This window comes from Lygodium microphyllum, chromosome 4 (assembly GCF_053477565.2).
Source record: "Lygodium microphyllum isolate KBCC chromosome 4, Lygodium_microphyllum_v1.1.10, whole genome shotgun sequence".
Taxonomy (NCBI): Eukaryota; Viridiplantae; Streptophyta; class Polypodiopsida; order Schizaeales; family Lygodiaceae; genus Lygodium; species Lygodium microphyllum.
In genome coordinates, this window is record NC_141138.1 from 29,572,383 (window position 1) to 29,716,561 (window position 144,179).

The following is a 144,179-nucleotide window of genomic DNA, read 5'->3' on the forward strand; positions in this document are numbered from 1 at the left end:
CAATCCTAGAATCAAGTCAAGGATCTATTCTAAAGTTAACTATAACAAAGATCTAGCTAATGCAGCAAATAACTCATGGGAACCTTGAGATTATTTATAAAGATCTGGACTTTGTTGCTAGCCACTAAATTGTACCCCTATAAGTGGCAACTTGTGTTGTTTTTCTACATGTTGCCATTGACTCCCCTCCATTTCATACAACAAATCTATGGTATTGAGTTGTTTTGACTCCTTTTTCTAGTGCAACTTCTGAATTTCCTCAGAGGCTACTTTCCTTGGCTTCTCCAAATCATCCCAAATTATCTTATGCTTGGCTTTAGCCCTAGTGATGGCTAAAACAACTATCTCTTCTGAACAATCTTTCACCATTATATAGTTTAAATAATCTATACTATTTATGCCATCTCAAGTGCAATTTGGCTTACCATTGCCATTGGTGATGTTGGTTGCTATATTGCATTTAGCACCATTGAATTATACCAGCATTCCCTAGCCTCATGGCCCACCTTCTAACATATGCCACATAACTTCACATTCTTAGGAGTATTGATAACTCCGATATCCAACAATTGTTTCTTTATTTTCTTCTCTAAACTTTTTTCCAAAGCTGTCTTATCCTCTTGTTCTTTTTTCTTTTCTTTAGAAGAACCCTTATCCTTCCTATATTTATTTTTATACCTCTATCTACTCCTATCACCATCCGAGTTGCTTGATGTGGTATCCAACTCCAAACTTGACAAGGAATCCTCTTCATCATTGATGTCCCCTAAATCAGAATCATTAGAATTAGAGTCTAAGAAATCCTTACTATTCTTCTTGGACCTACTTTTTCCAAGTCTTTTCTCCACTCATTGTGCTACTTTAGCCAGCACATCTATGGTGTTATTATTTTTTACTTCCACATTAGAAATTGCTCCTTTCTACATCCACTTAGGAAAGCAATTTTAATGCCGTCATATGTGGTAACGTGTCCAACATCATAAGTGTTGTACCAATCCATGGCCTTACCTTTGAAGGTTACCGCAAAATATTGTAGCTTAATCTGGTCCTTGAACATGTTGTTAAAAGTGCTAGCCACCCACCTTGTCTGGAATTGTGCGATATGGCAATTTGGGTCTTCTTTCTTCTTGCCAAAGAACTTAGAAGCTCTGATCTTAGGATTGACTAGTGGTTTGGGATTCATGGCTTTTAACTTCTTCTTCTTCTTCAATGGAGGTAGAGGGTCAAAATTAAGAGACTTCTTTGTAGTAACTACTCTACTTCTTAACAAAACTATGCTTTTCCTAGCACCAGATGCTATAATCTTTTCTCCACACAAGTGGGAGGAGGTGAGTGATCTTCCAAGTTAGGCAAGTCATTCTCTATTTCAGAAGGACTTGGAGAAAATTCTATAGATGTAGCAAGGGAATGACACACAATAGTAGTACCAGTAGAGGTACTTACATCTTGGAAGTCCTCTCGAAATACTGTAGATTCCTCTTCATCTAGGGTGCCAATTCTTTCATCATTCTGCAATAACCCTTGTTGTTGTCTTGCCAATAACTCTCTTAACTCTTTGGACCTACTTTGGGTTAGGATGGCATTTGATGAATGCAAATAATTTTCTAGCATATATGCAAAAATGCAAATTTAGACCTTTAGACTACATCATGCTACTTTGGGCAGTATGCCACTGCTTCAGGTTTTAACAAAAAATTTAGAATTTTGGCATCAAATAGAGGTATTTTTTATTAGGCTGTAAAATCAAAGATACAAGAGGATAACAATGATAAAATTGCATTATCATGTTGTATGAAATGTGTCACTACTTCATACAGGAAATTCGAATTTCTACCATCAAACAAGGTCATTTTTGTTGGTGTTTAAAATCAAAGATACAAAGAAGCAATGATAGGGTATACACATAGAAACCCTTCGAACTACATACAACAAATTTATTTTTTGTCCATAAAACAAAGTTGTTTTTCACAAAGATTCACACTAGAGGTTCATGATGACAATGGCAAGGTCACCAAAGTGTTTCAGCCCTAAATCTATGCTGAGTACATAATAGTACTAAACTACCTCTTACAAGAATAGACTATACTACTTCAGGTAGTGTAGAAAATACATAATGCTATATCAGGCAATCAATAAGAAACTAAGATACAATGACATATAGACATAGAACCACACTCTACAATACTAATAATGACAAATCAAATATAGAAATCAGAGTGTATGCTGAAAGTAGATAAAAAATATAGAGAAAGCCATAGTGTCGATTGTCAGATCTCATATAATATCAACAAGAAAATACATCATACATCATGTCGTAATCATTAGCAATGAGTAAAAAAAGGTGAGACACCCATAATACTTCAAGTCATGCCTAAAAGCTACCTACATAGCTACACTCCATGAGGCATTTTAAGTCTACTTTATATAGGAAATAGTAAAGACTAAGGTTCTAACCATGCTAAGGGCAAACATAGTGCATCAAGCCATGGCTAACAAACCCTAAATAGAGTAGGTGAAAGTAGATACCTTTGCTTCCTTTTGATGACAGTATCAATCATATGGGGAAACCCCTCTTGCAAGATGCTTCCTCCCTTTGTTAGAAAATATGGATCAAAGGCAAGAGACAAATAGGGCTATGGAGGATAACAGAAGGCGAGATGCTCAAACATGATAGGCTCACTTGATTTCTTGCTTGAACTGTAAGCCAAGTACATAAATTTATAACTTTTTTGCTGGTTTCCTCAACCTTTACTTTGGTTATGAGATTCAATCTTTGTGCTTATAAAACTTCTCACTTTTGAAGCCTGCATTGTTTGTGCCTCTAACACCACCCTAGCATCCTTTTCAATCACTCATACAAGGCATAAATCCCCCCTATAGATCTTCAAGAGTGCCAATATCCTATACTCATCCTATAGTTCTCCAGTACCACATGATCCCCACTATTAAAGAGCACTACAATGGTGTGCTCTGATCAACTAGTTGGAAAGCCCTCACACATGGCTCTATAAAAAATGTGCATCAAGAAAGGATCAAGAATCTCAAGTGCATATATAAAATGTTCCTTGACTTGGCCATCACAATCTTATGCCCTCCTATGCTATGATCTATGAATTGCCTCCAGCACCATCCCTATAGTAGTGTATGAAAATTGCAAGATGGTTGGGGCCCTTTGCAAGGGAGACATAGGGGGCTAGCCTTGTACTCATATAGATTTTTTCCATAGCTATACCATCCCTCTAGTAGTGTGATCAAGGTATTTTATTGTATCTCTTGAAACATTTTTCATCCCCTCTTACTATCTTATCCCAAATAGGGTAAAGTCAATGGTATTTATTTCCATAAAACATATTAAACTCCATGGCCATTCTCTTCCTATCTAATGTTGGGGGTTAAAGGCTGCATATGCCTAGCCACCTGCATTTACTTATACTTACTTCCCGCATACTTGTACACTATAGATAGTAGCTACCCGTCACTATCACTTTATTCTTTATTCCTTCTATGACAGTAGAATAAGGGAAGGCAACTCACACATTGTGTCTATTGGAGTTTCCACATACCATCTTACTCTCTCTTGCTTTAACCTCCATACCTCTTGCATATGATTGCTTCTATTTGTGCTCCCACCCTTTGCTTCACCTTTCAACTAGTATCAAAGTGGGTATTTGAGAAGCTTCATTGACATTCACTTTAGCCCAGGAAGAGAGATTCATTCATAACTTCCAAAGCAACCACTCATTGAGGTATGCATTAGTCTTGTTGCCTCTCCAATCAACTCCACCCCTTTCGGCATCGATCGAGGCCTTCCCCTAGACCTTTTGAGCTCCAATAAGTGAGCTTTAACCTCAATAGTAGCCAACAAGACCCTAGGAGAAGCTAGCATCATTTGTGCCAGTTTGGGCTACTCCTAGTTCAAACATACTACATCTTTTCCAACTCTTATTAAGCTCCAACATCATTGCTCACTTACTTAGCATCCTTCTCAAAACTTGTGGGTTCAATCTCAAGCATTATTTGGAGTATTTGAGGTTAGCCACCATTGCTCTACAATTCAGGATAGGCTTACCGTTCACTATTTGGATAGCAAGTATTCAATTGTTTTATGCTCTATTGATGCTTAAAGGGAAAGTTTGCATTGCTTGAATAATGTATTGATGCTCAGGAAAGGCGTTTGGACTAAATAGATTTTGTTTAGCTAAATTCTTGAAGGGTTCTTTGCTATAATACCCCGTGGACAACAAGCATTCACTGTGAAGACTTGTATATTGAATGCCTATAAATGCTTTGGGGATGCTACATTGATGTATTGATACTTGGCATTGATTATCATGCTCGGATATGCTTATGTTGAGCTCCCAGCTTTGGTTCTCAGCTCCAATAATTTCATATTTGCAGTGGCTCTTTGCTTCAATGATTTTTCACTAACAAACTTAAAGGCTTATTGTGGGTACATGCTCCCGGATGTATTACTTTATCTCATTGGACACATGAATGCTATGAGGCATATGAATTAAGCTTTGCTTTGCTCTTAGACATTCTTGTTTGCTTGCATGTAAGTACTTTAACCTTTTCTTTGCAAAGATTAGACTCTTGAATTGGTGGGAGATCTCTTATGCACAATTAGCTTATGTACATGCTACTCCTTTGGTTGAGATTGCAACTATGGCTCTAACATCTTTGGATCTTTAACAATGTTTGGTACCTTGGTGGTTTATGCCTATCTTGCACTACTAGTTACATTACATATCCCAATTACTATAGTAGTGGAAGCTTTCTATTTTGGTTTTTTCCCATAGTTATACACTCATTTACTACAATTTTTTGTGACCAACCATGTTGGATTTTTAGTTTTGAGCAGTTCTTTGAGAGCATACATTTGTTGCAAGCATTGTACAACATTTGTTTTGTGGACAACTAAATCTTGCATTATACCCTGCCTTTTACAATTGGTTTTGGGGTAATTTTGGGACTATTTTATTGTTACTATAGTAGCCCATTTACTCTTTATGTTGCAATTATAATGGCCTCTGCTACTACTACTAGGGATAGTGCCATCTTTAACATAGACAAGTTACATGGCATCGACTTCAATTATTGGAAGACTCTGATTTGGTAGATATTGGTGCAGAAGAAGCAAATTCGGCTGCTAAAATGCAAAGGTATAAAGCTTGAGCAATTTGATACAAAGGCATGGGAAGATTTGGATGAGCTATGCAAGTCCATCATTATCTTGTTATTGTCAAAGTAGGTTCATTTTAATGTTATTGAGATAAAAGGTGGTGCACATGATTTATGGCAAAAGATCTTTAAATGAGTTCTACTCTATTATCAATCACCTTATCTCACAAGGAATTAAGTTTAAGGATAATGCAAAGTCTCTATTTTTGCTTATTAGGATGTAGAGGGAGCTTTGCTTTTACAAAAGAAGCGAATAGGAAGAACATATGATATGTACTTCTCATGTACTTGTAGTTAGAGGCAAACATGATGGCAAATGGTGTAATAATTGTGGTAGAGATTCACAACCCAATAGGGGCAAGTCTAAGTCTCGTGGAAAATCGTGTAGTAAGTCTCATGGTCATACATCCTCTCTTACTTAGCGTTTTTGTGGAAAGTAGGGCCAAATAGGGCCACAATGCCATAAGATGTGCAATGATAGGCATGAAAATACAAAGGGAAAGCGTAGAATAATGCTTAGTGTTCTGATAGTCTCACCATTGTTCCTAAGTCCAATGCTAAGATGGAAGAAATAAATGCATTGGAGTACAATTCAAATTATTACATACCTTGTTACATCTTCACTTGATGCTACTCAATGACTTGATGTTTAGTCTACTTACTCTCAATGTTAGCTTCTTGATTTTGGGGCTTTCTCCCATGTTACCTTGCATCATCATTGGTTTTATACCTATGATACTACTATAGGTTCTATTAGACTAGGTGATGATCATGTATGTGACGTCGTTGGCATAGGTGATGGAAGACTACATTTTGGTAGTAGTAGTGTTTCATTTGTGCTGCATGATATGTGATCTCGTCTCAACTTTGACTAAAAGCCTTATCTCAACTGGACAGCTAGATGATGACAAGTATCATGTATCTTTTGGTGATTTTTCATGGAAGATTACACATGGCAACCTCATCTTTGCTATAGGTACCAAGGTTGGTAGCTTGTATCCCTTGCTTGTATCTAGATCTATTGATCATGTTTTAGCTATGATCGATCTTCCACATGTATCTTTTTGGCATCATTGTATTGGGCATATATCTCTTAAAGGAATGAGAGTCCTTACTTGTTTGCAATCCTTATCGCCTCTTGACTACTCGTGTTTTAAATTAAGCAATCATTGTTTATAAGGTAGGCAGACTTGTAACTTGCATAAAAGGTCTGGTTGGTTCTACATGTATGGGTGAGCCGTTGGCTCTTTTGCATTCACATGTTTATGGTCCTATGCTGTATTAGTCATTATGTGGTAGTAAATATTTTGTGACATTTATTAATGATTAGTCATATAAGGTTTGGGACTTTTGGACTTCTCATGCGCAAGTTATGGTGAATCCTAACTCCAATCAATGTGAGAGGGGAGAGAGAGAGAGCATCGGGAGAAAAGAGAAAAGGATCCTGCACTCCACATGAACAAGATTGAGAAGTTAATAGAGTGTACCAAATACTCCAAAATTGGAAGTCTCGACAAGTAATTTGTTCGTCTAGATGCACCCGTGGAGTCTTGCCACGTGTTTGGTCACTACTTGCATTTGAAAGTAAAGGTGACTATAATTTTAGGGAGCAGGAATGGAAAGGGGCGCGCCACATGATGCAAACTTGGACCTATTCGACATTGGAAACGTCTGGCAGGTCAACGTGTGGCTGCGCTCTTCAGGGCATCCGTTTGACTTGATCAAATGACGGACTAGACCACATAGACGGGGGTAGCAGGCGGCAGGTCGAATTGACCTGCAGATGCCACCTATGGCCCTAGATTGTTTCACGTTAGGGCCGTAGGCGATGCCGACAAGATGAGAAACGCATAGAAAAGGATCGACGCTCTGCGCAGATGCGTTTCGAGGTTGCAGTCGACGCGATGAGCTCGCAGGTGTCAGTCGCCCTGTTGCTGTCCATGGTCGGAGGCTTAAGCACAGCCGTAGGTAAGGCCGACCTATGAAAGTCCCCGAGCAAAAGAATGATTAAATAAACAAGAAAAGCGGAGCACCATAACAGAGAACACAGAAGAGTGATGGTGTCTTTTCCCGTTTGATCTGTGTCTCCCCTCCCCTGCAATTACGCCATTGTACGTATGCCCTGACTCATCTCTTCAATGGCGAGAATTAAAGGACCTTTTAATCGCTCAATTCAGGTGCTCTTCTGGTCGTGCTCCGGCCCACTCCAAAGCTCAACAGACTCGGAGTCTTGCAGGTCATTGTCCGAACTCTGAAGCGCGGTTCATCTGTTTGCTTTTCATACAGTGCTCGCGTGTTTTTGGGCATCGCTGGTTTTTTGCTTGCCTTGTAAGTCGGCACCATATGCCTTCATATCATGAAGTTAGATCGCATGCCAGCACCCGTATGATAAAGAAGCCACTACGATGCCATTAAGTCAATTTAGTATGGTGTTTTTATAAATCTCTTTAAAGACTGGAATATTGTGAGTAAGCGTAGATTCTTTGTCAACATTATTGCAAATTCCCCTTGCAAAGCGCAGATTTGGGGAAGAGAAAGGGTATACGTGAAATTTTATGACATTGGGCCCTTCGTTTTGGTTCGTAAAGTAGGAACCCAGCCCAACAAAGTGTCTTCCCTTGTGCACTTTCTAAAACCATAAGTTTCTCGTGTATTGTCATAGATGTATTCTCTATGACAGTCTTACTTACCTTCTCCACATATCATGTATCAATGGCTCCTCCAATTTGTAACATTAATGACAAGCTTGACTATCTCACTTGGAGTGTGGTAATGAAAGCACAGGTTTGTGCAAAAGCATCTTTGGTACATTGCTTTAGGTTTTGCCTTGTGTCCTCGATGACCCTTTCCTCTTTCATTTGATTTGGACAAGCACAATTATGAGGAAGCAGTGATAGATTGGAACAATGACGATAGCAAAGCACATTTGATACTTCTATGATACATCTCAAAGGAAGACCTCCTAGTGGTCACCTCCTATAGGATATTGCCTGAGGTGTTGGTGAAGCTCTAGGTTATTTTCAAGGCTTTGTCGACGATGAGGATTGTAATAGCCAATTGCAAGGTGTTCAATTCAAGGTGATCGATATGATTGTCATTCATTCTCCATAGTGACTCAGATCTAGGATCAACTTTGCAACATAGAGTCTGCTCTACCAAAAGCTCATTTAGTAGGCGTTCTCTAGGGTTTGCATTGAGGACACATAGAGTGTATGACCACGACAGAAACACAAAGAGACAGATGTAGACACAGAGAGCAAAACTCAAACCTTAAACGCAAAACTCAAAACTCAAACCCTAAACGCAAAACTCAAAACTCAAAACTCAAACACAGAAACTCAAACACAAATAGAAGAAGGGAGAAAGAGAATACAACTTTGAAGTCAATGAATGCTGTAAATGAATGTAAGAGTGTACAGTGTGCTCAAGGGCAGAGCAATGTTGGAGTGTGACGTCCATCGGAGATGGTTCCCAAGTCTGTGACCACCAGTCGGAGTGTAGAGTACTGAATAGTGAATGGCAGTAGGCTGGTCATCAAAACGCAGCAATCTGGAGATTGGAAACTGGTAGACGCAGTAGTGTACCACCGATCGGAAGCTGCACAAGTGCTGTAAACAGTAGGGCGATAGTTGGAGAAGGTGTGTCGAAGAGTGTCAGGGCCTACAATGCTGAAAACGCAGGCTGGATGACCCTGGCGATGATGGGCGGCAGGCTGGAATAGTAGTCTGGGACAGTCTGGAGCAGTCGCCAGCAATTGGGAGCTATCGCCTACATCAATGGACAGGGTGAAGACAATGTGGTGTAGTCGATGATGGCTAAACAGCAGATGGAGGCGCTTTGCAGGTTGGAAACTAGGCGCCAAAAAGCAGATCTGAATGGTGGGCAGCCGGTCTATTTCTAGATGTGGATTGGAGCCTCCCAAATTAGGGTTTACATTGAACTCTCTCGAATTGCCTCCCGTTTTAGAGTTTTTACTCTAAAAGAGCAAATTTTAATGTGTTTTGGGGCTGTTGAAGAGGCTAATTAGCAAGTAATGCATGTTTTAGCTCAACACCCCCTCTTAGGCCCAAAACAGCACTGAAAGGAAGGCCAACCATTTGTATCCCAAGGCGTCCCACCCCAAAACAGCCAGGGCATTAGACAAAGGGTGCAGTGTGGCTGCCTAGTGGCCTACTAAGACTACAGAGACAATGGTTATCTTACCAAGGGAGTCCAAGTAGTCACCCTAAAGAGGCCAGGGCATCGGACAAAGGGTGCACATTGGCTGTCCAATGGCCTACCAAGTCCTGCAAAGGTGGATGAAACCACATTGAACTTTTTTTTTTTGGTGAGAAAGTGAATGATTGAGAGATGGTTTGCGGTTGATTAAGTAACAGTGCCAATATAGGAGAATGACAAGCGTACCCAACCGCTTGAGGGTGTCGATGACGAGAGAAAGGGTGACGAGGTATCCATGTGATGAAGGAGGATGGTGGTGTGATAACAATAACCGCTGGTGGAAACAGCTTAGGATCCACTCAAGTGGTGCTCTGCATTATGAGATGCAAAGTATGCTACATGCTGAAGAATGCTCATGCAGCAGGTGCCACTTGGACAGTGTCCCTCGTGGAAAAATTGTTCACTTGCCCAAGCATCCTAGTACAAAGATGGTGAAATCATGCAGTGCAAAGGGTAAGGTACAATAGGGAGAAGAAACCGATATCGAAGACAAAGTGCTGAAGCCTGTAGAATACCAAGAAGTGTAGGAACCCTCTCTCAACCTGGATGTAGATGCCGACGAAGGAAGAGGAGCCTGATGTTGATCTTCATATGGTGCAGAGAACCATAAGGAATGAAAGAAGATGAAGTGGATGAAGTACCGTGCTAGAAGAGTAAGGTAGAAGTCGCCGCCATGATAGCATCGAGAGAGATGTTGCATGATTTGCCTCGGGAGGAGAAACCGCCATGCTGAAAGAAGAGCAAGCACTTTGAGGACGATGAAACCATGAAAGGAAAGGTATGCATCCCCACGTCTCTAGCCCGGGTAGTAGGACCAAAGCTATCTGCAAGTTGGCCCTACAGGAAAGACAAAACCTTGCATAAAATAGAAGAAGGGTTCCTTCTCCGCTCCTAGCACCTTTTCCTTCTCCGTCCCATTCTCTATCTCTTTGCACCATGGTACTTCATTAGGGGGAATCCCACCCTTTAACACAGTGCCTCTCACCTTTCAGCAAATGGACACACCCATAACTCCTGGGTCAACTATGATGGGGATCCCCCTCACTATCCCCAACTTCACATCTCACATGACCACTCAAACATAGGGGTTTCCATCCTCAGCTTATGGCGCGTCTTCACACCCTCCTTGGGTTACACCTACATAAGGATTCCCATCTTCTCCTCCCCGTGTTCCCATCCCACCTCCTTGGGTTCCTCATGTGGCTACCATACCCATGCCTAGTCAACCTATCCTTACCTATGGATCCACCTTGCACACTATCCGCATGCCTTGTGGGCACTCTAGGGCCCATTCCCAAGTGTTCTCCACTCCCCCATCCTACCCACACTACACTTTTTCACACTATCCATCTCCGAGCGCTACCACTCCTATTGCAACGGTCAAGAATGCCTTCATGGATAAGACGCATTTTAACGGGTTAAATTTCACCACTTGGTCGAATTTTATGCAACAAGTGCTTGAGTCATTTGATCTACTTGACAAACTTTCGCCATTCCATGGAACCTTAGACCATAGGATTGAAATGTTGTCCATAGCTATCTTGTCTCTTGGCAACCTTACACATTTAGCCCAAAAGAGGACAAGATAGTTAGGCAACTTCAAGACTATTTATCAAAGGGTTTTATTGAACCGAGCAAATTTCCATGGGGCACCCTTGTCCTTCTCGCTAAAAAGAAGGATGACATGATGCGCTTTCGTGTCGATTACAAAGGTCTAAAAAGGGTGACCATCAAGAATAAATATCTATTACCTAGGATGGATGACCTTATAGATCGGTTTTGTGCGGTGCAATATTTCACCAAAATCGATATAAGGTCCAAGTACCATAAGATATGGAGAGTTTCGAAGGATGTCTCGAAAATTGCGTTTTGAACGTAGTATAGACATTATCAATTTTTAGACCTATCTTTTGGATTGACCAATGCTAATGCAACTTTCCAACAAATGATGAATTATTTATTTTGTCTGTATCTTGGAAAGTGGATAGTCGTTCTCTTTGACGATATTCTCGAAAAGGTAGGAGTAGTATTTTATTGGCGTATTCCGGGGACCATAAGGTAAGTAAAATATTTTTTAGGTTTTACTAAGTTTTTTCAAAAATTCGTAAAAAACTATGCTCATATTATTGAATCCTTGACATGTTTGCTTAAGGGTATCCGAAGCAAGAAAATGTGAGAGTGCACAATGGAAGGACACGAATATAGAGAGAGAAAGCAACAATAAGAAGGAGGAAATCTGCACTATTTGAATGAATGTTGAATGTAATGGTGTGGATTGATCAATCCTTGCATGCACCATGAGGTGTCAGTGAGGGCACCACATCAGGCTGAGAACGATGATGGCAGTAGTAGCACCGGAGACGGACGAGAATGCCAAAGTCGAGGGAGCAACTTGTAAAAGATAAATGCCAAAGTGAAGAGTGGTCAGCTGTAAATAGCTAAATGCTTGCAAATCTGACCGACTTACCAAAATGGCCTCTAAATTTGGTCGTCCTATTGAAAAATAACCAAGGACTATAATAAATATAGTTTGACTACACAGAAAAATCCAGAAAATAACGTGGCAACTCGGGCAGCCTAGAGATAGATAGACATTGACAACGAGTGAATACTGACTAAAAAGTGCCAGAAAAAGAATAAATGTATACTGAAATGCTAGAGCTCCCATGTCTTTGTCAGGCTCTAACAAGAGCTCACAACAAGGAGATGACAGATTGAGAACCCTAAAATAGGCAGACTAACACTCTCTCTTAGATATTGGGAGTGTCTAAAGACCCAACAATCTCACGTAATGAAGTATGGAAGACTCGGGCAGAGGATTCGTGAAGAGATCCATTGCATTGTCCTCTGTGAGACAGTAATGAACCTCAATGTGCTTCATATGAGCATGAAATACAGAGTTCTTAGCCAGAGCTAAGTCTCTCTGGTTGTCCACTTGTAGTTAAGTGGTTCCTATCAAGGGAAAATCAATCTCCGCCTACATCAAATGAAGCCACACTGCCTTCATAGCAGTCGAACAAAGAGCGTAGTACTCAGTCTTTTTAGAAGGAAGTGCCATAGTAGGCTGCTTCTTATTGTTCCACGAGATAGCTCTCGAACCAAGGGTGAAACATTGAAAGCAAAACCTATAGTGGATTGTCTCAAATCCACTTGCCCAATTAGAGTCACTCTAGCTAGAAAGAGTTGTTAGCAGATTAGTCAGCTCAGGTGTGAGTTTGTGCTGCAGAGGCTACATCATTTTATGTAGCATTTTTTCTGGCATTTTTAGGTGCCCTTTTTTTAGGGCTAGGGAGCATTTAATGCTGGCCGACTGCATTTATTGCTCCCTCCATTTTATGCCAATATATTGCTAGGGCTCCTCCTCCTCTTGTGTACTTCAGTCATCATTTGTGGATTCTTCTGAGGAGAGAGGAGCCGGTGCCAGGGTGCCCACACAACTAGTGACTCACTGTTGTATGCTGCTATCTCGTGTTCGATATGGATTCCGTTTCCTGGGCATACATTTGAGTTCTCATCTGTATTTGTGTTTATTCTTTCTCTTGTCTTGTGTTTCAGTGGTTTATTTCAGCATGTTGTTTATGCTTCCATTGCTGCACCACTTTTGACATGGTATCAGTTTTCAGGATTTGTGTTTCTGCTATGTTTTATTGCTGATTTTAGGACTGTTTTCCCTCTCGCTGATCAGGCAGCTGCGGCTCCAATCAAGCGACTAGTTTTGTCTGCGTTTTTTGCTGGCGTCAGCATCTGTACAGCCTGTGCATCCATTTCAGCCTGCGTTTTGGTGTTTTTTTGCATCTCCTCCTGGTGGGGCACTTACATCATCAGGCTGTTTTTGCTGTTTTTGACTGTTTTTGACTGATCTTTTGACTTTGTGCAGCAGATTTTGGCTTATTTTTATCAGCTTTTGGGTTATACTACATGTGAACTCTTGGTTTTTGCAGTTTGTGCTCTTGGTTTGGCTGTGTTCCCTCTCCCAATCCCTTCTTTTCTCTACTTCTTTTCTGAATCCTCTCCAAATGGCTCCTCCATGCACATCCACTGATGACAAGTTCCATGGACCTGATTATTACATGTGGAGTGTAGTGATGAAGGCTTGGTTTATTCAGAAGCAGTTATGGCTCGTGGTTGGTGGAGCTATGGCACGTCCTCGACAACCTTCTCTTGTTCCATTTGATTTTAATGAAGACAACCATGAGGAGGCTGTGCTTACATGGGATTCGGATGATGCCCGTGCTTATTCGGTGTTACTTCGGTGTATTTCCAAAGAAGTCCTACCGGGGGTCACCTCCTGTACGACAGCTTCAAATGTATGGTTGAAGTTACAGTTGATGTACGAGGCTTCTTCCACCATGGGGGCCGTTACTCTCTATTGCCTAGCTCCAATAAGTGAAGTTTGAATCCAAAGATACGATTCAATCCTTCCTCCTTCATGTTACCCAGTCTGCCCTATTAGAGGCACATCTTGTTGGTACAGTACTCTACAAGATTCCTCGGGAATTTGATGGAGTGGCGAATGCTTTACGGGCGCAGACATCTACGACTCCTGTCAGTTTTCTTCACATGTTCTCCATGCTACTTGAGCATGAGGCTACTTTGCGACTACAGGGGAGGCTTCCGTCACATTATGGAGGTTCAGGTGAGGCTCTTGCAACTTTAGAGAGGGGTTCAAAGATGAAGAGGTCGAAGGCCCAATGTTACCACTGTGGCAAGAAAGGTCATTTAAGGAAGGTCTGCAAAGAGTTAGTGGCTTCTCGAAATAAAAAGGAGCAGAAGACGAAGCGGGATGCGGACTCCTCCGACGAGTCATCTGTCTCAGATTCCGATTCCGATCCTCCAGCCAAGGTGAAGTCCAAGGCGCGGAAGGGATCCTCTTCTTCGGATCGTGGGAAGGGCTTAGTAGCCCCTTCCTTAGCTGCCTTCTAGTGGTGGTGATGAGGACATCCCTCACGACACTCTGGAGCCAGAGAGGGAGTGTGAGAGGGTGGTGAGATGGGGCAGCCGTGCCTCATCTATATGTCTATACAGATGCACAAGATCCAGAGAGAAACATCCCTGACACATCGACCGAAGTTTGGCAGGTACAAATCTTGGAGCTAGGATTGACATCCAGGTTCATGATGGGCTGGTTACTTGACAGAGAGCGGGAGGTTTTCGTCTGGAGCCCACATGAGGGGACACATGTTAGAGATCATTGCCAGGCAGGCAGGATCTGGGCTGCACAGTCGGACTGTGCAGTCGGACTGCCACGTGGCAGTCCGACTGCCTGCAGCCCAGTCGGCTGCATTTAATGCAGCCGACCTGTCCTATTTTTTTGGGCAGATGTCGGCTATTTATACCTGACGTCTCCAGCAGTCTCATACATCTCCCGACTCTTCTCTGTCGCAGATTACAGACCGGTGCCGTGCAGATTTTTGTCTCTGTTCACAGATTTCAGACAGAAGACAGTGCAGACTGCAGCAGACTTCGAGGTGGACAGCAGGTCGCATCGTCGAGGTGGAGACACGCAGTCCAGCACACTGCGCCCGTGTATATCTTTGTATTCAGCATTCTATATACAACAGATCTTCATCGTCCACTGTCTCTTTCTCTCCCTTCTCTCTCTGTGTTCTCTCTCTCTCAGTCCTACACTTCCGCACCGCTGCACTCTGACATGGAATCAGAGCAGTGTTTGAGGGCTGACTGTGCGTAGAATCAACCTGAAGGGGAGTTTCCATCGCGACACAAATTTGTGTTTTTTGCGTTTAAGGGCAGACAGGAGGGCTGCGCCTTGGAACAAGGCTGAAACGAGTGTGGGCGCACAGGAAAGGAGTACAGGTGGTGGATTTGCTGCTGTTTACTGCTGTTTGACGCGGAGGAAGTTTGAGTTTTCAACCTAAAAGTGCAGGTTTTGCTTTTTCATCGCCTCCGGCGGGTGAAGAAGCTTCGGGACGCGGAAGAGCCTTAGCAGGCTGAGTTTACCCAGTCAGAGGGGGCTGCTTTTGCGTTTGAGAAGGCATTGCAGGTGAAGATGTCTACAGAGATGGACTTGGAGTTCCAGGCGATTATGGACCGGAAGGTGCCTGTCTTACCGGCTCTTCCTACAGATCAGAAGCTTGAAGGTTGACAACTACCGCATTTGGCGCGTTATGATGTTGGCCATCCTTGAGTCCTATGATTTGGCGGAGTCGGTACAGGAGGATATTGACCGGCCTTCGGTAAGAGATGAGCTCAAACTCTCTTCCGATGCTCGTGCGGAGTTGGCCAGGGCCCAGTCTCATTGGGACAAACTGAATGCCAGGATTCGATCCTTTCTCTTTCTATCATGCACTATAGCCATGATCGCTCACATCGAGCACTTGACGGTGGCTTGTGAGATATGGCTGGAGCTTGATCAAATATACAATCAGATGACCTTGATGAAGAGGGTTTCTTTGGAGGTACAGATGCGGACCTTGTCCGTCAATAAGTCTTCTTCGCTAAGGGAACACATTAACAAGCTAAGGCAGCTACAGATGCAGGTTCAGAATGCGGGGAAGCCGATTTCCTCCGAAGACATGGCGATCACACTATTGTCCCAGTTGCCGCTACGATTCGGTACATTTTACTCTGCCCTTATTGCTTCGGGGCGAGAGTCTACTCTTCGCTGGGAAGAGTTGGTTTCTATGGTCTTGGACCAAGAGGAACAGTTACTATCTTCGGAGGGCGTCACGTAGACAGCTTGTTCGAGGGTTGCCGGATATAGTGGTGAGCCAGCAGCCATGTGTCTCCTGCATACGGGGGAAGCAGCATAGAGATGCCATTCCCCACACCGCTTCGCGGCGGTCTACTTCACCGATGGAGTTAGTCTCTACGGATCTATGTGGCCCTATGAGGAATGAGTCCCTGCGTGGGAGCTCGTACTTCATGCTGATCGTGGATGATTATAGCAGGATGACATGGGCCTATTTTTGGCACTAAAGTCAGAAGCTTTCTCGCACTTCAAGGATTGGCTTCTCTTTGAGGAGAACCGATCAGGCCGGAAGTTGAAGATCTTGCGATCCGACAAGGGAGGTGGATTTGTGTCTAATGAATTTGCTCGGTTTTGTACAGATAGAGGAATTCACCAGGAGTTTGCCAATACCAATACTCCTCAAGAAAATGGTATTCTAGAACGGAAGAACCGCAGTGTGATCGAGATGGCCGCAGTGTGATCGAGATGGCGCGCACCATGATGGAGCACCGACAGACCCCTCAGGTTTTGTGGGCCGAGGCTGTGGCTACTGCAGTCCACATTCTTAATCGATCCCCTACTTCGGCCGTGGAAGGAATGACTCCATTTGAGGCTTATTTTGGGACGAACCCAGATGTTTCTTACTTTTGAGTCTTTGGGTGTGATGCCTATGTTCACATTTCCAAGGCTCACCGTGATAAATTTGAAGCGGCTTCCCGAAAACAGGTATTTGTTGGCTACAGCTCCCAGTCCCAAGGCTACCGACTGTATGATCCCGTTAAGCGGGATGTGTACACTAGCCGTGATGTGCGGTTTGTGGAGGTTCCGGCTTCTTCAACGGGTGAGGAGCACCCCGTTCTTGGAGATCCAGGGGAGAGTTGGGCTCCTTCTACAGTTCCACTGGAGCCCGTGCCTTTTGATTATGATTCTGTTTCTGACACAGAGTCTACTGTTCCACCGGACACCTCTGCGGAGTTACCACCGGTGGATATTCCAGAGTCTTTTGCTGATGGAGAACGACGAGGGGAGGTTCGGCCTCCTCCTCGCTGGGCCCGTGACACACTCCGTGATTCAGGGATCGAGGGGGTTCCTGAGGAGTGGGGACCGCAGGATGGTCCGCGGTGGTCACGGAGGCACCAGGCGCATTCTTCGGAGCTTGTTTGCTCCAATTATTGTTTGATGTCCCGTGTTATGCAGGATCGAGAGCCCACCTCCGTAAAGGAGGCTTTACAGTCCGCCCCATGGAAGAAAGCTATGGAAGCTGAGTTGGAGGCTATTGAGAGGAATGGCACTTGGTCACTTGTGCCACGCCCCCCGAAGAAGAAGGTGATTGGAGTCAAGTGGGTCTTCAAGACCAAATATCTCAGCGATGGTACTTTGGATAAGCACAAGGCTCGCCTTGTTGCTAAGGGTTTTGCCCAGCGCCCAGGGATTGACTGTCATGACACCTTTGCCCCCACAGCTCGTATGGCAACCATTAGAGCTGTTCTTGCTTTGGCTAGCCATAGGAGATGGCCTGTTTATCAGTTGGATGTGAAGTCGGCCTTCTTGAATGGTGATTTGAAGGAGGAGATCTACGTTGAGCAGCCTCCTGGCTTTGGTTCTTCAGATGGGAAAGTCTACAGGTTGAAGAAGGCCCTGTATGGCCTCAAGCAGGCCCCGCGAGCTTGGAACGAGAAGATTGATTCGTTCCTCCAGTCTCAGTTGGGATATTGGCGGTCCAAGGCCGATCCGCAGCTGTATGTTCACACTTCCGAGAATGGTTGTGTGCTGTTTGTATTATATGTTGATGATTTGATTGTCACAGGTGATGATGCACAGCAGGTCCAGGAGACAAAGTCAGCTTTACATCGGACGTTCGAGATGACAGATTTGGGGCTACTCCATTTCTTTTTAGGCCATGAGATTTATCAGTCTCAGAGGGGAATCTTTCTCTCCCAACAGAGATATGTACAGGAGCTCTTGGTGTCTTTTGAGATGGAAGATTGTCGGGCCCTCTCTACTCCTATGGATCCGAACTGGAAGGCCACTTCCCATTCAGCTTCTCCTTTGGCGGATGCGTCCCGCTATCGACAGTTGATCGGGTCCTTGATTTGGCTTCTCAACACCAGGGTTGATCTATGTTTTGCTGTTGGGCTCTTGGCAGGGTTCATGAGCGAACCTAAGACGGTGCATTGGCAGGCTGCTCAGAGGATACTTAGGTATCTGAGGGGGACGTCTGATTTGGGGATTCATTACCCCGCAGGGACAGATGGGTCAGATCTTGTACTTGCAGGTTGGAGCGACTCGGATTGGGCCGGTGACGTGGACCACAGGCGGTCTACAACAGGTTACTGCTTTACTTTGGGTGCAGGTGTTATTTCATGGAGTAGCAAGAAGCAGCCCACGGTAGCCCTTTCGTCTACTGAGGCGGAGTATCGGGCCGCGTCTTCCACCACATGCGAGGTTGTGTGGCTTCGGAGATTGTTGGAGGAGCTTGGGTGTCCCCAGACTCATTCTACATTGCTGCGATGTGACAATGAAAGTTGCATTGCCTTGGCGAGGAATCCTGTTTTTCATGCCCGGACGAAGCACATTGAGATCCAGTACCACTTCATCCGAGAAAAGCTTTTGGATGAGACCATCACTGTGGAGTATTGCAAGACGGAGGATAATCTTGCGGATTTGTTTACGAAGGCGCTTCCTCAGGCTCTACTTCGGAGACATTCCAGATCCCTCAGGCTTCTGCCCTGCCCAGGCTCTGAGAGGGGGTGTTAGAGATCATTGCCAGGCAGGCAGGATCTGGGCTGCACAGTCGGACTGCCAAGTGGCAGTCCGACTGCCTGCAGCCCAGTCGGCTGCATTTAATGCAGCCGACCTGTCCTATTTTTTTGGGCAGATGTCGGCTATTTATACCTGACGTCTCCAGCAGTCTCATACATCTCCCGACTCTTCTCTGTCGCAGATTACAGACCGGTGCCGTGCAGATTTCTGTCTCTGTTCACAGATTTCAGACAGCAGACAGTGCAGACTGCAGCAGACTTCGAGGTGGACAGCAGGTCGCATCGTCGAGGTGGAGACACGCAGTCCAGCACACTGCGCCTGTGTATATCTTTGTATTCAGCATTCTATATACAGCAGATCTTCATCGTCCACTGTCTCTTTCTCTCCCTTCTCTCTCTGCGTTCTCTCTCTCTTAGTCCTACGCTTCCGCACCGCTGCACTCTGACACATGATGGGCTGGTTACTTGACAGAGAGCGGGAGGTTTTCGTCTGGAGCCCACATGAGGGGACACTTTGGCGGTTTTGGCCGAAGGCGGGGATTCCATGGTCACATGTTGAGAGACATGTCTGGCAGATTGGTCTTGTATGTCCTGAGTGACATAGGTGACATTATACAGAGAGTTGCTATGATTTTTCTCTATTTTCAGGTGGTGCTGTTATGATTGACATCGATGTTAGATACTCTCCAAGGCATCTTGGTGGTGGGCTGGCCACTCACTGCTTGGATATCCATGGTTTTTCTGGTGGTTCTATGTTGTAACGTTTATGATTTCCCATCATTGTACTATTGTATTGTATCAGATCACCCCTGATCTGAGAGAGGGTGCTAGCAGATTAGTCAGCTCAGGTGTGAGTTTGTGTTGCAGAGGCTACAACATTTTATGTAGTATTTTTTCTGGCATTTTTTGGTGCCCTTTTTAGGGCTAGGGAGCCTTTAATGCTGGCCGACCAGCATTAAATGCTGGCCGACTGCATTTATTGCTCCCTCCATTTTATGCCTATATATTGCTAGGGCTCCTCCTCCTCTTGTGTACTTCAGCCATCATTTGTGGATTCTTCTGAGGAGCAAGGTGCTAGGTTTCCCACACAGCTAGTGACTCACTGTTGTATGCTGCTGTCTCGTACTCGATATGGATTCCGTTTCCCGGGCATACATCTGAGTTCTCATTTGTATTTGTGTTTATTCTTTCTCTTGTCTTGTGTTTAGCAGCTTATTTCAGCATGTTGTTTATGCTTCCATTGCTGCACCACTTCTGACAAGAGTGCCCCCCTCTCCATACACGATCTCGTAGGATTGACTCCCTTGTAGATAGCGCAAAATACGCAAAGTGGCTCGCAAGTGAGTGTGAGTAGGAGTCTTCATAAAAGAAGATAACAAAGCCACCATAAAAGAAATGTCTGACTGAGTGTGGATTAGCCAGGTCAGAGAGCCAACGAGGTACATATAGCGGGTGGCATTTGGAAGGGGATCACTTGGTACTGAGAGCTTGGACTCATTGTCCATGGGGCAAGAAATAGGCCAATACTCAGCCATATCAAACTTCGAAAGTAACTTGGAGATATACATGTGCTAGGAAATAAAGATGCCAATGCCATGTGCCATCTAATAAATCTCCAAACCAAGGAAGAAGTGGAGGCTCCCAAGATTCGTCGTGCCGAACTCTTGTTGCAAACCTCCGGAGTTTGATCAACCTCCTGTGAGGCATTTCCTATGATAATGAGGTCATTAATATATAGAATGGCCAATGCATACTTATCACCTGCAACCTTGTAATAAAGGTTGGAGTCATGATTTGAATGATGAAAGCCACTATGTAAGAAGTATTAATTAATTCTTTGGTACCAAGCTTGAGGAGCTTGCTTTAGGTCATAGAGGGCCTTCCACAACTTGTAAACATGGTCCCGTGCTTGCACAAGAAACTAGGAGATTGTGAGACATAAATCTTCTCCTCTAAGATGCCATTCAAAAAGGCCAACTTCACGTTCATCTCATAAACCGGTCAATAGTGATGAGCAACTAAAGCCAAGATAGCTCAAATAGTGGACGTTTAAGGTGTCGGTATGAATGTCTCAAACTAATCCAAACCTGCCCGTTGAGAGAATCTCTTGGCAACAAGCTGTGCCTTATGCTTGTCCAAGGTCCCATTTGCAAGATACTTGGTTTTATAGACCCACTTCACACCAATCACTTTCCATATCTTTGGACGAGGAACCAACTCCCAAGTTTGGTTTTGCTTGATAGAATTGAGCTCAACTTGCATAGCAATGCGCCAAACATCCTGTGCAAGAGCCTCATCAATTGTTGTAGGCTCATGGTCCTCAAGAATCTATGACATAAGGGGATAGTTCACACGAACTATCCTGTTGGGCCTGAATCTAGGCTGATCTGTATAGACCAAGAGGCATCTCAAGGAATTGAGTAATCCCTAAATGTATAAGCCTCAATACCATTGAGGAATGGTGATAGGCTCAACTTGCTGTGAAGGAGACTGAGAGGCCTTTTGTACCTGCAAAGCATCTATTTGTGAAGGGGACTCTCCCTCACTAAGGGAAGGTAAATTCTCCTCATTCAATGAAGAAGGCTTCCCTCTAACGGCTCGATCCCCCTAGAGGAAACCTAAGGAGATGGGGAAGGGATGGAAACACTTGAGGACGGGGTAGTAGATGAAGGAGCCATCAAGGGTGGAAGGGGAGAAGTGTTAGCAGATTAGTCAATTCATGGTTGAGTCCGTGCATGTGGTACAGCAGGCTCGACAGAGAGATATTTTAGGCATTTTATTTGCTAGCATTTATTGTGTTTTGACATTATTTGCAGCCAGTCAGCCAGTATTTAATGCTGGCCGACCAATCATATTTTTGGCATTTATTTGGCCTATATATTCTCAGGCTCCCTCCTCCACATTCATTCATCACTTGACAGTTCTTGGAGAGAGGGAGCATGTGCCAATGCCTCCAGAGCCGGTGATTCACATTGCTTTTGTACTGTCTCATGTCTTGGTATATGGATTCCATTTCTCGAGCATACATCAGAGTTCTTATCTGTATTGTGTTTTTTCTTTCCCTTTCTCTTTTGTCTTGTGTTTTAGTAGTTTATTATAGCTTATGTTTATGCTTCCATTGCTGTTTTGCCTGCATTTTTTGCTGACGTCAGTATCTGTATAGCCTGTGTATCCGTTTCAGCCTGCGTTTTGGTGCCTCAGCATCTCCTCTTGATTGGACGCTTGCATTATGAGGCCGTTTTTGCTGTTTTTGGCAGTTTTTGATTGATTTCTCGACTTTTTACAGTAGCTTTTGTCTTATTTTGGTTAGATTTTGGGTTGTATTGTATGTGAACTCTTGGTTTTTGCAGTCTGTGCTCGTGTTTTGGCCGTGTTCCCTCTCCAAATCCCTTCTTTTCTCTACTTCTTTTCTCAATCCTCTACAGATGGCTTCTCCATGCACATCCACTGATGACAAGCTCCATGGACCTAATTATTACATGTGGAGTGCGGTGATGAAGGCCTAGTTTATCTAGAAGCGGTTCTGGTATGTGGTTGGTGGAGCCATGTCACGTCCTCAACAGCCTTTTCTTGTTCTCTGATTTTGATGAAGACAACCATGAGGAGGTAGTGCTTACATGGGATTCGGATGATGCTCATGCTTATTCGGCCGTACTTCGGTGTATTTCCAAAGAAGTCCTACCGGCGGTCACCTCTTGCAGGATAGCTTCAAACATATGGTCGAAGTTGCAGTTGATGTATGAGGCTCCTTTCACCATGAGGGCCGTTACTCTCTATGGCCAGCTCCAACAACTGAAGTTTGAACCCAAAGATACGATTTAATCATTCCTACTTTGAGTTACCCAACTCTAGGACCAGCTTCGCATTATGCAGTCTACCCTATCAAAGCCACATCTTGTTGGTACGGTACTCTAGAAGCTTCCTCGGGAGTTTGATGGAGTGGTGAATGCTTTAAGGGCGCAGACATCTATGACTCTACCAGTTTTCTTCATAAGGGCGCAGACATCTATGACTCTACCAGTTTTCTTCATATTTCCTCGATGCTACTTCAGCATGAGACGACTTTGCAACTACAAGGGAGGCTTCCATCATATTATGGAGGTTCAGGTGAGGCTCTGGGAGCTTCAGAGAGGGGTTCGAAGATGAAGAAGTCAAAGGCCGAGTGTTACCACTGTGGCAAGAAGGGTCATTTATGGAAGGATTGCAAAGAGTTAGCGGCTTCCAGGAAGAACAAGGAGTAGAAGATGAAGCGGGACGCGGACTCCTCCGACAAGTCATCATCTGCCTCAGATTCTGACTTAGCTCCTCCGGCCAAGGTGAAGTCCAAGGTGCGGAAGGGATCCTCTTCTTCGGATCATGGGAAGGGCTTGGTGGCCCCTTCCTCAGTTGTTTTCTAGTGGTGGTGATGAGGTCATCCCTCACAATACTCCAGTGCTAGAGAGGGAGTGTGAGAGGGTGGTGAGATGGGGCAGCTGTGCCTCATCTATATTTCTATACAGATGCATAGGATCCAGCAAGGGACATCCCTAATGCATCGACTGAAGTCTCTGGCAGGTTTAAATCGTGGAGCTGGGATTGACATCTAGGTTCATGATGGGCTGGTTACGTGATAGAGAGCGGGTGGCTTTCGTTTGGAGCTCACATGAGGGGACACTTTGGCAGTCTGGCCAAAGAAGGGGAATTCATGGTCATTTTTGTGCTGGAGCATTGGTGGCAAGATGGTCACGTATGTTGCATTAGAGGCATTGTTAACAGACATTGAGAGCTGCTATGATCTTCTCTATCTTCAGGAGCTAGTACAATCGACATCAACATCATGTTCTCTCCGAGGCACCTTGGTGGTGGCTTGCGCACCCACTACTTGGGTATCCATGGTTCTACTCTGATGGACATTGTTGTATGTACTATGATGCGACATTATTATTGTATATTGTATGAGATCACCCATGATTTGAGAGAGGGTGTTAGCAGATTAGTCAGTTCATGGTTGAGTCTGTACATGTGGTACAGCAGGCTGGGCACAGAGATATTTTAGGCATTTTATTTGCCAACATTTATTGTGTTTTGACATTATTTGTAGTCAGTCTGCCAGCATTTAATGTTGACCGACCAGTCATTTTTTGTATTTATTTGGCCTATATATTCTTAGGCTCCCTCCTCCACATTCATTCATTACCTGACAGTTCTTGGAGAGAGGGAGCATGTGCCAGTGCCTCCACAGCCGGTGACCCACATTCATTCATTACCTGACAGTTCTTGGAGAGAGGGAGCATGTGCCAGTGCCTCCACAGCCGGTGACTCACATTGCTTTTGTACTGTCTCATGTCTTGGTAATGGATTCCATTTCCTGAGCATACATCTAAGTTCTCATCTGTATTGTGTTCTTTCTTTCCCCTTCTCTTTTGTCATGTGTTTCAGCAGTTTATTATAGCTTATGTTTACGCTTCCATTGTTGTACCACTTTTGACAAGAAGGTGAGGGAGAAGAGGAAGGAGGCGGAGGAGTCATAGATGAAGAAGGGATGCCAAGGGGTAACTTGGAAGGAAGGAGAGGGATTGATGGTGGGGGAAGGGGGGTGAGTCAATGATGAAGAACCACCTGTATCAGAAGAACCATTAATCAGATCTTGGGAGGCCGCAGCCTCAGCGAAGATCACATCCATGCTCACCTTGATCTTTGGAGTCTTCGAGTTATAGAGCCGATAGCCCTTCGTAGGCATGTTGTAGCCCACAAAGATAAGCTTCTTTAATTTGGGGTTGAGTTTGATTCCTCTTTTCTTCTTGTCCACATGGACATATGCATCACATCCAAAGATGCGAAAGTGGAAGTGAGAGTCATATCTTGCAATGCGGAAGTAGGGAGTCATATCTTGCAATGCGGAAGAAGGCTTCTTTCCAAAGAAAGCTTGGTAGGGAGTCATATCTTGCAATGCGGAAGTAGGGGACTTGTTGCGGATAAGTACTGTGGTAGCAATGAATGCCTCACCGCATAAGGAATGGGGAAGACTCCTATGCTTCAACATCGATTGGGTCATTTCGAGCATGGTCCAATTGGCATGCTCCACCACACCGTTCTTGGATGGTGTGTTTAGATGGGAATACTCCACTTGCATACCGTGATCCTTGCAAAATTGAGAAAATAGGTTAGAACAAAACTCACATCGAACTCCACAAACTTAGAAAGATATTTGTGTCTTCACAAACACCTTTTACTCGTGGAAGTGAGAGTACACCTCGCTCTTGTATGCCAAGAAATAGGGCCCTACACAACGACTAAAGTTGTCAACAATTAGTGTGAGGTACTTGGCCTTCCCAAGGGAGGTTGTGTCCATAGAACTGTAAAGGTCGGTATGCACTAACTCAAGCGGTGTTGAGGCCCTCCGAGTAGCAACCTATGGATGAGGCTGCCTATGGTGCTTGTCTCTCGAGCAACTAGGGCAAAGAGAGTGAATGGGAGGAAAATTAGGAAGTCTCTCCACCATCTTCTTTGGAGAAGCTTGTTGAATAGCATCAGGATTGAAATGCCCATAACGAGCATGCCAAAGTAGTCCAAACTCGTGTGAAGTCTACGCAACAAGGGCTATGAGTGTGTAAAGTGACTCATGTGTATCTGTCCAAAGAGCAGTGCTTGTAGATGCATCCTCCACTATGACTGCATGCTTGGTGAAGATGACTCGAGTACCTAGTTGTGTAAGATTGTAATTTGGTACATAGAAAACTTTGGCCAAAGAAGTTTGCCGATCGGGTAAGGGAGGAATGGTCCCTACTCCTTGCACGGGGATGAAAGAATTGTCACCAATGATGACAGATCCCCCTTTGGATCTCATGTCTTGAAGCCAATCGTGGCTGTAAGTCATGTGGGAAGAGGCTCGATTATCCATCCTTCAATTTCTTGGCCTGGGGCTTCCTCTCCTTCCCTTCCCTCGAACCTGTGGTAAAAGCCTTCGTAGAGGCCGGATCCACTGGTACCTATATTTGTGAGTTGCTCATCATGCTCCAAGATTAGTGGGGCAAGGTTCTTCCAAAGAAGTGTGTCATGGGTTCTCGAAGTTAGAAGACTGGTGTAGAATACATCAAACTATGGAAAAAGTAGTTGTCAATAGAATCATGGTCATGTCCTCGGAAGATACAGTCTGTTTGAGAGATGCAAGCTTATCTCTCATGTCCTCCAGTAGAATCATGGCGACGCCCTTAGAAGATACAGACCATACAATCCCCCATAGCATACACGTTGGCCATATTTGTCCTTCAAGAAATACTTGCAAGAAACAAAAGACAATGCTGCCACTGGAATAAAGGTGACCAATAAGAGGTGTCCTCAGGACAATCGGGGTCCGTTGGGCCACAATACAAAAGAAGACTGATTGGGGCAAGGAAGACGGGGAGTATCCAATGCCAAAGGAAACACACACTGTCGAGTAGAGAAAAGAAGCAATAAATGCAAAGGAAAACAAGTCTTCAGTCTGTAATCGCAGGCAATCTAGGGGCTGGTAATATACCAAGAGTGCCTGGAAATGGTGTACCTGCAATAAATGCAAATCTACCCCTGGCCTAAAAAAGAGGCCGCCCAATATCGAAAAGAAGTCACCCTGGTTAAAAAAGACCAACTAGTTTAAAATGCAACAAAGAAAGAAATCTGTCCACCTATAAACAGGCCACCTAGCAGAGAACCCAACCTACAAATGTGCCGCCCACCAAGAGGACCAATGAGTTGCTTGTGGTTATCCCTAGCAAAATTGCAAAAATCTTTGAACAAGACCTCGCCCCATATGAGCTTGATGGTACAATCAATGATCTCAAAAAGGGTAAATTCCTAGGGCTGGATGGCCTCCCTAATGTGTTTTTCCGAGAATTTAAGGAATATGTAATACACTACTCCTTGCAGCGTGGCAAGCATTTGGAGCATTGCCTCATTGTCTTATTGTAGAAGTAATCAAACTCATACATAAAAGAGATGACAAATCTCAGCTGGCTAACTGAAGGCCTATTACTTATCTTACATCCGCATACAACATTTTTGTCAGTGCATTGGCAAGAAGAATTAGTGGCTACCTAGATAAGTGGATTATACAAGAACAAATATTAATGATTATATTAGTGAGAGCGTCAATATCATGAGTTGATCCACGTATGAATCAGTGAGAAAACCTAACCTAAAATATCAAGAATCTTGAAGCAAAAACATTGGCAACCCTAAAACTGTCATTATCAGGAAATTAAATAAATATCGAAAGTCTATAGGACTTGTTGGACATTGATAAGAATTTGTCGATAGAAATTCTAAAGTCTAAACAGACTTGAAAAAGCATTTGAAATCCTGCTAAGCATGGGTTAGGGTAGTGCAGCGCATGAATTGCCTGCATAGATATAAATGCCCATATTATCTTTTAGGGCGGAAATACCAAATTTTTCATAAGGATAAAATAGACTTCAGATTCGCAAAATAACTTGCGGATCCTGAAAAAGAGTTGCAAATAGGAAGTGAAACCCTAAGAATAAGGTGGGACTTTAAAAGAGACCCTAGAGGAGGGGGAATGTGAGAGATTTTGAGTTCATTCTAGATTAAGACCTCTAAATTCTCATTGTAGCAGATAATTGGATTAAAGTAGTTGCAAGCAGCACTTGAATATTTTTGCCTTCTTTTCCCTGCTCTTACCAGCATCAGCTGATCGTTGTCCTTGTGTTTTAGGGTTTTGCAGGTGGTCTCATGCTTTGTATCTCGTTTATGGACCTCGCTCACAATGCAATCAATGCAATTGGGTTTTCAAAAGCCAACATTTGGGTGAATTCACTTCCATTTTTGAACAAGAATATGCGTTTTTCCCTGAAAAAACATGGCTAATTATATCACTTAGAAGAGAATATGCACTTTTTAAACCAATGACATGGAATATTGTGCAGTTTTTCAGTGGGGTCATTCTGTTTGCTGTGATTGTTACGTTCATTCCTGAACCAAATCTTGGACCTTCTCCAACAGTAAAGAAAGCTCAGGTGACTTGTTTGTGCCTTGATGAGATGCTTTCCTAACAGATATGGCGACTTTATTTGCATCTTCTTTGCTGTAGGAGAAGAAGGATGATGACTATACATCATCCAAGGATTCGATGAAAAAGAAGCGGAAACAAGTCTTGTTTAGTGGCATCATCACTGCTGTTGGTATGCACATTCTCTCATCGTCAGGTTTTGTTTGATTCTGGACAAAGATTTAGAATTTAGAATTGTAAGAGAGAAAGTCCTTTTCAAAGCCTACCAATCTATGTATGAGGCTTCTTTGAAGTATACTCTCTATGTTTTGATTGAGTGAAGGTTAAGGTGCTTGAATTAATAGTTGTAGATGATTTTAGTAAAGCGTGGCCATGTAATCTTGTGTACAAGACTAACTAAATGCCTTTCTCTAGTTTTGATATTCTCCCTTTACACCACGCACTATTGGTGTTATGCCCTTTTCCAGACGGTGAGCTGTCTACATAGACTTGGAACGTCTAGAATAAACATACCTCAGTGGGCATCAGAATCCTCTTGATACTGAGTTAGAAGAGTAGCCAAATTGTTGTAGCTTGACTAGCCCAAGGATGTGATTGGATGACTAGACTAACTAGCCTAAGGACCCTAATGGACAACTAGCCTAAGGATAGAGCCACCACTGAACTTTGTTTCCTGGAGTGGTTCACTATGAGAGGAAGATATTGTGAGTGGGTGTGTCTTGAGGTACCAGGAGTTGGGGGTTTGTAACTAGTTCCCATGGCCTTTGAGTTGAGTTTGATAGCCGTGCTTGGATTTAGGGTCCCTGTTCATATGCACTATGCCTTTGAGCCATGCTAACCTTTATACAACCCTCTTAAGCCATGCACATGCACCTCTGAATCATGCACAACTTTGAGTCCTTGAGCTTGTTGGCAGAACATGGCATGTTCCAGCTCCAATCAGAAATATCCTTTTTGACTTTGTATATCCCTTTCAAGAATCTTTTGTATGGGACTAGAGATTGTCTCTTATGAGGTAAGACCTTCCTATTAATCTTTTGTATGGGACTAGAGATTGTCTCTTATGAGGTAAGACCTTCCTATTTTCTTCTATGTTTAATGTTATAGGTTCAATCATTGATGACCTGAAGGGAGGTCTGTTTGTTATGTATGTGTGTATATGTGTGAACATCTTCCACACCACCAAGCCTTTAATAAGGGCCAAAGGTTTAGGTGTGTACCCCGGCCTATATATCGAGACCCTTATCTTTTGTATTTTCATATCTCACATCATATATCACATCAATGAATTGTTTTAGTTTAGCCTTGTACTTGCAAGTTTCTCTCTTGGGCTCCCATACCAAAGAAATACTTACTAGAGAAGTTATCAACAAACAAGAAGAAATACAAAGATCCATGTAATGAGGGAGTCTGCATAGGCTTTTAGAATTGGTCAATTATGGGCAGTGCCCAATGTAATTTGTGTGGTGTGGACACTTATTAAAGTGCCAAACTATAGTGTGTCTAGGCCTTTAAAAGTAGTGACACCCGACTCTAGAGCTAAATTAACTCTAGTTGAGTTTTTTGCAAGTAAAACGTGGTTGATTATATTACTCAAAAAAACAAATTACACCGAAGTGCTCATGCTCAACAGACTAGCTGGAGCTGATGAAAGTCACAAATCCATTATGTATACAAGCCTCTCAAGGCGGTCTTGGGGGGATGGGGGCTAGAAGCCATGGAGGGGGGGTGTATCACCATCTGGGGTTGCCTACTTGCATCACGAAAAACAGGTCGTGGTCGCCCCAAGTGCGCATGAAATGACATTGGAGCTCTTGACAAGCCTTGTACTCGCCCTACACTTGATCCCATCGGCCACGGAGGGAGTGGATGATGGAGGTCCAAAGCTCTGCTAAGGTCGCCTGTATTGAAAGTCTCTCTTCGCCGAAAGCCTCCTGACACCGCGCCTTTCAGATATGCCAACCAGTAAGGCTCCCTATGATCTCCCATATCTCAGAGTGGTCTGCTGTGGGCTCCAGCACTTGGTAGATGGGTAGAGCCTCTAAACCGACCACTGCACACAACCTTGTCTCGATAATGAATATCGTGTCGTGCATTCCGGCCTCATACAGAAGGTGACGACCTTGGCTGACCGCTTGCAAGCAGAAAGCTCCCCATGAGATAGATCCAAGGCTGGGTGCTATATGGCGAAGGATACGGCATGCTCCTCTCCACACGAGCTGCGCCGCCTCACATGACCAGAGGCATTGGTTTGGGGTTTCTAGAGGCTGCTGTGTGCAACGCTTACAACCTCCCTCTTGCATTTGGGCAAGCCAGCTTCCCACTGCCAAGCCTCCATGTGCCACTAGCCATAGAAAATACGATATTCTCCTTGGCCTCTAGCTATCCCATGGGCGGTGCCAAAAGGTCCGTCGGAAAGGCTCCGTGATACTGTGCTCCGCCTAGTGCCTGCTACGTGACAACGCCCAATCCATATCCTCCTGCATTAGTACATGTTTGCCAATCCTAGTGGTGTACTCCAGGAACCTTGGTAGCTTCTTGGCGACCGCAGTGGCCGGCCATAGCCACTTTCCTGGATCCTATTCTAGCTCATCAAGTGGCTTGCCCTCCCAGATCGAGAGGCGCCACTCCCTAAGCTCTTGCCAAAAGACAAAAGGGTCCAGCCGCCATGTTTTCCCCTGAAGGCCAATCACTCGGATCCTCTTCCATGAAAGGACAGCTATCCCCTCATCCTGCTATTCTCTGTCAAGAGCCAGACGCTCCCCCTCCTGCACGGTGAAGAAGGTCCTAGGTGGAGCCTCGCCCACTCTACTTGCCACCTGTAGGGGGATGCCTGCTAGTGAAAACCTGGTGGCCCATACCTCCCCAGGCTCTATCAGCTCTCGTATCGGGGGAGCAAGCCACTCTTGAGGTATTGCTGCGTCTATCTCCTTCTTCTCAATTGCTGTACACCTCCCGCCATGTCCTGATGGTACGAGCTGGGCCAGCCTCCCAACCAGCCCACTGGATATGGAGGCTCGCCAATTTGTGCGCCTTTCTGATCCTTGACCTAGGGGTTCCAGATCACCGGTTGATGGTCTATCTCCTCTTGGTAGCGTGGGGGGCTCTGGATTGGGGCCTTACGGAGGCCTTGCCACATGCGGAGCAAGCTATGTAGGAAAGGTGATCAGGGGGGGGGGGGCGTGATTTGGGCTGACGTGAAGATCCATCTCAGAGATGGTCTCCACTCCCTGCCAAGCCTCGGTCTACAATCTTAAAGATCTTCGTGCAATAGGACCTTCCAGGGGTGCTCTCCTGGTATGAGGCCGCGGACAACTAGCTTGCCCAAGAGGGCCATAATCTAATACTCTGGGTCTATGATTCCAAGCCCTCCTCTGACCGATGTCGTATGATGGTCGCCCACGCCATCTTGGCCCTAGAATTCCTGGAGTTGTTTGATCTGGACCAAAGGAAGTTCTGCACTAGGCGGCAAAGCTGCACTATGCAGGATGAGGAGAAGCACCAATACAAGGCGATGTACCAGGCCGTCGCTAGGAGGACCTAGTTAACCACCAGGGCTTGGCCGGCTAGGGAGAGGCGAGCCGTGCTCCAGTAGGTCAGCTTTTGCCGAATAGAATCGAGGACTGGAAGAAATTGTTGGGCGGTAGTGATGTCGAGTCCCACCTGGAACCCTAGGTATTTGATGGTCTGTCCTCTGCTCACCCATCTAAATCCCTAGTGGACGCTCCACTCCGTCGTAGAGTCCGGGTTTGTGAGAAAACCAACCGACTTTCGCCAATTGATTTTTGCTTCCACTACAAAACAGAACACCTCAAGAGCCAGCCTCACTATCTCCAGCATCAGCTTATCGTCCTCTATGTAGAGTGCTATATCATCTGCATACTCTGAGTCTAACAACTTAGTCTCCTCTCTCACTGGAAGTCGGAGGCCGCGTAATCCGCTCACACGTGACTTGAGGAAGTGGGACATCACCTCTGCAAAGAGTAGGAACAGGTACGGGGCTAGGGGGCAGCCTTGCCGAACCAATCTCTCCAGCCGAAACTCCTCCCCATGCCTACCACCTATGAGAACCGTGTTGGTGGCCGATCTGTAAAGTGCGGAGACCCGGCGAATCCAAGCATGGGGAAAACCCAACCTCACCCTGGTGGCCTCTAGGAAATCCCAGTCCACCTTATCATAAGCTTTCTCAAAATCCAAGAATAGTACGGCCAGTCTCTACCCACTGTGCTGAGCCCACTCAGTCGCCTCAGAGAAGGCGAATACATTGTCCACGATGCTTCTATCCTAGACAAAGCCTATCTGTGTGCCATGGATGATGTCTGGAAGCACGGGACGTAGTCACCTACCAATCATCTTTGCCAGTGCCTTATAGGCCATTGACAATAAGGTGATCGGTCTCCACTGGGAAAGCTCCAACAGGTCTTCCCCTTTGGGGAGAAGACTGATAAGGCCTGCCGAAAGACTCCCTGGCATTTGTTCTGAAGTGAAGATCTCATGGAAGGCCATTAGTAGGGGGTCCTTCACCACTTCCCAGTAGGTAGTGAAGAAGGGCTTAGAGAGGCCATCCTCTCTCGGGAATTTGTGCACGTCCTGTGTATGGAAAGCCTCCTCTAGTTCCTTCTCTGTGAAGGGGGCTAGGAGGGAGTGTCCCATCTCCTCTGTGACGAGGGGTGGGATGTGATCCTAGACCTGCTGTCTACAACGTTGTCCTCTAGCTGAGGCTGTCTTCTGCTAGAAGAGGCGCTTGTAGTAGTCGGTGGCAATCTCCATCACCTCGTCTGGGCTAGAACGAGTTCCATACTGATCTCGAAGGCTGTGTATCTGCTCTCCTGCGGTGCAAGGCTGGTGCACCTGGAGGAACTCCTTGCACATCGTGTCCTCTTGCGCCCAGAAGGCTGTTGAGGTGCGGAAAGAGAACTTCGAGCCATAGTAGCAATGGAACGGGGACGGGAACGGGAACGCGGGGTCCTAAGGGAACGAGAACGAACCCCCAAGGGGAAGGTGAACGACTTGCACTATATATATGATTTATATATTTTAAACTATTCATTTATATATTTCATAAAAGCTCTTTGAAAAACACATGCACAATTTGCAAAACATGATAGTCTTTTTCATAGATGAAAGGATGTTACATTGAAATGGCACATAACTTATAAGATCCAAAATAGATGATAATCTAGGATTATACTACATAAAAGAGTCAAGAAGCATCAAGTAACAAGTATAGTTGACAAAATATGGCAACTTGGAATTTGAAAGTCTCTCAAAGTAACCATTGGATCATACATGGCTGCCACTAGCAGCAAGACTATCCAAAAGACTGTCATCCACATTGTCTAAGAAAGCCATATCATCATCAAAATCAGCATTTGCAAGTTCCAAAGCATCTTGATCATCGGCCATATGTGTAGGCATAGGTGTCTCCCCATCCTCATCATTAGAGGACTCTTCTTCATCAAGAGCTATAAACTTTTCTGCCTTGAGGGAAGCCACATCTGCAAGCAAGCGCAAGTGCAAGTTTGCACCAACAAATATCAAGTCATTCACTTGTTTTGTCCCAAACCTATTCCGCTTTTTAGATGCAACATGCCCAAATACACTCCATAGTTTCTCAATGGGAGAGGAGCTTGCACCTTGAGACAAAATCCGCACTACCAATGTTTGAAGCTCAGGTGTACGTGCCCCATAATCTTCCCACCACAAGGCAGCCCCAATCTTAAACCGATCTATTTGTGCATCAACTGATCCAAACTTTCCTAACTTGTTTCTATAAAAACCAAGCTGATCTTTCACCAATCTTCTCTTAGTATCAATGGGAACCAATTTAGAAAGCACTATGTCCTAACCTTGCATTACCTTTTCATCCTTCTCTTGACCACATCCTTGGAACTCTGGATCTAATACATATGCTGCTGCATGCATAGGTGAGTGATAAGCATTCCATCTTGCCTCACATAAATCTCGGACTTCTTGATACTTTGCATCATCCAAACCAAGCTGTCCTAGCTTCTCAATCATGCGATCTGTCCCCTCATAGACCTTTCCAATGCATGGCTCTCATCCATCTGCAATTCGCATCAAGCGCATGATTGGCTTCATGACAATATTGATGCTTTTTAATTCATTTCAAAATGCATGATCTTGTATGATGTTCTCCACTGCTATATCAACCCTTGATCTAGAAGTAGCCCATCCCATCCACTCATTACTTACCACCAATTGCTTCAGGGGTAAGCTTATCTTCTCAAGTCTCTTTGTCATAAGAAAGTTATAGCCAAAGCACGTCTCAGAGTACTTTAAGAGATTTGTTTTAGGTGATCTCCTGCGGAACTCACTAAGAACGAACTTATGGCTTTGGATGAAACTGATTATATCCTTGCCCTTTTAGATGAAGGGATCAATCCATGATAAGCTACCAATGTCTTTCAACAAATTGCTCAAACAATGAGCAAAGCATGGATGGACCGTTTTCGAGTATCACTCCATCCATCTGCTATCAAAGAGACACCATTCTTCACCCAACTTTCTTGCACAGTTGCCAAAGCACATTCAATTGCATCCTTTTCCTTTTGCAACAAAGTGGTATGCAGTGTCGCATATGATGGAGGCTTATAGGTTGGACCATACTTGGCAATCCTCAAGGAAGTAGGGAGATCTTATAACATTGAATGAAACATGATCATGGTAGAAAAACCTTGCCACAGCTGCATCCACCCTGTCCTTTTTACGAGGATCCCAAGCTGTTCCCAAGGTTTGTTGCTTGCTGCATTTTCCATGATGGGATTGTGAGGATGCAAAAGTTCCAAGTCCCCCATGCATGGCTCCATCACCCATGACTATATCATCAGCTTGTCCATGAAAAAAAGATGCATCAATTGCTTGCTTTTTCCTTGCACATGCTTTGTCTTCTTCACTTGGGTACTTTGCCAAGAGCTGCCTTCGCATTTCAGGTATGGTATTTGGGCAGAAATCTATTTGGGCTCCGATGTCAACATGACATAAGTGTTGCTTCACACGATTGGATCCTCATGTTTTCAATTGCTCACACCTTTTGCATTTCCATTTCTTTGCATCTCCCTTTGATGCATAACAGTCCACTTTCTCCATGTGTTCCCATCAACTAGGCTGAGATCGCTTATTGCCCGAACGCTTTGATCCCGAGGAAGCCATGACTTCTACAAATTCAGGAATCAAAAGCATTAGTTGACCGTCCATGAGACTCAGCTTGTTTTAAGAGAGAGAAAGAGACTACTATGAAAACAGAGTTGTTTGAGAGAGAGAGAGAGAGAGAGAGAGAGAGAGAGAGAGAGAGAGAGAGAGAGCTGTAATTAGTAAAAGAAAAGGCTGATAGCTGTAAATAGTAAAATTTGAAGCTCTAAGCTTGTTTAGAGAGAGAGAGAGAGAGAGAGAGAGAGAGAGAGAGAGAGAGAGAGAGCTGCAAAAACAAAGCTAAGATATGTTGGGTATTTGACTCACGCCTCACTTACGCCTACGCTCATATGGGAGTGTCGGTGATCAATAGGACACTGGGGCACTTTTTACTCTTGGTAGGAGAGGTTTTTTCCCCCAGACTTATAGTCTTATTTTCGTATGTGCTTATGTGCTTATGTTACACACTTACGGGCACTTACCGTGTTCGGGTGTGAACACCCCCTACAACCCTAAGGTTTAAGGGTTGTACTTTGTACTTTCATTCAACACTCTTTCAGTCTATTGGTATTGGGTGTCGAGCTTCACTCTGTCTCACTCTCTCTCACTGTTTACTGCACTCTCAGCTACACCTCGATCCTCTCACCTCACACATTTGGTATCAGAGCTCAGCTCCGAGCTCAGCCACCTGTCTACAATCTGCCGTCCCCAACAATACCTTCTGTCCCTCCCGCCGCCACCAGTCTGCAGGCGCCGCCAGCTCCAGCCGCCAGCTCTGCTCCAACCCTGCTGCCAGGTCTGCAGGCGCCGCCTCCTCTGCCTAGCCGCCACTTGTCTGCGTGCACGCCACGTGTCAGCGCGTGCCAGTCCTAACTGCGCGTGCCACCAACTTGCGCGCGCCACCTGTCCGCAGACGCCGCCTCCTGTACCTGTAGAAGCCCGCCACCAGTAGCGACTGCGCAGATCCGTCCCTGTTTCGGCAACCAGCTGACGCGTGGGCCTCTGTTCGCCAGCCTGTTCCTGTGCGCAGACATTGCCTTGGGATCTGTGCCCGTCGTCAGTCAGCTGCAATCATTCTGCAGAGGTAACATTTTGCATTTTTTATTTCAACACGAGTTCATACAGCAGCAGGATCAGTTTTCTGCATTGGGACACGTGCTTGTGTGTGTGACAGAGACACATTAAATGCACATTTTGGGGTATTTGTGATAGAAATTTTGGCAGAAATTTTGGGGATTTTGACATTACAGTGTTGCTGAGCATTGTTTGCACCTTGGGAAGCGTGCATTAAAGACAGTTCTTGACAGAGTACACCCTTGCACATTAATTGCAGAAGTTTGCTTGCTGCCATTTCTGGAAATTTGCAGATTTCCAGCCCTTACTGCTTTGACATTGCTCATTTGTCTTTGGAAATTTGTCATCATGGCAAATCAGGGAGGTGATGTATTTACCTATGTATCCAAGGAAGACGGATTGGATGGAAACAATTATTCGCTATGGTCATTCATGATGAAGAATGTATTAGTGGCTAAGAATTTATGGGATTATGTCAGTGGAAAGGAAATTAGACCGGGAGTTGTAGCTCCCGCTACTCCTCCTCAAGGGGGACGTGGACAACGGGGACCTCAGCCTGCTCCACCTCAGCCACCTCCTCCAAGAACTGCAGCTCAAAAAGCTTGGGATACACGAGATGCACAGGCTTTGTCGCTGATTGCTTTGGCAGTTCAGCGGTCCATCATCCCTCACATTCGTTCAACATCTTCTTCACGAGATGCATGGCTCACTTTGGAGCATATGTTTGCAGGAAAAAATGAGACTCGAATCTCTTTCTTGAAGAAAGAGTTAGAAACTTTGAAGATGAATGAGGGTGATTCTATGCAGGATCACTTGAATAAGATTTAGGACTTGCGGGAGCAGCTCATGAATGTAGATGAGTACTTTTCGGATGCACAGTTGATTTCCACCACCTTGAATTCCTTACCTCCTTCGTACTTGTCTTTTCATATTGCCTTGAACCTCACCATAAGGATTGCTGCGCAGCCACTCACTTTTATTCAGCTGGTTAGTTTGCTTCTAGAGGAGGAGCAAACAAGGAAAAATAGTGGTGTGGATGCTATAGTCTCTGAGCAGGCTTTTGTGGCAAGACAGAAAGGCAAAAACAGCAAGGTAAAAAATGCTCCACAGAGTTTTGGTACTTTTGGGACATCACAGAATCAGACACAAGGGGGCACACAAGCTAAAAAGGGAAAATGTCATTATTGTAAGACGCCAGGCCACTATATAACTGAGTGCAGGAAGCGCATCGCCAAAGAGAAGAAGAAGGAGTCAGGAATGTCTGTTTCTACTACTCCTTCCACTGCTAGTGAGTCCGCGTCCTTTGTTGTAGACAGGGACTATTGTTTTTACACTTGCAGTTATGACATCTCTTGGGCTGATAGAGCACTTAGCTCTACAGAAGATGCTGACACTTGGTTCTTTGATAGTGGTGCTTCTAGGCATATTACATCTCGCAGAGATTTGTTTGCTTCAGTTAGTACACCTCCCGTTGGGAAATTTGTACAGTGTGCCAATAATGTATCATACCCTGTTCATGGTATTGGGAAGATTCAGCTCACAGCCATTGATGGCTCTATTCTCCGCCTGCAGGATGCTTTGTTTGTGCCTGGGATCAAGAAGAATTTGCTATCTATTTCTTCTTTGGCACGTTGTGGTTTGCAGGTCACATTTGATGATGACCGTTGCATGGTTAGAGATAAAGAACGCATGACTTTGGTCTTGACAGGATCTTTGTGTCATGGTTTATATGAGTTGGATGCTCTTTCAGTAGATTAGTCGGCATACTTGACATCTACTCTTACTCCTGCTATGATACAGGCAGAGTTATGGCATGCTCGTTTGGGGCATGTAAACTTTGGCAGCTTGATGCTTTTGCAGCGTACTCAGATGCTGGATGGCTTACCTCTCCTCGAGAGACCTCCTGAGCACTTATGCGAGGGATGCATTTTGGGGAAAATGCATCGTTTCTCATTTCCCCGTGATGTTGCTTTCAGAGCAACAACCAGATTGCAGTGGGTGCATTCAGATGTTTGTGGGCCTATGCCAACAATGTCATTGGGCGGTTGTTACTATTTTGTGACATTCATTGATGACTTTACACGTTTTTGCTGGGTCTACTGTTTGAAAAAGAAGTCAGAAGTGTATGATTGATTTTTGGCTTTCAGTGCACTTGTTGAAAATCAATCTGGATGCAAAATTAAGACCATCCGTTCGGACCGAGGGGGGGAATATATGTCCTCTCTGCTGAATTCTTTTTTGAAGCAGAAAGGCATAGTCCATCGGTACACTACTGCCTATACTCCACAGCAGAATGGGGTAGCAGAGAGGAAGAATTGGTCACTCATGGAGATGGCCAGATGTATGCTGAAGGCAAAGAGCTTGCCTCATAGTTTTTGGATGGAAGCAGTCATGTGTGCTTGCCATATTTTGAATAGATGCCCTACCAAAGCCTTGAAGACCATCACACCTTTTGAGGTTTGGAACAGCCGTAAACCTTCTGTTGGTCACTTCCGTACCTTTGGGTGTCTTGCCTATGCCCATATTCCACAGGTACTTAGAAAAAAGTTGGACAACAAGGCTGTTAAGTGCATTTTTATGGGATATAGCAGTGAGAGCAAAGGCTATGGACTCTATGATTCCGTTACAAAGAAGGTTTTTGTCAGCAGGGATGTTGTTTTTGATGAAAAATCAGAATTATCCTTGGCTGGTTTGGACACATATCAGGCTGCCCGTGATGTTTTTGAAGGGCTGCTGCCCATTACTTTTGGTGATTCAGCTGGAGCTTTAGAAAATGAACCTAATGTTCAGCCAGCTGCTCCTATGGAAAGTGCAGAAATTCAGCCATTGGCTGATCAGAATATTCAGCATAATGCTGAAACTGAAATTCAGCAAGAGCTTGCACACAGTCAAGAAGCTAGATAGATACCTAGATGGTATTTGCAGACTATGCAAGATAGTCATTTGGATACACCCATGGCTGGTCGTATTAGAAGGCAAACTCGTTTGCATGATTCAGCACATACCATGGAGTTTGTTATGGCAGCAAGTACTTTTGATAATGAAGAGCCTGAATGTTTTGAGGATGCATAACACAGTGTGCATTGGATGGCAGCAATGCAAGCTGAATTAGATTCTATCACTAAGAATCAAGCTTGGGATTTGGTGTCTTTGCCATTTGGGAAGAAAGCCATTGGAACGAAATGGGTCTACAAATTGAAAAGGAAAGCAGATGGATCCATTGATAAATACAAGGCACGGCTTGTAGCTAAAGGCTACGCACAAAAAAAGGGCATTGACTATGAGGAGACATTTGCTTCTACTTCCCGTATGACGACCATCAGGTCTATGATTGCTTTGGCTGTACATTATGGTTGGATAGTGCATCAGCTGGATATCAAGACTGCATTTTTACATGGGGAACTTCAAGAGGAAGTTTATGTACAGCAGGCCATTGGTTTTGCAGTTGAAGGCTTAGAACATTTGGTATGCAAGCTCAAAAAGGTACTATATGGTTTGAAACAAGCTCCTAGAGCTTGGTATGCAAAAATAGATGCTTTCTTGCTTGGTCAGGGGTTTCTAAACAGCTCATCTGAGTCTACTCTTTACGTATGTAAAAAAGGGGGATCTATGCTGATTATATGTCTTTATGTTGATGACCTTTTGCTCACTGGAACACATGCTGATCAGATTTCAGCATTCAAACAAAATTTGCAGCAAACTTTTGACATGTCTAACTTGGGAATTTTGCATTACTACTTGGGCATCCAGTTCATACATGATGCTCGAGGTATTGGGCTATCACAGTCAAGGTATATTGGGCAGCTTCTTGAGAAGTTTGGCTTACAGGATTGCAAGCCAGTTTGTACCCCCATGGAACCTAGACTGAAACTGTCATTACATGATGACAGTGATTTGTTTGATATACATACATATGCTCCAGCAGTTGGATGTCTTATCTACCTATGCAACAGTAGGCCGGACATACAGTTTGCAGTTTCAGCCTTGAGCAGGTATATGCATCAGCCACGTATGTCACATTGGCAAGCTGTCAAGCGTGTTTTTTGTTATTTGCAGGGTACTAGATCTCTTGGGTTGCTTTATGCCAAGGGGGGACCACTGCAGTTACATGCTTACAATGATTCTGATTGGGCTGGTGATTATGATTCACGTCACTCCACTAGTGGCAATTGTTTCTTTCTTGGCTCTTCTTGCATTTCTAGGCTTAGCAAGAAACAATCCACTGTTGCCACATCGTCATGTGAAGCTGAATACAAGGCAGCTTTCACTACCACAGTTGAATGCGTATGGCTTAGACGCTTGCTAGCTGATTTGGATGTATCTGTTACGGAGTCTACTCCTTTGTTCACTGATAGTCAGAGTGCCATTGTAGTGGCACGGAACCTAGTGTTCATGCACGCACGCAACACATTGAGAACCATTATCACTTTGTTAGAGAGAGGCTACATGCAGGTGATATCAGCCTTGTCTATTGTCCTACCACCAGTAATATGGCAGACATCTTCACCAAAGCTCTTCCTTGTGACAAATTTGAAGCATTTCGCGATGCTTTAAATTTGATGTCCTTTGGTTGCGGATGATCCTTGTACTCTTAATCACTCTTCACTCCAGGGGGGTTTGTTGGGTATTTGACTCATGCCTCACTTACGCCTACGCTCATATGGGAGTGTCTGTGATCAGTAGGACACTGGGGCACTTTTTACTCTCGGTAGGAGAGGTTTTTTCCCCTAGACTTATAGTCTTATTTTCGTATGTGCTTATGTGCTTATGTTACACACTTACGGGCACTTACCGTCTTCGGGTGTGAACACCCCCTACAACCCTAAGGTTTAAGGGTTGTACTTTGTACTTTCATTCAACACTCTTTCAGTCTATTGGTATTGGGTGTCGAGCTTCACTCTGTCTCACTCTCTCTCACAGTCTACTGCACTCTCAGCTGCACCTCGATCCTCTCACCTCACACAAGATAGAGAGAGAGAGCTGTAATTATTCTGAAATGGGAGGGGGAGAGAGAGAGAGAGAGAGAGCTGTAATTATTCTGAAATGAGAGAGAGAGAGAGAGAGAGAGAGAGAGAGAGAGAGAGAGAGAGAGAGAGAGAGAGAGGAGAGTACAGTCTACCAACGGGCAGTTTTCTCTTACCTAGAGGTTGAAACAAATGCACGTAAGTCGCGGTAGCACATAGCGCCTTGCTCTCAACAGTCCAATAGTTTGCATGCCAATTGCCACAATCCGGACACCTCATGGTCACTTTCGGCAGTCGCAATAGTACCCGTCACTTTTTTAACGTTGCCCTTTGGGGAACAGCAGCATCCACGTTCCCTTTCACGTTTCCCTACGTTCCCCCTTCATAGGCGTTCCCGCCAACGTTCCCTACGTTTCCCTCCATGTTCCCTTGGCCGTTCCCCCTTTACAAGCATTCCCACACAACGTTCCCCTGTTCCTTTGGTATTTTTTTGGTGTGGAACGCGTTCCCATGTTTCCAAGGATGTGGAATGGCGTTCCCTTGCTACTATGCTTCGAGCGCTTGTCCTCAAGCCCAACAATGGCTGCTCGTGCTCGCACCTCTTGTGCGTGGAGGGTGGGATCTCTTGGTGCCTCCTGTAATAATCTCTACGTGGCTGCAAGGTCCCATTGGAGTGCTCTCTCCTCCTCCCAGCTTTGTTGCCTGGCCTATATGGCTGCCACTTGGCTGATTCTGCTCGACTCGGCTAGGACCTCTATAATCTCCTTTGCGATCTGGTCCCTCCTACCCCACTCCTTGGTCCAAATCTGCTCTATCTGTTTCGTCACCTCCTCCCTCCTATAGATCAAGTCAGGGATCCAGCAGGATCGTGTGTCTAGGGCAGATGCTGGGGAATCAAGGGTCAAGATAACCGGGTAATGATCTGACAACGTGGTGCCTGCTAACTGCTCAATCTGGCCTCCATGAGAGCCTCCCCACTCTCCCACATAAAACCTGTCCAACGGCTCTAGCAGGACTCGACCTAGCCGCCTGTATCCCCAAGAGAAGTCCAGCGGCCTTTCCCTCCTATGGAAGGCAGGGTCTCTTGGGGCATCGCGTGCTCCTACTGCTAGTAGAAAAACCTCCCATGCCTCTTGCTCCTCCCCAGCCATGCCTTGGTACTTTCTGCCTTTGCCCTGCTGGTCCTTCAAAGCCTCCAGGTTGTTGATGTCTCCTCCAATGATCTAGGAGTCCACCTCTGGGAGTCCATCCGCGATCTCCACCCAGAACTTGCTGCGTGCCATAACCTCCGTAGGGGCATAGACATTGAGGACTCCAAGGTACGAGTCCCCGATATCCAATCTTATCCATAGCACCCTTCCTGCCACTATCATCCCATGGTCTCGTACATAGGCGGTGAGACTCGGGCCAATAGAGGTGCATACGTCTCCACTCCTACTGTGGGCACCTATGACGTGCTCCGAGTAAGTGTGCAAGTTGCCCGGGAGTACCTTCCCTACCTGTTGGGCCTGCTGTTGGGAGTAGCTCGTGCTCCTATAGAAGTAAGATGTCGATCCATCTGGCAAGGGCAGGGCAGGGTTGCAGCTCTTGCCGAATAATCAACTCTTGGAACCACGTGCCCCACTGTAGTGGAGACCATTCACATTCCAGGATGCAAGGTGTAAGCTCATGGGGCTAATTACAAAACTAAGTGGATTGAAGACAAAGCATTGGGGGATAATAAGGCAACAACTGTAGCACAATTTCTCTATTCCAATATTATGACTCGATTTGGCTACTCTATAGAGTTGGAAAGTGACCGTGGTAAGCATTTTCTGAATGAATTGATTAACAAGATGGCTTCTAAACATATGATTTTGCATATGAAATCAATACCTTACCACCCTCAAGTAAATGGGTAGGCGGAGAGTTCTAACAAGATCTTATTACAGGTTCCTAGGAAGGTAGTCATTGATAATCAGGATTGGGACACTAGATTAGATTCAACACTATGGTCTTTTTGCATAGCATATAAGGTGTAAACATGTTTGACTCTGTTCAAGTTAGTTTATGGCCTTGAAGGAGTGGTCCCAATGGAATTTTTAGTTTCTAGCCTAAGAGTGGCAATAACTCAGTTCCATGTGGAGGCTGCTGATGAGGAGGAAAAACTATGGGGTACGCTTTGCCGCCGGTCTGGACGGCGAACTTCAGTCCCCCATGGTCGCCCTTGGCCGAACCATAGGGGTGATAGATGCTCCAGGTAGTGGTACTATCAATGCATCTATCAGCCATGCTGAGAGTTGTGACTCTGTACACTGGTAGAAACAGGTCGCCTGTGCCAGGGGCCACTTGATCACATCCCGCGGAGCTCTCCACTGTGGAGGGGCTCAAAAGATAATGCTAAAGTGTGGGACCTTGGCACCAAACAACCAATTAATGTCCATCATGCAACCACGCCACTGCTATGCAAACAATGCTAGTCCTTCTTCTCCCATCCACTGGGAGATGTGGTCCACCACTTGACTCTTCAGCTCCTCCTCTGTGTATTGTCGTCCAATCCTCTAACTAAGAGGATTGAAGAAAAAAAGCGTAGTTTGGTCCATCCGGTGGTGCTAGTAGATGGGCCTTGCCCCTTCTTGACTTACAAACCACAAAGATCCCCACCTCAAGAGGTAGTGGGAACTCTCCGTGCTCCGCAACTCTCAGGTAGGACCATGGGCCACTGTGGAAGAACGCCTGTGGCAACAACTGTGCCCGTCTTGGGAAAGTGTGACGAGCGACAGGGGTAGATGAGTTGGTGGTTGTGTGGAAGGGCGAGCACTGCTGGCGCGAGGAGGATGTAGGTGTGTGTGGCTCATTACCACCTGTGGGAGGAGAGGGGGTGGGTCTGGGGGGATCACTTGAACCGGGTGTGGATTAGGGGGGGTGTTTGGCAGGGGAGGTGGTGGGGGGGAAGAGGGGGGTTGGGGGATGGAGGGATGGTCAGAGGTATGTGGTGGGTGTTTGGGGGGGGGGGGGGGGGAGGGGAGGGGAGGGATGTGGGGGATGTGGGATCTTAGGTGAGGTAGTCTGTGGTGTAGGTTATGGATGTAGGAAACTGCGGTCCTGGCGGGTGGGGCGGGTAGGGGGGTGCTGTGGAGTGCTCTGTCTAGGGGGCGTCGCTTGTGGGTCAAGGTAAGTGGGGGGGCATGGGAAACGGGGAGGGGGGGGGGGGGAGGGGGAGGGGAGGGGAGGGATGTGGGGGATGTGGGATCTTAGGTGAGGTAGTCTGTGGTGCAGGTTATGGATGTAGGAAACTGCGGTCCTGGCGGGTGGGGCGGGTAGGGGGGTGCTGTGGAGTGCTCTGTCTAGGAGGCGTCGCTTGCCTCCCTGCTCCCTGCCGTCGAGGCTGGGTCTAAGGAGCTGGCTACCCCCCCCCCCCTCCCCCCTTACTGTCTCCCTCTCTGTCGTCTTTGGACCCATGTGAAGCCGTCAATGTCCACGTGTGGGCCTGCCAACGGAGCCACCTTGGCCCCGAAACGCATACAATTTGCTGCATGATGCCCAAAGTTGTGGCAGTGCAGGCACTCCCCTGGTTGCTCAGTCACAATGACTTGCTGCCTAAAGGAGTGACCTCCAGCCTCAATCTCTAGGAACTTTGGTATGCTTTTTGTGTCTTTCACGGCCACTCGTACCTTTGGGACTCCTGCAACAGCTGTCATTGCATTTGCGAAGGAAGTAGGAAGAACTGTGCCAAAGAGCCGTCCAAAGTCTTCCACTAACTGGCGGTACTCTACTGCCAGTCCGGAAAAAAGTAGGGTGACTGGATGTCTGAGAAAACTCTTGTGGAGTGCAAATGTCTCCACTGTGAAGCCGCTATACCAGGGAACCATGTAGATGACCCCTTCGTGGAGGCATAGGGTGAGCTCTCCACTAACTCACGCGCTGCGTCCACAGAGGTGAGTCAAACCATGAAGATCCCTCGGTCCATGAGGATTGCCTCCATGATCTGCGCTGTACCAATACACAGTATGGAGTGGAGCCAGTCCCATAGCTGGGCCCTCGATGGGGAGTCTCCACCGACGTGACCAAAGATCGTTGTTTCTTTTAGCTTCAACTCTATGGTCCAGACGACCAAGAGCTGTTCCTCAAAGAGGATGATGCACAAGGTGTTTGACTGGGGGGCACTCGTAGAATACACCGGCGTCTGACCAGAGGTTTCCATTGCGCGTCCCTGTTGATGAGGACCTACCACTCACGCTGCTGTGCTGTTGGAGGGGGGGGGGGGGATGTTGCTGCAGAGGAAGGGGGGCAACTAGAGGGGAGGAGAGCTGATGGCGAGGAGGAGGGGGGTGGGAATGCTTGTTTACACGGTGGGGGAGGTGTTGGACACTGCTGTAGTCCAGCTTGCAGCGAGGCGAATGAGTGTGTTAGGCCTATCGGATAGAGCCGCATGTCACAATACGGGAAAAGACAAGGGGGAAGATGTCGAGGCCGGGGGGCTAGGGCGGAGGGGCGGGGAACTAGATCCTCAGGCAGGAGGACACAATGCGGGTCCAGGTGGGGGCGAGGGGGTTTCTAGGTGGGGGCGATCGGTGGCGTGATTGAGGCTGGGGAGGCGAGGTGTGCAAGGGAGCAGAAGGTGTAGTGTCGAGTGGGAGTGGACGGAGGGGGGGGGGTCGTGCTGGGGGGAGGTGTCGTGCTGGGGAGAGACGGAGGGGGGAGGGTCACGCTGGGGGGAAGAACTCTAGTTGAGTTAGAAATAGATCCAACTTCTTAAGACCTATTGAACTTTCGTTATATCATTCAAGTACTTGCGTCTTTTGAGTGTGGGACTGTCGCCCACACTTGCTCACTATCTTGTGTTTACACACACACACACGCTCTCTCTCTCTCTCTCTATTTTCAACAATTGGTATCAGAGCTAGATATGTGGGTTGTGTCTTTCTAGTGCTCAGCTAGTGCCACCCACGTAAAGTTTACTAAGCCAAGTTGTTTTGAAAGAGTTGTTGGTTGGAGGAGGTATTGCTGTTTCAGGTTGCATGCAGCCCTGTATGTAGTCTTGCAGACAACCTTGCATACAGAGTCTCTCTCAGCCTTGCTCGTGATATTCTCATGCGTGTCCATCATTTTCTCACTCTTTTTTGCCATTTTTTGCATATCTGGAAAAAATGCAAAAACCTAAATCTTTTGAATTTGGATTGTTTTTTGGAAATTTGGCAATTTCTCATCCATCTTGCTCGTTTCATCCCCAATTTAAAGGAAAATTTCAATTTCTCACATTGCGTGTGAAGAAATTTCAGGGTTTTTAATTGATTTTTTCAACTAAAATTTATTGAAATTTACTCAAGAAAATTTGGAGCTTTTGCCCGATTCGAGCTCCCGTGTGAATCTCCACCACTGAAATTGCTAGTATTGCTCAATTTCTTTGATATTAGTGTAACAAATTTGGGGCTTTTCTGATTTTTGTGTCTGACACATATCTTGAGGTGACGTTCGATTGTTGCTGGGTCCGATTGTTGTTGGTTATAGTCTGACACATATCTTGAGGTGACATCTGATTGTTGCTGGTTATAGTCTATGTTAATCTTGAGGTGGCATTACAATGAATTCTAAGGTTGTAAGTGTCATGAGGACATGTATTTTTGAAACCTCACTTAATATGTGGATTGATTTTTTAATCACATGGTTAAGTAAATGTTGCACATTTGAGATGCAACTGGGGTTAGAGTAAATTTACGAGCCCGGGACTTGAGAAAATCATGGGATGTCAAATGCAAAAGTTGCTATAAGTTATGTTGCACAAGTACTTGATGATATCTGGTGTCAATGTTGGCCTAGGTCATTCATTTGGCCATAAGTGTCGGTTGGTGATACTAGAGAAGTGGTGTGTAATGGTATCTAACACCAATTTGATGGTCAAAGATGGCGCAGAGACACTCGGGAATGGAACTTGACTAGCCACTTTAATTATTGGCCAGTCAGATTATTTTTTGGGCATCGAAATAATTATTAGATTAATTTTTAGTAAATTAAAGGCTGAAAATTAGTATTTAATTATGGATAATATTGGAAAAACCATTTGGGAAAGTTGCCACTTGTCAAAAATACCCATACAAGACTGAAAAACGTCTTTAGAGTTTGGAGAGAGGTATTTTTTAAAGTGTATTCAGCTTGCAAGAGAGAGGGAGGAGATGCAAGAGAGAGGGAGGAGATGCTGCTGGTCTGATTTGCAGCCATTGGAGGACCTTTTGAGGCAGCCAGGGGTAGGAGAAGACCAATCAATAGAAGGTGACAGTATCTACATGTTGTTGAGACAGGGCAGGAGCAGTAAATGATTGATTTTCTTCAGTTTTTTGCATCTATGAGCTGTTGAGACAGGGCAGCAGCAGTAAATGACAGATTTTCTTCAGTTCTTCGCAAAGAAAGTTTGAATTTTCTCTCTCATCTCCTAGCTTTTCTACAGCCTTGCTCCAATGATTGCAGAATTGAGATCACCAGAGGTTAAGAAATTTCGAATTTCTCTATTGTAAACCCTAATTTGTAACAGAAAGTAGGGTTTAGTAGCAGCCTTGGGAAGTGTGCCAGAAATTGGAAGCTCCAAGACTTGGATTCAAGAGGGCTGAAGCTGTTTTTAGCCTATTCAAGTGGAGGGATCAGCAAATAATTGAATTTGGGGCATTTTTCCATCTCCATCAAGGAGGCTGAAGGCCAATTGATTGCCCGAATCAAGGGGCAAAATTAGATTAAAGGCTTGCTAGTCATTTTGAACAGCAAGGGATTGGGAGAATCCCATTGTACATCTTCTTCTTCTTCAATTAAGTTAAATGAATACTGAAAGGGCCGCTAGTTTTGGGGCCAACAAGGTGCCCAATGCCCAAGATTATATGGTAAAATGTACTTTTCAGTTTTGTGAATCTGTTAATTGCTGTAAATAGTGCTTAATCAAGTTATTTACCACCCTATCCGAGGAGGAAGGCTAGTTACAATAAGTATAAAGTCTGTTCTATTTCTCAGAATTTTGTCAAGTAAATTTGGGGATTTTGCTTGGGAGGTATCCCAAAATAGTGGACAAGTGTTCGAACAATATTATTTTGTTGTTTATGGGACATTGGATAGAGATTTCAGTAAATCTGAAAATTGCAGTGAAAAATTAGGGATTTTCAGCATTAAGTTGCTGCATTTAATGTTGGGTACGCATAGCAATGCATATGCAGTTGTACAACGTTGAATTGCTGTAAATTGCAGTTTGGGTGCAGTTTTGGGCACATTTTTCAAGAAGAGAGACTTTAGTATCCCGTGTTGGGATTTTGTTAGTTAGCCGACTACATTCCACACTTCAATTTTTTAAGTGTTAGTGTGTCCAAATATTGTAGCAATATCAAATCATGAAACCTCAGATTAGAGCAACATTTTGGGAGTCCTCACTTAGGAGAACAAGCTAGATGGCACCAACTATCCTATATGGAGTTTTATGGTGCGCTATCTTCTTGTTGCAAAGGATCTCTGGGATTATGTTACAGGCGATTTACTGAGATGGAGTGAGCTTGCTCCTCAGATACTTTAGCATGGTGCTAGAGGATAACTAGCTGCTCCTGCTGTTGCTCTAGTTGCTACCCTTGCTCCTATGGCAGATCAGAAAAGATGGGACTCAAAAGATGCACAAGCTTTGTCGTTGATTGCCTCTTTAGTTAAGAGAGCCATCATACCTTATATATGGTCATGCAAGACCTCTAAAGCAACATGTCATATTTTGGAGCGCATGTTTGTAGCTCGTAATGAAGTGAGAATCTCCTGCTTACGGAGACAACTAGTTAATGCACATATGGATGAGGGTGACAGCATGATTGATCACCTCACACACTTGTAGGATATTCATGAGCATGTGTCGATCATTGATGAGGTTGTTTTGGATGTAGAAATTGTGAATATCACTTTGAACTCCTTGAGTCTTATCTATGACAGTGCGCAACGAAAGAGAAACACGAACATAGAGAGAAGCAAAGAGAGAGAAGAAGCAAAATATGAAGGAATAATACTGCACTAATTGAAGAAGAATGTTGATACAATGATGATGGACTGATCAGTCCCTGTACATAGTCCAAAGCGTCAATGAGGGCACTAGATCACTTTTATGATGATGGTAGCACCAAGCACGGAGAGTTGAGTGTCGGAGTGTGCACATGTGAAGAGAAGACTGAAGACTATGTTGGGATAAAGGCGTGGGATAAAGACCCTTCTTCACCTTCGTGTATAGTACACATGCATTATTTAGTTGTACATGTGAATGCACCCTTACGTGCCCTAAGTATAAATACATTTTATTCTTTGTGTACCAACACATTGTTGGTACACCCAAATCTAATCGTACTTTCACTCTCTCACTCTCTGTCACTCTCACTCCTCAAACTGTTGCTCACTCTTTCCAGCTGAGCTCCAACAACTAATATCAAAGCCCAAGGTTTTGTATGCTTCTTGAGACCAAGGCGACAGCTGCAGGGAGTCGGACATTTAGCGGGTAGAGTCGGGGGCAGAGTTGGACGTTGAGCGGGCAGAGTCCGACGTTCAGGACGTTCAACAGAAGGCCTTGCGTATGGCGTGCAGGTGACTGGTTGTGTGGTGATGGGCAACAACAGGCGCAATGATAGGTGTGACGGACCTACAACCAGTGCGACCAGCGTGGGAGAGGCAACCGGTGCAACGGTGTCGCAACGTGTAGGGTTGAAGGTCACCACAGGGGTTTGGTAAGAAAACTGGACAAGATAGATAGAGATAGGTAGATTACAGTGAATGTTTTAAGGTTCAAGAAGTACTTCACGGTCAATCATAGGGGTTTGAGAGAGAAGAATGTATGGGGGTTCAAGAGCTTAGACTTTGAAGATGGTAGAGATAAGAGAAGAGTTGAAGGTTTCAAGCCAAGTTCTTGAAGATGTTGATAGAGCTTCCAATTGCATGTTCTTAGTAAAGATCACAAGAGTATTATCTCAAATCAAGCTTGTTTTCTTGATTGTAAGAGCAATCACAAATTATAAAATCAAGTACAGTATGTTGTCATGTATCATAAACAACTCTACATTTCATTATTTATACATGATGCCATAGCATGAATCAACTTTGCATGATTACATTCAATGTAGATTGTTAGGGACAAAAGCTTATGAGTCAATTACAAGGCTTGTAGGGCAAAGAGACTTGCTTCAAGAGAGCTTTAAATTGAGTTCCTGATAAGGATAAGTTACCACAGCCAAGAAATAAGAGAAAAAGCTCCTTTTAATTTAACTCAAAGCATCTAAACATTGCCTTGCCATAGGGGCACATAATACTTGCATATTTTGACAAGATGTCTTCTGTAGAGTAAGAAGTGAATTAAAAGAACAATGTTGTAGCTGATTCTCTGAATATGGCTGAAGATATCAGCCCCAAATCAGCCCAAATATCTTTCGAAATTCACCTCTAATGATAGCATAAACTTTTCCTAACGCGGTGTTGGTGCGTTTGGTGTCGAGAGTCCACCACGAGGGTAAGAGACAAGGGGGTAAAGGTAGATTCAGGGAGAGGAGTAGATAGAAGAGAAGGGGTTCGAAGAAATTGAAGACGTAGAAGAATACTCCCAAAAAGAATTAGTAAATGTAGAAGAATACTAACAGAGATGAAGCTTGTCAGTTTATTTCTGCATTATGAGAAGATAAAACTCTAATAGATAAAAACGTGTATAAAATAATACATTCCTCTATGCTACTCAGATCGCCAATCTGATGCTTCCATTGGCTCTGAAAGGCGGGGAAATTACAGCACGCCTGCCCAGAATTCTGCTTGATCACTCCTTCTTCATCTCCCCCTTCGAAGTGCTGTTCACTGCTTGAAAAGAGCGATCGTGCGTCGCGCGATTTCGTCAATTTCTCTTTTTACATAAAATCCTCTCAAATTGGCTGAAAGCTACATGCTTTCTTTTACATGTCATCCTAATCTAGAAGTTGTCTATAGTTTTATGGATTTTTACAAGAGATAATATCTAAAATATCAAAAATGGGCTAAAACTTGTCCAAAAATCTAAATTTTTTGAACCATGGACAACACTAATGTCTAAAATGGCATTGGCTCTCTAAATCAATAAGAAAGCCACACTCTAGAATTTTTTACACGGTGTGTGCGTAGCGGTACGACAACGGGCAGGGGCAACAGGCGTCGCGTGAGGTTGCAGCACGCGTGATGAGATGGGAATGGAGGAGACTGGGCCTAGCACGTGGCGAGGAGACGCAAGCTACATGGTCACGGCGTGCACAATGTGTCAATGGACCCTTCGTTCCCGTAAAAATTTTTTTAAAACAGAAATTTCCTAAATTTCTCTCATTCCCTTCTCTTGACGGGAGTTCGCACATTGGAAGCATAGTCGTTAATTCTGTGTAAATTTGAGCCCGAAAATTTGGGGCTTTTCCTAGACTTGATCTCGTCTATGCCTGGCAGTGACATTTAGGCTAGAAATTGAAGACATTGTGTGTGTTGACCTCAATTAAATTGGGGATTTTGCCATATTTGTTAGAATTTTGCTCTCTCGAGTAAAATTTCCTGACATTGGATCTCGAAAAATTGGGGCTTTTCATGCATTGTAAAATTTTGCTCAGCTGGGTTAGATTGGCTGACATTTATGCACTGTTGGACCTAGAATTTTGGGGCTTTGTGCAGAATTTGGTAAATTTCTGCAGTATTTGCCCATGTGATGGCTGGTTTATGTATAAACAGCAGAGATTTATTACTGTTTGGGGAAGAACATTAGTGTATTTGCTGGTTTAGCTTGTGCTTCTACAGTTCAATGCATTTACTCTTGTGTTGGTGATAAAAATGGTTGCAACTTCTTCTAGTTCAGACATCAAGAGTTTGATGGAAATCAAACGGTTTGATGGTCATGGCTTTGACCTTTGGAAAGACCGTATGTAGGACATATTATTCTTAAAGGATTGTGAGGATGCTTTGCAGGAAGATAAACCCGCACAAATGTCTGATGCAGATTTTGCCAGAATTAACAAAAAGGCTGTGGCTCACATAAAGATGGGTATCATTGATGACATTTTGACAGACATTAAAGGTTTAGATACAGGTTATGCAATATGGGAGAAGCCGAAAACTACCTATGAGATGACCACACCTATTAATCAAGTGTATTTAATGCGCAAGTTGGTGAACATGCAATTGGATGAGTCAAAGCTTGCAGCCGAGCACTTGAGTGCATTTATTGGCATTTTAAATCAGCTTAAGGATGCAAATTTAGATTTTGATGAGACAAGTTGAGGGTGATCTTTTTGATCATGACAATGCTCGATTCTTGGGAGACCTTGGCGGTTTCTCTCAGCAATAACCCCAATCTCTCATATGATGGTGTGAGGGGTTCAATCTTGAATGAAGAATTTAGACGTATGTCTAGTGGAGAAGGCAACAACTCAACTTATAATGTAAGAGGCAGGGTTGAAAAGAAAAATGCAAATGCTGGACAAAGAAACAAAAGCAAGAGCAAAGGAAAGGAAAAGAGTGACATCACTTGCTATCATTGTGGTTGGAAGGGCCACAAGAAGTCTGATTGCAAGTATTACAAGAAGGAACAAGAGAGAAAGAAGAATGCAAGAGACAAAAAGAAGAAAGAGGATAAGACAAATGGATCTGAGGCAGCCAAAGGCAAGGAGAAGGCCAATGTGGCCTCAAGTGCAGTCATAGAGGAGCTTTCGGATACAGAGGTTGATGTATTATGTGCAGGTAATTATGATTCCCTTGTATGTCACATGCAAAATATGCAGATTATCAAGGCTGATGTGATTGATGCACTTTTGTCAGTTGATGACGGTGTCACTCAGACTTGGATTGTAGACTCTCGTGCCTCTTTCCATGTAACTCCTTGCTTGGAGTGTTTTGCTATGTTTAATGCAGGCAGTTATGGAAAAGTGTACCTTGGAAATAACCATGCATACAGCATTGATGGGATTGGCATTGTACACTTGTCTTTAGATAATGGGAAAGAGCTTGTATTGAAAGATGTTAGATATGTACGTGGCATCAAAAAGAGTTTACTATCTGTTGGTCAGCTTGACTTACATGGTTACACTACATTGTTTGGTGGTGGTTTGTGAAAATTGAAAAAGGGTTCCATGCTGATCGCAAAAGGAACCAAGAAGAGCACTATGTATTGTTTGAATTGTAAAGCTTTGAATGGGAGATTTCTTGCAGCCGCTGAAATTGGTTGTCATTTGGAGTTATGGCATACGAGATTAGGCCATATGAGAGCCAGAAAGGACTTGATGTCCTTACCTCTTTGAAGAAGGTTAATGGAAAATGCTCTAAACTTGACTTTTGTAAAGACTGTTAGTTTGGAAAGCAAATGAAAAATTCCTTTTACTCAGGTGTCTCTCGTAAGTCCATTGTCTTGGACTTGGTGCATTTTGATGTATGTAGTATGCTCATGAAATTGTTGGGTGGTGGTGCATATTTTGTTTCTTTTATTGATGATTGTTCTAGGAAGATTTGGGTTTATCTGTTGAAAAAGAAAAGTGAAGTGTTTGCTATCTTTAAAACTTTTCATGTATTTGTGACCACTCAGACAGGTAGAAGGCTGAAATGCTTGAGAATTGATAATGGAGGTGAGTTCACATCTACTGAGTTCAAGTCTTTTTGTGACTTGCATGGTATTAAGAGAGAGCTTACAACCCCTTACAGCCTTCTTTAAATGGGGTGGCTAAAAGATGTATTTGTATTAGAATCTTCTGTGGATTTAGAGGAATCAACCTTCTTTTGTTTTCCTTTTAAATCTTTTGGAAAACAAGATCTGGGATAAGAACTGAAAGCTAAAGCCATAAACTTTTGCTTCTTATCTCCTGGAAAATAAGACTTATGAGCATTGACAGTATGGAAACTTGAAGAAACAATTGTGTCTTCTTCTGTAACTTCTGTTGCATTAGAAGCAGTGTATTCTGATGATTCTTCTGACTCCTCTGGAGTATGCCAAGAGTGGGAAGAACTTATTCAACTTCTGAATCAGTGGCTAACTCACTTTTTTCTGAATTACTGGATTCTTTTTCAGTTTCAATTATATCATTATATGAGTCATCATATGAGTAACCATCTGTAGAATAATTTGATGTAGAGTACTCTGCTGAATCATCTGATGAATTTGAATCATAGATGTGTATGTTGACTTTGTTAGAATTGTTCTGATGCTTTCCTTTTCTTGGACATTTGTTTGCCAAATGTGAAGGACTTCCACAGATTAAGCATTTTAGATCCTTCTTCTTTGAATCATTTGTGTATTTTTATTTTTGTATGATGATTTGCCTTTTGAATGTCTATACGACTTTCTTGAATGCTTAGAGTGTCTGTGGCCAGTGTAATCCTGTTTGTTGAAAAATGGTTTAGAATGAGAATAATTTTTGTGATACCTGGAGAAGTGGCGATGTCGATGATGCCGGTGGCTGTATTTGGAGAAATTGTCACAGTTGCATTTTTCACATCCAAGATCCATGTCAAACTTGTAAGCTTGCTTGTAGATTGACTGAGGAAACCTTTGATTTAATTGGGTCATCTTTTGATGGTGACAATAAATATTTCATTGTTTGTTCAATTGTCTGGATGATTTGTTCCACGCTGTCTGTGAAATCTCTATTTTCTGCTTTCATTTTTTGTTTACAGTAAAATGGAATAGGCTTTGGGAAAGAACACACTAAATGTCCTTTCATTGTATTGTCATATGCTCCCAAACCCTCATATAGTAAATCTCTCATGTAGATCAAATATTCTTTGTACATGCGGGGGTCACATAGCTTAGACTTGAAAAAAGCTTCTCGAGCTTCCAAAACATCATCAAGCTTATTTTCCACTAATTCACCCAATAATAATTCAAAGAATATTTGTACGGGATCAGGGTTTTGTGCAATGGCCAGTTTTACCTGTGGATGTATTGATGTCCACTAGTGCTTGATGCCGCCCACAAAGCCATGGGTAATTGCATTTAGGATGTCAATCTTGCTAGTTTGTGGCTTTACAACTATCTTTTGGCTTGTATATGCATACATCATGTAAATCAATAGTTGTATCTCTTCTGGTGTTTTTCCATCGATAGACCAGATAGGAAATGAGCCAACTTTCTGAGGGACTCCAATTTTCTCGTAGAAATCATTGTGAGAGGTTTTGGATGCTAGACTGGAAGTAGGAGCATTTAATGGAACAATTGGAGTAACTGAATGATGATGTTGATGAGCATTCATTTGGGCTCTAAGAATGCTTGTAGGAGATTTGGACCTGTGAGGATTGATGGGTGTGAATTCTTCTTCAATTACACTTTCACCATCGTCATTTGAAGATGTAATGACATGGGCCATTCTTTTCTCAAAATATGTTGATCCCTGTAGTACTATGCGGGTGTTTCGACAGGTGGTAGATTTGCTGGTGTTTGTTGTATACTTTTATCCAAATATCTAGAGTTGATCCTGTTATGTACATGTCTGGTAAAGTCTCCATTATCCTGTTCTTCTGGGTCAATATACAAGGACATTTGGTCAAGAATTTTGTTTTCTTCTTTCAATCTTTTGATTTTCTCTAGGTCAAGATCAATGTTATCAAAAGCCATTTTATAATCAGATTCTGACCAATCTGAAAACATAAATTCTAGATATTCTGATAAGTCAAGTGCTGTTGATCCTGTCTGGATCGGACTTTGGAACAATGGTGGTTCTTGTGTTTCTTGTGATGTGTGTAACCATGAACCTGTAGGTTGACAATAATTATCTTGATTCTGTTGCAAGATATCTTCTAGGTAATCTCTGTCCTGCAGATTTTCATAGCACAATAAATCATTTTCAAGAAGTATGGGTGTAGTAGCGCCTTCAGTAGACTTGGAGGTACCTTCTCCTGTGGGTATGATTTCTTTCTCTTTACCCTTGAGAGAAATATGCATGTTCAGTGTACTAGTTGATGGAGATGAAAAATGAGATGTCCAACCTTTATGTAGCCGTTTGTTTGAGAATGTGGACCAGTCTGGTGCATTGCTTGGTGTTGGCACTATTGTTGAAGAAACATTGGCTGTGGTTGGTTTTGCAATAGTATTTTTCTGTATTTGCTAGTGTAAGGATTCCATTTTCTCAATGAGTCCTGTTAGTGCCAAATGTGTCCAAATGACTACTTGTAGTTCTGCTGTCCAAGAATTATTATCCTGGGGTCGCAGATATGGCGCTGCCTTATAATGATTTTCTCCATACTCAAAAAGTTTGAAGAGCATTGATTACAGAAGATGTGGCTTTTTCAATGAGCTTCTTACAATGTTGGCAGACTCCATGAATAACTTGTTCATGTGAGCACTGTTGAGTGTGAAACTTCAAAGTGTTTGCTCTTTGAGAGGGAGAAATCCTCAGCTGTGGTTGTATCACTGCTTTTGAAGGGGAATTTGTAAGCATCTGTTTTTGTGGAAGCAATAACGTTTTTCCTTTTATATTCTGAACCTTTATAATCTTTGGAGGAAGTAGTTCTTTCTTTTTAATAAAGCTAATATCAAGTTGCCATTCAGTAGGTTGTTCTATTTCCGATCAATTTACACAATTGGGTAGAAATCTTTGTGTAACTTCATCGGACTTCATAATGATGGTTTGACCTTCGTCATTAGAAGAGTTAACCCCTTCGATCACTCTGGGGATAGACAAAGACACACAATAAAAAACCATTCTATAATGGATTGCAAGGTGTGCAAAGGATGCTTTCATTTGCAAGCGTATAGTCCTAATATGTAACATAAGTTCTGGAAGATAAGGATCATCAATTGCTATAACATAGTTTAGTCTTAGTTCAAAAAAGATGGGGCCATTTGACAATGGTGATACTGCAGCTTGAACCATCATATCATGCAAATTTAAATGGCGTGTATCTAAGACTGCTGCCATACAGGATGCATTTAAGCCTTTTCTAAACAGTGGAATAATACCTATAGCGATATATTCTTGGTGTATGTAAGGGTATTGCTTTCTACTTTGTTGCTTTTGTATCTTTGGATAAACTAAAGACAATAGATTAAGATGCTTATCTTTTGATAGAGAATGGTGATACTGCAGCTTGAACTATCATATCATGCAAATTTAAATGGCGTGTATCTAAGAGTGTTGCCATACAGGATTTTTAAGCCTTTTCTAAACAGTGGGATAATACCTATAGCGATATATCCTTGGTGTATGTAAGGGTACGCCTTTCTACTTTGTTGCTTTTGTATCTTTGGATAAACTAAAGACAATAGATTAAGATGCTTATCTTTTGACAGAGAATCTCTGACAGCTAAAATACCTTGATCTTCTATGAACATGGTAGAAGTCTTGAATTTGAATATTCCATTTTTTCCATAAATTTGAGATGCACCAATCTCTGGTAAGATCCATTTAGAACTTGATTGAGCTTCATCAACAATGATGGTAGAATTGCCTAGCGATTTGTATCTCTTTGATAGATGCTTGAATGCAAAGGAGAAAGCATTCCCAACTTGCTTGGAAGCCATGAGGGATTTATTGGACGGAAGAGGACGGAAGTGCTCGAAACGGCAACACGGCAACCCAAAGCCTCAATGCCTAAAGATGAGTTAAGTCTCGCAATGTCATTTACAACCTCACTTCACTCAAGTAGATGAATGAGAACTCTGCTCTGATACCAACTCACAGAGTACACAATGGAAGACGGACAAACATAGTTAAAGAGGGACAATAGACGATAGCACGGTGCAATGAGATATGGTGTTGATAGAATAACAAGTGTAGATATGGAGACAAAGAGTCATGGCGAATGAGAAGACTTCATTTTGAAAAGTGTCAAACTTGCTCTCTTGTTATTTTTTTTATGTTACAATGGTTTACAATGAAAGCCTTATATAGGCGAAAGAGGAGAGGCAAAAACTTTTCCTGCGAAGGATTGGAGCGGGGGGGAATTTGTTAAAGTGACAAAGCCTTTTGGAGGGAACAACAATTGGGTTTTGATAAAGGTGAGTGAGGAATATTGTACATCAAGTATAATTTGCTTTTCTTCAAGGTGGTTTTCGGAAAAGTAAATCAGCTATAGTGTTTTAGATTTCTGGCACATGCTCGAATGAGACATCCAGAGCCTCAAAGAACGGTGATCACTGAAGTAACCTTTTGTTCCCTATTTCATTGGGCGCCTTTTTTGTCAAGTAGCCTAGTACATGTTTCAAATCAGTTCTGATTGTGAAAGTTACAAATTCTATGAAAAAGCAAAAGGCTTTGATAGCCTTAATCATTGCAAGGATTTCCCTTTGGTAGGAGGGATAATTCTTCTAAGTGGTCTAGAAAATCCCAGATGTATATCTACAGGGGTACAGTGCTGTAGATTTTTTTTTTTCTTCACTTTTTGGTCAAATAAGTTTGGCATCACTTATCAGGCCAAGAAGGCAGAGCTACCTCTACTCTCAACATTTGTAGATCGGTTTACTCAATAACCGAAACTACTGGGTCTGACAAAACAACGACAAGGGAATATTGGATAAAGCAGGAAATGAAGAAATATGAGGATTAGATAAAAAGCATGGAAACAAGGCTAAGACAATTCATGCATGAAGAGCCTTTGGTCTATAAGGAGAAAAGAGAGAAGTTTGCTATCTCTTTACCAATCCATTCAAATGCTGTACCTACAAAGGTTGCCCATAAAGGAATGAAAGAAAAAGACTTAGTACTCTGTAAAGAGGAAATTAAGTCTCTTTTAGAAAAAGGATTGATTGAACCTACGAATTCCCTGTGGACTTACGAGACATTTTATGTCAATAAATACTCGGAGCAAAAGCGAGGAAAAAAGAGAATGTTGATAAATTACAAGCCCCTCAACTAATATCTAATAGGGCATGGACACCCTATCCGTTTAAAGGATTTGCTTTTGAAAAGAATAAAAAAAGCTAATATATTTAGTAAGTTTGATCTCAAATCTGGTTTTTGGCAACTACTTTTAAAAGAAGCAGACAGGTACAAGACCGCTTTCTGCGTTCCCCATAGCCACTATCAGTGGACAGTTCTTTCTTTTGGCATAAAGGTTGCTTTTGGATCTTTGGATAAACTAAAGACAATAGATTAATATGTTGATCTTCTGACAGAGAATCTCTGAGAGTTAAAATACCTTGATTTCATATGAACATGGTAGAAACCTTGAATTTGAATATTCCGTTTTCTCCATAAATCTGAGATGCATCAATCTCCCGTAAGATCCATTTAGGACTTAGTTGAGCTTCGTCAACGATGATGATAGAATTGCCTAGCGATTTGTATCTCCCTGAGAGATGCTTGAATGCAGAGAAGAAAGCATTCCCAACTTGCTTGGAAGTCATGAGGGATTTACTGGATGGAAGATGAAACCAGCCTTCCTTCTTGGAATGGGTGGTGATAACCTAATTTAAGAGTTAATTACAGCAATAAATAAATGCACATAAAACGAAATACACACTTTACCATAATATTCTTGGACAGGAGATACCCTGTTGGCCCCAAGATTGGTGCCCCTTGCAGTATTTCTTTAGCTTTCATTCAATTGGAAGGAGTACAACTGAGATTCTTTAATTTCTTCCTGCTAACCAATTGCTCTTGCTGTCATAAATGACCAGCAAGCCTTTTGGGTCATTGGCCCCTTGATTCACCCAGGACTTCTTCTCCAATTTGACCCTTGGCTGGCCAAATGCTGCCCCAAATCAATTCGGGATGGGCTGGCTCCTAAAATCCTTTGATAATCTTCAATTATCAATTGCTGATTTCAGTCCCTTGAGCCTTCAATCTTTGGCACGGATCCCAAGGTGGCTGCTAAACCCTAATTTCTGCTGTAAATTAGGGTTTACTGCAGAAATTACAGATCAGTCTACCAAAAATGGCTGAAATCTTCTCCAAATGGCTGAGAATTGCTGAGAATGGCTGAGCATAGGCTGAAGGAGATGAGAGAATGCTGTAAAGAGAGAAAATTTTGAGATTTGTCACGAAAAACTAATCAAAATCAACTGCTGCCTTGCTGTACCAACTCCAAACGGATGCAGCAACAACAATAGGAGCATCAAAGACTGCGATCTTCAAGAGAAAGTGCATCAGCAGTAATTGCCAGTTTCCGAAGGTCAAGAATATGCAATCTCCATCACCAAAATGGTCTCCAATGGTTGGGAATTGGCCCCAAAAGCTGGCAGCAACAGTCCAACACCTCTTTCCAACAGCTTCAAAATGAAAAAACGAGATTTCCCTCTCCCTTCAGCCCTATTTAGCCTTTCCCCCACTTGCATGGGAAAGTTTTGCCAAGTGGCAGCTTTCTTTGTCCATTTTCAGCAATTTCCAGCCATTTAATTAATTTTCAGAATTAATTAATTCTGAAAACTAATTCAGCCCTTAATCTATGCCCAAAAAATTAACCTTGCTCATCCAAAAATTAATTGGCTAGGCCATTTGCAACCCAAAGTGGTCCCATGCATTAATTGACCCTTGGAAAAGCATTAATCCATTAATTAATGCCTAGTCCCTAGTGTCACCATTGATACTTAATGGCCAATTAATGGCCCTAGGGGCCAACTGACACTAAAATTCACCTAGAATTTAACAAGTGTAACTTGTTACAACTTTTGCCTTTGACACCCATGTTTTTCACAGGGTCCTTCGGCCTTCAATTGTGAAAAAGTAGCTTGCACCTCACATGTGCAACACGTGCATCTTTTAATTGCACATTTGATTAATCCTTTAATCAAATGTCAATTAAACACAAGCAAAGCATCAAATTTTCACGTCCTCGTGAAGAGGACGGAAGTGCTTGAAACGGCAGCATGGCAAACCAAAGTCTCAATGCCTAAAGATAAGCTAAGTCTCGCAATGTCACTTACAATCTCACTTCACTCAAGTAGATGAATGAGAACTCTGCTCTGATACCAACTCATAGAGTACACAGCGGAAGACGGACAAACACAATTGAAGGCAGACAAGAGACGATAGCACGGTGCAACGAGATATGGTACTGATAGAATAACAAGTGCAGATATGGAGACAAAGAGTCAAGGCGAATGAGAAGACTTGGTATTGAAAACTGTCAAACTGGCTCTCTTGTTATTTGTTATGTTACAATGGTTTACAATGAGAGACTTATATAGGCGAAAGAGGAGATGCAAAAACATTTCCCACGAAGGATTGGAGCGGGGGGGAATTTGTTAAAGTGACAAAGCCTTTTGGAGGAAACAACAATTGGGTTTTGATAAAGGTGAGTGAGGAATATTGTACATCAAGCATAATTTGCTTTTCTTCAAGGTGGTTTTTGGAAAAGTAAATCAGCTATAGTGTTTTGGATTCCCGGCACATGCTCGAATGTGATATCCAGAGCATCAAAGAACAGTGACCACTGAAGTAATCTTTTGTTCTCTATTTCATTTGGCGCCTTTTTTGTCAAGTATCCTGGTACACATGTTTCAAATCAGTTCTGATTGTGAAAGGAACAAATTCTACGAAAAAGGGAAAGGCTTTTTGCTAATTTTTTCTGACTGTAGAGAATTCTTCTATATACCTTGCACAGTGAATGTACTTCTTATTGCGTTTGAGTAAATGCTTTTACCATTTCTTCACCAGTTTACTGTGTAGCAGCTGTTGTGGGTGTTAGAGATTTAAGTAGTTGTGATGCAGTTCTGGGTTGATACATGCTTTTCAACTTGTGTGGCACAAACATGTTAGCCTGGTTCTTAGTTTCTGGTCCCAATGTACTTGGTTTAGGCAAGTTATAAGGATTAACAAAAAATTCTTGCCTAAGCTTATCCTTATGTTTCTTATGCTTGGAGGAAGATGTATCTGTATCAGAATCTTCTGTGGATTCAGAGGAATCAACCTTCTTTTGTTTTCCTTTTAAAATTTTTGGAAAACAAGATTTGGGATAAGGACTGAAAGCTGAAGCCATAAACTTTTGCTTCTTGTCTCCTGGAAAATAAGACTTATGAGTATTGATAAGATGAAAACTTGAAGAAATAATTGTGTCTTTGTGTGTAACTTCTGTTGCATCAGAAGAAGTGTCTTTTGATGATTCTTCTGACTTTTCTATAATATGCCAAGAGTGGGAAGAACTTGATTCAGTTTCTGAATCAGTGGCTAACTCACTTTCTTCTGAATTATTAGATTCTTCTTGAGTTTTAGTCATATCATCATATGAGTAACCATCTGTAGAATAATCTGATGTAGAGTACTCTGCTGAATCATCTGATGAATTTGAATCATAGATGTGCATGTTGACTTTGGCAGAATTGTTCTGCTCCTTTCCTTTTCTTGGACGATATGATAGTTGGAGCTGCAGTATCACCATTGGCAAATGGCCCCATCTTTTTTGAACTAAGACCAAATTATATTATAGCAGTTGATGATTCTTATCTTCCGGAACTTCTTATGTTACATATTAGGACTATAGGCTTGCAAATGAAAGCATCCTCTGTACACCTTGCAATCCAATATAGAATGGTTTTCTGTTGTATGTCTTTGTCTATCCCCAGAGTGATAGAAGGGGTTAACTCTTCTAATGACAAAGGCCAAACCATCATTATGAAGTCCGATGAAGTTACACAAAGGTTTCTACTCGATTGTGTAAATTGGTCGGAAATAGATCGACCTACTGAATGGCAACTTGATATTATCTCTATTAGAAAGAAAGAACTACTTCCTCCAAAGATTATAAAGGTTCAGAATATAAAAGGAAAAACATTATTCCTTCCATAAAAACAGATGTTTACAAGTTCTCCTCCAGAACAATCATCTTTAAAAGCAGTGACACAACCACAACTGAGGGTTTCTCCCTCTCAAAGAGCAAACACTTTGAAGTTTCAGACTCAACAGTGCTTACATGACCGAGTTATTCATGGAGTATGCCAACATTGTAAGAAGCTCATTGAAAGAGCCACATCTTCTATAATCAATGCTCTTTAGACTTTTGAGTATGAAGAAAATCATTATAAGGCAATGCCATATCTGCGACCCTAGGATAATAATTCTTGGACAGCAGAACTACAAGCAGTCAATTGGACACATCTGGCACTAACAGGACTCATTGAGAAAATGGAATCCTTATAGCAGATCACATATCAATGACTTGTCCTTTGCCAGCAAATACAGAAAAATACTATTGCAAAACCAGCCACAGCCAATGTTTCTTCAACAATAGTGCCAACACCAAGCAATGCACCAGACTGGTCCACATTCTCAAACAAACGGCTATATAAAGGTTCGACATCTCATTTTTCATCTCCATCAATTGGTACACTGAACATGCATATTTCTCTCAAGGGTAAAGAGAAAGAAATCATACCCACAGGAGAAGGTACCTCCAAGTCTATTGAAGGCGCTACTATACCCATACTTCTTGAACATGATTTATTGTGCTATGTAAATCTGCAGGACACAAATTACCTAGAAGATATCTTGCGACAGAATCAAGATATTTATTGTCAATCTACAGGTTCATGGTTACACACATCACAAGAAACACAAAAACCACCACTGTTTCAAAGTCCGATCCAGGCAAGATCAACAGCACTTGACTTATCAGAATATCTAAAATTTATGTTTCCAGATTGGTTAGAATCTCATTATAAAATGGCTTTTGATGACATTGATCTTGACCTAAAGAAAATCAAAAGATTAAAAGAAGAAAACAAAGTTCTTGACCAAATGTCCTTGTGTATTGACCCAGAAGAACAGGATAATGGAGACTTTACCAGACATGTACATAACAGGATCAACTCTAGATATTTGGGTGAAAGTATACAATAAACTTCATCAAATCTACCACTGTCAAAACACCTGCATGGTACTACAAGGATCAAGCATATTTTGAGGAAAGAATGGCCCATGCCATTACATCTTCAGATGAAGATGGTGAAAATGTAATTGAAGAAGAATCCACACCCATCAATCCTCACAGGTCCAAATCTCCTACAAGCATTCTTAGAGCCTAAATGAATGCTCATCAACATCATCCTTCTATTATTCCAACTGTTTCATTTGAAAGGTGAGAAGAATCGAAGCTTGCATGTGAAAGCTATGGCGGGAGTTGAGAGCTAGAAAGAGAGAGACAAGAAATGGGAACTCCAACAACCACAATGTGTGACCGGGCGTTCCTTTATTCAAACTGTTACTAAAAGAATAAAGAATCAGTGACTGTGACGGGCGCCCGCCACCTGCAGTGTGTAGTGACGGGTACTGTCAGTGTAGTAATACATGGGCGGCTAGGCGGAGATGCCTTTATCCCCAACAAACTCCCACTTAAAGGTGAATCTACCCGAGTGAGAGAGAGAAAAACAACATGTACACATGTAGAGCAGGATGAGGAAAAAGACGTCATCTCATCCAATGCCCATCAATCTCCTAAGGAAGGCAAAGCACTCAGTAGTGAGGCTTGTCGTGAGCAAGTTTGCAGTATTCTGCTCAGTCGGAATCTTGACAAGGTCAACAGACCTGTCCTCAACGACCTCGCGAATGAAGTGATATCTCACCTCAATATGTTTCGTCTTTGCATGGAAGACCGGATTCTTAGCCAACTGAATGGCACTCATAGAATCCGAATGCAGTGTCTGGGTGTTTGTATGATGCATAGCATGAAGCTTTCAGTCGCATATGTCTAGAGGTCATGTTGAATTTTTTCTAGGCTATGGTTTGCTTGGGGTTAGTTGGTCGCGTCACGTTTTATTGTTTTGGTTGTTCTCTTATCCTTGGTTTTTTGTCTGTTGCTTTGCAGGCATTCTCCTTGATTGTCTGTGTTTGTGGTGTGTGTGTAACCATCTGAATGGCGCCTTCTCACGCTCCTCCCCCTATCCAGTACGTCCCATTAGTTAGTAGGGATTACTCTTCCCTACTCACTTTTGAGCCTCTCACGAAGGCGGGACTCGTTGCTTTTGTGGCTACTTCCTTTCCATTGCTTCCCGAAGATTCGTCGTTATGTGATGAGTTTCTGGCCTCCTACAGCAAGAAGATAGGACTAGTCTAGGGAATTTCTATGACTTTGACACCTCGAGGTTTAGGAAAGGCTCTGTCTCTTCCCTTCAAAGGTGAACCTTTTGTTACCACTCGTCAGCTTTTCTCTAATGAAGAGATTCTGAAGCTGTTGCAAAAGCAGACAAGGGAAATGCTGGATGTTAAGAAGGTGATCAACTCTTCAGGAGTTTCCTTTTCTATGATCACTGATCCCGTATGGAAGATGGTCTGTCAGTTTCTCCAGGACAGGTTTATGCCTGCTAAGTCATAGCATCTGTCATACCAAGGTCTGCAATCAAACGGCCTAACCAGATAGCCTCTTTGCAAGTCTTTGTGGCTGCAATATACTCGGTCTTTGTAGTAGAAAGGCCGGGCCGTACACTTCTGCGCCCTGGACATCCAAGAGATAGCCCCTCCAGCATAGGTGAACACATAGCCAGAAGTGGACTTCCTTCTATCTGCATGTCCTGCATAATCAGAGTCGGTGTACCCCACGACTTCTGTATCCTGGCTGCCATAACAAAGACACATATCTGTGGTGCCTTTCAGGTACCTCATGATACCCTTTACGGTATCCCAATGTTTCTTTCCAGGTGTAGCCATATAATGTGCCACAACCCCAACTGCAAAAGCAATATCTGGACGGGTGGCTATCATGGCATACATAAGACTGCCCATGGCTGATGCATAGGGAATCTTGGCCATCTCGGGCCTCTGCTCATCTGTTTGCGGACAATTGGCCTGTGAAATCTTCATATGAGAAGGGAATGGACAGCCAATAGGCTTAACATCCTGCATGCGGAAGCGCTCAAGGACTTTATGTATGTACTCTCTCTGTGATAGATAGAGAAGCCCTTGAGATCTATCGCGCGTGATGCGTATACCAAGTATATGAGAGGCCTGTCCCAGATTTTTTATCTCAAAGCTCTTCTTGAGCTAAGCCTTAAGAGCGTCGAGCTTCTCATGAGCTGTCCCTGCTAAAAGCATGTCATCCATATAGAGTACCAAAATTAGTAAAGAACCGTCATGGGCTTTCTTCTTGTACAAGCACGGATCCATAGCATTGCGGCTGTAGCCCTATGACTGCATGAATGCATCAAACTTATGGTACCATTCACTAGGTGCCTGCTTTAAGTCATATAGACTCTTCTTTAGCTTATATACTAGGTGTTCCCTACTAGGGTCTGCAAAGCCCTTAGGCTGCTCCATATAAATCTCATCATGCAAGTTCCCATGTAGAAAAGCTGTCTTGATATCCATATGGTACAAGTCCAGGTCAAGCTGTGCAACCAAGGCCAAGACTAAGCATAGGGTGGTCATCTTAACCACAGGAGAAAAGACTTCATCAAAGTCAACACCATGCTCCTGCTTAAAACCCTTAGCAATCAATCGAGCCTTGTATGTCGGCTTGGGGTGTCTAGGGGTACTTTTCAGCTTGTACATCCACTTGCATGGCAAAGCCTTCTTACGTTGAGGCAATGAAACCAAATCCTAAGTCTGATTCTTATGCAATGAGTCAAGCTCAGACTGTATAACCCTCTCCCAAGAGTGACAATCACCTCGGTGCATAGCCTTATCATAAGTAAGAGGCTCTCCTGCATCTGTAACTAGTACATAATCCATAGAGGACGCAAAACGGTCAGGAGGTCGTCTATCTCTAGTAGAACGCCTCAACCCAGGCTCTGTTGCTTGACTGACATCCTGTCTAACATCAGCATGTCTAACATCTGGGCCATGAGCATCAGGTGATGCTGCACGTTGTCTAGCTGGCCGTGGAGCGGGCTGAACGGGTGCAGGTGGCTCCTCCTGAAAGATAACTCTGCGTACCTCAACCATTTTCTTAGGCTGCATATGTATTTTGTCCTCATGAAAGATGATATCATGGCTGTTGATCACTTTTTGCGCCTGCGGATCCCATAGATAGTAACCCATCTCTTCTGCATCTCCATAGCCAATGAAAATGCATTTGACACTCTTAGGATCTAGCTTATTGCGTTTGTCCTTGGACACATGGCAGAATGCCTCACAGCTAAAGACACGCAAATGATCATAAGAGGGTGGTTTGCCTGCCTATACCTCCTCTGCAACCTGAAAGTCAATGCCACTGCTAGGTGACCTGTTAATGAGATGCACTGCAATAGTAACTGCCTCAGCCCAAAAGTGCTCCGGTAAGGCAGCTTGGCTAAGCATGCTATGGATCCTTTCCTGAATGGTCCTATTCATGTGTTCAGCCATACCATTCTGGGGTGGGGTGCAAGGGGCGGTTAACTGACGCTTAATACCGCGCTCATCACAAAACTGCTCAAAAGCACGTAATACATACTCACTCCCATTATGTGACCTTAGGCATTTGAGTATTTTCCCAGACTGGTTCTCTGCCAATGCAAGCCAACGCTGAAATGTGTCTAAGACCGGTTCTCTGTCAATGCAAGCCAACGCTGAAATGTGTCTAAGACATCAGATTTTCTCTTTATGGGATAAGCCCAAACCTTACGTGAGTAATCATCTATGAAGTAACAAAGTACTTTGCCCCACCAAGTGACTGACAGGGCATGGGTCCATATTCCTCTGAGTGCATAAGGGCCAAGGGCTCATCCATGCGTTTCTTACCAGACTTTTTATGCGTATTTCTAGTCTGCTTGCCATACAAACGATGATCACAAGAATCAAAATGCGAAGAGTCAAAAGGCGGAAGATATTGCAAAGCACGGAGCATTTTCATTCCTTTAAGAGACATATGCTCCAAACGAGCATGCCAAAGGGATACATGGGAAATAGAACCCACAGACAAAACATGATCCAATGTAGCTCCAGATACAAGTAAGGGATAGAGGCTGCCAGACTTGGCACCTCTTGCAAGTAGAAGCTTGCCACGAGTAATCTTCCATGCAGAGTCTCCAAAAGACACAAAATACCTTGTATCATCAAGTTGTCCAGCTGACATAAGGCTGCGAGTCAACGCAGGTACATGGTGCACATCATACAAAACAAAAGAACTGCCACAAGGAAACTGCAGCCGAACATCTCCAATGTCCACAATGTCAAGAGACCTATCATAACCAAGACGCACAGAACTAGACATGGTACGATAGGTATGAAACCAATCTTGACAGGGTGTCACATGAAAGGACGCACCTGAATCCAAAACCTAGCACTGCGCATACATAGAATGTATCTCAGAAGTTTGTAAGGCATTGCATGAAGAAGCTGCAAGTATGTAATCATCATCTGAATCAGTGGCCTGCATGACATTAACCTCTTCTATCTTCACACTGGACTTTGCAGGCACAATACTGCGCTCAGTAGACTTTTCCTACACTTTTTCTTTTCCCTTTTCCTTGTGCTTATCATAACGCATTTTATGGCACTGCGGCCTAATATGTCCTGCTTTCCCACAATAATGACATGTAAGATCAGACTTCCATCCATGGGACTTACTGCGACCATGTGACTTGGACTTGGACTTTTGAGAGTCCCTGCCCTTATGATCATTATCATGTAACGGTCAATGCATGTGAAGAGCGGGAAGTATCATTGTTTCTCCTATTGATTTCCTCAGTCAATAAGGTACTCTCAACATCTTTGATTTTCAGCCCATCAAGCTTGTTTGTGCATATGGCAGTACGGAAGACATCCCATGATTCAGATAAGGTGCCAAGCAAAAACAACGGGTGTAAGTTGTCTTTAAACTCAATACCCTGTGACAACAGACTCTTCATGATAGCATGAAACTGACTGAAATGAGATGAAAGGGAGGTTCCCTCCTGCATGCGAAGGTCCATTAACTGCTTCAGCTAATACATCTGTGACGCAGGACTCTGCTCCGCATAAAGCTCCCGAATCTTCTCCTATTAATTCCATGCACTCTGATTCTCATCTTCAACAACATTATGATGGACCTCTTCTGAGAGTGACAAAATAATGGTAGACGTACATAGCTCATCAACTTCTATCTAAACATCATCATCCATATCCTCAGGTTTGACACCTTTGAAACGCAAGGGTTTAATCTACAACTTTTGTACCAAAACCTGCCATATTTGGGACTTCCAATACCCATAGTTGGTACCATCCAACTTGGCAATGTTGAAGAGAGCTGTGTCTTTTAGATGACCAGCCATACTGTCCCAAATCAATACAAAAAGGAAAAATTGCAGGTTGCTGTAATTAGCAGAAAATGCACTAAAACCACTGCTAAAACTGGTTGAAAGAGTGGATTTTACCAAGAGAAGCACCTGTCCACCAAATATGACCAAGATAACATCAAATAGTAAGCAAACCCTTAGAGAAGTGCTCAAAATCTGCAGATTTCAGCTTGCTGTGATAAATGACAGATTTCGGTAAATGAGAGCTAACTGTTCTAGAAGCGGATCCCAAGTCAATCATATATTGCCAAGACCATAACCAGCATCATGCGGGCATAACATAGGCATATGATAGTCGATAAGCATGAATCCAACACCCAAACATGTCATGAAATATCTGTCAGTTTGTAGGCACACCCCCCAGTCAACGGAGCAAAATGTTACTCCCACTGCCAAGACTTGACACAAGTAGGTGCTAGCTCACGAAGAGAGGGACCCAAGTCAGAGAGTCAGTTCTTCATAAGCATCGAAAATGAACCAAGACATATGAACCATGCATCATCCCAAAGGTAAGAGATTCCAAATAGTCTCAAAAGCTCAAATAGTATAAGATCCGCCTGCTCAATGTCGATAAAGCATCCAAAGACGCTCCCACTGGCACAAAAGCCGTAAATATCAAGCAACAAAGCTCAAACAAAGCATGTACAAGCACCAGTGACAAGTGTCCAAGATCAAGCATCAATGAGACGTCCCGGACATGGAGGCGATGTGACATCCATATGTAGCATCCATAGACATCAAGTATATCCCAAAATAAACTCTGGCAAGCCAATAAATCTCCAAAATATGCTCCAGACAATTGAATGTCAAGCCCAAGTAAAGCTCCAATAGCATCCAAGCTCAAACAATGTAACTGACATAGGTAGGTGACATGAGCATAAGTGCATGTCCAAAGTGGTCAAGCATAGATTGATAAGTGCCAAGATACATCCAAGATAAATATCCAAATGCTATGGAAAGCGGAGCTCAAGCTCAACCAATGATTAAGAAGCAATATCGAACTCTTTTCCAATCCCCGATGGTCAATATATCAATGTTCATCTCCAAGACATGACCCGAATAGCATAGGCATAAGCATACATGAGTAGAATAGCTTCAGCCCAATTGTTTACAGCAGACATTCACTGCTCCAGACTGAGTATTTCAGGCCTCAAATCAGTACCAAAAATGATGGCAATCCATTAACACAGCATCTCCATACATGTAGACATCATCCGGGCATCAATATGCATCAAGTGATTAATCCCGGTAAGCATAGACTTCAAGAGATAAGTGCTGCCCTGTTTTGGCCTGTCTGTGGACTGATTATACAGTCCCAAATCTGAGGTAAATCAACTCAAGCTCAGCTCAAGCTAAATGCCAATGCCTGGCAGCTCAAACAATGGTCAAGACAAGTGAAAATGACTTGTGAAGCTGCCTTAGTGCCAGGGAGGAAGGGGGGGACTGCTGAAGAAGATCACGAACAGTTGGGGCAGATGGCGCAGCCTGCGTGAATGGGCTGGGGGGTCCTATTGATCACGTGGCACCAAATGGCTTATGGGGAGGGCCACAAAGGGGCCAAAGAAGCCAATGACAAGGCCTCAACAAAGCCTGATCAAGCCAAGTTGAAGGGGGAGCTTCAAACTCCAAATGGGAGCTCACTAATGGCTGCCCCTTTTCTGCATGACCTGTGACCAGCATAAACCCTGCAAAGAAAGAGTGTATACCTCTGTGTGAATGCCCTCAAGGTGCCTCAATAGGCCGGGAAGATGGATTTTCTCAAAATTTCCCGTGTTTGCTTGTCGACCAGATGCTTTTCGATCGTTTTGGGTACTCGAACAACTATATTTGGAGTTATGATCCAAACAAGTTGCATGGCAGAAAGAAACGAAAATAAAGCATAAGCTTTAAAGCTAAGCGCTAAAAGAAAGCGTTCCCTCTTTGTCATCGATGATGCTATCGAAAATTGCTAAAAAAGCAAGCTCCTCTTCTCTATCCCTCCCCTCCCCCTTTGCAAAACTATAAATTCAGGGCTTGGGGATATGACCAGAAGAGCGACAACGAGCAATCTTGACAAGGATGAGATGTTGATTGAGAAGGAGGAGACTCTATTCCACGAGATGAAGAGACATCATTCTGTTCAACCAAAGGAAGGGGATACACTGAAGAATTCTCATCCTCTTCTAACCTAATCCGAGAAGAGAAGACACTGAAAAACTCTATCCTATTCTATCATTCTCGTCTCTATTCCGTCATGGCCCCGAAGAAAAAAAATTCAGAAGCCAAAATCGCAAATGACCCTACTAACGTGGAAGCAATAGTTGGAGTTGCGAGCACGGGAGTCATTAATGGAGTCACGGGTGCGGATGACAACCCTTTATCAACCGCGATACCACAATATTACGTGTCTGCAGAAATACGGGACTGTCTTCCGTCTTCTGTCTTTTGCCGATGCCCCATTGAGCTCTAGGGAAACGAGCACGAGAAAAATCTCTCTCTCCACCCAACCACGCTTAGGAAGATGCTGGAGTGGAACCCCGTCGTGTCTCCCTCTGCCAGCCATCATTACCTGGTGAGTTCTACTATTTTTATGACTCACTTACTTCCTAAGCTCCCCTTAAACCCGTACAGGCGCCCAAGGCCCTTGGACGGTTATCTCTCGTGCTTGTTTTCCAATAAGTTACATTTATTAATGTAACATTTCCTCCCCCTTAAGAATCGGTTTCGTCCTTGAAAACGATACTTGGAAGGTCCAACTAGAAATTGGGAAACCTTTTCCTTAAAGTACTTACTCGCTCCCATGTTGAGCTTTCTTCTGAACAATCTTTCCATTTCACCAGATATTCTTGATAAATAGTATTCCTTGTTTGTCTTTACGAACATTTAAAATTCTTTTTGGTTCATGTGGAATAAATTGGTCACCTAATAGCTCCTCAATGTTATCATTTAAGATTATATTATCTATATTACCCAGCTTCTCTCTCAGCTTGCTTACATGGAAAACTGGATGTGTTTTACTACAAGCAGGTAGTTGGAGCTTGTAAGCCCGTTTCCCCACCCTTTTAAGTATTGTGAAAGGACCTCAATACCTGGGTGAAAGCTTTGGACATTATCCCGTTTTCATGGTTTTAGTTTGTTCATGTACCTTAAGATAGACCAATTCCCCTTTCGCAAAGGAGATGTCTCTTCGGTGAGGATCTGCATAAGCTCTAGCTCGATTTTGAGCTTTCTTAATATTTTCTTGAGCAAATTTTAACATACTATTCATATCCTCCAAAAAATCCTTTGCTGCCGGAACCTTTTCCTTGTGCAGTCCTACTGCATGAGGAGCTCTGGGCTGAAACCCATACATTAGCATAAATGGATTATATCTAGTGGAAGAGTGCTTGGCACTATTATATGCAAACTTTGCTATCGGTAAATACTCTTCCCAATTAGTTTGCCTTTTACTTACATATGCTCTCAACATATCTTCAAGGATTTGGTTAACCCTTTCAATTTGCCCATCAGTTTGCCGGTGCTCCGTTGTGCTCATGCTAAGTTTAGTATCCAACTTCCTAAATACAACGTGCCAAAATTGACTATCAAATTTTCTATCTCGGTCAAAACTATATTTGCCAAAAGGCCATACAATCGTTATATGTTCTCTATGAACAATCTAGCCAATTCTGGTGTTTCAACATCAGTTGAAGTTGGAATAAGCCTAGCCATTTTGATTAACCTTTCCACAATCACCCACACAGAGTCGTACCCCCTCTGTGTTCTGGATAATGCGACAATAAAGTCCATGGAGATACTCTCCCATTTTCCCGAAGGAATCTCTAATGGGTGGAGAAGTTCTCCCATTTTCAATATTTCAGCTTTATTAACCTGGCATTTATTACATTTAACCACATAGTCAAGGACGTCCTTATTCATTCCAGGCCAATAGAACTGCCTTTTGATAAGACTAGAAGTCTTATTAACTCCTGGATGTCCCACACTAGGGGTATCATGACACTCAAAGAGTATCTGACGCCTTATTTCATCATCTTTTAGGACACATACCCTACCCTTATAGAGTAAATAACCATTATCAATGGTAAAATTCTTCCACTTGAATTCCATTTGAGCAACCCCTGATGCTCCATTTCCTTGTTGAGCATCCTCAGATGTTTCTTTCTCAGTGGAGGCCCTTCCATTTGGATCCCCATTTTCAATTGCTTCCCATATGTTGGAATATGCTGGATCAACCTGGCATTTCTCTTTTAAGGATTCAAGCAAATCAGAAGAGAATTGAGTAAAACTCAATTCATTTATGATGGGCATTCTGTTGTGTGTATCAGCCACTATATTGTACTTTTCTTTTCTATACCTTATCTCATAGTTGAACTCTTGGAGGAGTTCGGCCCATCTGGCTTTACGCCCTTGTAGATCCGGTTGGTCATTAAGCCACTTAATGCTCTCATGATCCGACAAGATCAAAAGTTTGGCACCGTACAGATAGTGTCTCCATTTCTTCATTGCATGTACTATTGCATATAGCTCCCTCTCATAAACAGAATAATTCCGTTTTGCACGGTCTGATTTCTTGCTTTCAAAAGCAACCGGTCGACCCTCTTGTAATAAGACCGCGCCTACTGCCCTGACACTGGCATCAGCTTCAACCACGAATGGTTTATTGGGATCCACAATTAATAGTACTGGAGTTGTAGCAATAGCTACCTTAAGTTTTTGAAAACTTTCATTTTGGTCTGTTTCCCAATTAAAACTCTTCTCTTTCCCTTTAAGTTGAACCGTCATTGGAACAACTAACTTGGCATAATCTTGAATGAATCTACGATAAAATCCAGATAAACCTAGAAAGATCTGCAGCTCTTCCAGGTTCCTTGGAGATGGCCATCTAATAATTGCCCTTACTTTTTCTGGATCCATCTTGATTCCCTCTTTCGAGATAATATGCCCCAAATATTTGACCACTTATGTGAAGAATTCACATTTAGTTTTCTTTGCATAAAGGGAATGGGTTCTTAGCAATTGGAATACTAACTATAAGTGTTCCAAATGTTATTCTCTTGATTTACTAAAGATGAAGATATCATCCAAGAAGACTACTACAAAACGTCCTAGATAAGGCCATAACACACTATTCATTAGCTTCATAAAAGTAGCTGGTGCATTAGTGAGGCCAAAAGGCATCACCAAAAAATCATAATGCCCATATCTAGTACAAAATGCCGTCTTAGGAACATCCTGGGCCTTAATTCTTACTCGGTAATAGCCTGATCTTAAATCAATCTTTGTGAAGACTTTTGCCCCTTGTAATTGATAAAAAAGATCTTCCATTCTAGGCATAGGAAATTTATCCTTCACCATTATTTTATTAAGTGCTCTATAATCAACACAAAGTCGCATAGAACCATCTTTTTTCTTCACCAATAAAATTGGCGAAGCCCAAGGTGAATTGCTGGGTTGTATAAACCCCTTATCAAGGTAATCCTTGATTTGTCTCTGACTTCTTGGTGGTGTGTTTCACTTAGCCTATAAGGTGGTTTAGAAACAGGGTGTATATCCCTATCTATGTCAATTGGGTGATTTACATCACCCCTATTTGGTGGAAGGCCACTTGGTAAATCAAAAGGAAACACATCTTTAAATTCATCTAATAAACCACTTAATTCATTATTCACATTCAACTCACAAACATAAGAAATTTGTTGCTTTATATTACAAGAAGTAAAAGTGTCTTGTACAGGAAGGGACCATAACATATATACCTCACAAGCTTTCTTCTTTATCAACTTCTGAACTTCAAAGGAACACATCAAAGGGTTATCAGATACTTCATGTTCACCTTGAATCAAAAACATCTTACCATCCCTTTCAAATTCCAGTGTATTATGATGATAACTACGCTTTAAGGATGGTTCCAATCCCCATAGCCACTCCCTCCCTAAAGCGATATCGGCTCTTTCCATATTCATAATCTGGAAATCAAGCTTATCTTTATATCATTGAATCTCGATTTCCACATTGGATACCATTGTATCCCATATTTTGTTATCTTGACCTTGCGTCATGCGAACAATGTATTGATGTTCACTCTTTTGTTGGGGAAGTTTCAACTTTTTGACTAGTGTATAACTTATGAAATTGTGGGTGGCAGAGTCATCAATCATGACTCTAACCCTCTCCCCACCCATCGATCCATGCACGCTAACTAATTCATGTGGCCTAAAGGTAGGTTGCCACATAGAAGTTGACATACAACACCTATGTTGTACATCCTTGTGCAAGACCTCTAAAGATTTATACTTTTCATGCCCCTTTAATTCCAGGGTCTGCACTACATGGATTTGTTTCTCTTTTGCCTTGCCCTTGTCCTTATCCCTTTCTTTATCTTCCCCCTTCTTTCTTTGAGGGCAATTCCAAGTAGCATGGTTAGGGGATAGGCAATTGAAACACAACCTTTCTTTTTTGGCCTTATCAAAGTCATCTTGACTTAACTTCGGCCTTACATATTGTTTCTTTTCAAAGGGTTATTTCTTACCCTTAAGGAATGGCATTTTCCTTTTGGATTTGCCTACAAAATTTGAGATCTCAAATTCCTTAGTTTTGGGCTCCGTATCAGTGAGACCAGTAAGTGCACCTGGATGCATATTATCTTCATTGATTAATGCAAATTTAATTGCCTCTTCAAGCATGGAATATCTGAGGTCTCTACCTTACCTATGTCCCTTTCTAGTAATAAGGCTAATTGGGATTTTATTTCGGTGAGTGCTTGAGTTAGCAACTCCATTTGAACCCCCTATGCTTGCAAACGAGCAATGAAATCATCAAATTTGTTCTTGTGTAGCAAAAAATTCTTCCCAATGTTCTTCTTGTATTTCAGTTTCATAGGGTGGTTCCTAGAACTAGAGCCTTCCGTTGCCCCCTCTCTCTCTTTTTCCCCCCATCTATACATTGGAATTGGAAAGAAAATATAAGAAATTTGCAGACAAAGGTGGGGTACTTCCTTGATTACAAAGGTAGGACAAATGCCGACAGTCTTTATAGCTCAGTGGTAGAAAGAACGTGAGGAACAGTGCGGCTTTCCTCCGATCTATAGTGGTTGTGTGCAGGTCGCGTGGGAACAAAGCCTGTCAGCAGGAGCGCTGGGTTAGCGTGTGATTAAATACCACAACCAGGTTGCGTGGGAAGAAGGCCGTGGCCAGAGTTATGATTAATGTGGCCCGTATTGACGCAAGACGTAGCGGAAATGACTAGAGATGGGGCGTGATCGTTTCGGCAGGACGTGATCATTTTGGCGGGACGTGACCCGACTTGAAAGCAAGTGGCATCAACGATTCGATTGGCGTAGCCCGACTACAGTTGCCAACACGGAAAGTGGCAATTGGCGTGGCCTGAGTGTAGTCTCCAACATAGGACGTGATTGAAGTGGCTTTGATACTAGTATTACGTGTCTGCAGAAATACGGGACTGTCTTCTGTTGTCTACCAATGCCCCACTGAGCTCTTGGAAAACGAGCATGAGAAAAATCTCTCTCCATCCAACCACGCTCAAGAAGATACTGGAGTGGAACCCCATCGTGACTCCCTCTGCTAACCGTCATTACTTGGTGAGTTCTACTATTTTTATGACTCACTTACTTCCTAAGCTCCCCTTAACCCGTACAGGTGCCCAAGGCCCCCGGACGGTCATCTCTGACCCTTGTTTCCCAATAAGTTACATTTATTAATTGGAGGTTAGAGAGAGAAAGAGTTTAGAGAGCATTGAAACTTGAGCCTTTTAAGTTTTAAGTTTCAAGATTCAAGAATGAAGAGAGCTGGGGCCCGGGGGTTGGGGGCCTTGCGGCCCGGGGGGAAAGAGAGAATTGAGATAGATCATAGATACTAGAGAGAAATTAATTATTAGAATAGGGAGATAGATTATTATGCATAAATCAAATTTCAATTATGAATCATGATATTATCATAATGAAAGAAAGTGAGACAAATTTAAAAGGCAAATTGCAATGCATATCTCAATGATAGCTTGTTGAATATGGTGGTAGATGAATGCGCCCATCGTTTTTCTCCTTCTCTTGCCGGTATCTATGGCCCGCAAAAAGTAAGTGCGGAGTGGACATGAGACGAGTATGTTGATGATGCCTCGTTTCTTACGATCACTCCATCCATCGGTGAGAATGGAGCAATCATATTTTATCCATGCGGCCGGAATAGGATCAAGGGCTCTATCAATCCTCTCCTTCTCTTCATCAATCTTTTTCGTCCTCATGCCATTGTATGTAACACCGGTCCATCCTTCACATGGACCCACATTGGCAATGGCTTTTACCATCTTTTTCCATTTCTCTTGCTTTAGGATATTGAATGCAAGATTGCACTCAATCACTGTGTGTGCAATTTCAATGTATGCAAGTTGTTGGCAACCGATCCATGCATATGACTGGGAGCTTGAGAGAGAGAGGATTGTCTCTTCGGCATTGCATGAGCTTCCACTCTGTCTTTTACCGGAGCCGGATGTGGATGTGGAGCCCCCACCACCAACGGTAGAGGCCTCTCCCGCATTGGTTGAAGATATGCCCATATGGGATGCTTCCTCGTTAGTAGGCATAGGAGTTAGTGCCGATAAGCCACTTACTCCTCCTCTTGTGGATCCCCCTCTCATCTTGGTGAGAATCTCCTCTGCAATGTTTTGAGGGATCTCTTTGCATGGAGCAACTTGCCCACCCATCTTGGAAAGATGTTGGAGAAGCTGAGTTGCACCACTTGTATAGTGCTTCCTGCAATACTTGGATGTCCAATGGTGGGAGTTGGACTCCTTTGTGTCCCTCTCCACATGGATCGCATGCAAATTGAAGACCTCGTGCTTCTCAGGAGTCATGGTGCCGATGCACGAGAGAGAGAGAGAGAGAGAGAGAGAGAGAGAGAGAGAGAGAGAGGGGTGCTCATGTCTTGACTCTTGAAACTTGAGTCTTGAAAGTTGAAAGGGAGGGAGACTTGAGAGGCCCGAGGGTTGGGGTAAAGTTGAAAGAGCAAGAGTGAGAGAGAGGGGATGGGAGATGAGAATGGCAAATGCTTTGATAGGGTGCGGGATAGAGGGGATGGGAGATGAGATTTGAGAGTGGCAAATGCTTCGATAGGGTGTGGGAAAGAGTGGATGGGAGGTGAGATTTAAGAATGACAAATCACAAGTCCATTCAAGAATCAAGATCCAAGAGAGGAAGATGAGAATGGTAAGTGCTTGCTGAATTGGTGTGGAAGCATGGAAGAGAGGAGCACCTTTTGTAGATGAGAGAAGGCCCAAGGGTCAAAATTCAAAATGTCAAAGAGGGGTCGACGGTCAAAGAGAGGGCTGCCAGCTGGAAGGAATCCAAAGAGGGCTGGTGGGGGGGGGGGGGGAGTGCATGGCTCGAAAAGGGGGTGGGATGAGGTATCCAAGGCTTCCCACCTTCCCAAAAAGTGCCGCACAGGCAGGCGAAATGCGCAGGAGTAAAGGTGGGGGCGAAGGAAACGTGGGATGCGGGATCAATGGCGCGTAGACCAGGTAAATAGGCCTAGAAATTTTTACGGATATGTACCGTACGGATAGATCCATACGTCGTACGGAGGCAACTATGATCATTGCTATGGCTGCAAATTATGGGTGGAATGTTTGTCAGTTGGGCATAAAGACAACATTTTCAAATGGGGATCTACATGAGGATGTTTATGTTTCACAATCTCTAGGGTTTATGGTTAAGAGAAAAGAGCTCATGGTTTGTAAGTTGCATAAGGCTCTTTATGGTCTCAAATTGGATCCTCATGCATGGCACTCTAAAATTGATGCTTATTTGGCTAGCATAGGATTAAAAAATAGTCCAATTGCTCCCACTCTATACATTAAGAATGAAAGGGGGGGACTTGCTAATTATCATTCTTTATGTAGATGACATGCTACTCACTGGACTGAAAGAGTATAAAATTGCAGATTTCAAGGCTGAATTGAAACATGTATTTACTATGTTAGATATGGGCTGTTTACACTACTATTTGGGGATTCAATTTATCCAAAATTAGCATGGGATCATCATGTCACAGTCATAGTATGTGGATACGCTTTTACATAGGTTTAACATGCAAGTTGCAAACCTATGTGCACTACGATGGAGCCATGCCTAAAGCTGTGTATGCATGATGGTGAAGATATGTCTGATGTTGCAATTTGCAGCCATGCTATTGGCTATCTTATTTATCCTTGCAATACGCGCCTTGACATTCAATATGTAGTATCTCAGGTGACAAGTGTATGCATAGTTCATGGATCATATAATGACAAGCTGTTAAGTGGATCTTCAAATATTTGCAAGGTACTTAGTCACATGCATTATTATTTCCCGGGGGGGGAGGGGGGAGGCAAAGAGACTTGCATCTACAGGCTTACAGTGATTCAGATTGGGCTAGTGATTCAAACACTAGGTAGTCTACTAGTAGACATTGTTTCTTTTTGGGCCATTTATGCATTTCATGACTAAGTAAAAAACAACCTATAGTGGCTATCTCGTCATGTGAGGTATATTATTGGAGGGTTCTACACCCATTCTTTTTGATAGTCAGAGTACTATTGCAGTGGTGAAATCCCTTGTTTCATGCTCATATGAAACACATTGAGGTGCATTAGCATTATGTCAAAGAGATATGCTATGTAGGAGAGATTAGCTTGATGTATGTATCGACATAGAAAATTATTGTAGACATTTTCACCAAAGCATTACCATGTGAAAAGTTTGAGGCTTTTTGAAACTTATTGAACCTATTACCCTTTGGTGATATTGGAAAAAACGACTGTTACCGTCGCGTTGCACTGCTTCCTTGCCCTTGCTATCCAACCAGCGCGTCCCTGCCTACTGTTCTGTGGCGCACTGCTCTCTCGTCTACCGTGCGCCCCCCCCCCCCCCCCCCCCCCCCCCCCCCAAGAAAAAAAAAAACCGCTGCCTCGCGTTGCCCTCTCCACCCCTGCTTGATCCTGCGCCTCCTCTGCTTGCCTTCTCCGCCTGATCCCCCTGCTTGATCCCCTGCCTCCTTGTTTGACTCCCCCTCCTCACCTGCTTGATCCTCTGCGCCAGCTCCTTCCCCCACTTGATCCCCTGCCTCCTCCGCCTGACCCGCCCGCCTTCTCCGTCTAACCCCCCCGCCTTCTTTGCCTGTTCCCCTCGCCTCCTGTACCCTTCGGCCCCGATTCCATTCGGGAGACCCACCGCTCGCACTGTGCCCGTGGCAAGCCGGCCTTCAGTGGGGTCTAACACCTCCCCCACTATCAGAAAACAACATTTCCCCCCTTCTCACTATCGGCCATCCCCCCCTTCTTCTCCCCTCTAGTTGCTCCCTCCCTCTGCAACAACTCCCCCCCTCCCCCCCCGCCTCCCTCCCCTAGTAGGACATCAGTGTGATTGGTGGGTTCTCTGTAGGGACATGCAATGGAAATATCTAGTTAGATACCGATGCATTTTGCGAATGTCCCCCAGTCAAACACCTCGCACATCGTTCTCTCTGAGGAATAACTCTTAGCCGTCTGAGCCATAGAGTTGGAGCTGAAAGAAACAATGATCTATGCATTCTGCGAGTGCCCCCTAGTCAAACACCTTGCACATGGACCGCTCTGAGGAACAACTCTTAGCTGTTCGAGCCATAGAGCTGGAGCTGAAAAAAACAATGATCTTTGGTCAAGTGATAGGACGCTCCCCCCCCCCCCCCCCCCGCACGCACACACACACACACACACAACCACCAGCTCATCTGTCCGTGCCGCCTGTCACACTTTCCTGAGATAGGCGCTTCTGCTATACCATAGGAGTTCTTTTGCAGTGGTCTGTGGTCCTACCTGAGAGTTGCGGAGCGCGGAGAGTTCCCACTACCTCTTGAGGTGGGGATCTTCGTGGTACGCAAGTCAAGGAGCGCCAAGGTCCATTTACTAGCGCCATCGGATGACCAAACTATACTTTTCTTCCTTCAGACCTCTCATACAGGAGATTGGATGATGGCACAGATAGAGGAGGTGAAGAGTCAGAAACGAGTCTTGTCAATAAAATCGTGCTTGGTTGATGAGGAAGATGAACCATGAGGTGTCAAATAAGATGGGTAAGAAGATAAGGTGGGTAGGAGGGATGGGATAAGAAGGAATAGAGGTGGGTAGGTACAAATAGGCTGTGAATATCCATATGGTGTGGATAGCGGAGGCACTAGAACATGAATTATACGATGCCAATGGAGATGGAGGCACTCGAGCATCTAAGCCTTATCCAAATGTCAGCTATTGGGGCACAATAGAGTGACCAGTAGGTCCACTAGGTAAAGCCATGGAGGCAAAATTTGGTACCAACTGATGGACACCTTGATAAGCAAGGATAGGGACCCCATGGTGGGTGTAAGCCAAAGGTGGATCGGATGGAGGTTGAGCCTCCCTTGAAGGTGCATGAAAACCACCCAGAAATGAAGGTGTAGAGGTCCTAAAGGCTTTGCTTATGTTTGAGGGAAAAAAAAACCAACCCCGGGCGTTGCCACGTGTGGTATGCCATGTGGTGACTGATATGCAAAAGTGAATGATGTAAAAGGTAATGGCGATACGATAGAAGTAGTGGGTGGGACAGGTGGGTTTTGAAATTATTGTGGAAATGATGATGCATTTAATTGATTTTGATTAGGTGATGGAAATTGAAATGAGAGTGAAAATGCAAGATGCATTGAAGGTGATACACCAAACTCATTTTAACTTTGAGAAGCATAATAAAAAGAAGCAAGGGAAGAAGAAGAGATACCATAATTTTTCTTGTAATCAACCCTTCTTGTATTAACATACATGAGTGGATCTTCAATGGGAGATTTGCCATCATTAGTTTATGCCACTCTTGCTTCAACTTGTTCTTTACCAACATGCTGCAAAGGCAGTAAAGAAAAAGAAATAGACGAAGGAACAAAAGTAGAGACTCGTATACCTTGCTCTGAAGTAGAAGAGACCTTGAATAAGGAACATACTCTAGATCTCTCTCCAAGAGAGGGGGCCCATCCCTAATGGATGTCTCAACAGCCCTATAACATCATCAAACTTGTGTACTACATTTGATTAGAAAGAATCAAGTATACCTCTTTTATGCAGGTTTTGTTTAAAGGCTTATCGATGTAGCTCTTTGGACTTCCTGGCTTTGTGAGCCAAGATCAACTGCAGCTCCTCATTTGTGATGTCTCCAATGTAGTCAGAAGGATCTCCGGCCATGTCGGAACCTTGCGGAGTTGGCAGTGGATTCCACTCTAGCTCAATTTGTGGCACAGGCTCCTTTGTGGATTGAGTCAGTATAGATGTGTTTGAAGTCATTTGTCCTATTGTAGTTCCTAGCTTCTAAGAAGAGCTTTCGGATTAAGGTCTAGGTTTCTTTAGAGAGTACCTAGCTTTGATACCATGTAAAGAAATGCCCTAATATAGAAACTTAAATACAATTGTGCGACAAAGCACAAAGTGATAATAGAACACAATTAGGATTAGGGTAACTTAGAGACTATGAATATGAAATGAATCCATTTGAATAGAATACAATGCTCATGTAGCAAATACACTATGTAGTGAATGAATATTGACCCCCAAACTCCCATGTCTTGAAGACTAGGGCAGAGAGTACAAGCTGGAGGTTTTGTTGTACGCTTCATGGATCCTGAAACGTAGCCTTCCATTGTAGTTTCAAACTGTTTCTAGCCATCTCCACATTGCTGGTCAACCAGGCAGATGCTATCTACATCAGTTTTCTGTGTTTACTGCTGAATGCTGCCCCAAAATCTGTTTTTCAGCTTGATTAGGTGCCATCTACAGCTGGCGACACCTTCGAGAGTTGTATTTTGCTGATCTCAGCCATCACCCAGCTTGTCCATGTCATCTAGATGCTGCATTTGCTGCATACAGCTGCTGCTCAGCTTGATAGAGACATCAAGGAGTGGCATTTTGGTGTCTCCCTCCTCCAATTACTTGCTTGTGCCACTGATCCAACCCTACATTGCTGTGTGCCAGACCCTCAAGGAGGGTTGCCTTACTAAGAGACGGGCACTAGATGGTAGACAATGATGATGGACAGCTTTGGCTGAGATATTATTTGCGTACGAGGTGTGGACAACGAAGCTTTGGCACCTACAAGCTGCCAAAATGAGAGCCTTCTATTTATAGAAAGTCTTGGGCCTCACAAATTGGGGTTTGCATATGGAACAAAAAAACTCTCTAAGACTATGTTTCTTTTTAATAAAAGGTTTTAATTCATCAATTAGTATGAGTTTTAGAGTTGTTCAAATAAAGCTAATGCATTTTTAGTTCAACGTAAGCTATGTATGGTTAGAGGCCAACGAGAGAGGTTATAGGAGGGCAACTCAAAGCTCATGAGTAGGAGGCGTGAGGTTTTTTGACTTGGCAGTTTGGTGGTGTTGTCCACTTTTGACTCCCTAGTTTTGTGGTTTTATCTAATAACAGAAACATGATATGGTCTTGTATTATAGGCCGTTGGATTGGTCATTTTAATGATCTTATATTAGACTTCTCCCTTGAGTAGATATCTAGGGAGATGTTGACCCATGTTTTTTCTTTTTTCATATGTGAGGATTTTGTATTCAGTGTGTACCAAGTGACGATTATTATGAATGTGTCTTAAACAGAGTTTTCTCCTTTTCAGAAGATAAAAAAAGCATCTTGTTTCCTAAGTTATTACTATGGCTATAATGAGAGGATAAAATTTTAATGGTATTTATAAAGTATAGATACTCTATTTTGCACAAATCCTAAGTGCTCCATTTAATGCTCCACAAGTTTTTAAGAACATAAAGCATGATGCTTGGTTTAACATTGAAGCACTGTTTTTGTTGTGAAAATTATGTGGACCGTTGAAGTTGATAATAGTAAATTTTGCTTTGACACATTATATCAGAGAAGTTTTGTAATCATGACATTTTTCAAGTGTTGCTTCTTTTGGTATTTATAGTCACAAAACTAATTCAAAGTATCTTTTCTCATATTATCTCAGGTATTAGTTTACATAACTTTCCTGAAGGGATGGCCGTTTTCCTAGGCTCATTAAAGGTGCGATAGAGAGGTAGTGCATTCCTCTTGTTATGTATTTCATGATTCTCTCTATTTTTGCTATGGCTAGGCAATGTCTTCCATTTGCAGGGTTTGCGTGTTGGTATCAACTTGGCCTTGGCAATAGCACTTCACAATATTCCCGAGGTTAGTAAAATTTTCTTTTAGTAAATGTGAGTAGACTATCAATAGATTAATAGAAAGTTTTATATTTTAAGATTCAAACTAGAAAATTTAAAGATTAGTTAGTTGCCTTGTACGGCTGTTTAAATACTACCCAGACATTCCCACAAGGAGTGATGGGTGTTTGAGAATTCATGTCAAAGTGCAAATGACCTCAAAAATTGTGGATCAAGTGGAGGATAGTTCAACAAAGCTTGCTCACCCAAGCAAAACATTTGGTAGGCTCTCACATTAGGATGAGGGTGTTTGATGAGGCATATGCAGCTGGAGGTTTAAAGAAGTGTGTAGTAGCTTACTTGTAGATACTCTTGGTGAGTCATAGCCGTCTTGACAAGGACTTCGTGTAGCTTTGAAAGAAACAACTCAAAACTGTTGGGAATAAAGGCTCGCCGTGCCTTTTTACTGTCTTCGAGTGTGAACGCACCCTTACACTTCTTGTACTTTATATATATTATCAAAACCTAAAAAGTGGTACACTAGTCTTTGTGCCAAACATCAAGTGTGTCATGTTCACTCTCCTCTCTATTGCTCTCTACTCTTTGTGTGTGTGTGTTATCCGTTGCGTTCACTTTCAGCTCAATAAAATCTCCATCAAACTGGTATCAGAGCTCAAGGAGTGCACACTTCTCGAAGCTGGACAGGCTAGTCAGGCGACCCCAAGTAGTCAGCGTTCAGCAGGTGTAGGTTAGAGTCAACATTTGACTACCTAACAGAGGCCGTCGGATCAGCTGTGTGCATGCGATTAGGGAACCAACAGGCGTAGCGAGAAGGGGACTAATAGGTAGCAGCTTTGTCAATGCCTACTGCAGGCAATAGGCGACAGGTCGACGTAGGTCACGCGGAAGCTACACAAGACTAGGACTAGGCGGCGGACAAGATGGGCTCAGCGAGCACTCTGATGGGACAGGTGGTGACCTGTTGACCAAACGGGCTAGGGGTCACGATTCAGCAATCAATGCTGTCATTTTTAAAAAAATATTTAAAATTTGTTCCCCTCCCACAACTGGGTGTTCACGCACACATGCAGAGTGTGCAAGCCTGACTTAAAAAATTGGGGCTTTTTTCGGATTTGGGGACTTTAATGTAGAATTGGACAATCTGACTCAGAAATTGCAAAATCGGTGAACATTTACCTAGGAAATTTTGGGGCTTTTCACATTTTAATGAAATTTTTTCAATTTTACTAAAATTTGTGCACACCTGATCCAAGAAAATTGGGGATTTTGCAGAATTTCATTAATTTGTGCAAGAATTGTATAGTATATGCACCTGGGTACATGTGTTGATGCAATCAGAATGGATTACCCTCTAAAATTTTGGGGCTTTTGATCAAAATTGTCAAATTTGTGCACGGGAATGCCTTTGGAGCAGAAATTATAGTGAAAATTTGGGGATTTCACATGTAACTGGTGGCTTGGTCTCTAATGTGTCAGTAATTGCTTGAGGAGTGCAGCAATAGATATCTTTAAATTCTGAAAATCTATTTGCATATCTGAAATTTCTGCAATCTCGGGATTTTCATTGCTGGTTGGTACTTTGGTGTACTGTGGTTACTTGTGTCACATTTGGGCTTGCCTTCGGTGATTGATTAGTCAATTTGGGATTGCAAATTATGGCTGGAAACAATGACATCAGTAATCTTTTGTACATTAAGAAGCTTGAGGGTGCACATAATTTTGCAATTTAGCAAAAACAATGCTAGAATGTCTTGGTGTAGAAGAGACATGTAAAGCCCATCAAAACAAAGGAAATCAAATCAACACACATGGAACAAGATGAGTGGGATGACTTGGATGAGCTTGCTCGCTCTACCATTGAGCTCTCAACTTCCTCTTTAACATTGAGAAGCTGAATTCAGCATATGCAATGTAGCAAAGGCTTGAAGAATTGTATGCGCAGAAAAGTGCAGCCAGCAAGGTTTATTGGCTGAAAAAAACTGATGGGCTTTTGCATGAAAGAAGGTACAGCCATGTCTGTACATTTGAATGAGTTTAACTCAATTTTCAGTGAACGGATTGCTTTGGATTTCCATATTGATGAAGAGTTCAAAGCTACTTACTTGCTATGCACTTTGCTTGAAATTTGGGATACTTTCAGGACAGCTTTGAGTAATTCGAATGCTCAACTGTTATACTCTGATGTGGAGTGTTCTTTGCTGATGGAAAAACTCAATATGCAGAATAACTCAGCAAACAAGTCTTCTAATGCATTACACACTAGAGGCAGATTTTAGCACAAGAGCAGTTCTAAAAACAGAGCACACAACAAATCTCGTGGAAAAAATGTGGAGTGCCATCATTGTGGCAAAAAAGGGCACTACAAATGGGATTGCTTTCAATTGAAGAAAGATTAGGGCAAAAACAAAAATAGTGAAGCCAACAAGGGTGAAAACAAGGACAACCAACTTGCCAAGAAGAGCGATGTTAAAATAGAAGAGGTTAATGTAGTTACTCATGATAATGACAGTGATAGTGATGTACTTCTTGCGTCTTCTTTGAGTGCACATGTATTGATTGTAGATTCTGAGGATGATATGCACACTTGGATACTTGATTTAGGTGTGTCCTTTCATGTCACACCACATCATGAGTGGTTCTTTGACTACAATGGTGGTGTACGTGGTGTTATCCACTTGGGGAATAACTATACATGTGAAATTGCAGGCATTGGTAGTGTCAAACTGGAATTTCAGCATAGCTCTGTGCTTGTTTTGCATAATGTGAGACATGTACCTCAGCTCAAGAAGAGCTTGATAAGCACAAGGCCACTGGATGATGAAGGCTATCAGACCACCTTTGGGGATAGAAGATGGAAAATCAGTAAGGGTTCTCGCATTGTTGCCAAGGGGTCCAAAAGTGATACATTGTATCCTTTGCATGTATCTAGTGTGCGTGACCATATACTTGCCATAACTGAGCAACCACGTGTTTCTTTGTGGCATAGCCGGTTGGGACACATGAGTCAATCTGGAATGAAAGTGCTCTCTCGTTTGGGTTATTTACCGTCTTTGAGGTATGCTGATTTTGAATAGTGTGATCATTGTATTTATGGTAAACATGATCAAACGTCACACAAAAAATCTCTTTCTCTAAAGTCTTTACCCCTAGAGTTGGTACATTCAGATGTATGTCAAATGCCAGGATTATCTTTAGGAGGGAAGAAGTATTTCATTACCTTTGTTGATGATGCCACACACAAAGTCGAGGTCTATCCAATCCGTAGGAAAGATAAGGCCTTGGATAAATTTAAAAAATTCTTGGTACTTGTTGAAAATTAGACAAGCAAGACATTGAAATGCCTTCGCTTTGACAATGGTGGGAAATATGTGTCCAAAGCTTTTTAGGACTTTTGTGATAGCAAGGGATTAAAAGGGAGCTTACTGCCCCTCATAATTTCCCCCAAAATGTTGCAGAGTGTATGAACATGACCATTCGAGACAAGGTTTGTACAATGCTATCACATACTGCTTTACCCCATGGATTTTGAGGAGAGGCTGTTTTGACAACCGTACACTTGATTAATCGGTCACCAAACAGGTCTTTTGGGGGGGAGAGGAGTCCCTCAAGAAGAGTGGTCGGCAAGCCATCTTCGTATGCTCACTTGAGAGTTTTGGGCTACAAGGCATTTGTGCACATTCACAAAGAAGAATGCAACAAACTTTACCCGAAGTCCTATAAATGAATTTTCCTAGGATATGGTGATGAAGGTGAGATGGAGTATCGATCATGGGATGTCGAGAAAAGAAAAGTAGTATGCAGCAATGATGTCATCTTCCGGGAAGATCGCATGCACAAACAGGCCGAAAGAACAGAGGAGGTTAGAAAGGTTGTATTCCAGGACGATGTTCCAATAGGACAACAAAAAATGCCTGTTAGATAGCAGTAAATACTTGTTGTAAATGTCCGTGAAAATGTAGGGAATGATGCTGAAAATGATAAGTAGGATCTTGCTTATAATGCCCCACAAATTCAGTTAGAACATGTGCCTTTGGATCAACCTGAACTAGTTGTACAACATGTTGAACTTGCAGAACAGCAAGCTGTTAATGCAGATTTGCAGGCTGAACAGCCAGAAAATCTTGACCATTGGGTCCATAGGTTGACCAGAGTGCAAAGATAGGCAAATAGGTACGTTCCTAGTGTAAACTATGTGGCTGATTATGTCATGTTAATAGATTGTGGTGAGCCGTCATGCTTCCAGGAAGCAATGGAAAGACAAGATAGTAAGAAATGGCATAAAGCAATGCTGTTGGAGATGGAATCTCTCATGAAGAATGACACTTGGGATTTGGTGCATTTGCCAAAAGGACAAAATGTGCTACCCTGCAAATGGGTTTACAAAATGAAAGTCACTTCTGGTTCTTTGCTAAAGTACAAGGCATGCCTGGTTGCTAAAGGGTACAAGCAAGAACATGGAATTGATTTTGATGAAATCTTTTCTCTTGTAGTCAAAATGACTACTTTGCCAACCATCTTGGGCTTGGTTGTATCTGAGGACATTGAACTTATATAGATGGATGTAAAAACCGCGTTCTTACATGGTGATCTGCATGAGAAGATCTATATGCAATAACTTGACAGTTTTGTTGCAAAGGGAAAAGAGCACATGGTATGTAAACTCCACAAGAGTTTGTATGGGCTGAAGCAAACACCACGAGAATGGTATCACAAATTTGATACATTCATGTAATCTCAGGGATTTCATCGTTCTTAAGTTGATCACTGCTTATTTTTTTTGCAAATAAGGTGTGGCTAATTGTATTACTTTAGAAAAAACCGAAATACAAAGAAGTGCTCATGCTCAACAGACCAAGCTGGAGGTGGTGAAAGTCACAGCTACATCATATATACAAAGCCTCTCAAGGCGGTCTAGGGGGGATAGGGACAAGAAGCCATGGAGGGGGGGTGTATCGCCATCTGGGGCTGCCTGCCTGCATCACGAAGAACAGAACCTGGCCGCCCCAAGTGCGCAGAGGTGCGGAAAGAGAATTCAGAGTGCCTGTCCTCTAGGCAAGCAATGGCTGCTTGCGTACGCACCTCCTGTGCGTGGAGAGTGGGATCCCCTGGTGCCACCTATAATAATCTCTGCGTGGCTACAAGGTCCCGCTGGAGTGCTCTCTCCTCCTCCCAGCTCTGTTGCATGGCTTGTATGGCTGCCTCTTGGCAGATTCTACTCGACCCAGCTAGGGCCTCTGCAACGTCCTCTGCGATCTCGCCCCTCCTGACCCACTCTCTGGTCCAAATCTGCTCTACCTGTCTCGTCACCTCCTCCCTCCTGTAGATCGAGTTAGGGATCCGACAAGATCGTGAATCTAGGGCAGATACTGGGGGATCTAGTGTTAGGAGAATCGCGCAATGATGCGGACAACGTGGTGCCTGCCAACTGTTCAATCTGGCCTCCCCGAGAGCATCCCCACTCTCCCACATAAAACCTGTCCAACCGTTCCAGCAGGGCTCCACCTAGCCGTTTATATCCCCAAGATAAGTCCATTGACCTCTCCCTCATGTGGAAGGCAGGTTCTCTCCAAGAATCGCGTGCTTCTATTGCCAGTAGAAACACCTCCCATGCCTCCTGCTCCTTCTCGGCCATGCCTTGGTAGTTTCTCCCTCTGCCCTGTTGGTCCTCCAAAACCTCCAAGTTGTTGAAGTCTCCTCCAACAATCCAGGAGTCCACCTGTAGGAGTCCTGCGATCTCCACCCAGAACCTGCTGCGTGCCCTAACCTCTGTAGGGGCATAGATATTAAGGACTTCAAGGCATGAGTCCCCAATATCCAATTTGATCCATAGCACCCTCCCTGCCACTATCGTCCCGTGGTCTCGAACATAAGCGGTAAGACTCGGACCAATAGAGGTGCACACGCCTCCACTCCTACCGTGGGCACCTATGGCGTGCTCCTAGTAAGTGTGCGAGCTGCCTGGGAGTACCTTCCCTACCTGTTGGGCCTGGGTGAGGGTGAGCTTGTGCTCCTATAGAAGTAAGATGTCGATTCGTCTGGCCAGGGCAGGCTAAAGCTCTTGTCGAACAATTAATTTCCTGGAACCACGTGCCCCACTGTAGTGGAGGCTATTCACATTCCAGGATGCAAGGTGTAAGCTATTCACATTCGAGGATGCAGCCATTGCAAATCGTCAGGGCGAGGGGGCGTGATCAGTGCGGGGGGCGACGAGTCGGACGGGGCTGATCAGCCAGGGCGCGGGGGGGGGGGGGGGGGCGGCGATCAGTCGAACGGGCTTGCGTAGTCGGAGCGGGGGGACAGCAACACGACATGACGGGCTTGAGCATACAAAATAATGTTTTTGATCAGTGCTTATACACCAAGAAGGCAACGGATGGCAACCGTATTCTCTTGGTTTTGTATGTGGATGACATGTTGATTGCAGGTAAGGATGTTTATGCCTTGGACTCCTTGAAGTAGAGTTTACACAATAGCTTTAATATGAAAGATCTTGGTAAGGCAAATCATATTCTTGGCATGCGTATACTCTGAGACAGATCAAAGGGTCTTCTTTATCTGTCACAGTAGGAGTGTGTCATGAAAGTTCTGCAGTGTTTCAATATGGAGAGGGGAGAAGCCATTAGTGTACCATTGCCTCCATATGTGAAAGAGTGTGTAGATGACAACCTTACATTAGATGATGGAATGGCTGAAATGGCCAAGATACCCTATGCTTCAGCTATTGGTAGCTTGATGTATGCTATGGTTGCTACACGTCTTGACATTGCATTTGCAGTGGGAGTGGTTAGCAGATACATGGCATATCTTGGCAAAAAGCATTGGGAAGCAGCGAAGGGTATCATGAGATACCTTAAGGGCACAAAGGATTTGTGTATTTGTTTTGGTAAGCAGAAGTCATCTATTGTCGATTTCACGGATGTAGACTATGCTAGCCATCCTGACTATAGGAAGTCTACTTTAGGATTTGTGTTCATATTCACAAGTGGAGTAGTCTCTTGGATATCTAGGCTGCAAAAGTGTGTTGCATTGTCTACTACAGAGGTAGAATATATGGCTGCCATTGTGGTATGCAAAGAGGCTTTATGGCTCTTACGCCTGGTGAGAGAGCTTGGTATTACAAAGGTTTCTATCCTCCACTATGACATTCAGAGTGCTATCATGCTAGCATGGAACCTTGTCTTTCATGCAAAGACAAAGCACGTACAGGTGAAGTATCACTTTATTAGGGATGTACTTGACAGCAAGGGCATTGAGCTTGTCAAGGTACATACATATGATGATTCTGCAAACCTTCTCATGAAGGGTTTCCCAGTCGGAGTGGTTTGCTCATTGCCGCCAAATGATGGGGATTGGATAGTATGTGTGTATTTCAGCTTTGTACATACATAGACTTAGTTGATTCTTTTCTCTCCCTTTAGGCACGTTGCCTTTAGGTGGGAGGTGGTTGGGAATAATGGCTCATCGTGCCTTTTACTGTGTTTGGGTGTGAACGCACCCTTACACTTCTTCTACTTTATATATATTATCAAAACCTAAAAAGTGGTACACTCGTCTTTGTATCGAACATCAAGTGTGTCGTGCTCACTCTCCTTTCTACTACTCTCTACTCTGTGTGTGTGTGTTATTTGTCGCGTTCACTCTCAGCTCAGTAAAACCTCCATAAAAAACATCTCTTATGAGGGAACTTCATTATTTGAGAGAGTGAGCCAAAGCCATCTCAAAGGAGACTATGAAATCTCCCTTGAATCTTATAATCAGCTAGGCGTATCCAATTGTAATATTCTTTTGTCTTGGCCTCTAAATAGTGTGTTGGCTATGTTGGGGTTCTTAATTTTGCTGCATTTCTTGATAGCTCTGTCACAAGGATATGAAATTTTGATACTTTGCTTAGAATTTGATTAAGTTATTAATCAAATGTGCAAATGTGAGGTGCACATGTGGTATGCAAGTTAGTTAATTCACAATGTGGGTCTAAGGACTCCAAGAAGTCAGCGGGTGTCAAACGCAAAAGTTGTAATAAGTTGTTTGAGTTAGGTATTGCATGGTACTTGGTGACAATTGTTGGCCTAGGACAATTTATTAACCATTAATATTAGTGGTAACATTAGGAACTAGGTATAAGCTGATTAATTAATGCTAGTTGAAGGGCTAAAAAAAGATTAAGTTAGCTTGGGTGACTGTGGGAGCTTTCGCTCAACCGCCAAGACCCACGGATCGCTTATTGTTTCAAGAGTTCCAAGCCGAGCACTAATGGCTACCTCTTACATAGCCGACGTGCCATCCATATCTACGGGTGTAGTGAGCTTATCTTCATGCCGATCGAGTTACCTCCTCTCCCGCGCACTCCGGTAGCTCCACGATCCAAGTGCAAGCTTCAAGCAAGCTCCATCGTCAAGCTCCACGCTCCAAGCTCCATAGCCACGAGTAAGACGAAAAGAGAAGAGAAGAGAAGAAGAGAGGAGAAGATGGAGAGCTTCTCCTCCTTGGTCCCTTACCCTCACACGCACTCCCTCACACTCTCACACTCCCTTTCTCAAGCACAAGCTCAAGCAAGCAAGAAGAAGAAGAAAAGGAGACCCACTTTTGGCCACACACAAGAATAAGCTTCTCATTCACTTTTCAACTTTATATACAAAACCCTAAATCCCTTTTGGGCGGTCATCCCCTTATCCCCTTTTTTACATGGCCGACCGTGGCCTAGGCCCTTTTTCCTATTGTTCTTCTATCTTCCTAGCTTCCTTTCCACCGCCCGTCTATATTTACAAATTGCATGGTTGAGAGCCTGGCGCTCCTTAAATTAAATCGTGATGCGCTTGCGCCCTTTTACCAAAGTATTGACTTGTGCTTTTCCTTGTGCGCATTTTTCCCTTATTTAGGACTTTTCTGCGCTTCTTGTGTTTCCATATTTTTCTTGGCGCACCTTCGTCTTCCGTTTCACTTTTGCCTTGGCCTTGTTTTCTGCTTTAGCTTTTCCGGATTTTCCGCCTTTGTTCGTTTGAGGGTTAACAGTGACAAATTGGCCTATCCACTTTAATTTTTGGCTGGCATAGTTATTTTTATAAGCACAAAGTTTAAAGATTAATTAGTTTTCAGAATTAGTATTCTGAAAATTAATTGATTGGGCTGAAAATTACTGGAAAATGGATAAGGAAGGCTGTACTTGGCAAAACTTCCCATTTCAACATTCCAAGGATGAAAAGGCTGACTTGGGTTGGAAAAGAGAGGAAGACAGTGGTTTTTGCATTGTGACATTGGGGAGAGGTGTTGGATGGGCTCAGCTTCACCATGAATTTGTTTAGGTCCAAAATTAAATTGAAATGTCTATTTGAAAATTGGGGGGGGGGGGGGGGGACGGGGGCACGGTAGGCCAAACCATGATGGGATCAACTACGACCAAGATCTATTGAAACTAGTCTTCCTTCTTCGAAAGGGTGGTAAATAACTTGATTATGCACTAATTATAACAAGCATAGAAGTCACAAAAAGTGAAAATGAAAATGCTACCACTTAATCTTGGACAATGGACACCATGTTGGCCTTGAAAGTGGGGCCAATTGTGGCATTTCTTTGACTTGCATTGCTAAAGTTGAAACACACTGAGATATGATCTCATTTTCTTCAATTTTCAACACATCTTGTTGTCCATAATAACTAGTAAGCCTTTCAACCAATTTGCCCCTTAGTTTGTTGGGGATTAGTCTTCAATTTGCTCCTTGAATGGCAAATTTTTCCGCAAACTCAATGTTGCATGGCTGGCCTCTTGAAATCCGCAATTTTTTTTTTAGGGGGGGTAGGATAGGCCAAACCAAGATCCTCTGCACCTTGTTGCCTACTCTTGGTATCATGAGGACATGTATTTTTAATGCTTTTGGCATGAGACTTCAGAGGTTGAGAGCTAGGTCCATTTATGTAAGTTGCCTTTAGATGAGGCTATCACAAAGGTCTATTGAAACCAGCCTTCCTTCTTCGAAAGGGTGGTAAATAACCTGATTAAGCACTAATTACAGCAAGCATAGAATTCACATAAACTGAAAATGTAAATATTACCACTGAATCTTGGACAATGGGCACCATGTTGGCCTTGAAAACCTTCATCGTTTTCCATTTGGTCTACGTTACGACAAACAATTTGTTTTTGTTATCATTCTTTATTTCTTTCGTAAATTGTTTGAGAAGGGATTTCTTCTCTTGTAACTCAACAAAATTAACGTATGTAAAGTCTCTACCCACCCACAAATTGACATATGTCGGAGTGTTTCCCGTCTCGTGGTATTGCACCGGACCTCATCACCACCACCACCACTACTGCTACTACTATTACTATTACTACAAACAAGAAAAGAAGATGTTAGAGAACAAGATCTTACCTCTCTTTGTTTTTTATCCATTCATTCTCTTCTCTCCCTCCCTCTCTCTCTCTTTCTCTCTTTCTTTATTATGTTGTATGTTTATTCCCTCTCTCTCTCGTTCCTTCTTTCCTTTTCTCTCTAGCTCTCCCTCTCTCATTTTCTTTAACAAAACATATCTCTCTCTCTCTCTCTCTCTCTCTCTCTCTCTCTCTCTCCCTACTACTACTACTACTACTACTACTACTACTACTACTACTACTACAACAACAACAACAACAACAACAACAACAACAACAACAACAATAAACAAGAAAAGAAGAAAAAACAACAACAACAACAACTACTGGTACTACAACAACAAAAAACAAGAAAAGAAGAAAAAACTACTACTACTACTACTACTACTACTACTACTACTACTACTACTACAACAACAACAACAACAACAACAAGACGACGACGACGACTACTACTTTACTACGACTAGTACTACTACTACTATAACAACAATAACAACAACAAACAAGCAAGAAAAGAATAAATTAAAGAACTACTACTACTACTACAATAAATAAGAAAACTACTACTACTACTACTACTACTACTACAATAAATAAGAAAACTACTACTACTACTACTACTACTACTACTGCTACTACTACTACTACAATAAACGAGAAAAGAATAAATTAAAGAACTACTACTACCACCACCACTACTACTACTACCACTACAAACAAGAAAAGAAGAAATTAAAGAACTACTACTACTACTACTACTACTACAAATAAGAAAAGAAGAAATTAAAGAACATGATCTTATCCTCTCTTTGTTTTTTATCCATTCATTTTCCTCTCTCCCTCCCTCCCTCTCTCTTTCTCTCTTTCTTTATTATGTTTAATGTTTTTTCCCTCTCTCGTTCCTTCTTCCTTTTTCTCTCTTCCTCTCCCTCTCTCATTTCCTCTCTTTCTCTCTGAGTACACATCATTTTTAACAAAAACAAGTAAAAAAAAGGAAGAAAACACAAAAACAAACCAAGAGAGAACAATGTGCTCACCGCAAAGGCTCAAGGATAGATTCGGCAGCTCCTCTTCACCCTCTGTACATTTCCTCCTCTTCTTTGCAAACGGTGGCGGCGGTAGTGAGAAGCTCTCATTCTCTCTTTTTCTCAAATTCTCTGAAATTCCCAAATTTTAGTCGCTGAATTTTAAGTACTAGATCCAATTTCTGAGCACTCTTTCCAAGATGGTTGGTAAACCCTAATTTCTACTCTGTAAATTAGGATTTAGTAGGAGAAATTCTTTGATTGCATCCGCATGGGACTGAATTTGGCTGAGATCTCTTGAGGGAAGCTTTGAATTAGTTGAGAGAATAGAGGAAGCTCGAGAGAGAAAATTCAGAGGTTCATTGCCAAAGTTGGCTGAAATTTAATGCTGCCTTGTTGCGAATGGCTAATTGACTACAATGCATCATCAACAAGAGCCCCACATGTAGTTGCTTGTTCTTATGGGCCCCAAACTTATTGTCATTTGCTCGTAGACAGCCTTCAGGGATTGCCACCTGCCTCCAATGGCTTCTTGATTAGCTGGGGGTAGCTCTTTGACAGTCTTCAATAGTAGTAGTTCTCTTTTTTTCTCTCTCAACCTTCACAATGTTGGAATGAGACTCTAACAACTATGTGGGAGAGTGGGGATGCTCTCGTGGAGGCCAGGTAGGGCAGTTGGCGGGCACCACTTTGTCCATCCGGTCTCTTGACACTTTATCCCCTTGCATCTGCCCTTGACACACGATCTTGTCAGATCTCCGACTTGATCTATAGGAGGGAGGAGGTGAAAAGATAGACTGAGTAGATTTGGACTAGGGAGTGGGGCAGGAGGGACCGGATCGTAGAGGAGGTTGCAGAGGTCCTAGCCGTGTCGAGCAGTATCTACCAGGATGTAGCCTTACAGGCCAAGCAGCAGAGCTGGGAGGAGAGAGCACTCCGGCGGGATGTAGCAGCCATGCAGAGATTACTACAGGAGGCACTAGGGGATCCCATCCTCCACACACAGGAGGTGCACGCATGTACAGCCATTGCCAGCCTAGAGGACAGGCGCTTGGAGTTCTCATTCCGCACCTCAGCAGCCTTCTAGGCGTGGAAGGGAGACATGATGTGCAGGGAGTTTTTCTAGGTACACCAGTCCCGCACCTCAAGAGAACATATAACGCAGTCTTCGAGATCAGTATGGGAGAACTCGTTCTAGCCCAGACGAGGTGATGGAGATTGCCACTGACTACTACAGACACCTTTTTTAGTAGGAGACAGCCTCAGCTAGAGGACAACGATATAGACAGTAAGTCTCGGATCACATCTCGTCCCTCATCATAGAGGAGATGGGATTCTCCCTCCTAGCCCCCTTCAGAGAGAAGGAACTAGAGAAGGCTTTCCATACACAAGACAAGCAGAAATGCCCAGAGAGGATGGCCTCTCTAAGGCCTTCTTTACTACCTACTGGGAGGTGGTGAAGGACCCCTTACTGCTAGCCTTCCAGGAGATTTTCACTTTAGGACGGATGCTAGGGAGGCATGCCTTATCAGTCTCCTCCCCAAAGGGGGAGACCTATTGGAGCTATCTCAGTGGAGACCGATCACCTTGTTGTCAGTAGTCTATAAGACACTGACAAAGTTGATTGGTAGGCGACTTTTCCCTTTGCTTCCAGACATCATTAATGACACACAGACAGACTTTCTCCAGGATAGGAGCATCCTAGACAATGTCTTCACCTTCTTTGAGGCGACAGAGTGAGCCCAACACAGTGGTTAGGGATTGGCTGTACTACTATTGGATTTCAAGAAGGCCTATGATAGGGTGGACTGGGACTTCTCAGAGGGCACTATGTTAGACGGCTCTAGGGATTCTCGGGCCAAGGTGGCATGGGCGACCATCATTCGGCATTGGTTAGAGGGAGGGCTTGGGATCATAGACCCAAAGTATGGCTCTCTTGGGCAAGTTAGTAGTTCGCGGCCTCACACCAGGAGGGCAGACTTGGAAGGTCCTATTGTTGGAGGAGGGTCTCTAGGAGTGTAGACCGAGGCTTGGCGGTGATTGGAGGCTATCTTCTAGATGGATCTTCACGATAGCCCAGATCTCCCTTCCCAGATCCCCCTTCGTACGCAATTTGCTTCGTGTGTGGTAGGACCTCTGTAAGGCCCTACCTAATTTAAAGTCCCCCAAGGTGGTAGGAGGAGATAGACCGCTAGTCGGTGATTTGGAAACCCCAGGTCAGAGATCGGGATGGGGTACAGATTGAGGAGTGTTCCCACATCTAGTGGGTTGGGGTTGGGAGGCCGGCCCGGCTCGTACCATCAGGACAAGGCGGGAGGTGTACAGGATGGTGGACGAGGAGGTGTTGTAGCCGGCATCAGGTTGCCAGAGAGGAGTTGAGTTGATGAGAAGGGAGATAGGCGCAACAATCCCTTAGAAGTGGCTTGCCCCCCCCTAGACGAGAGCCGATAGAGCCTAGGGAGGTATGGCCTACTAGGTTTTCACTAGCAGGTATCCCCCTATAGGTGGCAGGTAGAGTGGGAGGTGCCCCACATGGGACTTTTTTCACCGTGTAGGAGGGGGAGCCGTCTGGCCCCTGACAGAGGGCAACAGGATGAGGGATAGTTGTCCTTTCATGGAGGAGGATTCAGATGGTTGGCCTTCAGGGGAAGACATGGCGGCTGGACCCTTATGTCTTCTGGGAGGAGATCGGGGAGTGGCGCCTCTAGATTTGGGAGGGTAGGCCACTTGATGAGTTGGAGTGGGATCCAGGAGAGTGGCTATGGCCAGCCACTTCGGTCGCCAAGAAGCCATTGATGTTCCTAGAGTACACAACCAGGATTGGCAAACATGTACTAATACAGGAGGATGTGGACTGGGCACTGTCCCGTAGCATGTACTGGATGGAGCACAGCATCACGGAGGCTTTCCGGCAGACCTTCCGGCGCCACCTATGGGATAGTTGGAGGCCAAGGAGGGTATTGTATTTCTTATGGCTAGTGGCACATGGAGGCCTGGCGGTGGGGAGTTGGTAGTGGCACATGGAGGCTTGGCGGTGGGGAGTTGGTTAGCCCTGATGTAGGAGGGAGGTTGTAAATGTTACACACAGTAACCTCTGGAGTCTCCAAAGTACTGCATTTGGTTGTGTGAGGCGGCGCAGCTCGTGTGGAGAGGAGCATGCCGTATCCAGCCTTCGATATATCTCATGGGAAGCTTTCTGCTGCTGCTGACAGGCAGTCAACTAGGGCCATCACCTCCTGTGTGAGGTTGGGATAGAGGACACGATATTCATTATTCAGGCAGGGTCGTGCGCAGTGGTCGGTTTGGAGACTACCTATCCGCCAAGTACTGGAGTCCATAGCATACCGCTCTAAGGTATGGGAGATCATAGGGAGTCTTATTGGATGGCATATCTGGAAGATGTGGTGTCAAGAGGTTTTTGGCGGGGAGAGACTTTCAGTACAAGCGACTTTAGCAGAGCTCTGGACCTCCATCATCCACTCCCTTTGTGGCCGATGGGACTAGATGCAGGGCGACTCTCGAGCTCGGCAAGAGCTCCGTTTTCATTTCATGCGCACTTGGGGCGGCCATGACCTGTTTTTCGTGATATAGGCAGGCAGCCCCAGATGGCGATATATCCGCCCTTCATGGCTTCTTGCCCCCATCCCCCCTAGACCGCCTTGAGAGGCTTGTATACTTGATTTATCTATGACTTTGCATCAACTCCAGCTAGTCTGTTGAGCATGAGCACTTTCTTGTATTCAGGTTTTTTTTGAAGTAATATAAAAAAGCCACACTTTATTTGCAAAAAAAGAAGAAGATTGAAACTATACCCTTGACTAATTTCTTTAGGATTTCGTTCTTAATAAATTCGTCTTGAATTCAAAATTCCTCATGATTTCTCGAGTTCTAGGTTTTTATAGTTTCCCTAACAGTTTCTAGACTATAAGATGTTCTAATAATTTACCAAGTGAATGTTCTAAGATCGCAATATTTCTTAAGAGACTTATCTTATTCCTATTGAATTTGGATAGAAATTTTTAGAAAACCTGTGGTATCGCGATTAGTAAAGGGTTGTTATCCACGCTCGTGACTTCGTTAGTGACTCTCTTGCTCGCAACTCCAATCGTTGCTTCACGTTAGCAAGGCCACTCGCGATTTCCGCATTTGAATTTCTTCTCTTTGGGGCCATGACAGAAATACAATTTGTAGAAGAAGAATACGGTAGTAATACCAGCTAGCAAATATGTAAGACTCTCGATGATGATGATGGTTATTGTGGGATTCGATGCTGTAGGCCACGCGGACGGTTCTTCTTGCTTCGTGGAGAGCAATACTTCTCTCTCTCTTACCTTGGCAAGTAAGGGTGAGAAACAAGAGTAGCTATGTCTCTAGTATAGAGTAAGAGCGAGAGAATAGGTATGATCTCTCTCTCTCTCTCTCTCTCTCTCTCTCTCTCTCTCTCTCTCTAGTAGGTGGAGTAGGGACAAGAGTAGAGGTATGACTTCTATCGGATTGATAGAATAGAATAGGACTTCAGTGACTTCTCTTCTGGAATTAAAGTAGAACAGGATGAGAGACCTTCAGCGTATCCCTTGGGTTGAATGGAATAGTGCCTCCTTGTCTCGTGAGAGTAGTCTCCTTCTCTTGAGTTGACGGAGTAGAGTCTCCTCGTCTTGGAATTGTGGAATAGAGTCTCGTCCTTCTCGATTAGCATCTCATCCTCACCAAGATTGCCCTTGTTGTTTGGCTTGGTTATCCCTATGCCCTCAATTTATAGTTTTGCAAAAGGGGGGGGGGGGGGGGGGGGGGGGGTGGTCACTGATCAAAGCACGTTAATTTTACTTTTCGTGTATTATTATTATTATTATTTTTTGGGGGGGGGGGGAGTTATTATCCTTCCCAGTTTGCAATGCGATGATGCTGACGTCCGTAATGATGAGGATGCTGTCGTCCGCGATACTGGGGATGCTGACTTCCGTGATGATGATTTTGTTGACGTTCGTTAAGCTATTATATAGCTTATATTCGGCCGTTTTTTTTCTGATGAAAAAATGCTTATGTAATTTATATGCTTTGTTTCGTTTTAAGTATTAACACATCCATAGTCGTGTATTTTTTTTTTGTAGGGTCAAAACATTACAGATATCTTCCTAGGCCTAAAGCTGCAGAGTGCCATATTTTTCGTTGTAGATGTTTGTTTCTCTTTGATAAGAATGAGGTTCCGTGCTCTTTCTCATTCCTAAGATCAGCTCTACTGCTTTTCAAGTTTCCTAAGTAACACCGTTCTAGCAGAAACATGCTTTTTTAACAATATATGCTCTCCTCTCCCTTGAAACAAATTAGACACTGCTATAATCAGTGGGTTTCACATTTATGGTAAATCCTGCTGCAAATTTGGTTCAGTAAGCTCTTATTAAAAGAGCCCTTAAAACCGGTGTGGATGTTTAACAATGTGCTAGTTCAGTGCCTGTTGTTTAATTCCAGAAAGTAGCAATTGGTGACATGTCCTTTCATTCTTTTATACAGGGAATCGCTGTAGCACTGCCTGTTTATTATGCAACAGAGAGGTAGGATAAGTTTCTGGCTTATCTGGTTAAATAGTGTACCAGTCTTCTGTTTACTGTGGATTGTTTTGAACAGTAAGTGGCAGGCTTTCAAGTATGCATCTCTTTCTGGCTTTGCGGAACCACTTGGTGTGGTCCTTGTAGGTGAGATGAAACTTTTCACTGTCAAATTTCCAGTTAAATTTCTCAGATGAAGGTAATCAGCTTCATCCCATCTGATTTTTTCTTGTAAAACTCCAGCATTTCTTTTCCCAAGCAGTCTTTCACCAGAAACATTGGAAGGATTGCTTGGTGCAGGTAAGTCTTCAGGAGGTCAAATATGTTCTCTGTGTTTCCGCCTCTCCCTTGGCTTACATATTGTGATTTCAGTTGGAGGAGTTATGGCTTTCATTACCCTACATGAAATGCTTCCACTAGCATTCGAGTATGCTGGGCACCGGAAAGCTGTTGCAGCAGTCTTTGTGGGCATGGCAGTTATGTCTGCCAGGTAGGCTTGATTACAAGCTGGAATCATAAGTAGAGGTTTCTCAATTTTCTTGGTCCAAAGCACTTCCTTGGAACCCTGCAGTGTTCTTAATGTTTGTGTTGCTTTGACAGCCTTCAGCTATTACAGATGAGTCTACCTGAGGAATCCAGCTTGTGATCAGCTTGGGCCCTGAGGAAGCTTGATTGGTAGTGTTTTTCATAAGTTGGAAGACAAGAGCATTAGATACAGTGCTTTTCTGTCTCAACTTTTTATTGCATTATTGAGATTGGTGCATGTTCCAACCCTGCAGCATGTGCGATTATATAGGGACTCCAAAGATAGATCCTTCCTTCGAATGTAGGTGTTGGTAAACCCTGATACAAACAAGCATTGGGTGAGCAAGATCACTTTTATATGCTTGCACATCTGGCATTTTTTCTTCTAACTATGATTGGAACATTCAAGGATTTGCCAAATAGCAACACAATTGACTGAGTGTAATTATAATACCGGCTTGCATCTTGGGGAGTATTGACATCTTATATTATGGTGGATATTGTGCTTGATATGCAGAACATCTAGTGCTCTCTCTCTCTCTATCGGGTGTTAACAAAGCACTCATGCTAGTATCATGCCTATGAGGTTTTAAAAAATCTTTCTTTTCTATTGTTATGATGTTGTTCTAGCCGGTGCTTACACAAGTGGAGAGTGAGTTGATGGAAATCAGTGTTGTGTCGGCACCTATGCTCAGTTGGGAATGAGTAGTATTAGAACAGAGAACTTTCAGCTTTTCATATGCACGAGGCAAAACCATGTTGAATCCATGATTGATGAGTAACAAGGTGATATCATAGTTTTACAAAGCCACATGAGATCTGTAGGACTAAGAGACCCTGCCCGTTTCCAGATGCTTATCGGCATTCGCAGAATTCTTGCATATGCATATAAATGTGAGATCCCTCTACCACACACCCTATGCTGGATCTTGTAAGGAGCGTGGACGAAGCAAGGGCTCTTCTATAGAATGATGGCGTTTTCTACTGTTTCTATTCGACTTTAATTGTTTATCTATGAGGAGATACAGATATACCATAGATTAGTTGTACTAATCATTTCGGTCTCATGGATCATTTTGGCCTCTGAGATAGTCACTAATATGATTTTATTTCTTTTTGAGCCAAGATAATGCAACCCAACTCTTCCTCGTGTCAAACAGTAACTAATAATGTATATGATATATGCTGTCAAGAGAGTATTATATCCAAACTATAGGACAAAAAGACATATCAAAGTTGCAGTTACAATCCACTTGGGTTGCCATTAGCATCCAAAAAAAAAGACAACTAGAGTGCCCTTGGTTTAGAAAAAAACCCGGTAAAGTTATAAACGTTGCTAAATACATCATGACCCTAAAGTAAACTAGTGCTCATACTTTACTTTTTGAACTCTATGATGTCTTTACTACTTTGACAATTTGCCCATTTACCCTCTTTTCTAGCTACTTTTATCTTGGCTATTTCACTTCATTGTGCTTTGAGCTATGCTGGTGGAAGCTCACTATGATTCACATTTTGTGTTCCCTTGAAACATTTTGATTGCCCTTTTCAAACTCCAAAGTTGATTATTTCCTTGCTTGGTGATTTTCTATAGTAGCATCCATTTAAACCCTTTTTCTTCTAGAGTTCCCTAGTTTGGTCTATAGTTTATATGAATCTTCATTAGGGAGGCCTCCTAAATGTGTATGGAATGCAATCTTCTCTTGCAATGTAGCTTCATTAATTACTACAAATATAGTGTCTATTAGAACTTGCTTATCTACCTCCTTTCTTATTTTGGTTTCCTTCTACATCTCTCGCACTTAGAGAGAGAGAGAGAGAGAGAGAGAGAGAGATCTATTAGTCTCTAGAAGGCTAGAATGGTCTATGAGACTATAACTAATACAATTGGTATCATTTGTCATCAGAGAAGAAGACAGAATTATGTTTAGGTCTACATGATAAATTGAAATGGAAAATGAAAAATATGAAAAATTGAAAACTGAAGATAGTATAGAGTATCTCCCTCTCAATGTCTGGAATCCACCAAGGTTTTGCAAGCTACCTCCAATTGAATCATCGCGGTAATTTTTGTTTGTAATGAGCAATTATGATGCAAATGTGTCATATATGAGCATGTCTACGTTATCGAGCAAGTACCCTAGGGCATCGTGCTTTGTAGAACATTGTAGCTTTGTTTGATGTGGTGCCACTTGATGATGTTCCTTGATGGCGCCTGCCCGTAGAAGATGTACTGTCTAAGATGGCAGTGGTTGAGGGGTTAGTTATTTTGAAAAAGTCAGTAACTGCTCTTTGGAGGGGTGGATGTGGTTGGGGTTGCCTCTGATCTTGTAACAATGTTGCTCTGTGTCGTTGAAGCTCCAATAAGAAAAGGCCCAGGTCCTCATGGTCCGTCACCCGTCTCAATGGTCCAAAGCCCTCATAAGAGGCAATGGTAGCGGCCTCAGATATCATAGTATATAGTGCATCTACAAATGTAGAGAGAGAGAGAGAGAGAGAGAGAGAGAGAGAGAGAGAGAGAGAGAGAGAGAGAGAGAGATTCCCAAGGACAACTTGGTGGATTTTAAGCGCTACATCTATAGGATATTGTGAGGGTTTCTACTAAAATGCCAAATATTGTATTGCATTAATGTGTGTGTGTGCCACTTGTATGTGCATTAATGTGTGTGAGTGGGCATGTGAGACATTAGAAAGGTCATCATTATACTATAATAATGATGTAGTATTTAACCATTGAGATTTTTGAAACTACTTAGTTTAAAAGTACCTTGGACTCTAGAAAAACCCCAAGAATGAATGCGTTTGCCCCTAGCCTTTGCTTTGGTAGACCAAAAAAAGTACAATTTTCTAAGTGGCATGTTAGATCAATCTTATTTTGCAATGATGTAAAACTTTGTAAACCTTGAATGTTGTTTCTTTGTAGCTTGTAAAGTTTTCGTATGATCTCTTGTTTTAGATCTTGTATATTGCCTTGAGTGGGAGCTCTTTGAAATAAATGGCCATGCTTTGGTTTCACTATTGCTTGCTTATGAGTCCCTCAACGCCCAAGATGGGGGAAACACTTCCTATGTTATTAATCTGGAGCTGGAGTCCCTTCTTTTGTATGCCTTTTGACAATAAACTCTCAACATGGTGACATCTAATCTATACCTCTTGTCATGGATGATGTTGGGCCAAGTTTTAATTTGAAGAAAACTTGTTTAATTTACTAATTTATAGTCGTATTCACTCCTCTTTTGATATTGATATACGACACCTTTGCTAGGGCATCTCTTTGATTGGTCACACTTCGAAGGCTTCTTCCAACTATGTGCCGTCGTCTCAAGTGTGTACATGATCGGCAATAATGGCTTTTGACTTAATGATGGTTGACTCAGGTGTGCTAAGCCCTAGCCTTCCTTTGGTATTGCCCCTACTGATGGGCTAGGAGGACCATCATTTGGCTAGTCAAAATCATGGAAAAGAATGGCAGGAACAAAAGGAAGCAAGGAGCAACACGAGGTTATCGAGTTGCTCCATGTTCACTTATGCTCATCTAATGACTTGGTTGGCTACCACCCTTGGTTTTCCCAATGGGTTACATGTAAGCCACAAAATCCAACTGATCGTATTCCATGGCTTTTAGGTATTCCAACCATTCGAAGTCAGATTTAACATAGAGAAGGCGAGCATCAATAGCAATATGGGGTGTTTGGAGGGTTTTTGGTCAATTGTGATTTGCTCAATTGTTTTGCCATAAAAGTCATAGTTTGCATCAAAATTGGTAGCACTTTCATACTCAATTGATTCATCTTCAAAGTCATTGTCCTCCTCTACATTGGATTCATTAGGGGGCATCATGGAGACAAAAAGATTACTGTGATAATCAAACAAAACTTGATGGAGTTTGGTTGAGTTTCCATATGGGACATATGAGCTTTTCAAAGATGAGCAGGTTAGCCTCACCCATGTTCTTGAAGGTTGGTCTCTATAATGAGAGGAGTTTACGAAGCTCAAGTTTATCAGTGGGTGCATGGAAGCCTCTTGGCATAGGTTTTTAGGATGGGCCAATATGCATCATCAACAATGGCACAAAAGGAAGTTCATTACGAATATCAACCTTGTTTATCATTCTTTAAGTCCGTGTTGACTCGGACCTTCATTGGATTCTTTGTATTCTCCTTCCTCAGTGAATGGAACCTCCAAGGTGGCAAGAATATAAAGCTAGTTTGCTCATCCTCGGGACATGGAACATATTTGTTCAAGGGCGTCTGTGGTGGGGGATAGATGGCATCACCTCGCAATGAGCTAGAAATAGCATCCAGGTCGACTCAGGTAGTCTTCCAGCTATCCATTTCAATGCACACAGTCTCAGTATGATTTCCCAAAAAAACTAGATCATTGCCCCAATCTTCAATAAGTCACGCAATGTGCGCAACTACGGTGAGCGGAGTAATAGGTCATAGTCAACTCCTTTCATGATCACCAATGTGATAGAGAACTTGACACCAGTGATCTTCACTGGACAATTCTTCAACATAACTAGGGGTTAGACCTTAGAACCATGGGTGATGGTGAGATTAAAGTGGATAGGCTCAATTGTAGGGTTGTCCCAAGTCTTAAGCAGTACTTGACTCACTATGCTAACACGAGCTCATGTATCGATAATGCCTCTTCTCATGGAATCATTGAGAACTTTTGCAGGTAGAACATCATATTATTTAGTACTCTCCTAGAACGTGGAAACTTTGAGAGCACCAAGAATGGGAGTAGGTGGGGAGCTAGGCAATGGATTTTGTGGATTATCCTCAACATGTTGGGTCACATTACTTCCATCAATCCAAGTCTTGAAAGTTTTCCAAATGGCAGGATTGTTCTTGAAGAGCATGCCCAAGGGGATGGAGACACTTGTAGAGGCTAATTTCCTTCAATTGTTCTTGTTTCAGATGGCACCATGTGGAGAGGTGACCAGGTTGGCCACAAGTCTAGTAGGCAAGGGTCTCACAAGGTTGCATTATGCCAGGCCCTTGACCTCATCCTAACTTCATGGGACTAGTCTATATTTCATAAGCATTGCATTTTCTTCTTCGTCATATGAGACATAGGGGTCGGTACAATCATCCTCCTTGGTGGGCTTTTCAGCAAAATGGATTGCGACATCACTAGGTGGGTGAGTTATGATTGGGCCTGGAGGCCATGGGTTGCTAGATGGGTTAATGTTAGCTCGAGGAGCTGTAGGTCTTTGATTTGGGGGAGAGGGAAGAGCCATTCGTTGTGGTTGGGGATATGGGAGCCCACAATTTGCATAAGTTACAACATAGGGAAGCCACTAGGGGGCTCAACTTGTAGGTTCCTCATGACCAAACTGCCCACAATTTGTGTAGGTCTTGCTCTGTTGAGAGCATTCAAATGGCAAGTCACTGCTGCAATGTATGCACTACACATTTTAATGGTGCTATCAAGTATGCTTAAATGAGTCGATCATTTTCAAGAGCCCTTGTTGTTTCATCACACTAGCCATGAGATCCTGAGTTTGGATGGTGCCAATCTCCAGTTTTCCTCTATTAGATTGGTTTTTGGATTCTAGGCCCTTTTCTTTCTTGTCTCGAGTTCTCTCCTTGTGTAGATCTTCTATTCAAATCACTTCAAATCACTTCATCTAATACTCCATTGAGATTTGTTTGATCTAGCATAGAATCGCTAGCGAGTGCCTCATAGATCTTTTTGTCATGGGTACCCTTGATGAAAGCCTTTGTAACCTCTTTAGTACTGGTTTTTCTGCTAATGGGATTCGCTCATATAGTCCTCTCAATCTAGATACATAGTCTTGCATGCTCTCTTCATCGTGTTGCTTGATGTTCATGAGTTAGAAAATTAAATTATCCCCATAGCCTCCCTATACAAATCGCTTAATGAAGAGAGTCTTAGGAGCTGCAAAGGAAGCCTTCTCACCTACATCAAGGCCAATAAACCAAGTACGACCCTTTTCACCCATGTAGAGCCTAAAGGCTTGAGCCTACTTGGCATTGCCTAGAAGGTTATTCGCCTCACAAACTCGCTCAATTTGCTCTATGAAGATGTATGGGTCATCTCCAATGCACGAACCTTATCATTTTCCTTAACCACTAGGGGTACTCTAGGTTTGTCTTGCTAGGGCAGGTGTGTTATCCATCTGTGTGATCAAAGAGTCTACATTGGACGAGGTCTATTAGGGTGTTAGTTGGTCCACACGTTCCCGTGTTCAACAACATATTCTTGAACCCATGTAGTTTGAATTGCATGTTTAAAAGTTCTTGCTTTGTGTCCATGGTGTGTTAGAGGATCTTGCTAAAAGTACTGGTTCCTTGATCTTTAAGGGCCATAAGTTTTTCCTCTAAATGGCGAGGGGAGAGTCGAGCATAATCAAAGTGTTGGCTTAATGGTAGTTGTCTAAGAACTCTTGAACATCTTGTGGAAGAGAGTCTAAAAACATGGCCTCGTCCATTGTGTTAGCTTGGCGAACTAAGGTCTCGTGGTTGACTAGGTCAATTACTTGGTCAATGGGATCTTTGAGGGATGTGGTTTCTAGGATTGAACTTGTGACAAGAGAAGATTTAGGGTTGGACCTTGTTTGGATAGGATTCGAGCTAGGGGTCCCTTCTCAAGGAGGAGAGGGAATCACCTTGCCGTTTTGCAAGAGCATACAACAAGGTCAAGTTGATCTTTGAGTTGAGGCCAAGGAGTGCTATATTTTTTTCTATGGATTGGGTTGTATAATGTGAGAAGGTGTTTCTAGGTTTTATTGACACAAGCTTGTTCTTTTTAACTTTTAAGGCACCCTAGATGTTCTTGCAAGGATAGTTGATAAAAAGACAAGTTCTCAAGACACGATATTTTGATCTCCAACACAAAATAGGGTGTGGTGGTAAAATCAGACTTTCAACCTTTCAAAAAGCAAGGTGTGCATGTGGAAGCATAATGTAAGAATACCCTTATACATTACAAGACCAAACACCAAGATGAAATGTAATAAATGGCAGATGAGACCATGTACATGCATAGATGTACTTGGGTGCATGTGGGAGTAATGTGTGTGTGGTATTGTGAGGGTGGCAAGTGGTACAAGTCATGAATAGGTAGTGCATGCATAAGCCTAAGTGGTACAAGTGGGTGGTGCAAGTGCAATGTGACCTAGGTGCTGCAAGTGCAAAGTGATCTAGGTGGTGCAAGTCATAGGTTTGTGGGTGGTGCAAGTGCAATGTGACCTACGTGATGCAAGTGCAAAGTCATCTAGGTGGTGCAAGTCATAGGTTTGTGGGTGGTGCAAGTGCAATGTGACCTACGTGATGCAAGTGCAAAGTCATCTAGGTGGTGCAAGTCATGAGGTGGTACAACTAGGTTGTGCAAGTTAAGTGATGCAAGATACATAGGGCAAGGTAGGCTGTGCAAGCTTAGTGCAAGCCCTAGGTGGTGCAAGGATGATGGTGCAACTAGGTAGGTAGTGCAACTAGGTGGTGCAAACCTAAGCAAGGTAGAGGTAGGTGACGTAAACCTAGGTGGTGAAAGTAAAAAGTGGTGGTGCAAGCTGTGGGAGTTAGGTGGTGTGTGAATGAGGTCTAGAGGTGAACTATGTGAAGGGGATGCAATGGCAGTGGAGAAGGAGAAGAGGAAGATGCGGGAGAGAAGAGCACACACAATGTAGGTGCTGTCCAACTAAACTGACAGCCTTATTGCACTATCATATTATATATAAATAAAGAATGGGCGGTCACAGTATACATGGGTAGGCCCAAAGGCCTTTTACCCCAAAAACCTCCCACTAAAAGGCCAATGTGGCTAGGGAGTGAAAACAAAGAAAAGAAAAAAAAGACAAGGTGAGGAATCATAACATCTCACCCAACGCCTAATCAGAAAGCGAGTTGTGCAAGAAGTGTCGAGAATCTCTGCAGAAGAAGAGTCAAGCATCCCCGAGTCCATGACGTCCAGGAGATAAGCGATCCCGCAGCTCCATACAATGGAGCAATCCAAGAATGCTTCTCATGAAGCAAGCATAACTCATCAGTGCATAGATGTAAAGCATCAGAGTCGCGCATAGCATCAGCGTGGCACATATAAGACAGCGGAGAGTAGTCAAACTCTCCAGAGTCAATCACTGAAAGAGGACCAACATCCCGGACACTTGTCCAATGGGGTCTCAAGACTACATGTGGCCTCAGCGAAGCAGAAGATTGACATATGGCTAGCTTTCTAGCCTGCAAAACTACAAGAAAACAGCTCTCATGAGCTTGCAAGGGGTCTAGCAACTGACCACCAACATCCTGACCCTGACTGCTATGCATAGCTACATCATCTGGGCCAATAAGTGCCTCATTTTCAACATAAACCTGTAGAATCCATAGTCTGCACCTCATAGAAGATAGCATGACGGCTGCATATGACATGCTGGGCATCCAAATCCCATAATCGGTAGGCCTTAAAGTCACCATCTCCATAACCAAGGAGGATACATCTACGTGACATAGGTTCATGTGGCATACGTATAGATGCTTGGCAGCCAAACATCCTCAAGTAATCATAGGAGGGTTGCATGCCAGTCCATGCCTCATGGGATGTAATACCATCCAAGGTCAAGCACGACGTCCTGTTAACCAAATAGACTGATGTCATAAGGGCCTCAGCCCAAAATCCATAAGACAACCGAGATGTGGTAAGCATAGAAGCAACCTTTGCTTGTAAGGTCAGACACATGCTATGAGCAATCCCGTAATACTGTGGGTACAAGAAATCAATGCCATATTGCTGACAAGAGGTCCAAAAGCTAGGAGAGAGAGCATGACTCTCATAATCCATCTGCAAGCATCTAGGCTTGCTACCAGCAGAATCCATAAACCTGTCAAGCATAACTGCAGCATCCTCAATTTGCACCGAGGGAAAAGCCCAAACACGATGGGTAGCATGATCAATAAAGGTCACAAAATACGACGCTCTACCAAGTGACTGGGAAGGCATAGGTCCATATACTACACAATCGACAAGATCTAGAGGAGCATGCCTCATACGATCGCCATAAGCCAAGGGGGCTCTGCAAGGACCAAGAGTACAATCAGGGCAAGCATTAAGATCTGTAAGTGACATGGGAGGCAGCAATGAGTCTGAACGAGACAAGATCTCCATCTCTCTGTGGTGCATATGGCCTAGGCGATAATGCCATAACAATGCATGTGGTATTCGGATAACTGCAACCCTAGAATCTCCCACATGAGAGACATGCACTGGGTAATGAGAACCAACTCGAGAACCTCTGGCCAAAACCAAGCAACCATGTCAAATCTTCCATGACCTATCCTGAAGAGAAACAGAGTAACCTGCATAATGCAACTAACTGACAGAAATCAGGCTCTTACTAAGCATGGGAACATGTAGAACATCCCTGAGTAGAAGAGAAGTCCCATTAGGCAAAGCTAGGTGTATGTTCCATGTACCAACAATAGCATAAGTTTGCTCAAGACCTAGATCAATATATCCATCAACCTCCCTGTAAGAAGAGAACCATGCTCTATGAGGGGTAACATGACAAGATGCCATAGAGTTGAAAAGCCAATCAAAGGCATGGGCCTGATCATTGAGCAAGTAAACTGTAGGGAAACTAGATGACAGGAGGACATGCTCAACTGCATCATCATGGGTAACTGCATGTACCTCACCACTAGAAAGAGTGGTAATACCTGCTGCATCGCTGACTCTTTGCTCATGTCGAGTTCATCTTTGTCTCTGCTGCTCTCTAATCCGTCTAAAGCATTGCCTTTGAACATGCCCAAGCTTCCCACAATGGAAGCAAACAACATCTGAAGTAGAAGAACCTGTAGGAGATGACAAAGAATCCAAGTTATCATGAATAGGGCTATCCATAGCATCCACGGAGCTCAAGCAGTCGAGGGCTGTCCCAACATAGGGAACCTGCTCATAAAGACAATCATCTGCTAGTACATTAGTGGTAGAAGCATGCTGCAAATGCTCATGAAACCTCAATGGATGAGAGGACATAAAGGCATCAATCAAGGATGCAAAAGCTCCCACATGAAGAAGAGTCGTAGCCAACTGCATGACATAACCAAGCATAAGACATCTATCATAAGAGCATATGATATTCAGCCATGAAATCGGCCCATAACCATATGCATACGCATAGCTCTGCAGTACATCATGCCACCAAGGAACATCCAAGTCAAGTAAAGACCGACAACTGGCAAAGCATCCTGCAAGAGTCAAGCTCCAGGTGAAGCCCAAACATCTATACAACAACATCCAAATAAGTGGCTCTGTAAGGTATACAACAGTAGACCATGTGCATAGATGGGTAAGCATACATAGCATCTGCTCTCTAATATGGACAGGCAACAGGAGCCCAACTAGCATAGAAGCTAGACAATAGAGGAGCAAGAAAGCCATAACTGTAAATCCCAAGCAGTATCCAAGTCCATTGATCAGTAATTATCCCGTATATCAAATGCAAATGAGCAATAGCCAAGATCCATAATCGGAGCAGCAAATCCCATATAGCATCCAAAGTTGTAACCGAAAAAGCCAAGTCGTAATGGAAAAAGCCAAGTCAATGTCCAACTGCTCAAGGGAATACTCAAATGAATGTCGAGACGAGCTCAAACAATTGCCATCCACAGCCAAAGCACACAGCATTCACCAAGACATCATAACCCATGTACTGGGTAGTCTAGGCATAAACCATGTCATAGATGAAATGCCAGCTGCAAAGAAGTGATAGTCAAACCCAAATCAAACTCTAATCTCAGCTTAAAAGCATTCCGGAGCATAAACAAGACATGTGGCCTAGTCCAAATACATCATGACATCATACCGAGTAGCCAGGAGCACCCCGTGACCAATAGGCATAACCCAACTGTAGCATAAATAGTTTCAGCCCTGAAGTTTCCAGCAACATATAACCTCTCTAAACTGAGCAAATTAGTGCTCAATCTAAGCTCAAATCCATATGCAAACCATAGGCATACGTTCTCGTATGTATAGGCACCAACTGGGCATAATCGGGCATCAAATGCCAAGACTTGTAAGCATGAAATTGAAGTAACAAGTGGCTGCCCTGTTTTGGACAGATTTGGGATTATTCAAAACAGTCAATGTCTGAGCTAAATCAACTCCAAATGTGTCTCACATAAGAGGCATAACATCCACAAGTGATCCGGTATCAATAGACATCAGTAGAAGCATCACATAAGCCATAGACATACAAATACATGTTGTCTCAGACCTGAAATCTATTGCAAAATATTATGTCATCATAATTTGGCAAATCCGACATCACCATCACGTCCGGAGCGTGCCAAAACCCCAAGTTAGACTCTTATCTTGCTTGAATTGGGTTCCGAATGCCCGAGATATGACAAAAAGAGTGATTTTTGGGCCAGATTTTGAAACAGGTGCAAAAAAAAACGTGAGCTAGCTAAGGGGTTCTACTGTCCCACGTGTCAACAATGGGGCCCAAAGGGGGCACAAATGGGGGCCAAAGAAGGCCTACACCAAGCCTCAACAAGCCTTGATAGGCTAGAAGCAAGATCCAGGTGAAGGAAGCTCCAAAAGGTGTGAGCTATGGCTGCCCACAACCTGTGAAAACCCTGTTGAGCTGAAAACTGAGTGAGAATGAGATCTCATACCTCATGTGGAAGTCCGGGGTGAGCTCTTGAAGACCCGCTCTGATACCAGTTGAAGGGGATGCAATGGCAGTGGAGAAGGAGAAGAGGAAGATGCGGGAGAGAAGAGCGCACACAATGTAGGTGCTGTCCAACTGAACTAATAGCCTTATTGCACTATCATATTATATATGAATAAAGAATGGGCGGTCACAGTATACACGGGTAGGCCCAGAGGCCTTTTACCCCAAGACTATGGGGTACGAGAATAAATGTGTATAGGGCGTGGATTTGTTTTAGGTGAGTGAGTGTGTTATTAGTGGATGAATGAGATTTATGTATTTGTATGCGTGTGGTTAGTTTATGGTGTGTGAGGGTGAGTGCATGTGTGTAAGTTCTAATGTGTAGTCTTATACATGTGTACGAAGGTTAATATTAGTGTGTGAGTGAGAATGTGGAGAGAGAGAGAGAGAGAGAGAGAGAGAGAGAGAGAGAGTGTGTGTGTGTGTGTGTGTAAGGGTGTGTGTGGGGGTGTGTTAGTGAAAGAGTGTGATTGTGTTTATAAGGGTGAATGGATACGTGTGAATTTTAATGCATGTGAATGTGTGGGTGTTGGTGGTAGGTGTGTGAATGGGTTCGTGTTTGGATGTGTAAATAGGCACGTGGATATTAATGTGTTTGTGTTTTTGTGTGTATATGTGTAATTTGTGTGTGTGTGTGTGTGTGTGTGAATGGGGAAAAAAAAGAAATTTAAAGAAGAAAAGAAAAGAAACAAAACAATAGAAACAAAGAAGAAAATAAAATTAAAGAAAAAAAATCTTATCTTATGTCCTGTTGCCCGCTGTCGAGATGCTGCTAGCCAAAACGCAAGGAGGGAGGGAGAGAGAGAGAGAGAGAGAGAGAGAGAGAGAGAGAAAGAAAGAAAGAAAGAAAGAAAGTTATATTAACGTCTTCTAAAGACCAAAACTGGCCTATGAGACAAATGTGATACAACTGATGAGGTCCAGTTATCCAAAATAAAAGTGCTAAATGAAAAGCTAAAAACTGGAAACTGAAAATACGGTGCTGTGTGAGAGAGAGAGAGAGAGAGAGAGAGAGAGAGAGAGAGAGAGAGAGAGAGAGAGAGAGAGAGAGAGAGTGTGTGTGTGTGTGTGTGTGTGTGTGTGTGAGAGAGAGAGAGAGAGATGTCCTCCTATAGGTTAGCTGACTTGTTTTTATTTTGGTTTTTTAAATAAAAGTAAAAATATATATTCTTCTTCTACTCCTCCCACTTATTCTTCCACTTCTTCTCCTCTTTCCTCTAGTATCTCATTCTATTCTTTTTCCTTCTTCCTACCTCCTTCTGCTTCGTCTTCTTTCTCTACCTCTTCTTTTTCCTCTTACTCCTTCCTATTCTTTTCTTCTACCATGCTCTTCTTTCTCTTTGTACTCTTCTTCTATCCTTCTAACTCTTCTTCTTCTACCTCCAAACCACTACTTCTTTTTCTTCTCTCCTTCCTCTCCCTTCTTCTATCTTCTATCCGCTTCTCCTCCTCGCCTCTTATGCCCCTTCCATCTTCTTTTGTTACATTCTTAGCCTTCTCTTATTCTTCTATGTTACTTCTTCTTTCTCTGCCTCTTCTAACTCTTCTCTTCTCCTCCTTCACTCCATCTTCTTCTCATCTTCTACCTTTCTCCTTCTACTCCTTACTCTTCTTCTCTACCTCCACTATTTCTTCTTCTTCTCTCTTCCTCCTTCTACTCCTTACTCTTCTTATCTTTCTTCTTCTTCTCCACCTCCACAACTTTTTCTTCACCTTCTTCTTCTTGTCACCCTTCACTAACCCTAAGGGTTGACGAGAAGACCCCAAGAGTGAGCTATACCTCTTCATCCCCTTCAACCCTAATGATTGACATGAAGACCATAAGAGCAAGATGTAAGTCATGTTATATTTTAAACAAAGCCAAATGCACCTTTTTCTTTCAAGAAAACTACACAATAGATCTAACAAAAATAGCCTTGAGTTTTGAGTTTTATGTTTCATGTTTGTGTTTTAAGTTTAGGATTTTTGTGATTTTTTTGAGTTTTTATTGTGTTTCAGAGTCTGACATTTGTGTTTTTCCCTACCTAACAATTCTTGTTGCTTCAATCTCAATCCAACAAATCAGTTCCTTTTTATTTGCCCTTCCTAACCTAGCCAAATAGGTTTTGGAACGCATACAATCAACAATCCATTGATCCCATCTATGCCCATGCACAAGCCTCCTATTTAGCCACACAATAGGAGTGTGAGAACCTTGGTAGTTGTATCGTCCTTGGTCCCAATAACAAAACCAAAATGTTGAGCCAAATGCACAACAAGCAAGACTTGGGATGAACTTCTATTCTTTTACAAGCTGCAACTCACTTTGGTGACAATCTCTCACCTTGTCTCTCAATACTCTGCTCTCCACTAACCAACATGGTGCAAAACAAGTAAGCTAGGCCATTGAAAACCAAGGGAATAAAGCCAAAATATTGGCGTATATAGTGGATTGGGAAGGATGAGCTACGTAAGTCCACCATTAACTTGTCTTTATCTAAGTAGGTTTACTTATTTATGTTAAAAGATATGTGATGTTTATGATAAGCAAAGTCTTGCCTCACAGTTGTATTGGCTAAAGAAGCTTGCAAACCTTCATTTGATGGAGGGCACTCCTATCTCCACTCATTTGAATAAGTTTCACTCCATTTTTAGCTAGCTTACCCTTGCAAGGAATTAAGTTTGAGAATAGCATTAAGCCTTTATTCTTTCTTGTCACACTACCTGAGTCTTGGAATACCTTCCATATAGCTATGAGTACAAATCTCCTTAAAGATGGCTTTAAATGCTTTGATGTAGAGAGAGTCTTGCTTACAAAAGAAGTGAATAAGAAAAACATTGATGTAGCATGTACTTCTCATGCACTTATAGTTACAGGTAGACATGATAGTAAAGGGAATAATGACCATTGTAATAGAGACTCATAGCCCAATAAGGGCCTAAGTCTCATGGGTAATCATGCAATAAATCTCAAGGTCCTAAGTTCTCTCTTACTTGTCATTATTGTGAACAATAGGATCAAATAAGGCCTCAGTGCCAATGCACAATGATAAGAGTGAAAAAGGGAAAGGGAAAGTGTAGGATAATACCAAATCTTTTGATGATGGCCAACTACTATTAAGATTGAGGAGATAAATGCATCGGAGTATAGTTCAGATGATTATATACTTTCTTGCTTCTTCACTTTTGATGTGACTCAATTGACTGATGTTTAGTTCTCTTACCCTCAGTGTTGGCTTCTTGATTCAAGGCTTCCTTTCATGTGACTCAATCGTCATTGGTTTTATACCTACTGCATTGTCACAAGTTCAATTGGATAGGGTAATGATCATGTAGTGATATTGTTGGTATACGTAATGTGAAGCTCAATTTTATGTTGAGATATTAGCAATCACACCTAACGTAGCCTATTTGTATGAGGCATTTTGGGATGAAGACATGCAGGCTATAGGAATCCCATATGCACAGAAAGGGAAAACTGTACCCGTCCAACAACTATAAAGCATTGTACTTGACTACCACATTGAATAGATGAATGAATACATGATGATGTTTTTCTTTATTAGTTAGTGTTAGTCTTGTACTTGTCAGTCCTACACAAGATTGTGTTTATGAGTCCAAGCTTCCATCTTGGAACCTAATTCACTTGTGTAACAGTTGTGGTCTTCAGTCAATGTCATCATGAGTTTAGTCTATGATTACAAGCCGCCATAGCCATGCTCTAGATCCCGCATATTTTAACATGATATTAGAGCTTAGCTAAACATGGCCTAAATCTCCTTTCACTCCTCTCAGCTCCTTTCCATCTCAGCTCAACTCAGTTTGAGTACTGGGCCCTATCTCCAACTTCATTTGCATTCCTACCTTCAATGAAGCTTCCATGGTTGGCAGCCATAGTTAGCAGCACCCTGTTAGCTTGAAGCTTTCATATCTCTCTCCACAGGCCAAATCTCTCTAAACTTCCTTCTAGAAAAGTGTTTTTCTACTTCTAGAGCTCCTCCTTGGTACCTCAATCATTGAGATTGGGCAACTATAGCTTCAAAATTGCCTCTTTTCAGAGTCACTACCATAACTGTGTCTGTGGACAGCACCTATCTACCTCTATTGGAGCAGCCATATCTCGTCAACCAGGCCATATCTCTTCAAGATTTCTTCTCGAGAGTTGTTCTTCAGGTCAAGGCGCAACTTCTTGGTAAAAAAATCAAGGAGATTGATGCACATCATGCATGGCATTTGCATTTTTCCAAATATGGGTGCAGTTTTGACAACGACTACTTTGAAGGCTTAGATCTCTCAACTCGAAAAAAATGAGTACAAAATCTCTTAGGGGGAGTTAGACCCATTAGTGAGGGTCCTCCATATTAAAGGGTTTGAGCAGATTCAACCTGTGGATCTCGTGGGAGCTCATTTACTAGTCATTGGTCCTTGTTTTGATAGGACAGCCATAGCCACTTACCTTCAAGCTCATTTTTCCTTCATTCTCTCTCTCCTGCCACTTAAACTAAGCAAAGGCCACTCTAATATGAAGTTTTCAGCAAGTATTCAACCATCAAATCAGCAAGGAGGGGAATCTATGAAGAGTTTTTGAAGATCATCAAGTCAAACTCAAGCAACAAACATCAAATTTCAAACTAGTATCTTTTGATACTTAACTGCCATTGCTTGTGTCTTTTGACACATACAAAGATAAACTCATTGCTGGTTATTCTTAGTCATTTGAAGCTAATTTCCATCATGGGAATGACCAAAATCAAGTCTTTTATGAAGATGCTTCTCATGGAGAGTAACATTACTCTTGTTGCTCAATTCAACTACATGAAAGACTTGTTTATTCCGCTTCCAGGGATGGATAGATTTACTTGTTTTGAAGAGCAATCGATGAATTTATTTGAAGATTTTGAAGATATTTTTGTTGTCTCAAAGACAATAATACCTTTGCTTCAGGGGGACATGAACATAAAGACTGATGCAACTATTGCAAGCAAAGTCAATGAAGAAGCAGATCAAGAGGACCAAAAGAACAAGAATAAGAAGAAGAAGCAAACAAATCATGAAGACTTTGAAGTGGCAAAAAAAGTGAAGCACAAGTATAGGAAGCTAGACAAGAAGGACTGCAATGAATCGAAGATCTATGTCAAAAGAAATGCTAAAAACCGCAAGGGCCTCACGGTCCTTGATCCTACTTTTTACTGACTTTTTTAGCCTTGTAATGTCTAGCCCAAATGTCTTCTTCTCGGATGTAACTGATATAGATTTTTCACCCTGTTGTGACGACGTTGTATCCACCCTTGATTGGTCAATGCGAGTTCTATTCTCAGTGGATAGAGTGCTGCAAGCAACTATTGATGGTAACAACTGCTTTGATTTTTCAGAACACGTGGATGTATCTGAGGTTTCACCGCTATTAGGAGAGGCATTAATGGGTTCATTGGTGGATGGACTCGATGCGTTATTCATCGGCTCTCCGGCGCTCTTCGTCTCATTGTTCTTGGGGTCCATAACCACCTGTGATTGTTGTTGTCTTCGTTGCTTTCTCCTCTTTTTCTTGGTCAGCGCAGGTGCATCTAATGGCTTAGGACCTTGGGCTAGGTCGACTGCCGATGTGCTTGGTTGGGCCTCAGCATTTCCCTTCTCTAGTGTGTCCTCATGGGACACAGTCGTGGCCTGCTGAATTGCTTTACCAAGCTGTGAGGGCACAACTGCCTCCCTTTTCAGGGAGTCTAGCTCTTCAGCCAACTCTCTTGCGTGTAACTCCTCCAGCCCAGGCTTTAGGCACTTTGAAAGCACTGGCATTTTCGAGGAAGTTGGTTGCGACACTTCTTCCATAGGTGAACTTCTAAGGACATGTTCCACAAGGGGCATTGTCACAGCCAAGGGCTGTGACTGGTGTGATCCCTAATTGGAAGTAGGGGTAGCTAGTTTAGTGGGCTGGCTACCCTTGGTGGATTGCGGTGTCAAGTCCCTAGGGCGATCAGAAGTGGTCATGTCTTTTGTTGGCCTTTGAGCACTCATCTGTGTAGATCAAGCATGAGTTGATTTAGTCACATTAGGTTGCTCATGCATATCCTTGGGTCGAGAGCTACAGATGGCGTCATGTCCCACCTCTTGGACATTTGGAAACTTAGATGGAGATGGAGATTGGAATTGAGCCGTTTCCCTTGACAACCGATGTTGTGCTTCCTGTGTCCTTTTGGAAAAAGAGGATGTAGGAGATCCAGGACTCTTAGGTGGACTTGGCACTGGCTGAATGATTTGCTCGAGGCTTTTAGACGATTGTGCCATTTGCTTTGTTGAGCGATCAGCCTTGGCTTGAGCAATGTTGTGCCTATGATGCTTGCTCTCCCCTTGGGAAAGCAAAGGCTCCTTGGGCACTAATGATTTTTGTGCACGCTCAATGGCTGCATCTAATGTCCGCTTGTCAAGCACACTAGGCTGAGGATCTACTTTTTGATAGGCCATGTTTGGTTTCTTGATTTCAGTAGTGAGGGGCTCAATCACTCCAATATTTTTGGTTCGAAACTTGGCCTTTCGTTTAGTTTTCCTCCTACGCCACTTTGCTTTGGACATAATTTGGGCTTCCAATAGAGGTGGCCTAGCAGGGAGTTTGGACACCCAAATCCAATGATTGCCTGCATAATACCCTTGAGCACGAAGCAACGCCTTGGATATCCATCGTGGCGTTGTCCTAGCTCTCCATCGATGCTTGCATCTATAAGGCTTCGGCTTCTTTTGGGGTCTTCTACGATATTTGTAAGTCCAAAGTCTGTCCTTGGCATTGTCTCTTGACCTTCTTGGTTCATGCATGGCCTCACTCACTGGCTCTCGTTGTTCGACCTGTGCTTGTATTAACTCTTCCAACAAGTCCTTGCTCTCGTTAATGGGCTTGACTGTTACGTCAGTACCTTCCTTGCCTTCCCCTCGAGGTTTGCTGAGGTCACCCTTGCTAAAGGTCGTGACTATCCTCACACCCGGTAGTGTCAAGTGTATCCTCTGAGCTATGTAGTCAGCCTCACACTCGGTAGCCTTTTTGAAGGGCCTTCCTAGGAGGATTTCCTTTCCACCATTCTCGCTATTGGGAGGAACATAGAATAGGAGTGGCAAGCTTTCTGTTTCAATTGTTACAAGGATTCTGCACTTCCCTATGAGTGCTTGTGGGTGTCCCCCATAAGGGTTAAGAGTTGCATTAGTCGGTTTGAGCTCCGGTTGACCTAGTAGAGTCCATGCTTCGTAAGTCAAGATATTGAAATCTGCTCCTTCATCAATGAGAGCATCAACACTATGCTCTCTTTCTGCGGTGAGTTTGACCCTAAGATAAGCAGGTGGTACTATGTATTCATCTTCCGGGTCCTGGCTTGTAAATTTAAGCCTTCTGACAGATGCCCTTGAGTTCTCGACTACACGACCAGATGTGGATTCTCCACTGCTGTCTTGGATCGTCAATGCAGTGCTATTCAAGGTACATCTCTCGTCAAGAGTGTCATGTCTAGTCATCTTGGCATTTGCAGCTTGCTGATGTTGCATTTCACTCTGACTAGACATGGTATGAACACAATGTCTTTGTGTTCTCGTGGCGTGGCGTTTTTGCCCTTGATGGCTAGATTGGCCCATTGATGTTATAGGGTCTCTGTTTGTCTCTATTCGGGTACGGGCTTTTGGTTGCTCTTTTGCAAATGAGAATCCATGCTCGTGTAGAGCCATTACTACTCTAGGGTCCAATTTGGAGGACCTATCGCGGCACGCATTTTCCCTCCAACCTACTTGGGGGAGGTGCAGAGGGGGCCGTTACAGTAAAATCCATACACAATTTGGAGGACCATTTATAGCCAAATTTTGAACTACGTGCTCTAAATTTTAGCCCAGTGATGGATCTGTGATGTGCCTTTAGCTCTACGTAGCCTTTGGGGTCAATCTCGGGGTTTAGATGTATCAGAATTTGTGTTCAAGATGCCTGTCCGATTTTGACAGTTTTTGGTCCGATTCTAAGATGTCCAATTTTCAGGAGTCCGATTATCAGAATCGGACGTCCGATTTTGGGTTGGTCCGATCAGCCTAGTGGTCTGATTTTGGTCATGTCCAATTCTGGGAATCGGATCAAAAAAGTGGTCCGATTCTGGGAATCGGATCGGACAGGGTGGTCCAATTCTGGACTGGTCCGATTCTGGGTGGGTTGGTCCGATCAGACGGGGTTGATCCGATCGGACGAGCGTCTGAGTCCGAGTAGACTGATTTCCAAAATCGGACGGGTTTGTCCAAGTCCGAGCGTCCGAGTGGTCCGAGCGTCCGATTCTCAAAATCGGACGGGTTGGTCCGATCGGACGGTTGTCCGAACGTCCGATTCTCAAAATCGAATCTCCGATTCTGGGACTCAGATGGCCTGGTCTGACGGCGCAGACGATGGCCCGCGAGTTGCACCCGATGCTTCTAGGCTGACGTCTACTACACCGAATCGTCCAGCGCCTTCCAAATAGGTGCAGGACACTACAAGGGAATGCCAGACATGCCTGGAACCACTGTGGTGCTCGAATCGAACGGCACTCCAAGGATCTGTGCCCTTATTTTCCTGTTTTAGCCTGTTATACAGCAATAGAGAACCCTATTGTTTGTTTCTTTTTCCTTGTTTTTTCCTATCCTAATGCATCCAATCACAAAGTAAATTCCTACACTACTTCATTCCACAACATAAATCTCAAGAAAGCAAAACACCTACTTACCAAAGAGATCGAATACCATCTTCAACCCCCTCGCTTCCTACCTATCTACCTCAAGCACCGGTTCGGGGAAAACCCTACTCCAGTGCTCGATTTGAAGCGCGCAAGCGCTCAAGGCTTGAATCGGTTGGTCCCGGCAATGGAACCAAAATGTGGGAGCTTTCGCTCAACCGCCAAGACCCACGGACTGCTTATTGTTCAAGCCTTCCAAGCCGAGCACTAATGGCTACCTCTCACATAGCCGACGCACCATCCATATCTACGGGTGTAGTGAGCTTACCTCCGTGCCGTTCGAGTTACCTCCTCTCCCGCGCACTCCAGTAGCTCCACGATCCAAGTGCAAGCTTCAAGCAAGCTCGATCCTCCCGCTCCACGCTCCAAGCTCCATTGCCGCGAGCAAGACAAGAGAAGAGAAGAAGAGAGGAGACGATGGAGCGCTTCTCCTCCTCGGTCCCTCACCCTCACACACTCACTCCCTCACACTCTCACACTCCCTCTCCCTCTCTCAAGCACAAGCTCAAGCAAGCAAGAACAAGAAGGAGAAGAAGAAGAGGAGAGGTACTTTTGGCCACACACAAGAATGAGCTTCTCATTCACTTTTCAACTTTATATACAAAACCCTAAATCCCTTTTGGGCGGTCATCCCCTTTTCCCCTTTTTTACATGGCCGGCCATAGCCTAGGCCCTTTTTTCCATTGTCCTTCTATCTTCCTAGCTTCTTTTCCACCGCCCATCTACATTTACAAATTGCACGGGTGAGAGCCCGGCACTCCTTGAATTAAACCATGATGCGCTTGCACTCTTTTACAAAAGTTTTGACTTGCGCTTTTCCTTGTTCGCCTTTCTCCCTTGTTTAGGACTCTTCTCCTTGTGCGTCTTTGTCTTCCATTTCTCTTTGCCTTGGCCTCTGTCTTTGTCTTCTTATTTAGCTTTTCTGGATTTTCCACCTTCATTCGTTTGAGGGTTAACAAATACTGTTGCAGAGTGTATGAGTAGGACTATTTAGGAAAGAGCTCGTAGTATGCTTGGTCAAACACTCTAACCACACTATTTTTGGATTGAGATAGTTACTATTGTAGTTTATTTGATTAATAGATCCCCATACACTACTCTTGGTGGTAGAGTTGCAGAGGAGGAATGGCTTGGTAAACCTTCCTTGTATGCACATTTGTGAATCTTTGGATGTTTGGCTTTCTACCGTATTCTCAAAGATATATATATGAAGTTTGTCAAGTGCATCTTTCTTGGATATGGTGATGCAAGTGAGATGGGCTATCACCTTAGGGCTTTGCAAGCTTGGAAGGTTATTTGTAACCATGATGTTGTGTTTCATGATAATAAGAGATATCAGAGACTAGAGCAAGTAGTTGAGGTATGTAGGGTAATCTTTTAGGAGGAGCTTGTTGTTACAATACAACCAGTTCGAATTAGATAACATGCACTATTGATGATGTAGTGGCCTAGGATCCTCGTATTGTGCAGGATCATGATGTTAGATAGAGAGAACATGTAATATCGGCCCCTTAGCCAGTCGGCCCCTTAGCCATTTATGTGATGCTATCCTAGAGCATCACATTCTCCTAATTATTTTGAGCCCTCTATGCATTATCTCTTGGTGATAGATTCTAATGAGCCCCTTACTTATGAGAAGGCTATGTGCAGAGGTGATAGTTAGTCTTGGGAGAGGGCCATGTAGTTTGAGTTTGATTCATTGTAGAAAAATTATACATGGGACTTGGTTTCCTTGCTAGATGGTAAACATGCATTGCCATGCAAGTGGGTGTATAAGTTGAATAGCACCCCTAGTTGCTCTTAAGCTAGTATTCAAGGTCCGTTTAATTGCAAAGATTTTAAACAAGAAAATGGAGTTGACTTTGATGAGATAATATCCCTTTGATCAAGATGACTACCTTACACTTGGTCTTGGCCTTCGTTATATAATTAGATCTGGAGCTTTATTAGTTAGATGTGAAAACAAATTTCTTACATGGAAACCTATGTAACAACCTAAGGGATTTGTAAAAAAGGACAAGGAACGCCTAGGGTGCAAGTTAAGAAAGAATCTTTATGGATGTAGACATGCACCTAGGGAATGGTACCATAAGTTTGATTCTTTTATGCATTCACAACAGGGTTATTTCTAGAGTGCTATGGATCCATGCCTAATAGGAATACTCATGTTGAGTTGGGTACTTTGGAAACTCAACTCAAGAAGGGCTTTGAGATGAAGGACATGGGGCATTATGCAGAATCTCACTAAAAGGGACTTCTCTACTTGTCCTAGAAGGAGTACATCCACAAAGTACTTCAGCGATTGCATATGCAAGGTGATAGGTTTATTGGCTACCATTTACCTTCTCATATGAAGGTTAGTCAAGTAGATTGATGATGAGAAGGTTGAGATGCCCAAGTTCCTACATGCAAATAGTAGGAAGTCCATCTTTGGTTATATCTTTACCTGTGTTGGTATTGTTTCTTGGATGTCCATGGTATAGAAATCCATGGCCTTGTCTACTACTAAGACTAAGTACATTATAGCCATTGAGGCTTACAAGAGGCCCTACGATTAGGCCGCTTGTTGGTTGCAAACCTTGGTATCATTGTCACTTGTACATTGCAAAGGCAGTCACCCATCATTGTCACTTTATTCTTATTGTTTCTATGACAATAGAATAAGAGACATGATAGCACGCATTTTGAGTGTTGGAGTTTCCCCATATTGTCTTATTCTCTCTCTCTCTCTCTTGCTTGAACCTCCATAGCTCTTGCAGTCTCTTGCTTCCGCTTATGTTATCACTTTTTCTCCACCTTTCACTTCCCCTCTTCATCTTCTTCATTCTATTCTTATTTTTATGCTTCTTCTTTCACTTGTTTGTTAAAGGAGGTGTTCTTTCTATTTGTGAAGAGAGGTCAGGCAAGCTCCATTGGTTTCAAACAATTTGAGCTCATATAGAGATAAACTCCTCTTCTCCTTTTCTTTTAGTCTCTTAATAGCTTTTTTTATTTGTGTGTTGTGCTATGCTTTTTTAAATTTACTTTTGATTAAGATGAGCTTGAAAATGGTTTTTGCATAGATTGTGTGAAGAAAAGTATGTGTGTCCGTGTAGGTAAATATATACAAAATTTGTAGGCATAAAATAGATTTTTACATGCATTCCCAAATGCACTTCATTAGTTTGACCACGTGTTATGTAAAAGCTCTCTTTTGTGTAGAGTAACAGCGTGAGTTTGAGCACGTAAGAGGGCAAGTGAGTGCATGGGTGTAGGAAACACATTTTTACATGTGTTTGTAAATGCAGTCTAATGTTTGACCACCTCTTTGTAAAAAAACTCTATTTGTTGTGCAAACAAAATGCGGTCTAATGTTTGACCACCTCTCTATTAAAACAACTCTATATGTTGTGCAAACAAATAGTATATGTCTACGTAGGTAAGAGGGTGGGTGAGTGTAGGAAGTGGGAAATATATTTTTACATGTCCATAAATGCAGTCCACTGTTTGACCACCACTCGATAAAAACAATTCTCTATGTTGTGCAAAATAATAACTGTGTGTTACTAAGCATGTAATAGCAAGGGTGAAGTTTTTCATGTTTTTTAGGGCTTTTGATCTATACCTCTTATTTTAATATCTAATATACTTAATTTCATTTGATTTGGTCTTATTTTACATATGAAAGTATATATTTTTATGTACGTCATTGTATGTGCTATATTACTTTGTGATGAAATCACTTATACATTCGGTAAAGTATTGCAAGCAAAGGTGGAGATACATGATGAAGAGCAAAGGTAAATATACATGATGAAGACTATTTTGGTATATTTTGGTGTGCTGACTATTGCACTAAGTGGATTGCAACCAAAGCTTTGCGGGATAATAGAGAAAAAATGTAGCATAATTTCTCTATTCCAATATAATGACTAGGTTTGGTTGCCCTATAGAGTTGGTAAGTGACTATAGTAAGCATTTTTTGAATGAAGTGATTCAAGAGCTAACTTCTAAACATATGATTTTGCATAACAAGCCAATACCTTACCACCCTCAAGCAAATGGTCAAGCTGAGAGTTCTAGCAAGATCTTGCTACAGATTCTTAAGAAGCTAGTCATTGATAACTGTAAGGATTGGGACACTAAATTAGATTTAGCACGATGGTCTTTTTGCATAGCATATCAGGTGTCAAAAGGTTTAACATGTTCAAGTTAGTATAGCCTTGAAGTAGTGGTCCCAATGGAGTTCTTAGTTCATAGCCTAAGATTGGAAATAACTCCTAGATTATCTCATAAGGATTTAGTACATGATAGATTACAGAAGGTGATGCAACTTGAAGAGGATAGGATCATAGCTCACAACCTATTAGCAGTAGTGCAGTCAAGATGGCAAGCATGGGTCAACTAACAGATCAAAAAGAAGTTTTTTAAGAAGGGAGATCTTGTGATGGTGTATAATTCTAAGCTTAGTAAGCACCCACGGAAGTTTAAATTATGGTATATAGATCTGTATGAAATAGTCAAAGATGTGGGACAAGGAACTTTTGTTTTGGCCACATTCGAGTGTGAGATAATTAAGGTAGCAATTAATGGATTCAAATTGTGGAGATTAGCATAGCCAAACTATGATGATTTAATTGAAGAGGCACAAGGAAAGCAAGCAATGGTAGTCAATTTGGTTCAACCTTCAATAGTGTTACTTGATACAGCAAGCTATGATTATTTGCCTAATTACGGTAGTTTATGATTTTTTGACTCTTATGGGTATTTGTAGGTTTTCGTGGAATAGTTTTCAATATGGAGTGCCACTATACCAATGTGAGATTGTTGCTGATATCTTTGTCTTTCAAATTATTTTTGATTCTCATCCAAAAGCTATATATGTCTCGATTTTGTTGTATGAGGTGTGGGACTTATCTGTAGTCCTGTCGCAAACAATATGGGACTTTATGAAGTAGTCGTATTTTGCACAATTAAGGCTCATTCATGGGAACTTAGACCATGGTTGAATATATGTTTAAGAGCTTTTCACAAACTATTATGACATGGGAGAATAGTGTCATAACATGGGTGAAGTATTCTTTGACAAGATTTCTATTTTCTAACCATGAAATCATGGATGATGGGATATTGGATCAAATAACTCCAATTGAAGGTATTTTACCATTGGAACTGCATGAAGTCCAGAAGTTTCAATTGCTTGAAGGCCAATTGAAGGACCAAAAAGCAATTGTCAAACTCGCTGTAACTACTTTATGTAATCAGTATATGTGGAAAAGGGGAAAAAGAGGGGACTATGGCAAAGAGGCAACATTGCCTTGCTCATGCATTTGGAGAAGCGAATGAATAGCGCCATAATTTTCTCCATTGCCTTCATCTTTCATCTGATTCTTAGCCTCTTTGAGAACCAGATTTTCAGTAGTGCCTTGTTGGTGAAGTCATGGTGAAGACTCGAGGAAAGATAGCTCAGAACTTGCCTTTTAAGAGGAGGTGACAACAACAAAAAGAAGTGCCTGATCTTGAGTTGGAATTTTTAGAATACTTTCCATAATAGAATATCCAAGGGTTTTGAATCTAGTGAGTTATCACTAGACAAGGACCATCCGTTAAGAAAAAAGAGAAAAGAGATCATCACAAAAGGTTTTGCTTATAGAAGTCCTTTAGCAATCTTAGAAGGATTGATGGGCTATCTGAACCCTCGAAGAGGAAAGTTTTGAAAAATAAACTCTTGTTAAAATTTATCTTGGGCCAAATCCCAAGAGGAAGAGTAATCTAAGAGGATTATTGGAAGATATTGCAACTTATGCTAAGATCTTGATATTGTCATTTTAGGAAAAGGGTTTGTCTTGGAAGAAAATTCATCAAAATTGTTGTGTGTAATACATTTGAGGTGAGAAATTTACGATTTTAAATTAGATTATGTTTTCTCTTAAATTATCAAGATAAAAGATGGATAATTAAGCATAGATCACTGAGACTGAGACAGTATTCCAATAGGCATAGAACACTGATTGAGGCAGTGTTCTATCCATGATGACACTAGACCTCCCCAAGGCCAATGTGAATAAAACCTATAAGATTTTTTTTGTGTGTTGGTGAGATAGACATCGTAGGGAACTCTAGTTGGTAGGAGGAGTTGAGGATACCAAGGGGGTTGTGGTCACAAATTCCTTAGACTCTTACAACTGCCAATTAACCTTCAAGCCCATATAGTATTTTGGAAGTCTTGATACTAGTCTAGGGACTGAATTGGTAGAAATAATACCTTCGTGTTGATATTATGTCCATTGAGGATAGGAAGCATTGTAAAAAGATATTTTTTTTAAAGAAATTGTTTTGGAAAGAATTGATTTACATTGTTTTTATGTTGTGAAATAAGGATGTGTAATGAATCTATGTCGGGAGATAATCAAAGAAGCTATTTTTATATGGCAAACTTAAAGCGGTAGATAATTTGGCAATTAAAAATACTCTATTGAGGGAAGTTGGTGGATGGCTCCTAAACGAGTCCAGACTACGGTTGGGTGGGTCTTGGTTAATCAAAAGCTTTTCTTAAAAAAACCTATGTTAATAATTAGGCAAACAAATGGCCACTGGATATTAGGAAAAACCTGAGTTGCATCATTTTAGAAGGCCAAAATGGGATTTTGCCTTATGGGCAAAGGGGTTGACATATTGCATTGCCCTTCATCTTGCATTCTCTTTAAACCAAGTACAATACAAGTCTACCTCGATTTGAGCAATCTTGTGAGAAGTGAAAACTCAAAATACTAATGCTAGTTGACCAATAGGTGGTTTGACCAATATTAGGAATCCAAAACTCAAGTATTACCTTTGCATATCATTTTTTAGTAAAAAATCAAAAAAAATTATTAGAGAGATATTCTTCCTCTCCATTTAAAATTGGGCATTTAATATGCAACCATGTCTCCTTCTCATCTAAAGCCTTAAAGCTTTGAAAGTGAGTAAACACCTCACTTTTCTCACATATAAAGTAAACCCATACTTTGCAATGAGTATGATCATCAATGAATGAAACATAATACTTACAAAAACAAATCAAGTGGCTTCTTGCATACATACCTTTTATGTAGAAACACGTGCCTGCCTTGCTTTCCAAATTGATATGCTTCACATACTTTATTCATCCCATTAACCTTACACATGGGCAAGCCATCCATAATATGTTTTGACTATATGTCTTTTAGTCATTGCACATTCATATGATCAATTCTCTTATGCCAAATTTCAATATTATCCACAACACTTGAAACTTGTGCAAATATGACAACATCCATTTCAGGTAGAGTTACATCAAGAGTAAACAATTTACTAGTATATTTTCCTTTTGTAATCAACATGCAATCATTTTTTAGAACTTCTACATAATAACCATCAGATGTGAACCAAATTTGCAATCCTTGTTCTACCATTTGACCAACATAAACCAAGTTTTTTGTAATATTTAGTACATGCCATACATCAATCAAGTACTTAGTTTTACTATCATGCATACTCAAATGAACATTTTTAACATGAGTAAACGAGTGAGCTATATCATTCCCTATCTCCACATAGAGTGGAGACTCTATACTACTCATCTCTCTAAACCAAGTGCTGCATAACAAGCAATTGCTTACTTCTGTCTCATCATTGTTTCTGCTACTGGATATATAATTGCCTTTCTTGTTTTTCCACTTCTAATTTCAACATTCCTTTTGAAGTAGTATTTAGAAATGTCATATTTTTTGTCAGAATGCCAACACTCCTCGCTATCACCAAAATTATGTTATCTATTAGAATTTGCAACTTGGTCTCTTTGATCCCCCTTCCTTGGGACTATCCTTCTCCTTTTTGCTATGCATCATGACCTTTACCGTGACCGCCACCTTAGCCTTTGCTACCACATGACCTCTACCTCTAGTAATAGAGTAAAGCACAGGTTCAAAATTATTCTTGCTTTGAGAAGAAGAGGAATCCAAGCTAAGGTTTTTCTCGTCAAGTATCAACATAAATCAAGTTTGCAAAATTAGGGATATCATCCCTCATATTCATAGATGACATGAAGCTATTGTATTCATCTCCAAGTCTATCTAAGCATGCATGCACAGCAACATCATTATCAATTACCACACTAGTAGATCCAAGAGCTTTCACAATACTCTTAATCTTCAAAGCATAATTATTAATGGACATGTTCCCTCTTTTCACTTGGTTCAACTCTAACTTGAGCTACAACTTTCTAGCCTCTATGTTCATTTTGAACGTGTTGCTATATTCTTCCATGCAATAATAGGGGTATTAGATTCTTGAAAATAGTCCATTATGCTATCTATGGTATTGACAGACATTTAATACATGACTTTACATTTACTCCCAATCTTTCCTAGCCTTATATCTATTTTGTAGTAGCATTTTGAGTAGGAATTTTGGGTGCTACTGCCATGTCTCCTTCAATGTAATTTCAAACATCTTTTCTCTTCAAAAAAAATTTCATCCTCAACTTTAAAGCATGATAATAGTTTTTATCAAACTTCTTGCTAAAAATCTAGTTGAAGTTGTTAGACATTTTGACAAAGTAGATAACCTTACAAAAAACTGCAATCTACAAGCAAGCTGATACCATGTGCACCACATCTAAAGATGCAGCCTTTTTCACCACAACAATAACCACAATCTACAATCCGTATGCAGATATCTTTTGTGTCCATAACCTAGAAAATACTTAAAACCCTATAGATTCAAAATTTGTAAATGTACATCTATAAACAACCGACACAATTGAAACTATAGTATATCCAAAAACTGTTGTCGAGAGCACTTGTAGGTCCAGAACGAAGGGCAAAACAACCCTAGATGTGAAAAATCACAGTAGGAAAGCTCAGTAGGCTTATTTGTAGTATATACACTATTCTTCACGCTCACTAAGTTTCATTGCAATTGGTGACTATAGCCTTGCCAGCCTCAAGAGCCTCTTGTAACTATAACCTAAGGCAAATGAGCAAGTGGAAGAGCTTCTTACCGGTTGCTTACTTTCTTACTTTCGTGCTCTAACATCTTCACCTTAGTCTTCTCTCCATGCAGTAGCCATGGGATGGCTCTAATACCATGAAAATAAACAAGAAGGGAAAGAGATGGAGAAACCAAGAGCACACATAAAAAAGCAATGGAGACTTGAGCACATAGAGAGATAGGGCTAAAAATCTTCTTCTTCTTCTTCTTCTTTCTTCTTCAACACAAAAAGTACTAAGTCTACAATATGATAAAAGGCTAAAATGGAGTACCACAACCTATGTACATGCCATCACTAAGTGTGAACTTGCTAAGGAAAGAAGAGGTGGCCCAATGAATGTACCATAACCAAGGATGGACTACATGGGTGTAGTCCAATTGTAGAATCATTGGCATATCCTCATGTTAGTCACCTAACATGCTAGTCAATAATATCTTGTCATATCACTAAGATGTGAATTGGATGCTAGCTCATGTAGAGTTTGACAACTCAACACCTATGAGCATCTTGAGTCCAATAAAAAATGAAGAGAGAAAAGGGAAGAATGAAAATGAGACTTTTGAAAATGGCTTAATGAAGAAGGATGTGCATTGGAGCTATTGGGAAAAGTTGTAATGAATATCTTAAAGCATGCTTAGAAAAAAATAACACACTTGTTAAGATTTGGATTGTTAAAGTGAATAGAAAGGAAATTTACTATGACAATAATGTATTTGGATGGGCTCCCTTGAGTAGAGAGGAGTGAGCAACTTGACTGCTCCTCCATAGGCACATTTGAGGACACATGAAAAGGGGGAAATCAAGAGTAAGGAAATGACTTGAGGGAAAGCAAGAAGGAGAGCACACTGATTACAACGATCATGCTTCCCTAGTTGAGATCAATGATCGAGACCATAATGTCACATTAATTACTAAACAATCATGCTCTATCCTGAATGCCTTGAGCCTACACTTAGTTGATCAAGTGATTGAGTGACTCAATTTTAGGAAAATTGTATGTAACTTAAGGATAGTATAAAAAGAAAAATGCAACTAGAAATGATAACTCATAATTGACTAAGCAAGCTAGCAAGTGAGAATGAGAGCAAGATTTTCTATAGGTCTATGTAGGGAAGAGCAAAGGAGGAGTGTCGGGTGGACTTTGGAGCACACACAGTCCACACCCACCTCTATCACCACTGCCATCACTACTATCATTGCCATCATCTACCATCATAAGGTATGTTTACACCTCACTCTCTCATGTGAGTTTTACCTCCATTTCATTGTCATCAGAGTATCCTTTTGTAGTGTTGGGTTGTTTAGATTAAGAGTAGTTAGCTTCTTGATTCTTACACATCCCTTCCACCCATATGTGTGTAACTTGATATTTGACCTACCTCTTGTGACACCAAAGGCCATCACAATTGTGGAGAAATCAAGCTTGCATCTCGGCCCCAACTTGTGCTCCACAAACTAGGATAGAAAGTGTAGGGAATTCCAATGCTTGATTGGTGGGAGAGCCCTCTTGAGCTAGGAGTTCTACTTTGTGAGTACCCATTGGTACGTTTGAACCATTGGAATTGAGCAAAGACTCACTCTTTACTTGATCTTTCTTGTAGGACATTCGCCCCATAAAGAAACTTGAACCCTTAAGGACTTGAGTACTAGTCAAAGCTTACCCATAAATTGTAGGACCACTAAAGAGGCTTGCCTTGGCCAATAGGATTCAAATGCTGAGAGGACATTGACCCAAACACATTCACACTGACCACTCAAACACGAAGCTCTCAATCATCTCCGTTGACCAATCTACTTGATCACCGACCCTTGAGACATTAAATTGATGCCTGAGACTACGCCAAAGACCATTGACATTGAACACTCAAGTGTGCTCCACTTGAGTCCTTTCTCTCAACTTTACCTATGTAAGGGCACATTCTCTCAAGGTTGGTGGTATTGGCCCCATCTAAGAACCTTGATGCTAGATGCTTGTTGAGATTCAGCAATCACACTCACTAAATAGCCTCTTTGTATGGAGTTTCAGGGCCAGGGACATGCAGGCTAACCTATCCCATATGCACAGTGGTGCCTACTGCAGTTTCCTACTTTCCTATAAAGCATTGTACTTGCTTCCTTTTCTTAATGCAATGATAGTACTCTTTTCTTTTCAGTGAAATGTCATTGTCCACATACACAAGATTGTGTTTATGAGTCCAAGTCTCAATCTTGGAACCTAATTCACTTGTGTAACAAACAGTGTCTTTGTCTTCTCCATCATGAGTCCACACTTCTCCTTCCATCAACCAAAACTCACTGCCATGTCCTAGATCCCGCATCTTTAATATGGTATCAGAGCACAGACAGGCATGGCACTGCTTCTCCAACTCCAGTTCACTCTCATCTAGCTCAGCTTGAGCTCAGTCCAAGTCTAGGACCTCATCTCCTACTCCTTCTTCTCACTGCCCTGCTTGGCAGCCATAGCCAAACCTGCTTCAAGCTCTTATATCTCACTCCACAGGTCAAACCTCCTGGAGCTTCCTTCTGAGAAATGTTCTCCTGCTGCAGAGCTTCTTCTTGACACATCAATCACTGACTTTCGGCAAGCATAGCTCCAGCATTGTGAAAATTCTTAATCTCTGCCCTGTGTCTGCCATAGCCAGACAGGACCTACCTCACTTGGAGCTTCCATAACTCCTCAACCAGGCAACTTCAGCTCCTGATTCCTTCTAGGGGATTTTTCTCTTACTCCCTGCGCTTCTCCTTGGCACATCACAAAGGCACATTGGTGATCTACAGCCCTAACATTGCAGAAATTCGACATCGCTGCCCAGATCTGCGCCGTGTCTGTTCGAGCCTTCTGCATGCACCGTGCTGTCCGCAATCTAGAAGATTTCCATGGGGTTTTGATAGCCCTTGACATAAGCTTCCTAGACATGTAAAATTTTTTTAAAATGATCAACTACAAGTCCTGCAATCTGAAAAAAAAAACCAGGCCCCTGTCTCAGAAACCCTAATTCCACCATAGCCAAAATCCCTCAAGCTTCTTTTTCCTCATTTTTCTAACTCCTGACACTAAACCAAGCTAAAGCCCACTCTAATCCATTGACTCAGCATCAAATCAAGGAGGGGAAGGACCTGAGAAGATTGAAGAACGACCAAACGATCCCGAACAAGAAGAATCAAGCTCAACATCAACACTGACATAGTGTGTTTTCACACTGTCATTACATGTGTCTCTTGACACATTGTAATCTGTTCTTCTACTGATAAAATCTCAGAATTCTGGTGTTGATTTGCTGCTAATCCTGTAACCTCAACATGGGAAAAGACTCTCCAAATGCTCGATTCAAAGGAGTCGGGTTTCACACTTGGCAAACCCGCATCAAGCTCATTCTGATGAACAAGGGTCTTTGGGCCATCACAAATGGCAAAGAGAAGAAACCTCGAGATGCGGACCTTGCAGTTACTTGGCAGAAGAATGATGACAAGGCACAAGCCATCATCAAACTGGAATTGGATGACAGCTACATCCATCATGTGGATGACTGTGACACGTCCCATGACACTTGGGATAAATTGGATACCCTATTTGGTGCACAGTCAAAGTCGTCTAAGTATGGTCTATTAATTGAATTTTTTCGACTTGATATGAAGCCTCATACATCCCTGGCATCCCATCTGAACTACATGGAAAGCCTGCTTACTCAACTTGCAGGAATAAAGCTAAAAATGGATAAAGATGTTTGTATTGGTGTCTTGTTAAAAAGTTTGCCTCCTGCTTATGATAATATATCAACCACTCTAACCAACATGCCTGATCCTCAACTTGTTGATATTAAAGCCTCTCTGCTAGAGGAAGAAAAGAAACTCAAAAGCAAAGAAGAGCCTAGCACTTCAAAGGATGAACAAATGTTATATGTAAACAACATATACAAAGGTAAAAAGGAACTACTCTTCTGTGACTTCTGCAAAAGGACCGAACACACTGAGAAGTTCTGTCATGCTAGAAAGAGGCCCCAAAAGGCCTATCTTGCAGCTATGAAAGAAGAAGAAGACCATGGACCAAAAGATGAAGAAGAAGATGAAGATGAAGACCACCAGGATCGGAAGGACAAGACTCATCGGTCCTTCTACTCTCATTACTCTGATAGACTGTTTTAAAAGCCTTGTATTTCTTTGCCCTAATGCTTCTTGCCATAAGCTTTGTAAACTCCTTATGTAACTTGGCATTACGTTCCCTGTACACTTTGTGAGGCCCCTGTTACAGCCTCTGGATGTCCATCATGTTTTGGTGCCCACACTTAGCCTTTTCTGTGACAGCCTCTGGTGTCTACCATGTTTGTGGTGTGCCCACACTTTGCAGGTGGTTCTCATTACAGCCTCTACACACTTTGTGCCTTTCTAGTTGTGATTGAGGAGGGTGTTGAGATTCAGCAATCACACTCACTAAACAGCCTCTTTGTATGGAGCTTCAGGGCCAAGGACATGCAGGCTAACCTATCCCATATGCACAGTGGTGCCTACTACAGTTTCCTACTTTCCTATAAAGCATTGTACTTGCTTCCTTTTCTTAATGCAATGATAGTACTTTTTTCTTTTTAGTGAAATTTCATTGTCCACATACACAAGATTGTGTTTATGAGTCCAAGTCTCAATCTTGGAACCTAATTCACTTGTGTAACAAACAGTGTCTTTGTCTTCTCCATCATGAGTCCACACTTCTCCTTCCATCCACTATAACTCACTGCCATGTCCTAGATCCTGTATCTTTAACAATGCTCAATAGGAGCACATTTTGAGTCCCCTAATCATTCTTAACCTTAGACTCAACCTACTTAACTCAATGCCATTATCACTAATTTAGATCCAAGTTTTGAGATCCATCTCGAGGGATCTTAGAGCCACATGCTCAAACCACATGACTTGACCCTTGAGAGGATCACTTGAGTGCTCTCAAGTGAGTGCTTGAGGTCTCATCAATGAGACTAAGGCCTAACCAATGACCTCAATTGATTGACCACCACCCTCAAGTCAACCTTGTGAACTTGTGTCTTGGTGCCCCTTAAACTGATCGAGTGTCTTCATGCTGGAGTGGCCGAACCTTGATTGAAGCACCTAAGCCTAACCTTTGGGACCAAAAAAGCTCAAAGAGCTCATGAGAACTTGACATGACACACTCAAGTAAGCCACTTCCAAGTGGACCTAGAAACTAAGGATTCATGTGGCGAACTAGAAAACCAATAGATCTAGAAAACTAAGAAGTCCATAATTATTGTTAATCAAGTTATGTGTGCATCTGCACTTGATTCTACAAGATATAAAGCCTATTTGAGCACAATAACACTGATAAGATTTGGAAATTAAGTCATTGATCAAAATTGGACCTTGGAAATTGAGAAAGATGGCTATAAAAGGAAGCCAACCACTCTAGAACCCACACAAAGCAAACCTAATGATAAGAACCAACCCTGCAAATTCAAAAGGAATCTCACATATAATTATTGATAACCAAAATCACAGTGAATCACACCATTTTACCAAATTGCACAAGTCCTTAAGCATTTAGACAAGAATACATTACCCTAAAGTAAGGGCCATACCCATGCCAATGCATTCCCAATCAAGCCAACACATTACCAAACCCAACTTCCATGATGGAGAAGGAATGACAACACTTGAAGAATGTGTTGGGATGCACTAGGCAGCTTCCAAGCTACAATCATAGAGATATTAGGAAATTGTTATACTTGGATGTAGAACAACTGTACAAAATACTAGTAGGTCAGAGTAGAGAAAGTCTAGATAAACTCATGGACTTGAAAAAATAGTTGCCTGGCATGAGAAGAAGAGCATTCAATGGGAAATAAGTGACAATACGAGGTTATTGCTAAATGTTGGGCTTACAGAATCTTTGAGCGACTCTACCACACTTATCTACTACAAAGGAAGTTGCTCAACAATACCAATGCCCTTTAGATTAGAACCCATGTGGCCCAATATGTTGCTCATAGGACTTGGTGCTGCACCTACTTCAAAGGACTAGGCAAAGACCCCTTTAGTAGCTAAGCAATTAGAGAAACATAGATTAATGGTAACTTTTATAGCTTTATAGAGCAATTTGAGCAGATATGCAAGGTTGATAACCTCACTTCACACTCAAAGAATGTGCAAGACTTCGGTCTATGCTTAGGCAACAAGGGAGAGACATGGTTCATGTGGTTGGACATAGTCAAGGAGTCTCATTTCTCTTTCCTCAAGAGAATTTTGATCACATGCTTTGCTTAATTCAAGTATGGAGGAAGAAAACATGTGTGAGTATATTTTCAAGGTTTAGAGCCTATATAAACCAATCATGCTTGCTAAAAGGCCTAATGCCAAGGCCACTGCCAAATTTTATGTGAAAGGCATGTGAGATAAGAGAATTCATGAAGCTATGGCAAAAAACTTGACAAATCTCAATGAGGTTTTGGATGAAGCCATGCCTATTGATGACTTACAACGAGAGAGAAATCATAGCAGAAGAGATAGACTAGGAAGTGATGTCGCATCTCCACAATGAGTAGCTTAGAATTAAGCATGATCCAAGACTTTCTTACTATCTTTAGGTAGCAATAGTTAGAGATAGCTAGACTTTTTGATGGCTTGAAGAAATTGCAACCTTACTATCAAAATATTCAATCTATGAAATGTGTAGATGACCACCTACCTCTCGAATGCTTGAGACCCTCATCATAGATGTGCATAAACTAGGGATGATACACATATAACATGTGTAGATGACCACCTACCTCCTGAATGCTTGAGACCCTCATAGATGTGCACAAACTAGGGATGATTCACATATGAGGTAGCCTATTGCAAAGTCCCTAAACACTTGTCCTATTTAAATTTGTACAGTGACAATGCCTACCCACCATGGAATAGGGCATCCTACTACCCTAGACCTTCATGTTGAGGTAGTTGCATAGAGATGTAGATTGAGAGATAAAGAAGAGATTTCAGGTTGTTGCATATATATGTCCTCATACAAATCACCAAGTAAAAATGCAATCTTTACATCCATCTGTATGAGCTCCATATCCTCAGTTGCAACCAAGCCCAAAATGGTTCTCAAGGTAGTCATCTTGACTATAGGAGAGAAGATCTCATCAAAGTCAATTCCATGTTCCTGCTTGTTGTAACGTGCGCGTAATGGCTGCCCAAGCACTTTTTTGCAGTCCATCGAGAAACAAATCTAAGAGTCGCTACCCGGCACTCCCATGGAATGATTCGGGGTTTGTCACCTAGGGTTTCTCGAGTCCACCTCACAACAGAATGTTCACGGCCGAACCCACCAGGAATCGACCTGAAATCCCGGTGCCTCGTGATCAAGGTCTCTTGACAACATTTTAGCATCGCATCTTGGACCTCCTACTTTACCATGCCACACTTGGTTCAAAGAGAATGGAAAATGAGAGGGATGTGCTACTTAGCCTCTCTATCTGTGGGGCATAGTCCCATTCCGGTCCCCTCAAATGGTATGAATCGGGTTCTAACTTAACAATACCTAAAGCTTGAACGTTGGTAAAGCCTTGCAAGAAGCTTCACAATTCTCTGGGACCACCCTTCCATAGGATGGACCCATCAGGGGTTCCACCCACCAGCTTCTCTCAATAGGCATTCTTTAGTTATCTAATTAGACCCTATGACATTTATATGCAACATTTAAACTCTGCTTCCTTAATTAAGCCTTTTAGGGAACAGGGTTCATTTGCGTAACTTATGGCACTGACACAAAAACAGTTCAGATAGGTTTCTTGGAAGTAAACTTAATATTAGCATCTTAACTGATGTACAAATCTTGCCCAAAAAGGACGATTTTTGTAATCCGTGAGGATGCGTCTTATTTCCTCCAAGTTTTTGCCCTTGTGCTAGTAATAGGCCTTGAGAATCTATCTTGAGTCATCCAGATCGTTTAAGTAGGACCCGGAGGCAGGGAATTTACATCCAGAGCTGCATCCAAGTGTCCTCCTATGTTCACAAACCAACCTGCAGAGAGACCTCTCATGGCGGCTTCGGTCCACATTCCCATCAGGGCTATTTAGAACCCCCTTTGCTAGGGTTAGCGACCAGCTGGGGGTGGTTTGGCGGGCCCTCCAAGAGTTTAACCTAATTCATTATTCCCATTTCTTTTGTGAGTTTGGGGTCAACCAATCCTTTTATAGACGATGTTCCTAAATTTACAAGCACAAACAATGGTGAAGGCGAGTGCTCGAGCATCTGCTAAGGTGGAGTTCCCCTCTTTGAGTGCTTAATGTTCACCCTTCATGGGTCTTTCTTGCCTTGGTGATAGTTTCCATGACCTCTAAGAGATAAAGAATACCCTTGTTTTTTACCTCATTCCCATGTGATAGGAGTGAGCAATTACACTATTGGATTTGTATCCATTAGTCTTTGGATGGTAGTGGCCCTAATTTGCTAGCCTTTTGTCCAAGGTTCTTGTTTTGGGGATACGGCACTCAATTTTTCTTGTATTGACATCGAATTGTATCATGGCTAAAGGTGATATCTCCAAGGGTGTTTTGGAATTATCATGGCTAGTTGTAGGATAGAGACCAATGAGTGGTTTACTTGTCTCAAGGTCAACCTATGATTGTAACAATAGTTTGACTTATTTACATTTACACCCTAAATAAGTCAAATTAAGACCTAGCCTTACGTATCACATAGGATTCATCTATCAAACTGCCTCAAGCAACTAAGTTTAGTAGTCCACATGCATATTTTAAATTTATCTTTTAAGATGAATCCCTAGTAATGCAATTGAAACTATCCATGATGCCACACAAAAGGAGATGCGAGTCCTTCCTAAGTTGATGATGCAATGCAGCTCTTCTATTCTTGGGAATTCATTTCAATGCACTTATGCAAATCATAAATAATGATTATAATTTTTCTTTGTGCGAGGAACATGAAATCATGACGCCCAATGCAAATGCAAGTCACTTCTCTTTAAAGGTTTATAGGATGCCATCGTTGTGCACTGTGTTACATATTTTGTAAATTTGTAACCTACGATGTATTTGTAGAAGAAACAAGCCTAATACTCGGCTTGGTATTGCAACATGTCAACAGTGAGAAAGACAGAGACAGAGAATGGGAACCACTATGAGGAGCCGTATGCTCTCACTCATTCTTTATGTTTAAGTACCCATATATATCAAATGTTTACAACACACTAAGGTCTATAGGACCATTCACACCAAGTATTGAATAAGCCTAAAGCCACCGACTTATTTAATGTCCCACACTTTCTTATATAGCTGGACACAGCTAAGACTCTGTCGGCGGTCACACACCATACGAGCTTGAAGTCTCAACACTCCCCCTCAAGCTCAAGACAACAGATGCACACCAAGTAGTTGTCTGAAAACACTAAACTTATCTTTACCCAAAGACTTGGTAAAGATATCCGCAACCTGTTCATCAGTCTTCACATGCATGAGATCAACTCTTACAAGAACCATCTCTTTGATGAAGTCTAGTGTACCTCAATGTGTTTTGTCCTAGCATGGTATATTAGATTCATGGCTAGGAGTACACTACTAAGATTGTCACATAGCAGAGTCACTAGAGCATCTATATGTATATCCAAATCAACCATAAGCTTGAGTAGCCATGCAATCTCATATCTTGCCAATGCAACACCCCTGTACTCTTCCTCAGTACTCGATAAAGCAACCGTAGGATACTTCTTGCTGCTCCAGCTAATCATTCCGCTTCCAAACCTGAAGGCATAGCCACTCATAGATCTATGGTCATATGAGCCTCCCGCCCAATCTACATCCATGTATCCAACCAGTTTCAAGGGCTTAACTCTCACATAGAACAATCCATAATCTACAATGGACTTAACATATCTCATAATGCGTCTAACTGCATCCAAGTGTAGCTTTCGGGGCTTCTGCATAAACTGGCTTATGAGCCCTACATCATAGCTCAAATCAGGCCTAGTGATGGTCAAGTAAATCAGACTGCCAACCATCCGCCTATACATAGTCACATCCTCAACTTCAGCCCCAGTGCTCATGTCTAGCTTTACATTCTGATCAAGAGGTGTATCCAGTGGTTTGCATTCAGCCATGCCATACTTCTTCAGCATTTCCATGGCATAGTGCTTCTGCATCAACCATAAACCATTTTCAGCTGTAATCACCTCAATGCCTAAGAAATACTTCAAATCACCTAGGTCTTTCATGTCAAATTCAGTTTTCAGCATCTTCATTACATGCTGTATGCCCAAGTCATCATCACCAGTGATTATCAAATCATCAACATATATGACCAGCACTACCAAGCCACTGTCAATCTTTTTTGTAAATAGGTTGTGATCAGCCTTGCTAATAGCAAATCCTAAGCTCTGCATGTAGTGACTGATCCTTGCATGCCAGGCTCTTGGATCTTGCTTCAACGCGTGCAATGCTTTTTTCAGCTTGTATACATAGTGCTGAAAATCAGGGTGTACATACCCTTCCAGCTGACCCATATAGACATCCTCTGCCAAGTCACCATTGAGGAATGCATTCTTCACGTCCATCTGTTTCAATTTCCAGCCTCTAGCAGTAGCCAAAGCAATCAAGTGTGTATGGTTGCCATCTTGGCAACATGGCTAAATGTTTCCTCATAATCAAGTCCATACTTTTGGGCATACCCCTTAGCAACCAGCCTGGCTTTGTACCTTTCCAAGCTGCCATCCGACTTGCATTTGATTTTGTAGAACAATTTGCAGCCAATGTTCTTTTTTCCTTCAGACAGTGGCACAAGATCCCATGTTTTATTTTTGGCCAAGGCATTCATTTCTTCATCCATAGGTACACACCAGTTCTCATTTTTTACTGCTTCAGCATATGTACCTGGTTCTTTGATCTCCATCACTTCTGTCATGTAAGCATAATACTTTGCAGAGTAGCCATTGTACGTCAACCTATCAACAGGATATCTGACTCTCTACAAGCATCTCAGCTATGGTGCACTGCTCGATTCCCCTCTCTCATGAGGTGGAATGTACCTGTTCTACCTAGTACCAGGCGTATACATAGTCGGGAATACCAAGTTCACTGTCTAGACTGTCAGTTGAGTCATAGCCTGAAGTCAACAGGTGTCATCACACCAGATATATTATCAATTACTTTTCCTTTTCCTTTGCTGTCCATTACATCATGTCTCCCCCTCACTGACATAGTGGTGTCAGTGGACAGTGAGCCAGAGCTCCGCAATCTCCCTGTCCATGGAGATACCATCTGACCACTAGGACCTGTCATAGCAGTACTCTGCTACAAATTAGCTGTAGATACATGAATAGAAGGCGTATTCGATGGCACTGCAGCTGGTGATACATATCAAGAGGCCATCTCATCAAAGATGACATCCCTGCTCACCAAAGTCTCCCTGGTAGAGGGATCGTAGCATTTGTATGCCTTCCTGTGAATATCCAATGAAAACACACTTATGCGCTTTTGGATCTAGCTTCTTCCTTTTCTCATCTGGGATGTGCACATAAGCAAGACAGCTAAAGACTTTCATGTGACTTACATCTGGCTTATAGCCATACAGCTTCTCAAATGGTGTCATCTCATGAATACTTGCAATGGGAGTCCGATTCAAGATATACATGGCTGTCGTAACAGCCTCAGCCCAATAATAGAGCGGCATCTTCTTCTCGTTCATCATGGCACGAGCAACTTTCATCAATACCCTGTTTTTACGCTCAACCACTCCATTCTGCTATGGAGTATAGCTGGAGGTAAGCTGCCTATGTATGCCATTTTCAGCCAGAAACTTATCAAACTCATTTGACACATACTCTCCACCGATGTCTGATCTCAAGCAAAAGATATAGCAGTCAAATTCCTTTTCAACCTGCTTTTTAAACTATTGAAAAACAACAAACACCTCATCCTTTGTTCGTAGAATATACACCCAAGTATAGCAACTGTAATAATCAATAAATGTCACATAGTTCTTTGAGCCTCCCATAGATGCATCAAAGTGCACTAACTGCAACGGGCGTGTACTCTGCCTTACGTGTCTAACAAATGGCAACCTTAACTGCTTACCAAATTGGCAAGCATCGCATACATGACCAATGCCTGTGTATTGGAACTTGGGTAAACCTGTAACAATATGTTTTTTTTGCATAATTTGTAGCCTTTGCAAATTCACATGTCCCACTCTCTTATGCCAAATTTCCAAATCTCTGACAATGCGAAAACCATGAGTAAACATAGCTAAATCCAGCTTTGGCAAAGTAGCATCAAGAGTAAACATTCTGTCATTCTTGTGACTGTGAGCAATCAACTTGCATCCATTTTCAAACTCTTCAATAAAGCAACCATGCTTATTGAACCTAACCTGCAAGTTTTGCTCTATCATCTGACCGACAAATAGTAAGTTCTTTGTTATTGATGGGACATGCAGTACATCATGCAAATTTTTCTTTCTGCCATCATGAACCACAAGAGGAACTTTGCCTTTATGCTCAATGCTATGATGTGTGTCATCACTTGTGCATACATAGCCATGTCTTTCAGCTACCATGTCAGTAAACCAATCATTGTGAGGGGTCATGTGGTTGGATGCCCCTGAATCAATGTACCATACTACATCATCAATGGATTTTTCAGTAGCCCTTTCTTTCACATACTGCAAGGCAAATAATCTATCTCCTGAAGCATCATCTGCCTGACTGGACGTAGCAAAATGTCCATGCTGTTTGCCCTTTTGATTGCCCTGCTTCTTCCAGCAGTCCTTGGCAATATGACCATACTTCCCCCAGTAATGACAATCCTTATCCTTATTCGGATTGTCAGATAGACACTGTTGCTGCCAAGAGCCTCTGCCTCTAGGGCTAGATCTCCCCCTACCTCTAAAGTTTCCGCCACCTCGTGCATTCGATACCTGCTAGTTGTTATTGCCATAGGATGCATTTTGATGGCCTCCTCTGCCATAACCATAGCCTCTACTATGGCTGCCACAACCGCATTGATTGGAATAAAACACTGCATCCTTGCTTTTGGAACTACTTGACC

The 144,179-nt window shown here is 42.7% G+C and overlaps 1 protein-coding gene across 3 annotated transcripts; it reads left to right on the forward strand.

Moving 5' to 3' along the window:
- Window positions 1-6,821: 6,821 nt before the first annotated feature.
- Window positions 6,822-102,245, forward strand: LOC148036906 (ZIP metal ion transporter family). 3 transcript variants are annotated; one of them, XM_087675828.1, is made up of 13 exons: window positions 6,822-7,149; window positions 7,359-7,417; window positions 27,538-27,630; window positions 27,750-27,839; window positions 27,914-28,004; window positions 84,078-84,133; window positions 84,224-84,280; window positions 101,176-101,216; window positions 101,290-101,357; window positions 101,454-101,510; window positions 101,583-101,700; window positions 101,811-101,885; window positions 101,990-102,245. In XM_087675828.1, exons 1-12 carry the CDS (start codon window positions 7,059-7,061, stop codon window positions 101,854-101,856), a joined length of 867 nt encoding a protein of 288 aa, XP_087531954.1. In that variant the 5' UTR covers window positions 6,822-7,058; the 3' UTR covers window positions 101,857-101,885; window positions 101,990-102,245. The 3 variants fall into 3 exon arrangements, with proteins under 3 accessions (XP_087531954.1, XP_087531953.1, XP_087531955.1); XM_087675827.1 differs by having other exon boundaries at window positions 6,823-7,149; window positions 101,811-102,245; XM_087675829.1 differs by having other exon boundaries at window positions 7,077-7,149; window positions 27,548-27,630; window positions 101,811-102,245.
- Window positions 102,246-144,179: the final 41,934 nt, after the last annotated feature.

Bases quoted from the DNA above. Each gene is read 5' to 3' on its own strand.
- LOC148036906 (XM_087675828.1), top strand. From the start codon at position 7,059: ATGCGTTTCGAGGTTGCAGTCGACGCGATGAGCTCGCAGGTGTCAGTC. The intron at 27,631-27,749 runs GTGAATTCACTT...AATATTGTGCAG, and splicing joins TTTCAAAAGCCAACATTTGG to TTTTTCAGTGGGGTCATTCT. The intron at 101,701-101,810 runs GTAGGCTTGATT...TTGCTTTGACAG, and splicing joins ATGGCAGTTATGTCTGCCAG to CCTTCAGCTATTACAGATGA.